The following is a 144,179-nucleotide window of genomic DNA, read 5'->3' on the forward strand; positions in this document are numbered from 1 at the left end:
GCATTAGGCTTTGAGCTGCCTAGTTCATCCTGGAATCTTGTTGTGCTTTTAATGTTGCTAATCCATTCTACCCAGTATTATTAATGCAGAATGAGTAAAGAACTCAGCATATGCTTCCATCGTTTTATGGAAGCACACTTTCTTTTTGGAATTCTTTAGTTAGATTTCCACTAGATGGCATGAGCATTCCATTTTTTGCTCCAGGTCTGGGGCAAACAACATGCTGTATAACTTTCTGGAGGGATAGCTGTGTCAGCCTGTGACGGCAAAAGAGCCTTGTGGTTCCTTAAAAGCCAGCAGACTTGTTGCAGAATAAGCATTTGTGGACTAGAGCCTGCCTCATCAGGTGTACAAAGTTTTATCATCAGTTGGCAGGTTTTATTTATGCATCTTTCTAAGTTGCCTTTGAAAACTATAGCTGTGCCAAGTTGGTTTACATTAAAAGACAATGCAGGTATACAATGCATTTCATATGTTTTTTGGCTGTTGTTGTTTTTTAATAGCAACCATCTGTGGGCTGGTTGTAGTGCTCAGGATTGTGACTGTGCTGTATGGAGAGGGTTTTAAAACTATTTCCTCCCATGCTGATGTCCTGCCCCCACCTGTTATTTGCCCCCAGATTGATCCAATGGGAATCTTTCTTCCTGGATAAAAAGCAGCTGGGGGAGGTGCAAGTTCATTAGGACTACAGTATGAGAGCAAAGGGTTAACCTTCTGCATACAGTGGTACCTCGGATTAAGTACTTAATTCATTCCAGAGGTCCGCTCTTAACCTGAAACTGTTCTTAACCTGAAGCACCACTTTAGCTAATGGGGCCTCCTGTCGCCTCTGCACGATTTCTGTTCTCATCCTGAAGCAAAGTTCTTAACCTGAAGCACTATTTCTGGGTTAGCGGAGTCTGTAACCTGAAGCGCATGTAACCCGAGGTACCACTGTACTGGTACTGATTCTGATCCCCCTCACAGCTGCTTTTTTAAAACCTGGATCATCAAGCTATCTATATACACATACATGCCTACAGAGCAGCTTCAATCCCATTTTTGGAGATGCTGGAGGATGAACCAGAGACAAGGAAACCATGGAAGGGGTGGGGGGGCGGGAGGAAATTGATGTTTAGTTTTCATTGTAATGTTTTATTGATGGTGGGGAATTGTAATGATGAGAAATATATCTACTGTCCTCTAATAACTGGGTGAGCATTGTAGGCTGTGGTACAGACCATGGCTATTTCAAGGCCTGGTGGAGCCTGGTTTTATTCCTTGTGCCAATAACTGGCTACTACCCAAGAGCCACAGGACTTGAGCAAGTGCACCTATATTGCTGCTGAACTCAACTTCCTCTCTTACTTAAAACCATGTAAAACTTGGTCCTCTGCATATTTAGCTTCCAATTAAGTGTGCCTATTAGGATTTCAGCTTGTTTGATTCCCTGTATATCCATATACCTCCTATCCTGAAAGCCTCAAACACTTTTACCATTAAAGAAAACATGAAGCCTTTCATGATATTAAGGCAATAATGACTTGGATTATTTGGAAGGCCTGTCTTTTGATGTTGTGTACTATCACCGTAGCAAGGCACGAGAGAAAATGAAGCATCATAGTCCAGCCCCAGCAAAGCTGTTTGCTAATATGAATACAAACCCAGTCATATATTGGCAGGTCTTAACAGTATATCATCTATACCTGCTAGAAGATCTTTTTCCTGTGACTCTGGACATGTTCTTCTCTGGTAAATGAGTTACTTTCTGACTGACAGGAAGCTGATAGCATCCTTCAGATTTGCATGCTGTCTGCACCTGAGCTCTTTAGCCCTGGAACCTTGAAGTCACAGTTGTTTGTACGGTCCTGTTGTCTGTCTTCCTTGCTTTGGTCCATTCTGCAGAACAGAACACTTGGAATAGCTGGTGTTATGAAATATTTTTTTCCCTTTGATCTAAGACAAGAGGGGGAAGAATGCCTTGTCATTTATAGTCTGGGTTCATACGGCGACCAAGTCATAAGATACTAAAGATTCAGAAGAGATGCTTCCTATTGATTAACGCCTTGTGTCTTACTGGTATACCAGCTTTTCTGATAAATTGTTCGTTTGTTTATTAAATTTCTATACTGCTTTATATTTTTAAGAAAAAAATCTCAAAGCAGTTTCTAAGCTACACAGAGGGCAGAATTCTTGTATTTCTGGGGGTTGGACTAGATGACCCTTGGGGTCCTTTCAAATATTATTCTAAAGCAATCTAGAATAAAACATTAAAGAAGAAAGTCAAATATAAAGGATATATTCAAAGCAGCATAACTAACAGGAAACTAAAATATTATCTTAAAGATTTTAAAGCAAAACATTACAAAGGAGGTCAAGTACAGAATGCACATGTACTCACTCCAATGACATCTCCCTAGATTTTATTGAGACAGGGGCACATGAATCACTTCCCAACCAACTCATGGCTTGCAAAATCGGAAATGGAGATTTGCATTTCCTTTAGGCTGTGATTGCCATTGAGTATGTAGCTCAAACGGCATGACCTATAAACAAGGTTGAAGTATCAACAGGCTTGGGGAAAACCGAAGGTTTTGCAGAAGTACAAAAAGCATTTATTTAAAAAATCCTCTTTGGAAGATGGGCCTTCTAAAATAGTTCAGTGAGTACTGATTATACTCAATGCAGCCTGTTGCAAGGGAAGATTCTAGGGTTGCCATATTTCAAAAGTAAAATTCCTGACAAAAATTCGGCAAAATTCCCCCGACGCCATTTTTACACCCAAAAACCAGGTCGTCAGGAATTTTCCTGGCGTATGGCAAGCCTAGAAGAACAGAATGGCTGGAATCTTGAACTCAGAAATACAGACCTCAACATGTACCTGCAGTTTCTCACTGAATGCATAAGGAAGGTTATTTTTCTAGGGGAAAGCCTGTACTGTATCTGGAAAATGTGTTATGTGAACCAGCCCTTACAGTTCATGGGACATTTCAGAATTACACACATTCTGGGTAACAGCAAGCTTTGCTCCTGAAGCATTTACTTGAATGTTCCTCCCAACATTCCTGATACAGGACTATTGTGACTAGTTACATTCATTGGAAGATAAGTGTGGTATATGAATGAAATAAACAAAAAAAAGTGTATTGTACTCTGTGAGACAGACATGGCCACAACTGAACCACCTCCCATAATGTTGTTGCTGAGTAGCAGTGTGTATCAAACCTTCTATTGCAATATTTTGCAATGTGGTATTAGTCATAAAAATATAGCATGCAAAGTGGCCTTGAGAGTGTATGGCAGTTGCTGACATGAACTCCTTTGATTTCTCTTGGAACCACCAGTAGATGGCACTAGAAGGCTAAGCAACAGGGTTTAACCTGGCGGTCTTGATGACCTGGAGAGGTTCTGAAAACAATCAGGTTTCTGAGACTTTTTGAACTTTCAAAATGGGCTGTACCTCCTGGGCCTACGCAACCCAGCATGAATTTGTTCCACGCGTGAGAACCCAGAGATCTTTGCGTGCCCTTCTGTACAGACAGCCTACCTCTGTATGCAAGGGCCTGAGGATGAGGACATTAATCTCAGCACTGGAATTAGAAAAGGCATAGATGCTTCTTAACGCTTCAGAAAGCCTAAAGGCAAAGCAGCAGCTCTTTCTGAACCACCTTCTTCTCAAATCATGTTGGCATGATAGGGCACTGAAACTGCCGTCATCCACAATCTGCTACGGATCATTGAGGATCCTCTGTCCATAGGCAGATTTAGGGGAGCGTGACCAGTTCAGTTGCACTGCGCACGGGGCCTCAGGGGCCTCACAACTGTAATGTAAAATGGAAAGCGAGAGGTGGGGGCACCAAATTTTGGTGCTGCACAGGGCACCGTTGAAATTTGAGACATCAAAGCCCACTGCTGCTCTGCCAGGGCTCATTCAGTGCACCTAGGTTCTTGCTGGTGAGAGAGAAGGTTGCCACTTGGTCTTGGATTTGATTCCCACCTTGGAGCTTCATGCAGGAGATGCTGACAAAGCTTGCCTTCGCCACAGCTGGGATTAAATAGTGTACTGCTGTTCCATTTCCCACTTCAGCAAAGCGATTTGTCCATTCCTCACCGTTGCACCTGCTAACAAGTGAATTGGTAGAAGAATGTCAGCTCATTTGAAATGCCTGCAAAGCTTCTCTTGCTTGACAGGGAGGGGACTGCTGTCTCCCCCCCCCCCCGATAAAATCGACCCCCAACACCTGTAGCAAACACCACGCACAAAGTGAATCTGGAAAACTGCCACACAGCAACATCTCTGTAAAATAGTGGTTACTTGCTGCAAAAAACTAGAACAACTTTTATCAAACATGTTTTGATTCAGCCGGTGGCAGTGCAGTTGTTAAGAGCATTGGGGAAACCGGTCTTCAAATCCCTACCCAGCCATGAAGCTCACTTTGGGCCAGGCACTGCCTCTCAGCCTAAACTACCTTACAGGGTTGTTATGAGGATAACATGTGCAGGGGGAGAACTGTGTATGCCACTTTGAGCAGCCTTGAAGGAAAGGTGAGATATAAATGTAATAAATAAGTCAAGAAACACTAGTGTACACATTCAAGACCGCTTAATGTAGCTTAATTATCTCACAACTTCATTGAACACCCAGTCAAATTCACAATCCAGGTGGTAAGAGGGGTAGATTTTTCTCCACTCCCTTTCAGTGTGTATTTGCTGATGAACTGCTTTGACTTGTATTGATTCTATTGCTATAGTTGCTATCAGCGAAATAATAAGTAGGCACAGCACATGCTTTTAAAAGGCACAGGTTTTGTGGTGTGTGTGTTTACAATAGAACACAGATTTAAACCTTGCTGTCTTATCCTCCTGCCCCTGAGTGGCACAACTCCTTTGAGATCTCCTTCATCAGCTGGTATTCGGAGACAAGCTGCCTCTGATCCTGGAGATAGCCGAAATCTAAGCTCTTTGAGATAAGTCACTATTGTTTCTTGCCACACACGGAAAACAACAGCCAGTGGTGCTACTTTGCTCATGTCCTGCTTGTGGGTTCCCATAGGCACCTGCTGAGCCATGGTGGGAGAAAGGATGCTGCACTAGATAGTCCTCTAGTCTGATTCAACAGGGCTCTTCTTTAGTTCTTGTTATGTGCCAGCTGACCCCAGGACAGCAGAAGCAGCTGTCTGCAGGAAGATTTACATAAAAATGCAGTAACCAAGCCAGCACACCTTGGTAAGTCACCTCCTCTAGGGTAAAGGATTTAAAATGCTTTTCTCAATTCTGAGCTGAACCAAGAGGTACACAAAAAAGAAAACCAGCCAACCTCATGCACTGGCAGCTCCAAATCAGAAGCCTTCTGAGCGTGCTTTGCAGAGCTTCACTCTGCCCACTTAAAATTTCTGGCTCCACTAACCCATATCCTGCTATGAATCAGACCAAAGCAAGTTGCCGTCTGGGGCAGTCTTCTTCCTACCTCAGCCCAGACCATTTTGTAACAGGCTACACTTCTTGTGGTCTGGCATCTAGGCATATTTGTCAAACCCTAGGGACAAAACAACACAGAGCCTAGGACTTGCCGATCAGAAGGTCGGCAGTTCGAATCCCCGCAACGGGGTGAGCTCCCATTGCTCGGTCCCTGCTCCCGCCCACCTAGCAGTTCGAAAGCACATCAAAGTGCAAGTAGATAAATAGGTACCGCTCCGGCGGGAAGGTAAATGGCGTTTCCGTGGGCTGCTCTGGTTCGCCAGAAGCGGCTTAGTCATGCTGGTCACATGACCCGGAAGCTGTACGCCGGCTCCCTTGGCCCATAGAGCAATATGAGCACCGCAACCTCAGAGTCGGTCACGACTGGACCTAATCGTCAGGGGTCCTTAGGGACAAAACAAACTCCCCCTGAAATGCAGGGAGGGAGTCCTAAACCCAGAACTTCTGTGGCAGCTCTCTGCTGGGATAGCCACTCCACCCCACCATGTCCACATGTTAAAACATCACATTTACATAGAGCCCCAAATATACATTGCAAATGCGTATAGGCTTCAACCATGAGATCTGTACATCCCAAAACGTATAGGGTGTAAGGTTGTGGAGGCCCCATGGGAAAAGTGACCTGCAATGCACAGAGAGGGCAAGTGTTGTGTAAGTAGCCAAGTATTGCTCAGGAAGAAACTATTATCAAATTGATGGGATTGTGCACAGTCTATCCAATGACTTCTAGATCTTAATCTCTGAGCCATTCTAGCACAGCTGTGTGCCCTGAAGCTGTGAGAAAGGATGAGCATCTTTAGAAGAATATCTTCTAAAATGAAATTGGCTACATGTACAAAACTTGCATAAGTTGTGCTTGTGCTGTTATTAATTACAACAAGAGATTTAGTATGCTTCCACCTCTTCAAACTTAAATAAGAGTTGTTTGGTGAAAGAGATTAATAGTGGTTGGCAAACAGAATAATTTGAGCAATGTAGTTATCTTTTTTGGGAAATATGCCTCTCAGGGAGTATGAAATAAAGAAAAAATAATGATCTTCCCATATTGGATTTTACAAGAAATAAATTAGGTACAATTTAACATTTAGCCCAGTGTGCAGGTCAAGTGCTAAAGTAAATTTCAGAAAACCAAGATCAAAAGGCTCCCCTCAAGGAACCACAAAGCAGAAACACAAACAGCTAATCTTTACTCAGAGTAGACCCATTGAAATTAATGGACCTAAGCTAGTCATGGCCATAAATTTCAGTGTATCTACTTTGTGTAAACAAATATAACCCACAATCCTGACTGAATGAAAATGAGAACTGCCGTCTCAAAATCTACAGATAAAGGTGAAATAATTCAAAAATTGTGCATCACTCCTTGAAATAATACATAAATATATAATTGAAGTAACAATGCCAAATAACACCTCTTAGACACATATAACAACCAAAGGATTGACCAAGGGTCATAAAAAACCCCACACACATTTTATCATATTTAAACATATGTACCACCACCATTTCCCCCCTCTAAAAACCAGCAGAATTCATGGGTTATATCCAACAACATCATCCTATTAGTGCAAGGCCTTTTGCCTGTGCAACAGGATTTCTGCTACTTCTTCTCTCCTCAATGGCTTCCTGTGCCCCAAATTCTTCTCCAGAGGGTTGGAGGACCCCCACAACATATTTGGGGTGGCAGAAGGGAAGGAGAAGTCCTAGAGGTGGAAGCGATTTCATAGAGCAATAAGCTTCATCCAAGCCAATAAGCTTCATCATGAAAAATGATTGCTCATTTCTATTTTTTTCAGATATATGTTAGGTCAATGAGGAAAGAAAACTAATATTTAAAAACAAGGTTAAAAACAGCTCTATAATGTTCTGTGTTTCCAACATCATGTTACATGAAGAGGAAGCAGAGACAATTTAGGTGTTTAGAACAAAGAAATAATTTTCTAAGCTATACATCAATCCGTGGTATTACAAGAAGAGTGATCCAGTGACATGTACATGAAGTTTTATTTGTGGGGAGAGAGCTTTGAAACATTTGTGCATTTATGTAAGCAAGGCAATTTACAACAATAAAAACTCAATTCACTTAAAAATAGAGTATTAAAAGCCTGAACAGAATGGCTAAAACAGAAGCAAGATTAAAATATGTTGACTGCCAGATCAGAATATACACTCATTCTGATAGTTCATGAACAATGTATACATTTTTAGCGCATGTGGTTCCCTAAATCCCCTTAATATCTTGAGATCTATGGCTGACCCAATCATTAGCAGAGTGAGGCAGTTGCCTCAGGCTGCAAATACTGGAGAGCAGCTCTGGCAGCATCCATAGCCATTACTTCTGAGCCCTGGCTATTCCTTTCTGTTCCAGATCACGGCTATGTTTGCCACACAGTCCATCAGGTAGCCCCTAAACTAACCAGTTGCCCTCAGTGGGAGATGCTGTGTTGGATAATGTGATGGCCTGGGATTCCGATTCGGAGGATGAAACAGAGGAATCCCGGCCTGCACAGGAGTCCCCGCCTCCAGGGCCGGCTGAACTGGGGCCAGGCCTAGATGCTGAAGAGCCTGCACCTGTGGCAGTGCATCAGGAGCTGGCCCCAGGTGAAGCCCTTCTGGCCCCAGAGAGGCTTGACGACTCAGTGGCCACAGGTGAGCCTCCTCCAGGGCCCAGTAACCCTTCGGCCTCTCCTGATCTGCAGAGGTTTAGAGCAGAGAGGCGAAGGGAACTGGTTGCCCCCAGGAGGAGTGCTCGCCTTAAGGCCAGAGGAGGCGGGGCTCCTGGGGGCCGGGACCGCCCCTGGCCTTAGAAGAGGATAAAAGCCCAGTCAGCCCGGCCCCAGGTTGCGGGAGCAACGTCGTTGTTGGCTTCGGACCTTCCTGCGTTCTTGATCCCTGCTCGGCCTCCTGTTCCTGACTATCCGGTACTCCTGCTCCCTGCTCGGCCTCCTGTTCCCGACCATCCGGCGTTCCTGTTCCCTGCACCGCCTCCTGTTCCAGCGTTCCTGTTCACCGCCCGGCACTCTGCCTCGGACCTTGCCCCTCTTCGTGTGGACTTTGCTACACCCAAGGTACCTTACCCCCGGGACCAGCACAGTTTGCTCCCGCCACCTCCCGCACTCCCCCTTCGTCGGGGTGCGTTCGGGAAGAGCCAGAGGCCATGGCTGAACAGGCGGCTGCACTGGTGGCTTTGGCCCAGGAGAACCAGGCCTTGTCTCACACCGTGCAGCAGCTCAGTGACGCGGTTGAGGCACTTCAGCAACGCTTGGAAGCCCTACCGGCTTCTGGGGCCGACGCCCCGGCTCCGGGCAAGTACCCAGTGGCTTTGCCTGAGAAATTTGATGGAGCCCCGGCCAGCTTTCCCATGTTCCTGGCCCAGGCCAAACTGTATATTCAGGGGCGAGCCCGGAACTTTCCTGACGACCGTACCAAGGTGCACTTTTTGATTAGCTTGTTAAAGGACCAGGCGGCCAAGTGGGCGTTGCCGCTACTCAGGCAAGACTCCCCCTTGCTGGCAGACTATACGGGGTTTTGCAATCGTTTGGAGGCCGCGTTCGGCAACCCCCAGAAAGAGAGTCAAGCCAACCGGGCGATTCGGCATTTGAAACAGGGCAAGTCCACGGTGGCCACATATACCACGGAGTTCCGGCTGTTGGCACAGGACTTGACCTGGAATGACTCGGCACTGCGGGACCAGTATCTCGAAGGGCTTTCGGACGAGGTACTGGACCAGTTGGCCACAATGGAACGCCCCACCACGCTGGACACTCTCATTCAACGGAGTCTACAAATAGGCGACCGGTTGGAGGATCGTCGTCAGGCCCGGGGTCGCCGACACTTCCAGTTCACGGCACCAGCTTTTTCCGGCAGCCCCACGGTCACAACTGATTTAACGGAGGAGCCTATGCAGCTCGGGGCAGTGCGGCCACGCCTTTCCCCCGCAGAGAAGGCGCGGCGTCGGGATGGAAATCTCTGTCTTTACTGTGGCGGAAGTGGACACTTCGCTCGGTCCTGCCCTGAGAAACGCCAGCCGCAGGGAAACCGCCAACCCCAGTAGCTGATGGCCCTAGCTACCGGGGGTCCCAAACCGTACAGAATGGGCCCGCACCAATGGACTTGCAACATCTTATGGTTTCGGTACGTTTATACCCTCCAGGTGGGCCCTGGATCCTCACCCATGCTTTGGTAGATTCAGGGGCAACCCGCTCCTATATGGACGCTGCTTTTGCCGCCCATCATCAGGTGCCACTTCGGAACAAGCCAGTACCGGTCCAGGTGGAAGCGATTGACGGACGACTTCTGCGTTCAGGTGCCGTTACTCAGGAGACCCAGCCTCTGGTCCTGTGTCTCCAGCAGCACCGGGAGTTGCGAACTTTGGACATTGCCTCTATGCCCCGCTTCCCCCTGGTGCTCGGGATGGACTGGCTGGAGGCCCACAACGTTCAGATTGACTGGGTCAAACGGACCGTGCACTTCCCAGACCCATGTTCCCATGCTCAATCCGGAACGCTGGCGGCCGCGCCCTCAGAGGAGGCAGCACCCACGCTCCCAGCCGTGTACCAGGACTACCAGGACGTGTTCGAGGAACGGGGGGCAGACCAGCTGCCGCCGCATCGGCCTTTTGACTGCGGCATAGACCTCCAACCCGGAGCGCCTTTACCAGTGAGTCGCTTATATTCCCTAACAGAGCCAGAGCGCGAGGCTTTGCAGGATTTCTTGCGCAAGAACCTGGAGCGTGGGTTCATTAGGCCTTCCACCTCGCCCACCGCGGCGCCGGTGCTTTTTGTTAAGAAGAAATGTGGGGAACTCCGCCCTTGCCATGATTACCGAGCCCTGAATAAAATTACCGTCCCAGACCGGTACCCCTTGCCCCTTATCTCGGAGCTGCTGGAGCGGGTGCAAGGGGCACAGGTGTTCACCAAGCTGGACCTCCGGGGGGCCTACAACTTGATTCGGATCCGAGCCGGGGATGAGTGGAAGACAGCGTTTGGGACCCGGTACGGGCAGTTCGAATATTTGGTTATGCCTTTCGGTTTGTGCAACGCGCCTGCTGTGTTTCAACGCTACATCAACCACGTGTTTCAGGACCTGTTAGACAAGTACGTGGTGGTGTATTTGGATGACATACTGATTTACTCCCGTGACCCGGCTCGCCATGAGGGACATGTCCGGACCGTGCTGCAGCGCTTGCGTGAGCACCGTTTGTACGCAAAGCTCAGCAAGTGCGAGTTCCATCAGCGGACTGTGGACTTCCTTGGTCACCGGCTCTCTCCAGATGGGGTGCAAATGGACCCGGGGAAGGTGACAGCGGTTCAAGAATGGGCGGCACCCCGGAACCGCAAGGACCTACAGCGTTTCCTGGGGTTCGCCAATTACTACCGGACCTTCATCGCTGATTATGCTCATCGCACCACCCCGTTGACCCGGCTACTGCGCCCAAAGACGCCGTTTTCCTGGGACAAGGAGGCAGAGGAGGCGTTTCAGGGGTTGAAGGCCTGTTTCCAGAGGGCACCAATCTTACAACATCCTGACCCCTCTCGACCCTTTGTGGTGGAGACCGACGCTTCCAGTACGGCTCTCGGTGCCGTCTTGTCTCAACAGATTGGTCCTGAAGCGCCACTCTTACCCTGTGCCTTCTATTCCCGCCAGCTCCTACCAGCGGAGCGTAACTATACTGTGTGGGAGCGGGAACTACTGGCCATCAAGGTAGCCTTTGAGGTCTGGCGCCACCATCTTGAGGGGGCACGACATCCGGTGGAGGTGAGAACCGACCACCGGAACCTGGAGTACCTCCAGACCACCCGCAAGCTGAACCAAAGACAGATCCGGTGGGCGTTGTTCTTTTCCCGGTTCCAGTTCCGGATCCGCTACATCCCTAGCTCTCAGAATCAGAAGGCGGATGCCCTGTCCCGGAAACCTGACGACAACGCAGACACGGTACAGAAAGCAGAACCCACCACGATCCTACCTCCGGCTGCATTCCTGGCCACCCAGGAGGCGCAGCCACTGCAGGTTCGGGTGCGGGAACAGCAGCGGGTCGACGCTTGGGCCCAGGAACGACTCCGGGAGCTGGCTGAAGGGTCCAGCCCACAGTATCCGGGGCTGGTCCTGCATCAGGGCCTTCTGATGCACCACGGTCGTTTGTACATCCCGCCAGGGCCACTACGGCTGGAGGTTCTCCGGATGGCCCATGATGCCCCAGCAGCGGGGCACTTTGGACGGTATCGGACCACCCATCTGGTCAGTCGAGAGTTTTGGTGGCCCCGCCTGAAGGCTGACGTGGCTCGCTACGTCGCTGGTTGTGATGTCTGCCGGCGCGCCAAGGGACCTACCGGGCGACCCCCCGGCCTACTTCAGCCATTGCCAGTTCCACCGCACCCTTGGCACACGGTTTCGTTGGACTTTGTAGTGGACTTACCCTCGTCTCGTGGCTGTACCTGCCTTCTGGTTTTCTCCGACCATTTCACCAAGATGGTGCACTGCGCTCCCTGTCCATCTGTACCCACAGCCAAGGAAACTGCTCAGCTGTACCTTCAGCATGTCTTCCGCCTGCATGGCCTACCTGAGCGCGTGGTGTCCGACCGGGGCGTTCAGTTCACATCCCGGTTCTGGCAAGCACTACACCAGACCCTCGGGACGGAGGTCTGCCTCTCGTCAGCCTACCACCCACAGACCGATGGCCAGACGGAACGGGCGAACGCGGTGCTGGAGCAGTACCTCCGGTGTTACTGCAGCTACCAGCAGGATGACTGGGTCGACCACCTGGCATTGGCGGAGTTCGCTTACAATAACGCGGTGAATGCGTCCACCCAGCAGACCCCGTTCCAGGCCAGTTATGGTTATCATCCACGGCTGTTTCCAGAGGTGCTGCCGACATCCGCAGTCCCGGCGGTGACGGAGTGGCTTCAAGAGCTCCAGTCCCAGCAACAGCTTTTGGTGGAGCAACTGCACCAGGCCAAGGAAGCGTACAAGGCCCAGGCCGACCGCCACCGCCAGGTGGGGCCGGAACTTCGCGTCGGTGACCTGGTTTGGCTCTCCACTCGCCACCTCCACCCCTCTCGACCTTCGCGGAAGTTGGACGCCCGCTTCACCGGCCCGTTCCCTATCGTAGACCAAGTCTCTCCTGTGGCATTTCGTCTCCGGTTACCCGCAACCCTGAAGGTGCACCCGGTCTTCCACAGGTCCCTTTTGAGTCCGGTGGCCCCACCCGACGAGTTCCACCCGAACCGTCCCCGACCGCAGCCAGTGTTGGTTCGGGGAGAGCCTGAGTACGAGGTGGAACGCATCCTGGACTCCCGATACCGCAGGGGGAAGCTGCAGTATCTCATTGACTGGAAGGGGTACGGACCGGAGGACCGTTCCTGGGAACCAGCGGCCAACGTCCACGCACCTGCCTGCCTCCGAGAGTTCCATGCGACGTACCCCGGCAAGCCGGGTCCGGACCCTCGGTTGAGGGGGGGGCCTGGGAGGGGGGATGGTGTGATGGCCTGGGATTCCGATTCGGAGGATGAAACAGAGGAATCCCGGCCTGCACAGGAGTCCCCGCCTCCAGGGCCGGCTGAACTGGGGCCAGGCCTAGATGCTGAAGAGCCTGCACCTGTGGCAGTGCATCAGGAGCTGGCCCCAGGTGAAGCCCTTCTGGCCCCAGAGAGGCTTGACGACTCAGTGGCCACAGGTGAGCCTCCTCCAGGGCCCAGTAACCCTTCGGCCTCTCCTGATCTGCAGAGGTTTAGAGCAGAGAGGCGAAGGGAACTGGTTGCCCCCAGGAGGAGTGCTCGCCTTAAGGCCAGAGGAGGCGGGGCTCCTGGGGGCCGGGACCGCCCCTGGCCTTAGAAGAGGATAAAAGCCCAGTCAGCCCGGCCCCAGGTTGCGGGAGCAACGTCGTTGTTGGCTTCGGACCTTCCTGCGTTCTTGATCCCTGCTCGGCCTCCTGTTCCTGACTATCCGGTACTCCTGCTCCCTGCTCGGCCTCCTGTTCCCGACCATCCGGCGTTCCTGTTCCCTGCACAGCCTCCTGTTCCAGCGTTCCTGTTCACCGCCCGGCACTCTGCCTCGGACCTTGCCCCTCTTCGTGTGGACTTTGCTACACCCAAGGTACCTTACCCCCGGGACCAGCACAGATAAATTTAAAAGAGGGTTCCTAAACTGGAGGTTACCCTCACAAAAACCCAAAAGAAATAAAATGCAGGCTCCAAGTGAAAATATAGGCCTTTACTGAAATACAAATGTGTGTAGGGACAGCCTCAAAAATAGACAGGAGACTGCAAAGAACCACAGCCAAAACAATATTTTTATACACTTCTAGATTACATATGTGATTTCTATTCACCAGTCAAAGGATCACAGCAATCTTTATCGTTGCAACCCAATGTCATCATGTTGAACAAATCAAAATCATTTGGCTCTTTGGATCATCCCTCATCATCATGTGATTACATATTTTTGAGTGTCTTTCCCTATTAAAGCTTTGACTAATTTTCCTATTCATTAAATGTCTCCCAATCTCCTCTTTCATCTGTTTACAAAACGATTCAAGATTAACCACAATTGCCATGCCTAGCTGATTCTCTTTTCATGCTTACAGTGGCCACCATAGATTTTAACAGTTTGTTCTTTTCAGTGTTGTGGAACAGACATTCGCTACATACAGTACCCAAAAGCAGCTTGTTCTGTACAGTGGTACCTCAGAAGTCAAACAGAATCCATTCCAGAAGTCCGTTTGACTTCCAAAACATTCGGAAACCAAGACGCAGCTTCCGATTGGCTGCGGGAAGCTCCTCCAGCCAATCGGAAGCCACGGAAGTTGCGTCGGACATTCGGGTTCCAAAGAACATTTGCAAACTGCAACACTCACTTCCGGGTTTGCGGCGTTTGGGAACCAAAACCTTTGACTCGCAAGGCGTTTGGGATCCAAGGTACGACTGTACTATAAAAGGCACTGGAGCTGGAATAAAAGGTAATATGTACTCAGTCAAAAATGCCTTCAGATTCAATGGGATTCAATGGCTGACTAACAAATTTAGGCTGCGGAATTAAAGTTGATTTAGAGCTCTTGCACAACAAACCCACCTCCCCAGAAATCAGATTTTTGTGATAAGGAAGTGAAAGAAAAATGCAGTGGAAAGCTTAGGATAGCACCCGCTTTGGTGCAATGTTGTGTAGCCTCCACCATGAACAAATCTGAGTGAATGCTCATTAAATAGCCGAAATCATTTAATCTTCCTGAAAACAGATCAGGATAACAGATCAACAGATACATTGTATGGACATGCCAAAAAGCTAACTCTAGTTTGGGAAGTTCTATGCCAGAAAGTCAAAGGATACAAATTGAATGTAAAAGAATGTTATTATAAAAATGATAATGATAAAGAAAGTATATTTTGTAAGACATAGGGAAAGGTAAGGATTATTAAGACAATAAAATTAATCTGAACCAAAGATACGCCAGAGGGAAAGAGTTTACTATCAGAATATAAGACCTAGAATACAGAGTGGGAAGGCATGGGGAAGTCGCAGACCTAAGTTAATACTGAAGAATATAAAGACACAATATTTGTTTTTAACTCTTTTATTTTTATCTCTTTTTTGTTTTTCTTTTTGTCTTTGTATAATGTATGTATTGTTTTTCTTCTTTTTCTTTTTGATGTGTTTGCTGATTTGTATTTTTTGTTCATTGAATGTGGAAAAATAAAATATCATTTAAAAAAAAACAACACAGAAAGTCAAAGGATATGTTGTTTCTTTGCATACATGAACCTCATAGGCCTCTGAGTAACAGGCTGTACTCCAACTGGGGCACAGGGTATCCCTGTGGAAGCCAGCAGGGATGTACAAAGCTAAGGTCAGGCCCTTTGGTTTAAAAATGTCCTAAAGCTGCAACAGGATTCAAAGGCCATTTTATTTTACAAACTTGAAAGCCAGAGCAAAGTTCAGCCAAACATAGGATACACACACTTGGCACAAGCTGGACGCAAAAGCTGTGAGTCTGTTCGTACCGATGACGACTATCTGACAGCAACATTACAAAGTACTCAGCACTGACCCCAAGAGAAGCGGGTTGCCTCATCTTCCATTTTCTCTGCCTTTGCTGGATGCTCCTTTCCCCTCGGCACCCAAGTGTGATCAAACTTTGCTCCGCATTGCCCAAATGCTAAACATTATACAAGTTGCAGTAGCGAGTTGGCCTTTGGGCTTTAACTTTTCCCCTCCCAGACATCAGCAAGTTCAGACCAGTTTGCAAGGTGCACTGCTTACAACTTTACAATTCTTTCACAAGAATATTAACAGTAAGGCTGGAAGATCATGCATTAATCTAAGCACAGGGTACCTCAAAATGTGGTAAATTCCATCTAGCCTCTTTCTAGACTAGTTCCCCTTTGTGGATGTAAGGGGGTGTGTGTGTGTTGGTGTGTGTGTGTGTGAGAGAGAGAGAGAGAGAGAGAGGAATGTGCACTTGTGTATTTGTATAATATAAACTCACTGTTTTGTTTTTATGGGTGTTTGTGTGTAACTTGATACAGTTGCTATTTAAAAAATAATAATAATTTGAAGTTCTGTTTAAAACTTTGTGGTCAGTTGCCTTGAGACACTGATTAGGGTATTGATACAATATTTTCAAGCTCAACTTTCATGATGTACTGGTTCAAATTACCAAATCACACAACTGACCAATCTCAACTTTTATTAGTTTATTTATTACATTTATTCAGTGCATTTTTTCTGGTCGGGTACGCATACCCCTAAACATTTTGTGAATCTTTGTACTTTTGTCTGTTTACTGTATTTATTTTTCATGATTTGAACTATAAAATAGTGATTTTCTTGAGTCAAAACGAGAGTACCCCTAAACATTTTTTTAAGAATAAAGCACTGCATTTATTACATTTATATGCCACCTTTATCTTCCTCCAAGGATCTCAAGGTGGTGTACATGGTTCTCCTCTTCTCCACTTCATCCTCTCCACAACCCTGTGAGGTAGGTTAGGCTAAGAGATGGTGATTGGCCCAAGGTCACCGAGTGAGCTTCATGCTGAGTTGGGATTCCAACCCTGGTCTTGCAGGTCATAGTTCAACAAACTAACCTTTACACCATCCTTCATTTGAGGATCACAGGACAGTTTACAATAAAAACACAATCTTCCATGGAGCCTTGTGGCTTCATATTTTCAGTTGTCATTTTTTTAAAAGCACTTGGATCCAGAAATAAGGGACAAAAGTCTCTTGCTTCAATGAACTGTAAATTACTTCCTGAAGTTCTTTTAGTTGTATTTGGGATCTCAGCACAGATTGCCGACTGTTTTCTTAGGGAGTATTTAGATGCAATTCTTGTTGTGTCCACTTATTCTTTATCCCAAGACCTGTCTTTGACATCTTCACATGCTTTATTGCTCTATTTCCATAAGAAAAAAATCTTTGAAATGCACAAGGCTGTTTAAATCAGCATGGGGTCATAAAGAGTCTGTTGTGCATCAATCATAGGGAGGAGATCACTTGTGATAACTAGTGACAGGAGACCCTGAGCTTTCAGCACAATGAGAGGCACATTTCCCTGTTGCCTTCTCTTTTCTAGTTGACTTGGGACCAACTTACACGCAATGAAGGGAGAGCTGTGTTCTCAAATGAGCATCTTCCTAATCACCTGCACTGCAATTTTAAGTGGCATGTGGGCCACTTTCCATCTCCACTCAGGAGAAAAACTAGGTGCATCAATGGCATGAGGAAGCGTCAGCTGCCATCTATGCACCCCTTTAAATAGATACTTTAAATTGCACTCCTACCACCTGCTTTAGATGTGATTGAGGCACACCAGTTGGTTATGCTGCTATTACATTAATTTAATCTCTGCTGGTTTTGCTCCATCTCTCCTTTGGTTTCTATGTCTGAGCTATTTAATCCTGCCATCCTTGAGGTCTTCTCTCAGTGCCCGTGAAGACTTTGAGCCCCACCCCCCACTGGTCCACTAACCCCCCCCCCCCCGCATGAGGTGTTAAAGGTATTACCTTTTTCTCCCTTGAGTAGAAGGAAGGAGTTCAAGACTGATGCTCTTTCCCACTGCCACTTTCAGCTCATTGTGCTTTTCAGGGCTAAGATCAATGCAGCTGGATCTGATTTTTACATAGTCCATTGGAAAAGCGAAGTCTGTATATGTGCATGTACTTTCTCTCTTTCTGTCTCTTGCGGGGGTTGGAATGAGCAGAAACCTGAGGGGTTTTCCTATGGCACTTGCTCAAAAATCCAAATATGCCTACGGAACTAAAATGTTGGGGACCCCCTTACCTCTCGCATGATCACACAGTAATGAATGCTGTAACCAGTATACCACAAAGGCAGTTACTTTTGCTTGAGTCTCTTTTCTAAAGGGCGGGCAGAGAAAGTTATTGCTCCCTGATTTTCACCAGACTGCTTAAGGCAGCCAGTGTGGTGACATCCAAAAAAATTTGAGGTACAATTTGTGTCATCATGCTCTTTAATACATAGATCCTTGTGGATCAATTTAAAATAGATATTGTCCTCAGTCTGAATGGGGAGACCAGCACTTTTGCGGATTTGGGTGGAATGGGGTTAGAATACCTTTCAAATACTAGTTAGCGGTTCTCAACCTGTGGGTCCCTGGATGTTTGTTGGACTACAACTCCCATCATCCCTAGATATCAAGGCCAGAGCTCAGGGATGCTGGGAGTTGTAGTCCAACAACATCTGGGGACCCACAGGTTGAGAACTGCTGTGAGTAGCTACTTGAGTAATTTCTGCTCTATGCTAAACTAAGCTAGGCTAGGGAGGGAGGCATGTCTGCTATCCCCACCCCTGATGTCACTGCATCCTGCTGACCCCACCTCCTTACCTAATGCACAGAGGCAGGGCCAACTGGGTTCAGCTCTGCTCCATCCTATTCCATTTAGCTAATGCAAGAGTAGCCAACATGGTGTCATCCAAATTATGTTGGACTACAATTCCACCAGCCGCTGCCAGTATGGCCAATGGTCAGGGATGGTGGCAGTCGTAGTTCAACATTTGTTGGCTACCCGATTAACACATGGAGACAACATCTGAATGGTGTTTGCAAGGCCTCTGGAAAAGAACAAACCCGGAACAGCCCAAACATTTTATTAGCGCGCTCTCTCTCTCTCTCTCTCTCTCTGTGTGTGTGTTCAGTTTGTATTATTTTTGGATTCCTCTGGGGAATCACTGGAATTAAGAGATAACAAATAACCTCAATGAGTTCAGGCCACAACGCTCCCAGGATCTGGTAGGATATTGAGCATGCCCATAGTTCCCCAGGGGTAGGTTAGTTAGTTGGACACATTTGGGTTATTGGCCTAGAGGCATCTGAGGTCAGCATCTGAGTGCATCATTCCTCAGTGCTCCGCCCACCCCCATGTGCTTGTGTGGCACTGTGAGTTGATGACACCTTACAGTCCCTGCCCTGGTATGAACCACAACAAAGCAGGCCTGTTGCGCACACATTCAGTGTGTATGTGAGCATGTGTGTGTGAGAGAGAGATCTCAAAGGGAAGCTGAGTCCAAGACTTTATCTTGCATAGGGCTTTGTGCAACCCATCACTAATAACATCAGGGTGTTCTGCCAAGTTCTCCAACGAACCTGTGACTTTATCCAAAATGACGGAGGGGGGGGGGGACTGATTTATTCTACCAAAAAAGTGGCATTAAATAAACGTGACCTGAGAGAATCCCAGCCCTACAATTCCAGTCCTGTTTGGGCCTGTGGGGAGAGATGAAAGCCTTCCCTATAATTCCACTGTGCGACCCGGAATCCCCCCTACTTGATCTGCCAAAGCCTTTGGCTGCTGTAGAGCCCTGCATTTGATTGCCCTGACAGAAGCGGCTTATTAATTGCACTAATGAGGGGCTCAGCAATAAGAAGCAGGGCAGAGAACGATGGAGAGAGTCCAGTGTGGCTAATAAAACGTTTGAAACCCAACAGAGCACAAGGTCACCCTGTTGCCAAGCTACTAGCTAAGCTGCCTGCCACACTAAATTGAGGACCAGGAGGTGACTCTGGGGAAAAATACCCTTCCCCAGAGAAGTTGCATTCTTAACAGGACAAGTGATGTTTTATTTTCTTAAAGTAGATGTATGTTGTAGCAGGTTGGAATGATGTTGAAGCCTTCCATCTCTGGCCTTGGTGTCGGAAATAGCTGGGTTTTTAACAAATTCAAGAGAGATGTGTGTAAATTGGAAAGTAGAATGGACCACAAAATATGTTATTAAAGAAAATGTTGAAAATAATTACACTTCCTTATCATGCTAGTCCCTTCCTTAAAGCCTGAAGCCTGGCTAGAAGAAGGAGTGATACAAATTCCCATGTTGCTTTCCGATGACAGGATCTTTTCAGTGGTGGTTTGCTGGTTGTGGAATGCCCTCCCTAGTGCGGTTTGTCTGTCTCCATCAGCAGGAACTTAAAAACATTCCTGCTTACTCATGTAATTGGTGGCTGAAGAATACGGATCATTGGATGAAAGTATGTTTACTTGTAATTGCGTTTAGACTGTATTTTATTGTAACTGTGTTTAGATGTTTTTATTTATTATTGTTTATATAACATTTTAATCTGTTTTAGAGTGTTTTTGGTCTTTAAATTTTATATCTGTATGCTGCCCTCGTCTACTTGCAGAGGAAGGGTACGGTATCCAATAAATAAACTACTAAGAATGAGTATTGGAGCCACGCTGAAAATATATTATCTGTGTTCTGGTCAGATGAACAATCTCCTTCTCAGATTGGAGCTCGAGGTGCTATCTAGAGTTTCCTAAGAGGACTTGCCATGGCAGCAGAAGAGTATATGGACCGCTTCTGCAAAAATCATTCTGGGTGGATGGTGGGAGACAAAGGGCAATGGAAAAGGAGCGGGCATGAGATGCTGAAAACCATCAAGCCAGGTTTGTGTGGAAGAGTAGGCATGGGGAAGTGGGATGCAGGAAGGGTGAGAATTAAGCTGGGGGATCTGGATCTGTGCTGGGAGCCTGCATAAAAGAAATCAGGGTTGCAACTGCAGATAGAGAGTATGCAAGAAGATCTGTACCTCAAAGAGACAGTGCCAGAGAGTAACAGCAGTACAGACTCAGCATGAAAGTTTTGTAAAGACTTTACTCTGCTCTATGCTTTTAAACAGGGGTGGCCAACTTCCAACAGACTGCGATCTACTCACAGAGTTAAAAACTGGCAGTGATCTACTCTCTTTTTGGGGGTTCAGGTCAAAGTTGTTGAGCTTCTTTAGGGAGGAAAGCCCCGTTTTTTAGGGGTGCAGGGCAAAGATGTTGAGCTTTTTTTAGGGGAGCCAAAGTTTCTTTGGGGGGAGCCACTGATCTACTGGTGATCTACCACAGACATCCAGTGATCTAGTGGTAGATAACGATCTACCTGTTGGACATGCCTGCTTTTAAAGAAGTTTCCTGTGTCAGCAGCAGCATGCTGTGGCAACATCTCAGAAAATCCTCTTCATTTTAACAAAGCATCTTAGTAAAATATATGACCTCACGTGCCTATAATTTTGTTTGGAGAGTATTTGGGTTTTATTGTGTCCTGGTCTTTGGTCTTTTGGATCAGGAGCTGCAGCTAAATTTCTTGCACCTAGCTAGAGCCACTGGAAAAGAGGGTCTTGTTTTTTCAGACTTCCCAGATTCTGAGATTTCAAACACTCAGCATGCTTGCCACCAGCATTTGGAACGTACATGGAGAGGAAATTTCTTAATCATATTGACTCATAGTAGATAATCATTAATGAAACATGACTGATGTGATATATACAAAGATTATTTTTTGAAACCAGAGAAAAACCCCTGATAAAATCTTTCTTTGCCAGTTTTGACAAATTGGGAAATGATTCTCTGGGGCTATTGTTCTGAGCAAGAATAAATCCTTGTTGTCTTAAAAACAACCATAAATTTGATTGTCCAAAATATGGTAAAAGGTGTATTGGGGAGTGAAGAATTAATAATTATGGGAGAAGCCATCCGCCTTCCAGATGCAGCCTGAGAAGGACCCCTGTAATTCTTTGCATTAGTGATAAGTGGTGTTTTATAGTAAAATGAACCACTGCGATCCATTAGTAAGTTGCAGTGTCTGTTCTTATGGAAAATTTGAGAACAGCTCTAATTCTCTAACACTGTACAGCACAAAATTCTTAAGATAGCATATCCTTGGAACACATGGTGGATGAGAAGTTAGATTCAAAGAGCATCAGGCTAGCCTCAAGCTTCTTTGGCTTCTTAACCATATTTATCTTATTGCTTTTCTGCTATTTGGCTGACCAACTAGTAAAGGAATGTTCTGATAGATAGAAGGGGAATTTAAGCTGGATTTTAGCTGACAAAGGTTTGGGTTTCTGAACATACATGAGATGGAAGCCAATAAACAGAGGCTGAATCCTGATAAGGAAGAGGTGCTTCTCCCCATTAGGTGGATGACCTCTGTAAGGCATTGCACTCCCTGTTGAGAAACAGGTTCGTAGTCTGGCAGAGACCCTCGATTCCATTATGTCACTGGCATGCCAAGTCGATTCTGTTTATGCCCAAGCTTAGGCTAGTTCACCATCTACAACCATTCCTGCACTGGGGCAGCTGGTCTCATTAGCCATTGCTCTAGTGATCTCCCATCTAGACACCTGCAGTGTGCTGTACGTGGGGCAGTCCTTGAAGATGGTCTGGAAATTGCAGCTAGTGTAGAACGCAGCTACCAGCTTGGTGAGTGGAACAGCTTTATGGGAACAGTAGTCTTGAAAACACTACACTAGCTGCCAGTGAGTTACTGGGCCCAAATTCCTAAATGGCCTGGGGCCCAAGTACTGAAAGATTGCCTCCCACAATATCAACCATCTCAGTGGTATTAACACATTGAGACTCTCCTGCGGAGTAGCTGGCATGAGACGGAAATCCCAAAACAGCAAAATAAAAACCTGTTGCCCTCCTGACATGTTCTTGCCTTGTTCCAGTATGAGTGCTGCTTATCCTCTGCTCAGCTGTGCTTGACTAAGTCTGTCATGTTTTCTGCTTTGCCTTAGTCTTGTCATGTCTTGGCCAAGCTCACCAGCAGACTGCTGAGGCCTGGGGTAGCTGGGAATCTTGGTTCCGGAGCAGATGAGGCAAGGAGGATCGGTTCAGGAACTTTTCGTAGGAAACAGTTGCTCAGACAAAGAAACGAAGTCTGGAACAATGCTTATATTAATTCTTAATTCTAATAAGATCTTAGTGATTCTATATCGGGGTGGGGAAACTTCCAGATATTGTTGGATTCCAGCTCCCAAGAAGCCCAGACAGCAGGGTCAAAGGTCAGGGTTGATGGGAACTGGAGTCCTGCAACATCTGGAGGGCCACAAGTTCCCCATCTCATGAGCCTCATAATTGTTGCCTCTGACACAGATGCCAGTCATTTCCTGGCAAATAAAAAATGAACAAAGCACCCACTGTGAATGACAAGCTCTTCCTAAGATCCAACCTCAGTCCTCTCATCTACGATCTAATTCTAACCAACTCATGCTGGGACATAGCAAGACTGATCTGTATTTCACTCATTCCATTTCCAAAAGCCAATTTCCATATCACTTTTTTGTTTCTTCTAATCCATACATTTCCCTGTTTATCCATCACCAAAAAAAAAGTACAAAAGAGAATGCCAGTTTGCATAAAATGTGCATATGCTAATTTAGTTCTTACTCTTTTCCTCAGCTTAAATTGGTGGGAGACTGGTGCTTAGACATCACTGGACAGGAATTAGTCTGTCCCAGCCACTTATGACTAGCGCATCCACAACACGTTTTGAATTTATTTTGCAGAGCAGATACATCCTAAACTGGACATTCTCAGATAAATGTATTAATTGTGAAATCCTGGACATGATCCATCTTAAGGCTGCAGTTAGCTTAGGTCAAGCTGTTGTTTGATTTCTCAGCATCCCAGTCAGGTTTGCTATCTGTGTGCAATGGGCAACTGTCAGTGCTTTTAATGCATGGGTAAGAACCTGTAGAATTTGGGAATCCTTTTGTGTGTGTGTCTTTTGACAGAGTGCCCTGCATTCTAGTTCACACACAATAATCACATTCGGCTCTAATCTAACTCATTTCAGGTGTAATCCGCACAACATCCCTGTAAAGTAGGCAACCTCAGATCATCTAAGTCAATTCCTGACTGAGATTAGGTTTAGAACTGGGACTGTTGTCATTCACAGCACACATTCTTAGCCACTCGTGTAACATCCGTTCTTTTGCTCGCCTACATTCTGCTAGAAAAACAGAGTACCTTTGTGGAAAACAGATCTCAACAAAACTTGCAACTTTACAAAATTCTTTGCTGTGATCAAAGAGCAACTTACAAAAGACTTCATTGAGGTACTAGCATAAGAGCTCTCTAAAGAAGTGCTGGATCAGCTTTTGTCCTCAATAGCAGGAAAAGTTCCAGATCCAAGACCTTGCGCTTTTGAACTTGGGTATAATGTTGCAGCCTTGACAGGGGATGGGGAAAGGGTAATAATACTCTCCTACAGTATTTCGTACTCATACAGACAGTCTGTAAGTATCTATAACCAGGGTGTCCTTAAACTCATCAGGAAATGTTTTGCTTTACTTTAGAATAGTTTAGGAAGAGGGTCCAAATCGTAGGCCATAGCCTTGGAATAAAATAAAAACAAAGTATCTTCCAAATAAATATTTATTGGTGAGTGTGATGCCAGCTGCTTTGATTGTGTCTTAGCTGTTTGTTCTCTGGGGTTCCCTGGCTGCATGACAACCTCTTTGAAATCTGGGGAAGCAGCTGAGTTTTGATGACTTTCCTTAGGAACTCTAGCAAGCCTAACTACTCCTTAGTGAAATCTGAGCATAGCTATGAGACATAGTTATAGTGGGTGGTTAATAGATATTCCCTTTGTGATGATAATTGTAGTTTGAATGTGTGTGTGTGTGTGTGTGTGACAGAGAGATAGAGAGAGAGAAGCTGTCTAACAAAATTTTCAGCTCCTTCACCAAACTACAGTTCACAGTCGCTGAAGAACTCATCAAGGAGACATGCTGGGTGTATTGGTCTTTAAATCCAAAGACTAATTGACCAGCTGTCACCACTGAATGGTAACCATCACAAAAAGACAGCAACAGCTACAAAAAGAATCAAGAGTGGATCCCAACACACGTGGGCATCCACAGAACCCACCCATCCTGTTTCTAGGGAAAAGTCCAAATTCTCTGGTTCTGTGAGGCTAGGTAGATTGGAGAGTAGACTTAAGCCCTTTAAAACTCTGTATATGTGTATTTATTAAGGAAATAAGTAATTTTGCAGGCATGAAAGATGGGGAAGACAGAAAAACACTAGGTATTGCTGCCTACTATGACTTTTGGGTGTTTCAAATTCTTTCAAAGGTTCCAAATTCTTAAGCCATTTTTAACTGCATGCTGGTCACGTCTTTTTTCTTCAGCAAACAAAGGGGTCTTTGTTGTCCCCAGAGTCCTTTGTCTCCTGCCACCTCTCCCCCCCCCCCCAAGGACAAAGTGAATTCTATGAAAGGTGAATTTCCTCTTCAGAACTCTGATAAACTATGCAACTCTACCTTCCATTTGTTGTGGGGGAGGGGGGAGGTAATTTGGATTATTTGGGTTTAAAGAGTTTCCATCACACCTCTGGGATACAGGATGTCTGCTTTGAGGGTTGGGCTATCAGGAGGAAATAGGCAAAGTTGCCCAGCTATTAAGGGAATTTTGAGAACACTTAACTCAAAGGAAAACAAAGGCTGAGATAAAAAAAAAATGTGTGATGTTTCCATTTCACAGGAAAAACTGCAAGGAGCATGGTCACACCTTATATATGCTCTGGCCTGAGCAAAGTCTGTTGGGAACAAGGCCAGAGCATGGACCTTTCTTGACTAAAGTTTGCAAAGATGAAATTGGGCTTCTCTGCTGTCAATGCAGTCAAACTGTCATGCAATCTATCCATTTTGAAGCACAGACATGATCTGGCTTTTTTCTTTGTTGTCCATAGTCTAATGAATGCTCATAATCAGGGCAAAATGTGGCATTTTTAAAAAGCTTTTTTGGAAAGCTGACTGGATGATTTTAACCTTCCTTTGGCAAGTAACTTGTATTTGCTTTCTGGCTACTTATTCATGTTTTATGGTTGCTTCAAGATTCTTTAGTGTTCCTCTTATTGTTGTGGTGCTATAAAACACCATGCTGTTTATGGCAGATAATGTGGCTTACAATTGCCTTTTCCGCTTTCTCATGGTGATTAGTGAGAATTTAAAACAGGGATGGCTAAAGTTTGTCTCAGGGGACCTGATCAGACCCCCAAGCAAACTATTCTAGCCTCTCAGCAAGACCCCATTGAGTTTGGTGGCAAAAAGAACAAAAATAAATCAATCAGCCCAGCACCCTGATGGGGTTGCAATCAGCCCCTGACATTCATCAATTGATCAATCAGATGATAATTAACTACAAACCCCAAAATTGGGCAAACCCTCCAAACCTATGCCATGGATAGAGGAGGTTAACCGATCCTATCTTAAAGACACAATCACATATTTTGAAAAGGTGAAGGAGCTACTGGGTGTGATCCCATGGTCAGAAATATTCAGTGAGAAGGGAGTTCAAGAAGGATGGTTGTTTCTAAAAGGAGAAATACTGAAGGCCGAAATGCAGGCAATACCGACAAGAAAGAAAAGAGGGAGGCATCTAAGGAAACTGGTGTGTCTGCATAAGGAGCTTACAGATGAGCTGAGAGTCAAGAAGGGCATGTATAAGAAAGGGAAGAAAGGGAAATAACAAAGGAGGAGTATACCCGAGTAACCAACAGTTGCAGGGGGGAAGTCAGGCTGGCTAAAGCTCAGAATGAGCTCAGGCTTGCAAGAGAGGTTAAAAATAATAAAAAGGGTTTATTTGGCTATGCTCAAAGTAAGAGGAAGAACAAGCTAGTGGTAAGTCCTTTGAGTGGGGAACATAGAGAAATGCTATTGGGTGACAGAGAAAAGGCAGACTACTCAAAATGATGTAAGGAGGGAGCTACAGTCCAAGATAGGAAAAGATATAGCAAGGGAACACCTAGCTACTTTAATTGAATTCAGATCTTCAAGACCTGATGAGCTGCATCCAAGGGTACTAAAGGAGCTTGCAGATGTAATTTTAGAGCCTTTGTCTATCTTTGAAAATTGTCTATCTTTGTCTATCTTTGAAAACCCAGGTGACTACCAACTGGTGAGCTTGACATTGATACCAGGGAAGGTCCTAGAACAGATAATTCAACAGTCGGTCTTTGAGCATTTAGAAAAGAATGCTGTGATTACTAAGACCCAGCATGGGTTTCTCAAAAATAAGACATGCCAGACCAATCTGATTTTTAAAAAAATGGAATTACAAACTTGGTGGATCAGGGAAATGCTCTGGACATAGTGTATCTTGATTTCAGTAGGGCTTTTGACAAAGTCCTCCATGATATTTTCACGAGGAAGCTGGTAAAATGTGGATTGAACAAGGTAACTGTTAGGTGGATTTGTAGTTGGTTGACTGACTGAATCCAAAGAGTACTCATTAATGGTTCCTCATTTTCCTGGGTGCCACAGGGTTCTGTCCTGAGCCCTGTGTTGTTTAATGACTTGGATGAAGGAATTGTGGGATGCTCACCAAATTTGCAGATGACACCAAACTGGGAGGGGTAGCTAATGGCACAGAAGACAGAATCAGAATTCAAAATGACCTTAACAGATGAAGAACTGTTAGCATAAGCTAACAAAATGAATTTCAGTAGGAACAAATGTAAGGTTCTGCACTTAGGCAGGAAGAACCAAATGCAGAAATATAGGATGGGGGACACAACATCTGGCTTACTAGCAGTACATGTGAAAAGGACCTAGGGGTCTTGGTGGACCACAAGCGTAACATGAGTCAACAGTATGATGCAGCAGCAAAAAAAGAAGAAAAAAAAAAAAAGCTATGCTATTCTAGGCTGCATCAACAGAAGTCTAGTGTCCAGATCAAGGGAAGTAATAGTACCACTCTATTCTGCCTTAGTCAGTCCACACTTGGTCCAATTCTGGGCACCACAATTTAAGAAGGATGTTGACAAGCTGGAACTTGTGCAGAGGAGGCAAACAAGATGATCAAGGGTCTGGAAACTAAGCCTTATGAGGATCACTCGAAGGAGCTGGGTATGTTTAGCCCGGAAAAGAAGAGACTAAGAGGAGATATGATATCCATCTTCAAATATCTTAAGGGGTGTCACATGGATTAGGAAGCATGCTTATTTTCTCCTGCTCCCGGAGGGTAGGACTCAAACCAATGGCTTCAAGTTGCAAGAAGGGGGATTCCAACTAAAAATTTGAAAAAAAACTTTCTGACTGTAAGAGCTGTTCAGCAGTGGAACAGACTCCCATGAGAGGTGGTGGAGTCTCCTTCCTTGGAGGTTTTTAAACAGAGGTTGGATGGCCATCTGTCATGGATGCTTTAGCGGAGATTCCTGCATTGCAAGGGGTTGGACTAGATGACCCTTGGGGTCCCTTCCAACACTAAGATTCTATGATATATGTCTTGAAATTCTGACTGGGCTGCTTACCTCATCTCTACCATTCAGTGTGGCACACAGCCTGAGAAGTTGATTTCAGTCCCAAAAGCAAGAATCCTATTAGATTTAAACACTATGTTGTTTTTGCTTCTCAGGCAAAAGGGAGACCAAGAGTGCATTGCCAAACCCTGCCTGCCTCCATGTGCCACTTACCTCTTGTTTTCACTTCTCCAGGTGTTACAGGGCTGCCTTTTGCAGGGAACCTCTGTATATGATAAAGAACCAACTCAAGGAGCTTTCACAAGTAGAGGAAGCTCCCTGCTGCAGACAATTATCCTTCAATTCATGGAGGGATGTAAAGAGGGAAATGGTGACACACTTCGTGGGGGTCTTTCCAGTGTACCTTCTCTTTCTCATTTGATGCAAAGAAACATCCTCATAGAGTTCTGGTGGCCATTGGATCAGGCTCAGTTTTCCCACTGATGCAGCTGCAAGAAAACCGTAGATGGAGTACCTAATTTCCTTGCATTCTTCACCTGAAGGGAGAAAGATGGAACTTTGCAAGATTCTAGAAAACCAAGGTTGAAGATAAAGGCAGGCAGGCAGATTGCAAGAGTCTGATGAACTGAGTTCCTATTGTGTCTGTTTCCTTCTCCTTTACAGCAGACGGTAAAACTAAGGTTGAAACTAGAGGTGGCTTTCTCTCGACAGCTGCTGAAGGTCATCAGCCATTTAGCACCATATGGTGTAATAGAAAGCTGCTTGGTGTGTGGAGCCTGTTAAATAGAAAGGTGCTCAGGGTGTGGGCAACAGTAAGCCGCTTTAGGAATTGTTTGCAAGAAGCATCGAAGTATTATGTGGATTAAGATGTGTTTGCACTGTTTGTATGCAGGTTATTATGTTGCAGTGGATTAATTTAAGTTTAATGCTTAGTTTGATGTCCAGAACAACAAATTAAAGTGGAATATCAGTGAGACACTGATAGGGCTGGCTCTACAGAGTAGTATAATTTATATAGTACAGTGCCTCCTGCTGGAAGAAAAGCCCGTTCCAGCAGACTCCTCTCACTTTACTGTCATCTTACAGAGACCAGCCCAACCATTAGGCAAAGTGAGGCAGTAGGCTCAAGTGCAGAAACTAACGTGTTGCTCATAGGTGTTCCTGGGACGGAAAGAAAATTCAGCTGCCAGTTTCTGTACCTGGAATTTGGTTTGTGTGTGTCTCCATCTTGTTCTTTGTCTCAGGCAGCAAAATGCCTTGGGCTGGCTGCTTGTTTTCGCATGGGTAGTGGGGAGGAGGGAGAGCACTAGAATCAGGCAGGGCCTGTAAAATAAGTTGCCAACTGCCTGGTGACAATCCTGCCAGTGCAGATCCAGAGCGCTGCCAGAAGAATGTCTCTCTTTGGCTAGTTTTGAGGCAGAAGCCAGTGTTCCTTCTGAAACATAGTATTCATAATGTGGTTGACTGATGACAGATGCTGGCATACTTTTTTGTTAGTGGAATTTGCTTGATATTTGTATTTGCTGGATATTGGAAGAAAAACAGAATTTTGGCATGTCACAGAGATTAGAAGGTTTAATCTAGATTCCCTATCTGGATTTAAAATGTTGTGTAACAAGATGGAAAGCTAATGGTTGGGTGGGTGGTGCAATAATGAATCTTTTCTTTTTAGTCTGATCTCTGCTGTGAACTCATCTTGTGACCTTGATAGACGAGTAATAGATTAGCTATGATGATACACATTTAATAAATTTGTTACTGGATTAAATCCTGGAGCTGCAAGAAAGTCATAATCGTCCATGAATTAGCCCTATTAAATCTGTGTGATGTGAGTAGATGAAATAGCAGTGTGGATAAATTATTTCACAAGAATGGAAATGGCGGGGGCGGGGTGTCTTATAAAGGTGGTAGTAAGAGATAATTAAAGCTTTGAAGATGCCAGCCCCATTGTGTTTAATGGATCATGACCACAGTTAAGAGTGCATAGGATTGTACTCTCAGGATCATGCTCACAACTATATGACAAGGTATACAGCCCAACAATGCAACAACATAAACCCCCCAGCAGCATACAAATCAATGCGGCTAATTTGACCCAACAACTTCCCCCCTCTCTCAGACAAAGAAAACTCAATGCAAACAACTGCATGCAACCAACCATGCTCTGGGCTCTCCAATCTCTTGCTCGCCAACAAAAGCAAACAAATAGACAAATAAAGAACCTATCCTGGTGATGCTGATGCAAAAACCCTGCACATACACTAAGCAAAAGTATGAAAGATCATTACTCACCCTACTTTCTCCCCCCTACTCCTCCATTCTCTCCCCTGTAACCTCACAATGTTTATGACAGCAATGTGTCACACTGAATGTAATCAACCTGTAGAAAGGACTCTATGAATTGAAAACAGAGACATTGTATGTACTGTTGTTATCCATGAAAATCTTTCAATAAAAAGATTTTTTTAAAAAGAAAAATGAACTATATGACAAGCCACCTTTGGGATGCTAAATTGCTAATGTCCTCTGCACCTTTACCAAATATCAGGTTTAGGAACCACTTGTGTCCATCTTTGGTCATGTGTGTGTCTTCCTTAGCACCCAGGTATCCATTATCCCTCTCTATCTGCTGCTTGGGGTGGCTTTTGGCCAAAACATGGTATATCAATAAACCAGAACAGAACACAAGAAATAATAGACAAGGGCCATAGCTCAGTGGTCAAGCACACACTATGCATGTAGAAGGTCCCAGGCTGAATCCCTGATTTCTCCAGATAGGGTTGGGGAAAATGCCTGACTGAATTCCTGGGTAGCCACTTACAGCAAGTGTAGAAAATATTGAGCTAGATGGACTTATGGTCTGACTTGGTATAAGGCAGTTTGCTGTGTAATAGGGAAAGGTTGCAGCTCAGAAGTAGAAAACATGCTTGCCATACAGAAGGTACCAGGCTGGATCCCCTGAGTCTTCAAATATGGCTGGGAGATGCCCCAGTTTGAAACCCAGGAAACCCATTCCCCATCAGTGCAGAGACAGTACTCAGCAAGATGGAGGAATGTTGAGACTTGGGTGTTATGCAGCTTCTTATGTTCCTAATGTTTGAACTACACTCCACCATGTATCACCATGTGGTAGCATGTCAGTATCACATGTAGAGGCTCAAGAGTCACCGGGCAGTGGATTTCCTGCATTGATAGGGGAGCAGACTAGATGGCCTTTGAAGTGCCTTCCATCTCTGTGATGTTATATCTTTGGAAGGTACTTGCCACTGGCATGCTAACACCCGCTTCCTGGAAGCTCTATCTGGTTCTGTTAAACCCCTTCTGGACCCTTGCCTTAGGAATTATACTGACACATTTGGTCTCTCAACACAGCTTTCTCCCTGAAGGATATCTAAACAGCATATGAGAAGCTAAAGCAGCGGGCAACAGAAGAGAAAGCATTTATCAATGTTAAGATGTCTGATCAAAGAGCATTGATCAAAGACTGTGCTTATGCCCCAGAGAGCTGACAAACAGAACCAACAGTATCTGGCAACCTCATGTCTCTAGAAGTTTTGGATTGTCAGTTCCTGACAGCATGAAGAGGACAAAGGCTACACTTCTGAGTGTCTTGTGATCAGGTTAGGAGACACTGGGTGATGCTAGAGTGACACACAGGATTAGTATCCATCAAAACATTCTAAAATTACCTTCCAAATAGCCAACTGAGGAATTTCATATTTCCTTATTTTGACAGCACAGAAGTTGCTTGACCTGCCACTAATGCTTGCTGATTTGAAAGGGTATTTTTAAAATTAGCCTGTCTTGTAAAAAGAGAACTTTTGTATATTGTGTAGATTGCTATAGGGAAGAAGTGGCTTCTACAAACTTGTTGAAAACTGGAAATGTACTGTATTCCTTCTGCTGTTCTGCAGTTGCTAACTGATTTGGTTCACTATTCATCCGGATGGTGCCCTGGATGGATTGCTAATTGGTTCTCATATTGCATGTAGAAAGTGTCCCAGAGATGCAGAAAGCCTCACAAGTCTCTTTCTGCCGTTTTTATGCAACATCAGCCCTGCCAAGTTCATGGTCTCTCTAAGGACTGCTGGAGCAGGATGCTGAGCTGATGGCTCTATTCCCACCACACATGTCATCTTTATTCATGCAGTGGCTCTGGGAGTCAGGATTTCCCAAAATGAGCAAGAAAGTGCAGCTTTCTCCTGGCTTCTGCGGGCCACTTAACTCATTTCAGGAAATCCCAAGTCCCTCTTGCACAAGATAGCAGCTATATTTGTGTTTTGAAAAAGCTGTCCTACTCCCTCCAGTCAAATAAAGAAATGTGCCTATTTTAGACCAAAATATCAACTGGGTTTGTTTCAATCTGTTTGGAGACAGTAAACTTGGTGGTTGGAATTAAGGGAGAAGCATCCTCCCTCCTCCTCTGTTGCCAATGCTATGGATCTGCTCCTTCTTGGAGACTGCAACCCTACACAGAACAGGCCTGTCTCCCCAACCTTTTGAGTCAAGAACATGGAACACATAACACCTCTGCATTATCAGGATTCAGCTTCGGTTAACAGGCCCACATCCAGCCCACCAATGGTTCCAGCTTTCTGTCTCCCTCCTCTCTGCCTCCTGTGGGGCAGTGTGAGGAGGCACCTCTCTTTGGAGCGGGGGGGAGGGGGGCAGCTCAGAGACCAAGGGCAGCATCTGTGGCTGCTCAGAGAACTCCCAAGGAGAGGGGAGGAGAGAGGAGGCTAAGGGAACACTCCACAAGGGAGGGTGTTCGAAAAGGGGTGAGGGGCTGCTGGCTCTGCAGGCAAGGGGTGATATAACCGGGCTCCTGAGCCCCACAGGGGTGCCACAGAAAGAATGTAGTTGGTCAAGGAAGCTGTGGACCCAGAAAAGGTTGAAAACCTCTGCTTTACAAGATAGGTGTTGAGCTCAGTGGCATTCCTCTGCAATCTACAGTTTACCTGTAGTAGTACAATTGGTCCTCTTAGGCCAATGAATATAACTACGGATTTGGGTGGAAAATCACATACCTCGCTACCTACTGCTGAAATCAATGGAATGCCCTATTGTGACTGGTGGAAAAGCAGGCCCAATGTATCTCATGCTGAGCTTCAAAAACAGTTAGAAATAATTGCTTATAATTGCATTGGGCTCAAAGCCAGGAGACTGGGAGATTTGTGAAATATTGCCTACTTTAGAGTCTACAGCATCGGGATTTTTCCATTTCACCATCTACCTTCCATCTGGTTGATGTATCTGTGCTTTAAGACTGATGTATTAGAGGTATCAGAAAAGTGATAATCCTCAGATTATGATTATTTGATTAAAGCAATGGGTTCTGGACCTTTTGTTTTGGCATAAGAATACCTTCAGGCCCTCATCTTGCCACCCGCCTAGCTACCACAACATTGTCATAATTTCTTCTACTTAAACTACCTTATTGCTTCTTAGGTGGATCATCAGAACCTAAATTGAACTTGGAATTCTGGTCATCAATACATCATTCTGATTGGTGCATCTGCCTCTTTGGTGGCGTTTTGTCTGTTGACCAAAAATCCATGTCTCTCCTGTGGCCAGTAAGGTTGCTTGAAATCTTCACGTCCAAGCATATAAACTCACAATTGATAGTAAAGGGCAAGTAAATCCAAACACGTAGTGTTGCATGTACTAACTACCGTATTTTTCGCTCTATAAGACGCACCAGACCACAAGACACACCTAGTTTTTGGAGGAGGAAAACAAGAAAAAAAATATTCTGAATCTCAGAAGCCAGAACAGCAAGAGGGATCGTTGTGCAGTGAAAGCAGCAATCCCTCTTGCTGTTCTGGCATCTGTGATAGCTGTGCAGCCTGCATTCGCTCCATAAGACGCACACACATTTCCCCTTACTTTTTAGGAGGGAAAAAGTGAGTCTTATAGAGCAAAAAATACTCACAGCTGTAGCTCTTGTTTCTTCTGATAGCTTCATCTCTGAGGCTGACCCCACATGCCCTTTGGTTTGGAGTCCTTGCCTCTATTAGCTGATGAAGAGGAATCTCACTCCTGGTCCCTAACAGATAAAGAGGACCGGAGGGCCCCATCTGGCCCCTGAGACTGAGGTCACCAATCTTTGTTCAGTGGCAACAACCTTGGGGACAGGACACACACACACACCCTGCCCCTGTAACAGCCAGTTTGGGATATGCATTACTGCTGTTTAGGAAGAGTAGCTGATAAAGAATATGAAATACACTGATATCTGGCAAGAGAGGCCAGCAACAGAAGGGACAGAGTAAAGAACAGAGACACACTACTGTATTTTAATTAGATTCAAGAATTAACCATTTGCTCCCCAGCTGGAAATCCTCCCCACAAAGTACCCCTGTACAACAATTAGGCTTGAAAAAAGCTTTCTACTGCCTACAGTAGAAGGCTGCCCCCCACCCCGCAGCCTAACTGCTGTGGAAGGAGGATCAAGGAAGCCATGCAGCAGGCTTTTGATTTCCCCTTTTCCTGTAGAAGTGCTGTATAGTATAGGCAGCATATGTGGCTCACCTCTGACACAGTTTCTCCTCACAACAACCTGTGAAGTAGGTTAGGCTGAAAGTGATTGCTCCAAGGTACCCAGTGAAGTTAATGTTTGCCTGGGGATTTGAACCCAGGTCTCCCCAGTGCTAGACTAACACTGTTGCGTTATATGGGCTTATCATGCTCTGTTAAAGAACTGTTCAAATTCCAGTTGAAATATGATTGAGTTGGTTTACGCAGCATAGTCAAAGAAAGATGAGCCCCCACCTTAGATAACTGCAATTTGAGATCTGTGCAATTAATACCCACACACTGTCTTGTACGGCTACTGTTTGATTTCCTTTGCCTGAAATAGTTCCCTCAGAAACTGAGATGCTAAGTTCTTTTCTCCCTGAGAAGAAGTGAACTACAGTAAGTAAGGATGTGTGAGGACTCTTCCGCACAGCACTTAACTTTTCACAAGAGGCAACACTCTCACCTGATACCAACTTACAGGCAGGTAAGTTATAATGCAATTTTACATCTATCATCTCCAACCAGACTTTCAGAGTGTCTGCAGACTGTCAGCATTTGCAGGAAAGGTTCCAGCACATACTGGGGAATTCAAGTTTGCACAGTTATAGTGGATTAAAGCACTCTATTGCTTTAGTTGCAAGAAATCCATTTCCAAGGGACCTTTGAGGTTAGGAAAGGAACAGGGGAAAGCACTGAAAAGTATGGAAATATGTATAAACAGCACACAATAATGAATGCAGAATTAATGCTCTTTGTCACATAACCTCCTTGGAAATATTTCAGAGCAAATGTTCAAAGAAGGCTGGGTAGGGCCAGCCCTATACAGTTGGCAAAATGGTACTTCCCTCCCCACCAGGAAAGAACTGGTGAGGGAAGATCTACATCAGGAACAAGAAGGAAAGAAGGATTGGTATCAGACTCTGCTGCCCCAATGAATTCTGCCACCTGATGATGTTGCCTCAGCTTGCCTCATGGGTGGGCCGGTCCTGATGGCCAGTGGTACAGTGCAACCACAGCATAAACTAGTTACAGGTAAGTAGCCGTGTTGGTCTGCCGTAGTCAAAACAAAATAAAAAAATTCCTTCCATTAGCACCTTAGAGACCAACTAAGTTTGTTATTGGTATGAGCTTTTGTGTGCATGCACACTTCTTCAGATCTGTGAAGTGTGCATGCACACGAAAGCTCATACCAATACGAAACTTAGTTAGCATAAACTTTGTGCAAGAAAATCGGGGTGAATGCCCAATAAACAGGTAATCTGGCTCTCTTCTCGGAAGCACTAAAGAGAATTACATTTTGACAAAACACCCCAATAGCCTGCTTAAAATCTATGCCTTGGTGATTCCCATCAGTGATGCATCTCCTGATTGATAATGTCTCAAAGTGAAGCCATGATTCTTACTCACACATAGTAATTGGTTATTTGCTTAGCTAGTTACTGGCTGTCAATCATGCATGCTCCCAGCTGCTAGATCTGATTTTCCCAGTTGAAAATCCTCTGCTTGTTCTCATGCATGGCGGCTACTCACAGACAAAGTTGGAATGCCCCTTGGCTGGAATAGCTATATATGTGGCACAATGCCCAACTGCCAGTGCTATAAGCCAGTCACAAAACTCCTGTGCCAGAGTTTACACTGAGATCCAATTCCAGTGTAATGTTCTGCCCTATAAGAGTGCTCTTGGAATAAATCCCATGGAGGAATACTTGTGGAAACTATTGTGACAGAAATAAAAATCCATGGCTTCCCAGGAAAGGTCCAGGAGTGGGGTACCATATACCTGCAATTGGCTTCTGCCTGAGGATCTTTAAGCTGTAACATGGACACTGATTTTCAGTTCTGACACGTTTTCCACATGTATTTCTTCTTGGGAACACTGTCAGTAGCATCCCTATGGAGGAAATTATCACACCAGCTCTGCCAGCATTAGAGATTCTAGCAAAACGTGCTGCCCACCATTTAAATGAGGCAAAAGAATACAAGCAATATATTTTTGTGGGGGGAAAGATGGAGCTGGCAAGATCACTGTGTCTTAGTCTGGGTGCCAGTTCCTTTGCAAGCCATCAGGAAAGGAGGTGGAAGAAGTAATTGCACCATTGGCACATATGGGGTGAATTGTCATTTACTTACTCTGATTTTTAAGGGAAATTTGCCCATTGGAAACAACAGAAGCTGTTTATATCGGCCAGCTTACAATGATCAGCTTATAATACTTTGATGCCCAAACAGTGCCTGATCCCTCATGGATCACTGAAAATCATGAGTTCAATAGATGAAGATCTGCAGATATTTAGTGTTTTGTCGATATTTAGAGAAATACATTACTACAATGGTGATGACTACCATTAACTAGCTTTCCATAGAGAAAGTGCTGTTAAAGAATTGCCAGCTACTTTCCCATTCTGGCAGGGGTGTCATCTTGAATAAAATATTTGGGAGGCAGATAAGTCCCACCCCACATAATTGATCACAAGATGAGGCACACATACACCATTTGAATGGCAATGCCCATCAACTTTTGGGGGGCAGCCCACTCAAATATTTTATTGGGGGGAGCGAAGGGACCTCGGCTCCTAAGAATTGACTCCTGGTATTGCTGGCCAGGACCAGACTTGCTTAGTTTCACAAGAAACAACACCAGTGTATTTGAAAACATTCTTAGTAGCAGTATACATACAGCAATAATATGACTTCCCATCCTATATACAGAATATTAAAAGCTGGGAAACAGAAAAAGCTGTGTTCAAGAGATAGAAATTCAAGAGTCAGCTTTGATTTGATTTTTTTGGCTCTAGGACCACATGCAAGTAGAAGGTGTGATCAAAAGTGGGTGTGGCCACCAGTATCCCACTCATACAGGACACTCAGCCTTTATCCTAATGAATTGACTGATTTATCAAGCCACTGCCATGTGTACTCATTTATTTTATTTTTTTGTTGGCCTGTTGCAGGGTGGCAGCAGAAAAATGTGCTTGGGTGCCTGTATGAGGTATCTAAGTTGAGAGTTAACTGCTGTTTTAAATTTGTGTTTGTAAGCATTGCACATTTTGTTTTTAGTATGTATGATACAGCAAGCCCCCTAAAGATACTGACCTAGATTTTTATTCTTTAACTTTGCTATTTACTCATAAAGCGGGCCCATCTAACAAGTAAATAGCAGGCCTGCAGAATGATCCGTCCCTCTTTTGCCAATCCACACACTTGCCTGCATTGCATTTCATGACGTAGGTAGTTGATGTTCAGAATGTCTCAGGTTCAGTCCTTGAATCCCCTGCCTGAATCTCCTGGAGAGGCACTGCCTGTCAGTGTGGGGTATACTGAGCTAGTTGGACCTGTAGTTTGACTTGGGATAAGGCTTGGGATAAGGAAGCTTCCTATGTTCTGTGCACTTGTCTGTGTTGCCGTCGGTTAAATACAATACTGTTATACAGATACATCCTAAAAATGTGGTCCTTTCTTCCAGGCTGAGGTACCCTGTTATAAACTGCCACCAATCAGTCCAGATTTTTTAATCTTATCAGGGGAGTAGATAAGGAGTGGTGATTACGTGAGGAATGGATGGTGATTGTGTGGGGATTAATTCTCTGTGGAAGGTTCCTTTTAAAACAGAAAGTAGCTTTTGTCTGGCTTTTGACTTGAAACCTGGACCATTCAGCTGAGTTTTACCCTTTATGCACTGGTCAAATTGTCTTGGCAGTAGGGATACATTTCCTTTCCACCAGTCATGCATCATTTTGAAAGGGGTAAAAAATATGCACAAATCATGTTTGTTTCAGCTCAATACTTGCAATATTTTTATTGATTGATTTTCTTTACTCAGGAACACAGATATTAGGATCACCTGAGAGAAGATTTTCTTAGAACTGGATGAACTTGCTATTTCTCACACAGATATTTTCTTTTCCATTCTATATTTTAGTTGCCTCACCTATGTGGCAAAAAAATTTGAATTATGAAGTAAATGCTCAACAGATATTAAATCTTATCAGCATGAAGGGATGGGGGGAAAGCCTGCTTTGTGTCCACCTGACAGGCAGTGGCATAAATAAAAACCAGAGACATCAGTATGTGAATACAGAGACTTAAGGGCAATTCTGTGATAAGATCTCAGCAAGGATTGGCTTACTCTTCAGTGAGGAAATGTTTGTTAAGCTGATAGTAGGTGGAAAACACAATAGAAAAAAGTACCTGAAGCCTTTGCTTTAATCTGGCTTAATTAAGGAAATACTCGGGAGAGGCAAGATTAGATGTTTGGTCCTTTTAGGTAATGAATGATTTTCACGTAATGATTTTACGAGGGCAGGGTATAAAAACATCAAACAAACGGCCAACAAAAAGTTTGTATATTTTGAATCAGCAATGATGATTTTCTTCCGTTGGTAGTTCTCTGAACAATCAAGGAAGTTTATTACTCTGCAATTAGCATCTTACAATAGCATCTCTTTATCATCTGGTGACTAAACAAACACATCAGCTCAGAGTATCACCAGAACTGCCTAATTAAATCATATAGTAATATAGTTTCATATGTGGAGATGGAAAGCCAGGAGTAACAAGTGCTCCTGGGATCCTGTTTTGTTTAGGATCTGCATTTGATAACATTGGGCAGAAAAGCACAATGTCTCTGCATGCAAATAGGACACAAGGCACCTGCATTTAATTATTGCTAGGGTTGTGGAAGGTAATTTAATTAGTTTAAGCTCTATTGAAAGCTGAGGTATTTTTATGTGAGTGATAGGCCAGCTTTGGATGCATTATTTGTTCTCTACATGACTGTGATGGTTTCAGAGGATTTAGGTACATGCTGCAGATAGGTGAAATTACATAAGTTTTATAAGATACAGATATAATTGTATCTTAATAACATGACTGTGCATTAGAAAACTGGGATGTACTATAGCACATCTTGCCAAAAAATATCAAGCAGGTGGTTCTTCAAGTCTTTACTAGAATTTTTTCTAGTAATTGCAAGCCATTATGCACCAGTTCCCATACAAAATATGAAGATTATAATGCAGAGTTTACATTACACCCATCAATTGCCAATATGGAGATAAATCCAGTGTGTACAACAAGGTTGTTGACAACTAGTATCTCTTAATTTCAAACTACTTCCCTCCAACCCTCACACTATGAAAAAATATCTCAATCTCACCCTAATCCCCATCTCCAATGGAGATGGGTTTGGAGCAATATTGTATAGTTTATTTCTCAGCTCCTGGTGCAAAAGCATTAGTAGGGCAATTTGTAAGTTTATAAATTTAAAAACAAATAAACAAATTTCCCCCTAAACAAAATGAACTGAATTTGAAAGAGGGCAAACTTTTGGAGTGGAGTGAAGAGATGCTGCTGCCAAATTAAAGATGTAATGAAGTCCTACATGTCTTCACTGTCTCCTTTGGCTACCTGACATTGAGTGAAAAGCAAGAAGGAACTCCTGTCTCCAGACATTGGAATTATTATTTTACAACTTTTTAATGTCAACGCTTATAAACAAAGGAGATACATGAGGGGGTGAGACACTAAAAGTTTGAAATTGTTATTAACTAACTTCTTCAGTACTTTCTAGGCATGAGGAAACAGCTGATAATTTCAGAGGAACACGATCCCTGTTTTTAGTCTCCTTCAGACATGCTTTATATTTTATTAATTACAATATTTTAATCCCATCTTTCCTCTAACAAACTCAGAGCAGCTTTCATGGTTCTCCAACCCACAACACCACCATATTATTCCCAAAAGTGTGAAGTAGCTGAGAAATTTTGTTTGGCAACTTTGGTGATTAAGTGGTATATAAATAGCTGCAATAAAAACATAGTTATTTATAGTTATTTTCTTTAGCAAAATTATACAACACTTTTCCATCCAAAGCTTTTCAGTGCACCTTTCCATCTGAAGATGCATGTGCTTGTGTTTAACATTGTGTTTATCATGGCTGCACCAGTATATTAATACAAGTAAAATGTGAACAGCAGGTGCCTAACCATTTAGTTCACATGCCTAGAAGGGGAAGGGGGATAATTCTGTCTGGCAAGCAGAAACGCTTGTGCTGATACAAAAGAGGAGCTCAGTGTTGAATTCCTCCCATTAGGTTTATTTTGAGTAAAACCTAGTTGAATGTCACCCAATAATAATACAATAAAAATGGAGTATTTCTTTGTAAAGAAACCTTTTGACGAAAATTGGCCAAGCTGCATCTAACTCACACTGAGACTCTATCAGCATACTTGACTGCATGTGCTGGCCTTCTAGAATGAAAGAACCCTGAGGCAATGAGTTTGGCCACCTGATGACACACAGAAACTATGAGAGTGATCTCAAGCTTACTTTCCCACAGGCCAGGAGGCACCACCGTGCTTCAGTCCTCAGCATTTTTAGGTCTGTCCAAAGTTCACCCTTATGATTACCAAGCAATTGAAACAGCTCTTCTAGAGCTAGCAAAATAGCCAAAGTGTATGGGCAAAATGTTGAGACGAAATGGGGATGAGTGTTACTTGCCCCTCCTCAAAGATGCAGCAGCTTCAAAAGTTTTCAAAGATGTCTAATGGTTGTGCCAGCACCTAATGGAAATTAACGTTTCTTTCAAGTGCAGTACAGTCTCTCAGGTCTGGGGGGAAAGTGTAGTAAAGCCTTGGGATTAATATCTTTTAAAAATTCTGCACAAGATGCAATACTGAGGAGTAAAACACCTAAAATTCAAATAAATGTTTAAAAGAACCTTTGTCAACCCACCAGTCTTTATGTCTATACGTAATATGATTTTAAAAGTGGATAGGTGGAATGGTTATAATCCCTGGATTAAAATAATTGTGTTATTGTCCAATGTACAAGGTTCTGTTTCTATTTCTCAGCATCATTAAGTGCCTTAACATTTATGAAGCGTACCTTGAATGATCATGCCTGGTAGAAGGATGACTTTTGCCTTTGATGTGGCAGAAGAACCGTTTCCCATCTGTTTAGTGTCACTGGATTTGTTCCCCATTTCTTTCTAATATGGAGCAAATGACAAGATATTAAACATTTATCCTCTGGGAAAGGCAAAATTGGTCTGCCTTAGTCAATTTCAGGGTACAATGACAGGTGAATCACAAATTAAGAGAGCTCATGGCAAACAGCACTTTGACAAGAATTGTAATGCATCTCAAAAATAAGTTTTACCCTTGGTTTCTTGGTACACAATACTTTAGCTGTTTAATTGTCTAGGTTTCATAGACAGAAAACTCTTTTGGTTAGGAGAAAGCACCATCACTATATGGCAATTGTACGGACGATTGTTTGATCAGTGTGTGCACACATGGAAATCACGTACTGGCAAACAACATTCCACCCTGATTGCCAGTGTGTGTGCTTACTACTCGGGAAAAGTTTAGTATTTCAAGTGGTCTTTACATAGTGACAGTATCTTGCTACTCCTAAGTTTTGATAGCAGGTCACGTTTACAAATACCTGATTTTCCAGGCTTTATACACTGTACTGGGAAGTGCCTATGATGGCTCATTTAACTGGATGTTTTCTCTTAAGTGACATATGGACCTTGCAAATGTTTTATAAAAATGCATATAAATTGTTTTTTAAATAATTTTTATTTATTTCCCATTTAAACATATATAATCACATCATTATTGTCCACTTTACCTCTTTGGCACTTTAGAGCCTATCAACTTCCTTCCCTCCCACCTCTTGGCTTTCAAAGTTAACCTTTATATCACAGCATTTTATATATTTTCCAATTCTAATAAGACTATCACAAAATCCTTCAAAATTTAAATAAATAAAGGTAAAAAAAATCTCATTAGAAATCTTCAGATAACCCTATTAGTGTTGTTAATTGCTTACAATGATCTTTCAAATATTGTATAAATTTACTCGTCGCTTTTGGATTTCCCCCGTCAGCTTTGCCAGTTCTGCAAAATGCATGCAAATTAAGTCACCGTGGCTGCTTGAAAAAAGGGAGTGTTTTTGATTTCTCACAAATGTTATGTTATATGAAATGTTAATGTATTATATGAGTTCCTACCCTTTCCCCTATGGTGTTGTGTACTGTATCATTTAGAGAACCAATACTGTCATTGGTGAGGGAAGAGGACAACTCCATCCATTTCCTTCCTGTAAGGATTCCAACCGCCATCAAGTCTAGTGTCCGCTCCTATGCGGCAGGAGCAGTTCTGCTCTTTCTGCCCGGACCTGCTTTGCTCCCAGATCTGCCTGGGGTGGGTGAAGAATTTTCTTGGAGAAGGGATAATCTCCAATACAGAATTATATAACTGCATTGTAATAACTCTAATAATTGATGTCTGGGGTTGCTTTCTTCTTCTACCCTCCCCATCCCTCTTTCCTCACATCATGTCCTTTAGAGGCTCTCTTACTACTGATTTTTGTAAGTTTACCTGGCAGACTTTTTAGCTAAAGAGCAGGGTATGAATGTGTAAATAAAGACGCTGTTGCTCTTGTACAGATCATTTCCAAACATTTCATTCCCTCAGAGATAATAATTTATTATTTATACCCTGCCCATCTGGCTGGGTTTTCCCAGCCACTCTGGCCGGCTCACAACAGAATTAATGATGATTATAATAATAATAATAATAAAGCGATAAAACATCAGACATTAAAAGCTTCCCTAAACAGGGAATAATAGCACTCAGAGAGATTGTTCCTGCTCTCAGGCCACCTCTTGTAGATATTCTTTACCTGGTTTCCCCAGCTTTGGCACTGTGGACTTTGATCTGATTTTACGTCCTTAATGTAAGTGACTAAAACCAACCATAAACATGCTTGTTCAAGAAGCAACTCCCACTGCCCTGAATGGGACCCTAGTTCAGGACTGCAGGTTCATCGATTGCAGGGAACACAGATGTCTGGAGGGTGTGTGCAGGGCCAGATTTAGGTTTGACGAGGCCCTAAGCTACTGAAGGTAATGGGGCCCTTTGTCAACAACAAATTGCTGCTGTTTTTTGTGTTGAATATATGCTACATGGTTTTTTTTGGCCTAATAGGTATCTAAAGCCATTTGCACATAACAGAATATGGATTTTATCAAAGTAATTGTTGAACTGAAATACAATTAATAAGTATATTAATAGTGAAATTCAATTAAGAAGTAGTATACTTTTTGGGGGCCCCCAAGAGAGCGGGGCCCTGAGCTATAGCTTGTAAGTAAATCCGGCACCGGTCTGGAGGGTGTCACAATTTCTGTGCAATTCGGAGTGCTAGGCTCAGTCACCCTCAGGGCAGGGATCCACCTGCCCCTCTGCAGCAAACGGGACAGTGTGCTAACTTCTAAGGAGCACATTTACTGAGGCGAACCTGGCTGAGTTTCAGTTGCCAGGGGGGGGGGCGGTCATTGAAGTCACGGCTTACCGTATCACAAGCCCCGTTTCCAATTTTGCTCCCTCCCCGCAAAATATGAAGTGGGCAGGGCGTGTGTGGGGTGGAATTGCCTCTGAGCATATAAAAAGTACCCCGGGAGGGAGACAGACGTTACATTTAGGTGGGCTGCTGAAGCCCCAGAACCATATATATATATATATAAATACTAGTTAATAAGGGGCCCTTGTGTCAACCCCTTACTGAGCGAGACTGAGGAGCCCACTGGCGGCCCCAGGGAGACCCGAGGCAGCCCCGCAGCTTTCTGGCAACGCCGCCGCCAGCTTCTACGTGCAGAAACGCCACTTTCCATTTGCCCCTGGTGGATGTTTCCCCGCCTCTCCTCGCGAGCGGCGCCCCCGCTACAAAGGCTCCCTCAGGCAACCTCTCTCACACAAAGGCGCCTCTCTCTCTCTCCTATAAGGAGAAGCCGCTGGCTCTTTGCAGTCGGTGGGGGAGGCCAGCTGGTCAAGGCGCGCTCTCTCTCTCCCTCTGACCCGCCAGCGCAAGAGCCCGCCCTTTGCCTCTCGGCTCCTCCTCCTCGCCGCAGGCAGGCTCCCCGCCCGGCCCGTTATAGTGCGTGAGGGGGCGGGAGCGCCTGCGAGTAGCGCTCGGGAGACTGTCTGGAAGGAGAGACGCGAAAGAGAGAGACGCGGCGTGGGGAAAGGGCAGGAGCGCTTCGTGTGAGTGCCGCTGCGTGCAACGGGTAGGGAGGGCTTCGGCTGCCCGGCTGGGAAGGCGGGAGGCAAAGTCCTCTCTCGGGGCTCCTGGAGCCAGCGGCGCTCCACGTGGCGCGGCAGAAAGGGGTGGCCGCCGGCCGCCTTGGGGGCAGCTTTTCGGTCTGCCCGCCAACCCCGGAGTAGCACCAGCGCGGGGAAATGGGGAGGGGGCGCGCGGACGGGCGACACGAGCCTGGGGAGCCGGGCACGAGGTGGAAGGGGCGCGTGGCGACGGTGGGGTGGTGCTGGCACAGAGCTGTGGGGGGGGGGGGTTTAAGCCCCGGGGGATGCACTAAAGCGAGGAGGTCCGAGGCCCAAGGTGGCCGGCCATCCTGCCACGTTGGCCATGGGGAAGGGGGTCCCGTTACTGATCGTTTATCACTTTATCTTTAAGTGAGGACTGCTTGGGTCAGGGGCCATTGCATTCGTCTGTTTCCTGATTCCTGGGGATTTGCTGGCCTGGCGGGGAGGAGAGGGGACTGGTTGGCTAGCTTCTTTGTTTGAATTCAGCATGTGGTGGTTTGGGGGTGCATGGCGAAGAAGGATTCGTTAATGTTTCTGCTATGTATCTTACAAGGGTTCGAGTTGGGTCTGAGTAGTTGCGCGCATGGCTTGCTTGCTTTGCATGCCTGCATTCGTCTTGAGAGATCAGAGGATATCTGACTTCCCTGTTGCACAGGCGTGCATCTCTCAGCGCTGAGATGCAGGTTTTGAATATAGATAAGCCTATCTAGCCCACACTGGGTAGCCCTAGCAACTCGCCTCAAAATGATTTGCAGCAGAAGTGCGAGAGGGCTTACCATATTCCTTTAAATGTCCTGTTATACTTGACAATCCTCGATTTCTCACCGCTTGGTTGTAGTTCAATGTGTGCTCTGCCTCCACTTCAAATACTTTTGTTGGACTTAATGTGAGGTGGTAAATTAAAAGTTCTATCTTTGATGGCTTTCACACACTGATGTCTTCACTAGATGTTGCAACCTCCAAGTGATGGCAACCATGTGTGAATCGACTCTTAAGTCTAGAACCAGTGGATTACTTACAGTGAAATACAAGGATGTGAGTTTGCCTTGTGAGATGATGCTAACAGGTATGTGGGACTGCTTGCAGTTCTGGTTGTGGCAAATGAACAAACATTGTTTCTTGAGTGCATCACCTCTTGTATCTTTTGAAAAGGAGACAAACCTTTAGGAATAAAGCCTTGCCTGTTTCTTGTGTGAGCTCATCAGCCTTTCAAAATAGGCACTCTTTGGACTGGGGGAGGACAACTTTCTCACAATGTGATTTGCCTAGTTTACTGTGCCTTCTTTTGGTGACATTTTGAACCTTAAAGACTGCTGACACATCAGGTTAGCTTAAAGCATTCTTGGGTACAGAAGCAATTGTGCTGAACTGGCATACTGTCTGTTGTTTTCTTCAGGCACAAGCATGGCTCAGCAGTTAAAGCTTCCCAATAAGGAACCAGTAATTCTGTGTCCCTCTCTGTTTACAATTTTTAATAAAGAAAGTTACTCACCTATTTAATACTTTAGTTATTTCTTGCATTTGTTGACCACCTTCCTTGGTAACAATTTCTTGCATGACCTGAGTTTTGTTGTATGGACCTATTGTCATAAGGAATCTCAGTTCTATGTCAGGAAACTATGTTACGGAGTTGTTCAGGTCTCTATATCTTTTGGAAAGTACTACATAGCTTGAGGCACAGTTATCAATAGGACTGAATCATTGTTCCTGCTGTCTGAGAAAGCTGATCAGGTTATGATTATGATATATTCTTTTGCATTTTGCATTTTCAAGCTGTTAATGTCTTCAGTTTTAAGTAAAATATTAATTGGTTGCTGTGCAGCACACTGTACAGTGGTACCTCGAGTTACATACGCTTCAGGTTATAGACTCTGCTGACCCAGAAATATTACCTGGAGTTAAGAACTTTGCTTCAGGATGAAAACAGAAATCGTGCTCTGGCGGCGTGGCAGGAGAGGGAGGCCTCTTTAGCTAAAGTGGTGTTTCAGGTTAAGAACAGTTTCAGGTTAAGAACAGACCTCCGGAATGAATTAAGTAATTAACCTGAGGTACCACTGTACTTCCAGATACAGAAAGGTGCTTCCAAACTTTTTTGCCTCTTCACAACTTCAGTACTTATTAAACTTTATTAAAATTTTATACTAACAAATGTGATTGGGTGACCTTAAATACATTATATTCTGTCACCTCTGCTTGTAACTGCTTTCCTACAAATTTGATGATGAGAACCTTCTAATTACACAGCAGCCAGTCATGGGAACATGACTGCAGTTAGAAAACTGGAGATACATGGATGCATCTGTGATACAGAAGGCTGATCGCTGAAGAATTGATGCTTTTGAATTATGGTTCTGGAGGAGACTCTTGAGAGTCCCATGGACTGCAAGAAGATCAAACCTCTCCATTCTGAAGGAAATCAGCCCTGAGTGCTCACTGGAAGGACAGATCCTGAAGCTGAGGCTCCAATACTTGGGCCACCTCATGAGAAGAAAAGACCCTGATGTTGGGAAAGATTGAGGGCACAAGGAGAAGGGGACGACAGAGGACAAGATGGTTGGACAGTGTTCCCAAAGCTACGAACATGAGTTTGACCAAGCTGCGGGAGGCAGTGGAAGACTGGAGTGCCTGGCGTGCTCTGGTCCATGGGGTCACGAAGAGTTGGACACAACTAAACGACTAAACAACAACAGCAAATGATATCTATGATAATACCACAGAAAACAAATGGCCTGTAATGTACATGCAGTACTGGAGACCCATTTCATTTTTATGTTTAAGGCAATGGGATGATTGCTCATTGTTTTGCTGTGTGATCTGTTCAGTGTATCTTTGCTTCAGCATGTGTGTCTCTCTGAGTTCTGCATGCATTTGATTAAGCCATGTTGATGGTGGTTAAGCACCTATTTCTGCACTTTTCAGAAATGTTGCAGTCGCTTTAAGAACTGCCCAGTAGTGCTCTTCACCTTCTGGTTTTGCAGCTGGCGGTTGTTAAAGAAGGAACAAAACAACTCCTTTGCACTTTGCCATTTCAGGTACAACCTTTTGGGGATGAATATGTGCCAAGCCAGTGAAGGGAGAAGGAACAGCCTTGGTTTAAGCAGACATTCTTTATAACTTCTGGCCCATATTTCCAGTCCTGTTGTAATAGCTTGGCTGTGGATATGCCTGTGCCAAGAGGCATTTCGTTTCTCATCGTTGCAGATAACTCTCTAAAATACATTCTGGTTGCATCATGTTGCAATCATAAGCTGGCCAAGTGTCAATCAAGGTAGCATTGAGTGTGTAGTATGTTTTGTGTGTCCTTGAGTCTACCACCTTGGCTCTAGGCATGCATACCTGGTCAGCATCACCTATATTTTTCCACCAACCTTGTTATTTCAGTTTACCAAACACTTTCCCTATTTTTCTTTCATTTCTCTTGTAGCCCATAGTACCATATAGCTTTTTGCATCCTGACATTCTGAGTTCCTTGCTCTCCTTGGTGTTGCTGGTTGAGTTCTGAACAAATAAGGGTGTGTTGGCACCTGTGTACTTTGCAACTTATCTTTTCATTCTAGTCCCCCCCCCCCCATTGCCCTGGTACTAATCTTTTCGCATTATCTTTTATATATGTATTTCCTCCTTTTAAGACTGGTGGCTTCAGCTTTTTTCCTTTAGAAAACATTTCCTAAAGAAAAGCTGCATTTTCATAATTGTATGCATGTTAATAGCATAATAATAGAAGACAGGGGAAACTTTATGATGAAATGGATGTGTCTGAGCCTGTGCAAGGCTAAAACAAGTATCTCTTTCCTACTCTATAGCTTCTAATTCATATTAATTATACTTTAAACCAGCCTTCATCTCCTAGTGAATAGTAAAAAACATTAGTGAGGTGTATCGTGAATAGGCATGTTTTGGCAAAATTGTTATGTAGAAAGTTTCCATAATGGGGGAAAGGGCAGTGGCTGGGAAAGATACCATGAAATAGCTAGATCTGGCTGATCATGGGATGATATCAGCTCTTTCAATAGAAGGTAAACTGTGGACAATGAGAGTAAAGCTAGATATGGTCTGAGGCAGGGGTCAGTGCTGGAGGCGGGGGAGCGCGTGCCCATCCACGTGTGCACACACTATTTCCGGCGCACTTCCCGGTCAGAGGAGCACCGGAAATAGCTTGTGCGCATGTGCACGGGCATCCTCTGACCCCAATGTGCACTGGAAATAACGCATGCACATGCACAAATAATGCTTGCGCATGTGCACAAGCTATTTCCGGTGCTCCTCCGAGCTGAAAGTGGGCAGCTGTGCAGCGCAGTGCCGGTAAGAGTGGGCGGTGGGGGTTGCCGCGGGCCGCATAAATGAGTCCCTCAGGTCTTAGTTTGGGGACCTCTGGTCTGAGGTATTCATACATCTTTAATCCTTTTAAACTTTTGCAAATAACTGATAAGACTTTCTTGACAAAATAATAATCCATGGCTATATATTTTTTGGGTAATATGGAAAGTAATAACTTTTGCCATTTTTCATTAGGAGTTTGATGCAAGGGGAAAGGTTTAAGCCTCTCCCCTATGCTATGATCCAAATGCAGACCTCTCAACAACCCTTTGGAAAGTTTAAATGAAAGCAGAGATGCAATCCACTCGTTTTTGCTCACAGTGATGGATCATGGAGATATAGACCACATTATTTCTTTGTATTATTACATTCAAAAATAATAAAAGCCCGCTCACTTCTTCCCACTCTCACAATTTTACAGTAGATCAACTTGAAATGTAATTCAAACGAAACTCTGATATTCTGTATAGTGAGAACTGTTCAAGCAAAGCTTCCTGCTCCTTATGGAGCATTATCCATGAATCTTGTGCTTCTCATGCAATCTAGAGCTGCCAGTGGATTAACTTCTTTAACAGAGCTGTTTTGATCTTAGCTACTTAACTGAATACTAACCCACAGCAGTGAGGGTTTATATAACACTTTGGCAGCCCGATCCTATAGTTCTCCTGCGCATAACTGTGGCAGAAACCACAGTATAGTGGCATCATACATTAAATAAAAGGAGTAGGGTCATAACAGATAAAGAGTGCCCCCACCGCAATACTTGCCTGTACCCTTAACTATCTGTGTTCAAAGCATAGTGTTGCAGAAGGAATTTGAAGCAGGGCTGTTTTGACTAGGACCAGGAAGACAGTTCAAACAAGATAACTTGTACACCAGAATATACTGTAAGAAACCGTCTCTGTGGAAAATTATTCACGCTGCTTTCTAACCTTGGAGCACACACTGTAAAGTAGGAAAAAGTTTTCAAGGCTTTGGGTGGCCAGGCACCTGCTTTGGTTTATTTATTTGTTTCCAGTGGTTGGATTTGTTGCTTGACCCATGTTTTCGCATTCAGGATAGCAGGTTCTCCTAATGCCTATTCTTTTAATTTTTTAAGATTTTTACTGTTGGAGGGTGGTGCTGTGGTCTAAACCAATGAGCCTAGGGTTTGCCGATCAGAAGGTCAGCGGTTCGAATCCCTGCGACGGGGTGAGCTCCCATTGTTCGGTCCCTGCTCCTGCCCACCTAGCAGTCCAAAAGCATGTCAAAGTGCAAGTAGATAAATAGATACCGCTCCAGAGGGAAGGTAAACGCCGTTTCCGTATGCTGTTCTGGTTCGGCACATGACTCTCTGCTAGCCACATGACTCGGAAGCTGTATGCGAGCTCCCTTGGCCAGTAAAGTGAGATGAGCGCCGCAACCCCAGAGTCGTCCACAACTGGACGTAACGGTCAGGGGTCCCTTTACCTTTTTACTGTTGGATGTATCCTGTTTTTATACTGATTTGCATCATTTTCTACGCAAAATATTTAAGGATATACATCAGTATCCGTTAATTTACTGACTTTATTCAAGATTGCATAAAAGTATTCCTCTGTTGTAGGGGAATGGATCTACAAAACTGTTTTTAATTTTCCTGGAGCTGGAAGCCTAAGCATTTCAAGTCTTTTATTTAAATGAACAGGGTTTGTTTAGATGAGTAATTTGGAAAGTCTAGTGAGTCCTAGCACAAATAAATTCCTGAACTGACAGCATGTTTTGCATGATGCAACTGGGTTATATAAGGTATTGGTAGCTGTTACCTACGTTTTCCCATTTTAAGCTATCGGAATAGACCGAACTGAATTGTAAAGATCACAGAGTAAACTGAACTGGTGTAAAACACTGTTCTAGAAGTCAGTCCTAATAAGGCAGAGAAACTTCTAATTTTTGTGTGGAATAAAGGCCTGGTTACAGAGATGCTGTTCTGTGAATAGGAGATCTATCTAGCTGGTGCCTGAATGGGTTAGCTTTTTGTTAATCAGTGCTAACTCCATTTACTTCTAATATTTAAGATGTGCCAATATTAATTAAAACCAAACTGTTCAATCAAGCGCTGCCAATGGGAACAATTGTACTGAGTGGCTCTACGAGATAAAAACATTCTGTCAGGGCGTTGAGCTACACTGCAGTATATCCACATAAAAACGAATCTATTGGCTCATAATCTCTAATAAATCTAGAAATGAGAACCATGGAAGATCAAATAAAAATCTATAGTAATTTAAACAAGAGATGCATTAAACATCTCATTAAATAGAACTGCAATATGAAGGTTCTATACATTAGTGACAGAGCACAGAGCTCATTCTCTCTCCTGCACCTGATAGACTGTCCCATGTACAACCTATGGCAGGCTTTGCCATCTTGGTGCCTTCTAGATACTGTACTACAAATCTTTTCAGCCCCAGCCAACAAAACATTACTTACATGGGAAAGGATTCCATCATAACACACCACAGTCCTCTTCAGGCATTACATGGGAATGAAATACTAGGGCATCAGCCATCTTTCCTCAATTGTTACCAGCTGTGTGGTTGCCACTTATTGTCCTACGCTCATCTTGAGATTTGTGGGATAACATGAACATAAATGCATCCCGTGTTGAGATTATCTTTATTAATACATTTGAATTCTGAGTGTACTTTGGAATTGTACCATAACCTTGGAAACAGGGTGAATGCTTCCATCTTGGTGATGATTTCTAGTCCTGAACTCTTGTCTTGAGATGCTTCACAACTGATGGGAAAAAATACAATTTTGCTTATGGGTATCTTGATTCTAAGTCAGTTTTTCTTTAGTGAAAATCTGAATCTCTTATTTCATTCCCTGTAACTTTGAACACACTGAGTTATAAAAACAAATTGCACTATTCATACTAATTACACTCTTGCTTCTGCTATAAACCAGCGGGATAAGGGACTTCAATTCAGGCTGGCTCTGTTTTTGGCTAGCTGTTCTGTGCCACAGCATATAGCTTGCAAAACTGCATTAGTTCCTAGTCACAACCATGAGTAATTTAGACTTTTATTGAATGAGTCTCTCTCTGGGTCATTTTGGATACCGTTAGCCTGATGCGCACTAGATGTAATCATTGTGAGAATTAACATATGGATAGGACCCTAACTAAACAATAATATAATACTGGGGGGAAATCTAAAAATATCTTTTTAACATTCATAGCCTTATTCACTTGATCTGGAGCCAGTTCCTAGTGTTTGAGATGAAAATAGATTTGTTTGCACACTTTGTTGTACTTTGATCTTGTGCTGACTTCCCAGAGCAGGTAAAGTTAATATGGCAAGACTGTGCGTTTTAATGTCCTCTAACTTTGTATGCATGCAATCTAATGAGTCCCATTGTAAGATACAAGACATTTCAATCTGACTTTGTTGTTTTAGCGTTGGTAAGTAAGTAATGGGGTGCTTTTTGTCATAATTGTTAACATGATTAGTATCTGAAAAATACAGTTTTGAAACTAAGAGGTTCCAATTTTATTTTTCTTTATGATATTTCATTTTGGGCTGAGCTTGAGCATTGTCACATATAAGTGATTTAACACTGACCTTGCTGGTCCATAGTTCCATGACAGACTGCAGATGGTCCATAGTTCAAAGACTGGAGCAACAATTAGGAAGAAAACGGTTGGGAAGAAATGTGAGAGGGTGACTGGGAATCATTGTGAACTTCCAGGGGAAGGAATCACTTTTGTAAACTGATGAAACAGTGGCTTTCTCAGATCTGAGGTTTAAGTCCTATGTTACTTCAAAACAGATAGGCTTTCTGCCTGGTGAACTGGGGATGGGACAATATTCATGTATGTATTGATAAGAACGTGTGAACTCTGTTGGGGCTGAACATTTATGAGTAGTGTGTCATAATGGAAGATCTCAGTGATTTACTCAATTTACTTCCAAGTAGTATGCTTTAAACTGCTACCTGGGAGATTTCCCATTAATACAATGGAGATTTATTTTTCTGATTTGGAATATTTTTTCAGAACCTAAAATTCTTAAAACTTGATTTTGGCTTGAATGAGGTAGAGAGTAATGTTACTTCATACTTGATTTCCAGCAATTGTGCTGGATTGGTAATATAGCAGAATATAAGAAGAGCCTGCTGGATCAGACCCATCCTAGTTCAGCATCTTGTTCTCACAGTCGCCACCCAGATGCCTGTGGGAAACCCCCGAGCAGGGCCTGAGCAAGAGGACAGCACTATCCTCCTCTGCAGTTTCGTGTATACCAGGAACAAGTGTATACCAACAAGTGGTATTCAGCAGCATATTGCCTCCAATAAGAAAGAGCACAGTCATCATGGCTAGTAGCCAATAATAGCCTCTGTCACATGCCTTTAAAACTTCACATGAACCTCAGCCTCTCTCACCTGCAGCTCCTACCTGTATGCACCTTTCCTCTGATTATTCCGTTTTTCCAGTTTGCCTTCTCTTGCCCTCATTCCTTTGGTTAGCTTCTGTGACAGTCTTCCTCTTCTAGGACCTCATTATTATCTAGGTCAATGGTTCCCAATTAGCTAATTACTGAGGACCTCTGTTTTTCAAAAGCCAAGCCTACTTTTGAAAATTTTGATAACTCTGGTAGAGAGCAATTTTTGAACAAAAAACAATGGATAATAAGCAAAAGATAATGAGCAACAATTTTAGGTATACAAAATAATAACAGATTAGGCCTGAGCGATATCTGGTTTTCAACATTGTGATATATCAGCAGCTAAGTATCACAATATATCACAATGTCTGAAATTGGAGATCAGGCATGGGGATGAGGGAAGGAGCAAACACAAGAGATCAGATGGGTGGGGGGGGGTGTAGCTCAGGCTTGGGGATGTGGGAAGAAGCGGTTGCAGAGGTCCTGCAGGTGGGGTGAGTGCAGATCAGATAGGGGTTGGGGGGAGGAGGCGAAGCAGAGTCACCTCCACTGATGGATTGAGTGGGAGGAGATAGAGATGGGGTGCATCAAGCCGCTGTCAGTGGGGCAGCCAGTGGTGGCAGATGGAGGAAGCGTTTGGCATAATAATCATTTCCTACTGATATCTGCTCCATCTTTTCCCTCTGGCAAGGAGTTACTCAACTCATGAAAAGCACAGTCATTTGTTCTGCAGTTCTTGTGGCAGCCTCCTCATTTTAGGCAGAGTTGCTAATCCAGAAGCTCTATTGTTCCCTTTCTACCCCCATTCTCAAAGTATTTTCACCCACTGCATGAAGCTTCTTCTCTTCCCATTCATTTTGTACCTTAACACCCACTCTCCCCCAGTGTCAGCTTCTTTCCTTCCTGGTCATTTTACATTCACTTCTTTCTTGTATAACTTCTTTCCCCTCGCATCCCCTTAACCATTCCCTGTCTGTTGTTCCTGTTTGCTGTTGTTACATATTAACTTTTTATCACTCGCTATAAGTTGAACGCTTTCTCTGGCCCTTTCCTCTCAGAGCATGCAAGGAGGTGCTGACCCAACACAGTGGTACCTCGTGTTACGAACTCCGCTAACCCGGAAGTAGCTGCTCCTGGTTGCGAACTTTGCCCCAGAATGCGAACTGAAATCACGCACCAGAGGCAGGCCCCATTAGCGAAAGCACGCCTCAGGATAAGAACAGTTTCAGCTTAAGAATGGACCTCCGGAACGAATTAAGTTCGTAACCAGAGGTACCACTGTAACAGGACTAAGGCATGTCTGGGAGAGCAGGGGAACAGGCAAATGAGGAAGCAGGGCTGTGGCACTGTAAGTAACGATTCTGAAAGTAGCCCAAGGCCCACTATCTGAAATGCTGCTGGAGAACAAATTTGACTAACTTCCATATCTTGGCACCTAGATGTGAGTTTAGTTGTGTGGAGTTTTCCGCCCTCTGTTCATTTTAGTACTAAAATCACCTAGCATCAGTGTTTGAAACTCTCATTGTTCTAGGCACATTTTGTGATAGGCAATTTCATTAGCGCAAGCAGTTTCTGAGCAATGGACACATTACTGTGCCTAAAATTTTGGATTAAAACTGCAGAGTGGAAGGCAAGGAGGACATTTTTCTGCCTCCACACTTCCAGCTACTAGTTAAAGGCTGGAGAAGAGACCCTTTTAAGAATATTAAGGGGGTGGGCAGGGGAAGGACTAGACTGTGAAAAATGAACGTAATATTTTAGCTGCAGTTCATTCATTTTCAGCTTTGTATTCTTGTTATTAAAAAGTGTACCTAGACGTTCCGTTATTGCAGCCATATTCTTGGTTTAAGGTGCCGTTCAGCTCCTAGCTTTTACATCTCAGTTTCTAATGCTGCCTGGCATCAAACTGTTAGTGTTCCCAACTCAAGATTTGTACACTTACCATACAAGTATGACTTTAGAGGTGTCCCTGAGAGGGATGTTTAAGCATAACTTTGGAAGGCTGGGACGTGTGGTGCTGTAGTCTAAACCACAGAGCCTAGGGCTTGCCGATCAGAAGGTTGGCAGTTCGAATCCCTGCGATGGGATGAGCTCCCGTTGCTCGGTCCCTGCTCCTAACAACCGAGCAGTTTGAAAGCACGTCAAAGTGCAAGTAGATAAATAGGTACCGCTCCGGTGGGAAGGTAAACAGCGTTTCCGTGCGCTGCTCTGGTTCACCAGAAGTGGCTTAGTCATGCTAGCCACATGACCCGGAAGCTGTCTGTGGACAAAAACCGGCTCCCTCGGCCTATAGAGCGAGATGAGCGCCGCAACCCCAGAGTTGTCCGCGACTGGACATAACCGTCAGGGGTACCTTTACCTTTACCTTGCTTGGAAGGCTGCTAAATGAAACTTTTGGTCTGTGCCATTTCTGTTCCGCCCCATTTCTGCATTCTTTGTTTTTAAGCCAGGGGAGAGCATTTTAAATAAGCATTTGTGAACCTGTTCCTCACCCTCCTTAAAATAGACATTTTATAGTGCATTGCATGTTCTAGATGGAGGAACTCCTTGTCACCCTCATAAACATCCAATTTTATTATCCCGGGGGGGGGGGGACCTACAACAACATTTCAAGACGTTTATAAAATACTATGTAGATAATCTTTAAAGATACACTAATCCATTAGAATCAATATATTCTGAATTCTTAGAGCACTGTTTAAATAAAGTATCTCAGCACTGTCCAGCAACATAAGTGGAGAATTAAAAGAGTTTGGTTTTTCTTTTTATGCAGAAGTTTTTGAGGGACCAGTTATAGTTTATATGTTCTGGCAGTACAGATGATGCCCAAAACAACTAACAAATAAATAGCTCCTTTTTGCTTCTCAAGAAATCATTTGATATTTTAACAGAATCTGGCTTATACTGTGATCTAATTCTTTGGTTTCAATTGGCTGAGGAGTAAATAGTTGTTCCAGATGCTGTTTGAAGGAAGTATATGCAATTCCTTAAAAGTAGTGCCATTTTAACAACAGCCAGCACTGCACAAATAGGTGCAAATTAATCTCTCATAGAGGGACGGGGGATTTGTGGTGCTCCAGCTGTTACTGGCTAGTACTCTGGGATTTTGAGCGGTATAGTCACAGGTTCCCCATCTCTGTTCTAGAATAAGTTTACCATATTTTTTTCAATGAATCCGGGGATACTTTCTGGATGTCCCATGGTCATATTATAAAGTACCGTATTTTTTGCACCATAACACTCACTTTTTTCCTCCTAGAAAGTAAGGGGAAATGTCTGTGCGTGTTATGGAACGAATGCCTACGGATGGCGGGGGGATCTGCTGCAGTCATGAGCAGAGGATCCATGGTTCCCCTTCCTTCCCTCCTTAGCAGCTCTTCTCCCGCGCTTTGCTGTTTCAAAGCGAGCCACTGAGTGGGGAGGAGCGAGGGACAGAGAGCCTGCTTGCTTTAAAGGAGCAAAGTGGGAGAGGAGAGGAGCCGCTTACACGAGTGTAAGCGGCTCCTGTCCGGTTGGCTCCTTTAAAGCAAGCAGGCTCTCTGTCCCTCTCTCCTCCCCACTCAGCTGGCTAAATAGCAGCAAAGTTTTTCAGTGAGCCGGGGAGGAGGGAGAGAAGCAGAGCCTGCTTGCTTTAAAGGTGCAAAGCGGGAGAGGAGAGGAGCCTACTTCTCTTATACCCCTCTTCTGCATTATTAACAGCATCCTTCTCCACCCACCCCACGCGTGTTCCTTGTCCCTTGAGTGCTTTTCCTTCCCATCCCACTTAAAACGTGGTTACAAAGCACGGATCTTCAGGATTTTTTCACTGGGTCACCCCAAATTTGCCATCAGATCACATAGCATGTCCATGGCTACAGCTTGCACCAAAAAAATCACGCACCCACTGTTGCCTGGGGCCGCAGTGGTGCAAAAACGTGGTTACAAAGCATGGATCCACATGGATCCTCAGGATTTTTGCATTGGGCTACCCCAAACTCACCGTCAGATCACATGTCTGTGGCCACAGCATGAACCACAAAAATCATACATCCACTGTTTCATTTAGAATATTTTTTTTCTTGTTTTCCTCCTCTAAATACTATGTGCGTGTTATGGTCGGGTGCGTGCTCTGGAGCGAAAAATACGGGTAGTTGTGTTCTGTGTTATAAATCAAGCAGTGCTAGGAGTTGTTTCTTTTCCTTTTCCAATATATGGTATTTCTCATCAATAAAAAAATTGAGTCTGGGCGAGCAAATTTTTATTCTGAAAGTGTGGCCTGGACTAAAAAGTTTGAGAACCACTGGCCTAATCTATTAAGGTTGTTCTTCCTACACTTCATCTTAAGGCAGACCAATTTTAACACCAAGCCACCTTTTTCCTCCCCACTCCTTCTTAGATTAACGTCCAGCAGGAAAACCAGAAAGCTTGGTCACTGTTAAGTGTTATATTGGATGGCCTAAAAAAACAGATTTACCTGCTATGAATCTAAAGTGCTGGCAAATTGCATTGTTCTTGTGAAGGAGAGGCACTGCTGCCACTTTTGTAGAAGTCTATCAGTCTTCTGCCTTTCCTTTACCCAAGTTCAGAGACTGACCACACAAAGAACATCTCTTTTTTCAGGTTGCTTATGGGATATACTGTGGCTGATGTGAAAAGGAATGTTGTATCGTTTCCACTAGTTGAAAAACCCTCAGTAGTTCTCTGTCTGCCTGTTGCTGACCTTAGTTCACCCTGTGAGCTTTGCAATAACCAAGGAGGCCCTCAATTGTCTATTGTGTGGTGCTGAGCCCTTACAAGCCCCAGATAGTCACGTATACCAGGCAGAGCCAGATTTTCTTCTAGCCAAGGGGACTGAGCAAAACTCCACTTGAAACAAATTATTTTTGTCAGATGAAACAAGAGGGGAAAGTGACTATGATGAGTTTTATTTCAGCTTGTGCCTGTTCAGATAAATACTGTTGAGATTTTGTTCTGTTCAGATGTTTTCTTCCTGTTGAGAAAGAAGTTTGTCCCCTTTTAACTGCCTTACAGTTTTTTTAACCTATCCAATTAACTGGGGAGAGGTTTTCCTCTGTAGATAGGGTGGTGACACAGCTCCATTTGAAAAGTGCACATAGCCAGATAAAAGGCATTTAAACCTATTCAGAAGCACTATGTAAACCAATCTTGTGCAGCAGAGGCAGTATAGGGTAATTGCTTTATGAACTGATAGGAGAAAGACCTTGCTTGCCATATAGAACAGAGTTTGTTATTTACCCACTCCAGTAAAACTTTAGATATGTTTTCATGTTTAATTATTTTGATACTACTGCCAGTGTCTGTTAAATATTGATTCCAATGTCTTTTAGTTTAATCCTTGCAATTAAATTGACTCTCCCAAACCCAACAATAATTAATTAGGGTGGACTTCATAGCCATAATTTGAAATAAAGCAAATGGAGCAACTTGCATCGTGTACATTGTGGCCAAATTGTTTATATAAAAAGCTGAAAATGTTTTGAACTTCTTGAATGGGCCAGTAGAGCAAATCTGGCCAAGCTTTTTCAGGAGACCTTTCTCAAGGGGCAGGCACTGGAAAAAGCCCTGTTTCTGGTAGCAACTAACTGCTTCAAAATCTGGTGACACCTACAGAAGGGTCTTGTTGCTCAATGCCAATGGTTTCTCTCTCTGTGTGTGTGTGATATGAAGATGCATAGCTGGACTTAAATTTGTTGGCCTGCACCTTTAATTTTGGCTGGAAACAAAATTATAGCTAGTGGAACAAAGTAGTATCCAGGAAGCAAACCTACGAAATCACTTACAGCTTTGGATGTCAGGGGCAAACCTGGACCTAGAGAATTCCTGGTTTGTGAATCTGATTTTTAAGCAACTGTGACATCAAACAAGATCAGCATATATACTGCCACTCTAGGCAGTGTGCCAACAGTTATAAGTCTGGATTGAGTATCTCACTCATCTGGTCTACTACTAGACTTTAGAAAGATGTTCAGGGAAGCCACTGACTCCCCTGTCTTTGATGAGAATACAAGAATGGAGCATACCAAATAGACTTGTCCCCAGTCCCCAGATACAGTTAGCCTCATAAAAGATCCCTGTGGAACTTTGCTGGATCTCTCCCATGAAAAGGAACAGCCTCATCAGTCTCTCAGCACCACCTTCAAGGTCAACCTTCTGGAAAAATAGAAGCGGAAGCATTGCAGAACCCCTGCACTTCATCTGCACAATTGGCTTGTAACTGGTCCATGTTTCCCCTATCTACCAATACAGAGTGTTGACCAGGAAGACAAAGGCACTTTCTGCCCTGAAGTCCAGCCAAAATCCCATTCCATCCATGAGTGCCTGAAGCTGCTTGGCCATAGCTTATTATAATGACTTCTGACTAGAAAGGAGAAGCTAGACATTGTTCTGTAACTTCCCAGTGTATGAGGGTCCATGGAGACCCTTTCCCTTTTTTAGCAGAGGCCTGGGTATTACTGCTGAAATATATTTCTCCAGGTTTAATGCTTGCAAGTTTATATGCTCGGTTGTTTTTTAAAATATATAGGCCTGGTCAGAGACTTAAAATTTCCAACTGTTCCACTTGTTCAGCCAAGTTATGGAGCAATGTTATGAGCAGTGCCTAGCTGACATTACTGCAAGTCAAGGCCGTGAATGGCATGCACAGCTGGGCCCCTGGAGATGGGCATGTTCTGCTCCATTTTCAATGGCTGGCTTATGTACAGCTAACACCTACTGGAGCTTTGGGAAACTTTGGTCCAAACAAAGCTAAGCTTCAGGAGCAAAATACTTGACAAATGCAGGACAACACTATCTCTCTAGAGAAAATGATGCAACTAAATATGGTATTGGGCTCTGATGAATAATAATAATAAATAATAAATTTTATTTATATCCTGCCCTCCCCAGCCGAAGCCGGGCTCAGGGCGGCTAACAACAATAAAACAGTACAAAAGTACAGCACAAACAACACTCTAAAATCATTCATTATAAAATTAATTAAGGCTGCTCATATGTGTGTTTGTGTACCTGCACTGATCAGGTGTTTACTAGCTGTTAATAAATATGGTAGTAATTTGCAAAGATTTTAATGAAGGAGCAAGTGACACTGGCTGGATTTTGATAAAACATTTGGTGACAGAGAGGTACTTCATACTTGCACCTCTTTCCCTCTGCACCACAGAGGAGCTGGAAAAACATTACAGTTGCCCGAACAGGTGTGTCATGTTCATGCTGGTCAGCAGCTGTTCATCTGGTACAGGCTTTGGTGTTCCTTAGCTTCCTTGCATCTGTGTGGTGATGTTTGTTAGATCAGTTTCTGGCATTCATGATTGTACAATGTAGATGGACTCTTGAAAATGGGCAAGTGTTCTCAGAAACCAGCAACAATAGTAGTAAATTGTGTTTAGGTAAAGGTAAAGGGACCCCTGACCATTAGGTCCAGTCGTGACTGACTCTGGGGTTGCGGTGCTCATCTCGCTTTATTGGCCGAGGGAGCCGGCGTACAGCTTCCAGGTCATGTGGCCAGCATGACCAAGCCGCTTCTGGCAAACCAAACGCCGTTTACCTTCCCGCCGGAGCGGTACCTATTTATCTACTTGCACTTTGATGTGCTTTCGAACTGCTAGGTTGGCAGGAGCAGGGACTAAGCAATGGGAGCTCACCCGTTGCGGGGATTCAAACCGCCGACCTTCTGATCGGCAAGCCCTAGGCTCAGTGGTTTAACCCACAGCGCCACCCGCATCCCCTAAATTGTTTTTAGGCCTAGCTTAATAATTCTGACCAGATAAATATACAGTGGATCTATAAACAATATGCAACTATTTTAATATTTTGGTTTTGAAGAGCTTGGAATAATTTGAAGCGAATTGGGCTAACCTGAAGAGGACTTGTTGGAAATGAAAATTCTTAGTATTTTGTTGAACTTTTGGTTTCCAAGAAGGACCAGAAGCGCCAGCTCAGTTCTTCCCATTGCTGTCTCTCATCAGCAAGTCTTTTTCAAAACATTTGGCTTTAGTTAGCTGGCTAACGTGAAACAAGAACAGGTGGTATGTGGGTAACTGAGCACTTCCTACAACTAAAACGTTGAGCCTCCTGCTGAAAAACTGGGGAAACAGCTATTTAAGAAAGTAGGTGGTAGGCACCAGTTAGGATGATGAATTCACTTTTCTTTTCCACATAGGAGGGGGTGCTTAGTCTAATATGGTTGCCTGTGAATACAGTGGTACCTTGGGTTAAGAACTTAATTCGTTCTGGAGATCCGTTCTTAACCTGAAACTGTTCTTAACCTGAGGTACCACTTTAGCTAATGGGGCCTCGTGCTGCCGCCACCGCATGATTTCTGTTCTCATCCTGAAGCAAAGTTCTTAACCCGAGGTACTATTTCTGTGTTAGCGGAGTCTGTAACCTGAAGCGCCTGTAACCCGAGGTACCACTGTAACAAGGAAACAAAGGGTATTATTTCCCAACAGCTTTGTTTGTATGCAGATGCATGCAGATTTAGTCAGTGGGCACTGCAATTCCAAGGTCCCTGGGAGGGTAGGTTGGGGGGGGGGGAGTAGGACATGTGGGATCTCTCTGAGGGTGGAGAGTGACAATGGAACTCAGAGGTAAGTAGGGCAAGGCAAAAAGGTGGTGTGCTGGAGGCAAGCTGCGGGGAGCAAGGAGGCTTGGGTCAAATTTCTTCCCAGTGCCCCTCTCCACAATAAACCCCCTAAACCAGGGGAACATTATCCTAGCCTAGGAGCTGTTGGTGTTTGTTTCCTTCTAATTGTTGTACCTGGGAGGGAAATTGTTGCTCTATCTGTGTGTGTGTGTGTGTGTGTGTGTGTGTGTGTGTGTGTGTGTGTTGGAACCCTGCAAATGAACAGAGGAAGTGCATTGTTTGCTCCTCTAATGACCTGGTAGGGCTCCTGCTGGCAGGGTGGAAGACTGCATTTAGTTATCCCCAGCCTTAAGAATTGCATGTGTTTTCTCAGCATTGTAATCCTGTGCATATTTTCCTAACCCCAAGCCGCACCAAGCACAGTGGGGGCCAATTTCTGAATAAACCTGTGTAGGTTTGTGCTGCACTATCTCTATTACTGGGTGACAGCACTAACTCCTTCCCATAAACAAGATTATTCCATCTCAAGGAAAAACTCATAGGAGCACGAGACTTAACTACTCATATGGTGATCATGATTCTCACTGGGATGGTAGAAATCTTACTATTGATTACATTTATAACGCACCCTGCCCTCCAAGGAGCTCAAGGGAGAGGATGCATAGTTCTCCTTCCCATTTTATCCTTGCAACAACCTTGTGAGGTAGGACTTTATCTTGTGAACTGCCCTGAGATCTTATGATGAAGGGTGGTATATAAATCTAATCTAATGTAAAATAAATAAATGGATGGATGGTAGCAGCTTTCTTGAATACCATATTCTGTGGTGGCACTGTCCTGTAAGTTAGCGAGTGGGAAACACAACTGGGTGTTTCCAAGATGTGGAGCTGAATGTTCCTTCCTGGACTTAGATATGAGAAAATTGGTACTGTGTCCTCCATAAAAAATTGTAAAGAGAATCCTATGTCAGATAATTATGTTGCTGAATTTACAGTACTTTGAAAGTGCTGTGTAATTCTACAATTATAAAGTTTGCTTCTTCATAAAGTGGCACAGTTAAAAAAACATCCTGGGAATTTGTGCAGCATCCTGGGAATTTCTGCTTTGCTTCAACACCCTAATTGAAGTAGAAACTTGGTGAATGACCCATACTTCTCCTTGCCTAAATAAGAATTAATTCAATTTTCTTCTCTTTGTACCAACATTTAGTCCCTATTCATAGAGCCTGGAAAAATGCTTTTTATTCATTTGCAGCATCACATTTGACTCAACCATCTTATTTACTGTAAATGTGGCTTTTAAAATAACTATCCTTGGCTAGTATCTCTGAATTCCACTTCCAAGCACGTCTGACACGTAGCAGTGTTTTCCAAACAAAGCTGGAGACTTTACAAGCTCTGCTTTAAACTTTGAGGAAACTTTTGCATGTAGAAGTTGCTGTCTGAGCTGGCTATTGCCTTTTCTCTTTCATATTAGGATGGAGAAGGAAATGAGCCCCACACTCATGGAAATAAGCCTGCAAAACAGTGTATACATCAAATTTGCCGTAGGGGCTTAAAGCAATAAACTAGCACAGTGTTACTGGAGCTGAATTTACTGAAACTGTGACCAGCTCAGGAAAATTTCTAATGCATTCAGTGTGTCAGTATTTGCACAGCAAAAGAAGATTTAAAACCGAGGTACTCCTTATGGGTGCTCCCTGCCTTTTAGTGCTGCTGAGACAATGCTTTGGCACATTAAGCCATAAGCAAGTTTTAACAACTGTGGGTCAACACCTCACATAATAAAGCACTTTTTTCTTCACTGCAATTTTGCAATAATGTGTCTGATTCAGTGGAAGTACAAAAAGTAGTTGGGCATTGCTGAGCTGACTGACAACCGCTCTTTATTTCTTTTGTAAACACAGAAGTAAGTCTCCTAAATTGTTACCCTTGGTCAGCAAACGTTTTCCCTCTGATGTTGAAGATATCTCTGCCTCTCTGCAACATTGCTAAAACTGTTTATTAGTTAGTTTCCAAGAGCCTGCACTATTCATCTCCCACCCTGAAGCAGAGAATGGATGCACTGGCATGGCTGACAGAACTGTGGTTATTAAAGAGAGTTACTTTATGAAATACATTCCCCCCATACACAAATTATCTCTGTATAGGGAGAAGAAGAGTAGCTCTTCATGGGAGCGTCTGTTTCAGCCAAAGGAGATAGAAAACTGTGCAACTGCTGGAACGTATATTGATGTCCACTTACTATGAGTCTATATATGGAGCTGACCAAAAGTGGAATTCAGGATGTCTTGGTATGAGTATAAAGCAGCGTGAGCTCAACTTAAGAGGGCTGTGATCCTCAAATGTGTATAGTAATGAGACTTTCAAAGTTTGCCTTTGGACTGTTTCCCCCTAAATGAGGCAATTGCCTCACTTATCATCCCTTTTGATATTAGGGCAGTGATAGAGCGGCAGTGAAAGTAAAACAGAATATCTATAGCAAGCTGTAGTGCAGGAAAGTCCTTGTGTTAAATGCTCTTGACTTTGATCAGTAGCTCACTTTGAACATGACTGTGTACAGGGCATAACTATATGCAAAATAGGGCTATCTCTTCTTCATGAAGAGCATCTCATCACTTCATAAAGCATCTTGTGTACATCATACTGCCATGTATGGTTTTTTTTAATAGAACTTGGGAGTGATCAAGGATGTCTGTTGCATATTATACTTATGGGTATCTGTATCAAAAATCTGAGACTACTGTGTCCCTTAGATAGTGTTAGAAACCGAGATACGGAAGCTAGGAGCTAAATGGCACCTTAAACCAAGGTTGTGGGCGCAACAATGGAATGTCTAGGCACACTTTTTAATAACAAGAATACAAAGCTGAAAATGAATGAACTGCAGCTAAAATATTATGTTCATTTTTCACACGGCATAGTCCTTCCGCTGCCCACCCCCTTAATATTCTTAAGAGGGTCTCTTCTCCAGTCTTCAGAGTGTAGCTGGAAGTGGGGAGGCAAAAAAAGGTCCTCCTTTCTCCTTCCATTCTGCAGTTTTAATCTGAAATCTTAGGCTCAGTACTGCGCCCAGAGCTCAATGAAATTCCCAGTTGCAAAATGTGCCTAGAACAATGGGATTTTCGAACACTGACCTTAGCTGGCATTAAGACTTCTGCTTGTGATTTCTTAACAGGTGAATGAAGGTAAAAACAACTTCTATCATCTAATACACAATGGAAAGAGGGCTGGAGAGAATAGTTAAGTTAATAGGGTTTTGTGTTAGTGTGCATCTTGTGAATTCTTTCTTAAGGTTCAAATGTGACTTGGCTGTATGCATTGTCACTGTGTGTTGTGGTAGTCTTGATTAAAAACAGTAAAACCAATATGGCTGTATGAAGGGGGGGCTACATTGTAAATTCTGGTTCTGCATTGTTTTGATACAAAAATAAGTTAAATATAAGAACAAAAGCATCATTTTTATCAGGAGATAGTGGTTAGAATAATGCCCCTAACCTCCTTAAAGTAAAAGATCTTAATATTGTTGTTTAGTCGTGTCCGACTCTTCGTGACCCCATGAACCAGAGCACACCAGGCACTCCTGTCTTCCACTGCCTCCCGCAGCTTGGTCAAACTCATGTTCGTAGCTTTGGGAACACTGTCCAACCATCTCGTCCTCTGTCGTCCCCTTCTCCTTGTGTCCTCAATCTTTCCCAACATCAGGGTCTTTTCCAGGGAGTCTTTTCTTCTCATGAGGTGGCCAAAGCATTGGAGCCTCAGCTTCAGGATCTGTCCTTCCAGTGAGCACTCAGGGCTGTTTTCCTTCAGAATGGATAGGTTTGATCTTCTTGCAGTCCATGGGACTCTCAAGAGTCTCCTCCAGCACCATAATTCAAAAGCATCAATTCTTCGGTGATCAGCCTTCTTTATGGCTCAGCTTTATGGCCCAGATCTTAATACAGTGGTACCTCAGGTTAAGTACTTAATTTGTTCCGGAGGTCCGTTCTTAACCTGAAACTGTGCTTAACCTGAAGCACCACTTTAGCTAATGGGGCCTCCTGCTGCTGCTGTGCCGCCGAAGCACAATTTCTGTTCTCATCCTGAAGCAAAGTTCTTAACCCGAGGTACTATTTCTGAGTTAGCGGAGTCTTTAACCTGAAGCGTATGTAACCCGAGGTACCACCGTATAAAGCCATCAAAACAAAAGCCTATAGTTTAAAGTTCAACTAACCTAATGAAAAATGTAAAAAAACATGAAGCAGGCTTAAAACTAAATTCACAAACCTCATTGAGTGTTGCAATAGTTTCCTAGCTAGGAAAAGTATGTGCAATAAATAATATATGTGGCTGATCTTAAGCAGCAACTAAATTCTGAGATAAAGATCCTTTTTCTGCAGCCATCTGATAAAGCAGGGGTGGGCAAACTTTTCTTTCTTTTGAGGGCTGCATTGCCTCATGAGATTTGGCTACGTGAGTACTAGTATGGCGAGGATTTTTGATACAGCTTTTGGTAGAGCTTATTTAAAAAACAAATAACTATCTTGAGACTGAAGTTTGTGCAAGCCTGTTAGTTTGTGCAGCTCAGTAAATCTGGGAACCTCCCCTTTTCCACCCAGAAAACTAGAGGTACAAAGTTTGCTACAGAATTAGTATCTCCCCCCCCCCCCCAGTTAAAATAAATAACTGTTGCTTCCTCATTTTGATTCATTGCTCTGGAATGACTCCAAAATGGGAGGAGGAGGTCAGAATGCTGTGCTTCTGAGGGATCTCCTCATCCCTAAGTGCTTATAATATTTGGAGTAATTTTTATGCTGTTAAGATGCCAAATATAGTTATTGGGTTATGTTGACAAATAGTGTGCTGCAGCACCCATTAAGGCTTCAGCGTACCCGAAAGTGGCAAGAATGGCACTGTGATGCTGGGAAATCTGCAGCATGAGCTACAGTACATTCCAAAACAGTCAGGAATTCAGAACTCAAGAAGCCTATACAAAGCACAGAAGCACCTATCAGAACTTTCTGTTGTTATCTACCACTGCTAAATTTAGACTTGTCTACTGACCTTCAGGGCTCTTTTCAAGAGTGACTGTAAAGGGTTTGGTATTAGGGCTCTTGGACCTTTCTACACCAGAAAATGTGTTCTTTAAAATCCTGTCCACTCCCAGTCTCAGCTTCTGGTCTCTCCTTCTTTCAGGTTTGCCTTTTCAGACCCTTTCTTTCTGGAGTCTTGATACCTTCTAAGACCCATCTACCATCTAATTAAGAAAGCAGTCCTTTGACCTCAAGGATGAAGAGAACTCATTTGATACTAATACAGGACTTCTTACCTTTTCAGAAAATGTTTTAGCTAATTAGTGTGCTCTCCGGACATGTTAAAAGTCTTAGATTTAAACACTTAGATTGTGTTAAGTTCTGTAGCTTGAGGAATGATCATTGTTAAGCACAACAGCAGTTCTTGGTTGGATAGGAGTACCCTGAGAGAGTCTGCCACTTCTGAAATGTAGCTGGAGAAATCTTTTCTGTATACAGCTCTATACAGATACAGAGCAGCAGGAGCCCAGTGTAATGTGATTCCTCTGACCCCAAAAGGCGTAGCAGGAAATAGTGAGCAACAGCAGCATTGCAGAGCATTTGGCAATAGATGAGTATCTGGTGTCGGTTCAGAAAATCTTGGGCAATGTTACCACGGAGAGCAGTGACCATTAGGGATCCTGAGAGCTTCTGGCAAAGTAGCTAAGAATGGGTCCCTCAAAGCACCAAATGGAAAAGTGTGGTTCTAGAACTAATGTTAAATGGACTAATGTAGAACAATAGGAGTCCCAATAATCGAAAAAGGGTTATAGGAGAAGGTGCACAGTGACAATAGGATGTGGAATGTTTTAGGCAGAGTTGAAGAAAAGGTGTGTGCAATTTCCTTCTGTCTTTTTTTAAAAAAAATTTTATTTATTAAGTGGCCATAGCTGTGCAGAAGCAATAAAAAATACTGAAGTGCTGGGTTAGTTTCCCATACTGCCTCCTTCTACTCCTTTTAGGAATATGGACTTTTTCTGCTGTGATACTAAGGGATAGTGAACATGTAGACATTAAAATTCAAAACATGTTGTTGTTTATATTGGAATAGCCCCAGAGGATATTCTTTCTGCTGAACACCACCAGTCCAAAGTGTGATTCATGCAAACTTTTGTTGTGGCTGAGGTTGGGATGGTTTCTTATAAACCAGGCTGACTTGATAGTGTTATGGTGGTCAAGTGGGGCAGCATGGTTTGAATTGGTGTGTCACTATGTTTGTAGTGAACCCAGGATGCACTCCAACACTCTTGAACTCAACTGTTCTTTGGGATTTGGTTCCCATAATTTTGATTGATGGTATGTGCTGATTGTTGGCCCTTTTAAGAAGATGTAGCCTAAATAAACCTCTGTGAAAGTCATGCTCATTGGAACTAATGCTGTTAACTGGAAATGCAATGATTTCCTAACCATTTCAGCAGCCAAATGCTTTGTAATTGATATGTCTTGTGGGAGAAACTTTTGCAACTATTATGCAACTTCTAGGTCCTTGTCCTTGCTTGTAATTTATACTTCATGCATCTGTTTTATTGCCGAAGTTTTGTGTAACTATCTCTGACTTCAGGACCTAGCTATCCAGCATGAACAGTATCTATATTTTTCATATTTTTACGTTTAAATTTGTATCTGCCCTTCATGCAAAGATCTCAAGGTGGTTCACAGCAGTGTTTGAACTATGAGCCCCTGCATCCTTTCTTAAGGCTGTATATATATATAAAACCATATATCCTAAAAAAAAGGTGGTTCACAGCATAATTTATCGTAGAGTATTTTTGAAAATGCTGAACAAAGAGACTCACCAGAGATTTCTAGTTATTACTAACTCATTTTACTTGAAAATCCCAGATTACCAACAATTAATCTATTATGTTTTATTTCTAGTTGCTCAGACCATGTATCCTAAAAAGCGAACCTTATATTTTTAAGCTTGCAAATTTTATAAACTAGTTTTTCCTATAATAGGTAAATAACTTCAGAAGAAAGAAATGCCAGTAGTTGTCTCTGGCCTTTAAATGGACATGGGTTTCAGGGTGGCATAACCTTGAGCTGTTCAAATCCAGCCTTGGCATTGCAAATGCCCATAAACAAGAAGCTTTTGATACGATTTGGTTCTGGAATTCAGAAACCTAATTGCCAGAAAGAATAAATGCTGATTTGAACTTAATGCTGTAACATTGTTTTACATAATGAGAATGAACTTGTTTCCCCCTGGGATCGCACACTTTCCCTCCAGTGTGGCCACAAAGAGGAGTTTGGACAGTTTTGGTTATTTGTCTTAAATTAACCACAGCTTGCCATAGCATCAAACCCATACAGTGGTACCTTGGGTTACAGACCCTTCAGGTTACAGATTCCGCTAACCCAGAAATAGTACCTCGGGTTAAGAACTTTGCTTCAGGATGAGAAGAGAAATCGCGCGGCAGCGGGAGGCCCCATTAGCTAAAGTGGTACCTCAGGCTAAGAACAGTTTCAGGTTAAGAATGGACCTCCAGAACAAATTAAGTTCTTAACCCGAGGTACCACTGTACAAGCTGTGGTTAATCACAATGGTCGGTGAAAAAGAAGCCAGCTTCAAAGCACAGTTAAGAAACTGATTTCTTTGTTTTCATTAATCATAAATAACCACAGTTTGCCTGGGTTTGGAGGCCGTAGCCTCCCATAGACCTTCCAAACAACTTTTTAGGACTGCACTGGAGGAGGCAGTGGGAGGCAAGGCTTTTTCTTACAGCACTAAACCATGTGTAAGCATTGCGTCCAAATGCAACCTAAAGCTAGTGTTAATTTCTATGGGTTTTTATACTCTTCAGCTGTTTAAATAACAGCCCTGTGAGTCAAAATTCAAATGTTGGATTTCATTCAGATGGAGTGTTCCTCTCAGAAGCTTCTGTGCAGGAGTAGAGGGAAGTTTCAGCTTGTAGAATGTGTCTCATTTCAAGAGACTTAGAAAAAAATAAAATGGAATGCTTCCGCAACCCTAATGATCTTACTCTGTTTTCTTCACAGATCTTTGATTTCTAGTTGAATTTGCTACCACTTCAATCAAGATGCCACCAGCAATTGGAGGCCCCGTGGGATACACGCCACCAGAAGGAGGGTGGGGCTGGGCAGTAGTTGTTGGTGCCTTTATCTCTATAGGCTTTTCCTATGCATTCCCAAAATCCATCACGGTATTCTTTAAAGAGATAGAAATCATCTTCGAAGCATCTAGCAGCAAAGTGTCCTGGATCTCTTCCATTATGCTGGCAGTTATGTATGCAGGAGGTAAGTTTGCAAGCAAAATAAAGCTGCATGCCTTTACTGTGTCATATGTGGAGGCTTAATTATAATTGTGACTCCTAGTTTAATCTGTTTTAATCAGAGGGAAAAGATTCATTAATAGATTTGTTGTGGGTACCTTATTTCGTTTACACCCACACTGTATATTTAAAGCAGTCTTATACCACCTTTAACTGTTATGGCTTCCTCAAAGAATCCTGGAAACTAATTAACTGTAGGTTAAGGATATCTGGAGTTGCTAGGACTATAGTACTCAAGTCCCTTAAGCTACAGTTCCCAGAATTATTTTTTTTTGGGGGGGGGGGAGGGGAAGCAGTGACTGTTAAAATGATATAGGAGCACTTTAAATAAATGGTGTGGATGTGACCCTTCGTCTCCCATGTGGTAAAATGAATTCTTGATACCCAAAATGGGATGGGGGTGGGGTGGAGAAAACCCAACTCCAAAGCTAACTTTTCTTCCTCCTTTACAAAGCTGAAAATAAAATATTTCTGGGGTACTATTTCTGACCTGGCAGTCTTTCTGGTGTGCCTCTCTGACATCATTTGTAAGGAGGCTGCTCCAAGTTAGCTAATTATTCTTATTCTTTATTAAATTTGTATGTTACCCTCCGTCCAAAAATCACAGGGTGGTTCACAACATAAAAATACAAAACGAGAACATAAAATGCATAATAAAACAACCCCCCCCAAACCAATAGCCCCCCCCCCTACATTTTTAAAAACCATAGAATGCTCTGTCAGCCCAAGGCGGCCTGGTTATAAAGAAATGTTTTCGCATGGTGCCTAAAGATACTAATGAAGACACCAGGTGAGCTTCCCAGGGGAGAGCATTCCACAACTGTTGTCATGTTGCCACCCTCTGGTACCTCTTGTGGAGGAAGCACACGAAGATGGGCCTTAGATGATGACTGCAGGGTCCGGGTCAGTTCATATAGGAAGAGATACTCTCTGACACACTGCAGTCCTGAACCATTTAAGGCTTTATAGGTCAAAACCAGCGCTTTGAGTTGGGCCCAGAAACTAATTGGCAGCCAGTGCAGTTGGGCCAGGATCAGTGTAATATTCTCAAACCATCTTGCCCTGGTCAGCAGCCTGGCTGCTGAATTCTGTACCGGCTGAATTTTCCGAACCATCTGCAGAGGCAGCGCACATATAGCACATTGCAGTAATCTAACCTAGAGGTTACCAGAGCATAGACAACTGGAGTTAGGCTCTCTCTGTCCAGATAGGGCCACCAGCTGAAGCTAATGAAAGGCATTCCATGCCACCAGGCCATCTGAGCGTCAAGCGATAGCAAAGGATCCATCAGTACCCTCAAGCTACATGCTCACACCTTCAGAGGGAATGAAATCCCATCAAGAACAGGCAACCTTCAAGCTATCTGGTCTAGGGGACCATGCCGCTAACAGTCCCTCCCTCTTATTTGGATAGAGCTTTAGTTCGTTGGCTCTCATCCTTTACCGAGGCAAGACATTGGTCTACAACATCACCCACAGATGTAAAGGAGAAGTAGAGCTGTGTGACACCAACCAGCTACTTGCTGGCAACACACTCCAAAGCTCCAGATGACTCAGTGGTGTCATATAGATTTTAAAAAGCATATGGGATAAAATGGAACCCAGAGGAACCCCTCATTGAAAGTTGCATGGAGCCAAAGAGCACTGCCTAAGCATAAACCTCTGAAAATGACCATTCACACAGGACCAGAACTACTGCAAAGCAGTGCCGCCATCCCCCAACTTGGACAGATGCTCCAGAAGATACCATGGTCAATGGTATTGAAATCCAAGGAGAAGTTGAGGAGAATCAATAGGGACATTTTTTCCTTGGGTTTCTCCTGGCAGAGGCCATCATACAGGTCAAGTGCACTGCTTTTCTGAGTTAGCCTGGTTAAGGAAAGACAGTGGATGCTCAGCACTGCAAGTCACAGGAAGATACATTGTAGGAGCAAATAAAGCATTGACTATATGTATACCAGATCTTGTTATTTCAGAATTCCTGTGTTTTCCTGTTTTTTATTACATCCTAGTAATAATAAAATTAAACTGGTTGCCCATTTGCAAAGATAAGCAGGGGGATGGGGGACTGTGGGTTGAGATTTATTCATTGCAGTTGGACAAGATGGCCCTCGGGTCTCTTCCAACTCCATGATTCTACTGTTTTTATTATATTATTTTATTATATTATTATATTATTTTAGTTGCTTTTAGGTTTTTTTAGACTGTTCAGGAATTAAAAAAAAATATTAAGTAGTCTTGAAATGCTGCTAAATAAATACAGTAGTAAGAAAACCTGCCCAGGGTAGAAGCTTTGGCTGAGTTATTGCTTCCACCCTGGCTTCTTGCAAGTGGAACTGAAATGTGTGCTGTGAATTTTCTCACTTTCTTCTGTTAGAATGACCTGTAAGGCCCCAAAGTGGGGGTTAAGGTACAAGGATAAGAAATATTTCCTCCCTTGCTGCTTTCCATAATGAGGGTGGGTTGCAGGTAGTATTCAATAAATCATTTTCTCTGAAAATTGTAACTATGAAACAAAATCTACTTTGTTAATAGAAAGAGGAAATAGAGCAGCAGGATGGGACTTCTAATTTGGTGAGGAGGGGAAAAGATAAAAAAAATAGTACAGAGGTACCTCTAGTTGAGGACTTAATCCGTTTTGGGGTGCCATTCGCACCTCAAAAAGTCCACAACTAGAGCGTCTTCTGTGCATGTGCACGGCACGATTGAGCGCTTCTGCACATGCGTGGGTTTGCTGCATTCGTAACCTGAAAGTCCGTAACTAGAGCAGAACACAACACGAGGTATGACTCTACACTTTCCAAATAGTTCAGTATAAATGTTCATGCTCATCTCGTGTTAGAAGCCATTGATGTTTCTTACTGGCATCTGCACCATGCAACATGTGTGATCCATGGTTAACGATTTTCAGAGGTTTTGACCTGATAAAGCAGGATCTTGACAAATAAATCTGAGAAATGAAGAATGTGAGTGTGTGGAAATTTTTTATACACTTTTATGCAAGAGAAATCTGAACCAGGCCACCATTGCCGTAATGTTAGCATATAATTTATGTGCTACCATGCAAGGTGTATAAACCTTGCATGAAAGCACATGAATTATATACTAACATTAAGGCAATGGTGGCCTGGTTTGAACTTCACATGCCTAGTTCCAACGAAGTAGGATTTGTTGATTGGGAGTGACCAGTGAGGTCAAGCATTTCCCCCACTTCCTGGTGTGTAAGGTGCACTTAAAACCACAAGTTTCCTGCTATGAAGATTGCAAAAATAAAACAAAAACCCTCTTGCTTAAAACTCTCAAGGTGTATTCTATGATGCTGGGCACATGAAGGCAGGAGGAGGGAGTGCTGAAATTAGCTGGCTGGGGTTTTTTCTTTTTCCTGATTCAACAAATCATATTTGATTGGGAAAATGGCATTTGAACCAGAATTACCTGTTCATCAGCATTTCAATGGCTGTGGCTGGAGGTCTTTCATTAGAATGGTCTGTGTATAGAGAAGCTAACAAGATACATCTGATTTAAATTTTATTTGAACTGAATTATTTCCAGTCTGCTTTCAAGCTACAGGACAAAGATCCCATTCTTTTGCCATAAGCATCTGAAACACAGGATCTGAAAGGCTTGGGGCAATTATGGAGTGCAGTGTCCAGTTTTCTTTTTTAAAACAACCCCCCCCCCTTCTTGTGCAGGGAAGTGGTCCTGGTTAGTGAATAGTACTCTGTATCTTGCCCTCCTCACTCTCGTGTTCTTTCTCAACGCTCATATTCTCAGTAGTCCTCTCACTCATCCATGCCAACTCATTTCTCTGTATCCAACAAAACTCCAGACAGTGCAAACAGAATGTTATGTAAACTGTACCCTTTATTAACTTACAAGACTGAGTTTTGGCTGTCTTGGTGCAGTATGTTGCCAGACCCTGGATATTGTCCTGTAATTGGAGAAGGTAGAGACACCCCCGTCCCAAGCTACTGCCGAATAGGAATCTCAGCCATGGCAATTGCAGCAAAACTGATGCATGCCATGGAAAAAGGGGCCCAGGCTATGCTGAGTCAGGAGATTTTCTCAGGGCAGATAGAAAACAAATATATATATATATATCCCATTTGCTACTGATACTTAAGCAAACATCTCTTAAAAAATCCTAAAACCACTGATAAAAATCAACCTATTGGCTGCATTTGGATGAGATGCTAAATCAGGGGTCAGCAAACTTTTTCAGCAGGGGGCCGGTCCACTGTCCCTCAGACCTTGTGGGGGACCGGACTGTATTTTGAAAAAATAATAATGAATGAATTCCTATGCCCTACAAATAACCCAGAGATGCATTTTACTCATGTAAAAACACGCTGATTCCTGGACTGTCCGCAGGCCGGATTTAGAAGGCGATTGGGCCGGATCTGGCCTCCGGGCCTTAGTTTTGCCTACCCATGTACTAAATGGAAGGAGTGCTATTTGAGCAAGCCTAGTCTGCCCCATGACTCCCCTTCCCCTGTTCTGCATGGCTGTGAGAAGTCTGGAAGCTTTTGCTTTCTCATAATTGGACTTTCTGAGTTGTCTTAATTGGGGATCAGGGCTTAAACTTAGTTCATTTCAAAACGAGATACCTTCAAGTACTGGTGAAGCTAACATAAAGGTAAAAGATAAAGGGACCCCTGACTATTAGGTGCAGTTGTGGCCGACTCTGGGATTGCGATGCTCATCTTGCTTAATTGGCTGAGGGAGCCGGCATACAGCTTCCGGGTCATGTGGCCTACATGACTAAGCCTTTTCTGGCGAACCAGGGCAGCAGCACACGGAAACGCCATTTACCTTCACGCCGGAGCAGTACCTATTTATCTACTTGCACTTTGACGTGCTTTTGAACTGTTAGGTTGGCAGGATCAGGGACCGAGCAATGGGAGCTCACCCCACTGCGGTGATTCGAACCGCCGACCTTCTGATCGGCAAGTCCTAGGCTCTGTGGTTTAACCCTCAGCGCCACCCGTGTCCCCATTATATATTAGTCAAGTAAAAAAAAAGCACTATAACAGTTTGTAAAACAGGACATACTTGAATGCACACACACAAACACGTCTATGTGAACTGAATTCCGATTTCTTCACTTTCTAACCTGATGTTTCCCTTTTGGGATGACACGGCATAAATTCCTCCTTTGGAAGCAGAGCTGGGTATTTATGGCTTCAATGCTGCTACAGTGTTGGTGGGCCAGACTTCTGTTTTACATTTTGCCTCAGAAAGCAAGTGACGTTGTTGCATGAGACTTTTCCTTGGAAGGGAACAGTCTCTGCTTTGTCCTTATTCAGTTGGTGAGCCAACCAGCAGACTTCCCTGCTTCAGTGTTACAACAAGCACGTAAACTGACTTAATGAGACGTCTGTGATTATTTGCTTTAAAGGTTTAGATAATCCATTTTCTAAACACCCTATTTCTAATTGGTGCTCCTCCAGCCCTTTCTCTTCTCTCTTCATGGGCTGGGGATGCAGAGGGGAGAGGCGCCTTAGCCTGGAGCCCCCTGGCCAGCCTTCCCAAGCTCTCTCGGGGCTGCTCCTGCCCAGCACATGAGTTGGCTTGAGGGAGGGCTAACAGAGCCCAAACAGCAAATGGAGGAGGGTGGAAAATGGGAATCCCTTGCAGCTTCTTCCCTCAGGAGGTGCTAAACAAACACTTCCCTGTAAGGGAGGGAAGGTGGGCTGTGTAAACATGAGGGGAACTAAGGCACAGAGAAGTAGCACACACAGATTTCTGAGGTGATTTCTGTGCCTCCAGCAGGGGTCAGTTTTGCCAACCCTCTAGTTTAGCCTCTGATTGCCAAAGTCTTTTTTCCCCTTGGATGCCTGTCCCCTTTCCTCCTGCTTTTAATTTTTATTGCTGTTGTTATTGTGCATAAAGCTGAATGCACACAAGTTAAATGCATGTAAGTTGTGGGCGGGTGAAGATTGGCTTTTCCTTTGTTTGGAATAATAAGAGAAAATGAGACGTTTGTTTCTAAGATGGGACATAATTATTTCATTAGCTGTTGGTATACTTCCAAAATATCCAGGCTCCAAAGAGCAATATTTTCTGGTCTCACTTGGCTATAAGTGTCGTGAATGTTTTATTTTTTATTTTGCTTATTTGTGGCTGGCCTTGCTAAGCGTGTGGCTTACTTAGTCTATATGCTTGTTTGCACTGTTGTCCTTTAAACCATTTTCCAGTAAAATGAATCTTTTTTATTAAAATTGCATATTTGTCCAGAAAAGGACAGTGCTCTTTTTCAAGGTAGTGATGAAAAACTTGGTGGAAGCTCTGCCATTTAGGAGTTTCATATAACCACATGTCAAAGTTCATGTTCTGCAAAACTTTACATAAGCCGCTCCATTGATAGATGAGATTTTACTCCATGAAGTGAAATGTAATTTGGCTGTGTGCTCACTCTGTCAACTGGACTTGAATTCTGCCAATTCCCCCTTTTATAACATGGTACAATTCAGTAGTGTCCTCTTAACAAACACAGAACTTTAGTGTTTAATATCCATGTGACACTCTGAAGCTATTGTGTGCTTTGTGTAGGTGTTCTGCAGCTGCTGAAGCATCTGGATGTTGCAGTGATATAAGAAAAGACTGCTGCACCAAAGCAGTAGCTGCAGAACACTGCATGCCTAGCGTCATTCCTATATAAAATAAGTGGGTGAACTGTGATCTGGGGGCCACATGTGGCTCCAACCTAATTTTATGCTCCTTCTGACACCTCCTAAAGCTGCCCTGTTCCTCCAGAATTCCTTCCTTCCTGCATGCCCTCTCAGTTTTCCTGGCTTTTAACAGTGACCCACTTTTATGTAGTTTCAGTAGAAGTTGAAAGGATGTTATTTTATTTGATGAAAATAAAAAGGGGTTTGTTTTAAATTACCTTTTTTACTTATTTGCTGTGGGGGGGCACATTTAAGTCTGAAAGGAATTAATTTTATTTGTTTCCCAGAACAATAGTTATTTTGGTTTGTTGTACTAAAAATCCTCTTATCTAAATTATTTGAGTGATACTGTCAAACCCAGGTTCTGAGTAGATCTCCATAGGATTGGACATTCTCATCCAAGGGTAGCTACAGTGAAAATTGAAGCAATCTCCTTTCAGATTAGTTAATCCATAATGCTTTTGTTTCTAGCTCCATCCGTTCTTGGTCATTCTTTGCATGCGGCCCCCAATATACTGTTCTTGATAGAACGTACTTCATGAGGGAAACAATGTCTACCCACCCCTGCTACAGGCAAAATTTCAAGGGATAAAATTTCAGTGATTTATTTACATTTGCCTTGTAAAAAGAAAATGATAGGCAAAGTGCCATGGTGCAGTGGCAGAACATATGCTGTGCATATGAAGAGTCCCATATTGTCTTTCTGCCAAAATCAGTATGATTTTGGTTAACGGGCACAGTAGATTGTATGCATGGTTGAGCAAACTAAGACCCAACAAGCTTGTGAAGAGTAGAACAGGTACGACTTCAGCACTGAAGGTGAGAGTCATCTTTGGATTGGCAATCTACTTGGTTCCTCCTCAGAATCGATAACTCTACCTACAACCTCCTTCCCAGCTGACTCTTGAGACCTCCAGGGGACCAGATGGGGCTCATCCTAATCCACTGGGACCCTCCCCAGGAATATCAAACTGTAGCTCTTCAAGCTTCTCCCACCCTTCTGGGGGGAAAAAGCACTGCATAGACCTATTCCTGAGACCTTGAATTTTGGTTGGCTGGACAGGGCAACTTGATATGTATTCAGGCCTGGAATTTGGGAGCCCCATATTTAATTCTTGAGATTTCTTATGAATAGGCTACACAGCTGTAAAGTGCACTAATCACTTTACCATGATTTTTAAAAAAAAGCTTTATTAGGAAAATAATAACTGACATACAGAAAGGAGACTGCTGTACTTGGTGTCCTTCTCTAAAAACAATTGGAACAGTACCAAGTGGGACAAGATGTGACCCAGCTGGAACTTGTTGGGATTTCTGAATGCCTTGGTTGTTGTTTTTTCTAAAAACTAGGATGCTGTTATCAAGGCCAGCAAACTTCTATTTAGTTATCCAGGGTCACCATGGGGCTGAGTACCTTGTTATCTGTTAATGGAGAAACCAGATCAGTTAATATCCAGGGCGTGCACATTTGGGTTTATTTAAATGGGCTTTATTATTGGTCCTTAGTCACTGTTTGCTTTGGATTTAGGAAAGTACTTTAAATACTGCCGTGTAGCTTTATCAGACTCATACCTTTTGGTTGGTAATTAAAAGAATATAGTATATGCATAAAAGATATTGCCCAGAGAGGATTTCAGCTGTGATTTCAGCTACTGACTAGCCTGGAATTTGATACACAAGTTATACTAAAATACCCTCTCTTTTGTTATCACTGTTTTATATCTGGTTGAAACTGTTCAATTCATCTGTTATGCCAATCGTCAAACTACTTTTTACCACTCAATGAGTTGCTTTGGAGCTGAATCATACATTTACATATTTGGTAAAAAAGTGAGTTTACTACAGACTGCCTACCCTCACAACCATTTCAGTGTGTGGTTGTCATAGGAAAAATCCTGCTGTCACCTGTACTAGCCTGTAGCAAATTGTTCTTATGTATGCCAACTCTGCTACCCATTCTTCATTTTGTAAGTTGTTTATGAAATGCTAATTCAGCCAGTTCTAAACTAGAGTGTTCAGCTGTGTGGACATGCCCATAATACAGTGGTATCTCAGGTTACAGACACCTCAGGTTACAAACCCTTCGGGTTACAGACTCCACTAACCTTGGGTTAAGAACTTTACCTCAGGATGAGAACAGAATTCGCATGCTTGCGGCGCGGCAGCAGTGGGAGGCCCCATTAGCTAAAGTGGTACCTCAGGTTAAGAACTGTTTCAGGTTAAGAATGGACCAGAAGTACCACTGTACACACCCCTAACCCATGGGTCATCAGCATGACTCCTGTGGGTGTAGTGGTCTACTCCTGACGCCCTTGGATCATCTAACCACCTCCTTCACTGCCCCATTGGTCATGAGATGTGATAATGATTACCTTTTTCTTCCTTGAAAGGTACATAGAGTGGAAGGAGGAAGTTGGAATTTCTACGCGCGTGCGCGCGCACACACACACGGGGGGGGGGGGCATTTACAAAAGTCACCCAACTTGTAGGAACAGCTTCTCTTGCTGTTGGAGTGGGAATGTGCTTTTCCACAAGCAGAGCTCCAGTTGCAGTTCTTCGATCCAAATATGGATCAGCCTGGGACAAGCAAGCTAATCTTTAACATGGTGATTCATGTATAATATCCACAGCCTTCAAAAGTTCATGCTTTGCTTGGCAGGCACCTGTTCCAAAGTGTAGGAAATGAACAGAAATGTAAAACCCTTTTCCACATCTAGATAACTATTGTCCTTTCGATTTTCTCCTAGGTCCCATCAGCAGTATCCTGGTGAACAAGTATGGCAGCCGGCCAGTCATGATGGCAGGCGGCTGCCTTTCAGGGTGTGGCTTGATTGCTGCCTCTTTCTGTAACACAGTGGAAGAGCTTTACTTTTGTGTTGGGGTTATAGGAGGTGAGTGGCACGGCTGCAAAACATCTACTTCTTCCTCGCCCAATCCATGGAACTCTTCCTTTGAAGTCATGATACTGGCTCCTGAGAAGGATGCAAAGAAACTAGTGTAGCCTATGAAACAGAACTGAAAGGATTATAACAAGTAATTGCCCAGGCTTTTAGAAAGGCTAAACCAAGTCATTTTTTGTTTTCCCTTTTGTTTCAAGTGAAGACCTTTTTATTTGCTCATGCTTTTTGGCTGTTGCGTTTTTCAGTCCTCCTTTGGGTTTTCTGTGGTTCTAATACTTTCATTTTTAATGTTCTGCTCTTTTTATAATGTAATATTTAAGACTGTTTAAATTTATGGTTTTTAATTGTTGTCTGCCTTAAGTGCCCTGAAAGGTGTGATATAAATAGCTCAAAATTAAGTAAGCTTGCTGAAAGATACAGAGCGGTCCAGGAGAGAGTTGCATGGCTTCTTCTTTGTATGCACCTCTCTCGGCAGGAAGCAAGAGGGTGCCCAGAGTCCACTGTGTTTTGAAGAGAGGCACTGGGCCGAAAGGGAAGGAGGGTGCATTGCCCTCAACCTAGCAATTACCCCTCTTCGGGAAACCAAGTGTCACCACAGAGACTTCTGTGTTGACGTCTCATTTTGAAGCTGCATGGAAGATGCAGCATATAACAACCACCTCTTCCAACCTTGGAATTTGACTGCAAAGCACAGCAGCACTGCTTCTTACCTTGCAGGTGCCCCTCCTGGGAAACAAATGGGGGCACTTGTCAGGTAAGAACCCCTAACTCACAGTCTATCTCTACACTATTTAGCTTCTTGGCTCTTGCAGCGTGTGCTTGTTTTTTTGTTTTTGTTTAATAACCTCAATCGCCTATTCCATAAATTCTTTGAATCTCTGTTTCATACATACGTCAACAGTGTAGAAGCTGAGTCAGAAAATCACACCCCCACCTTCCTAGTAGCTCAAAACAGCAAATAAGAGTACATAGACCCAGTTTCTCTCACTCAGCCTGCTTCAGTAAATATGTTCTCTAAAGCAGTGGATTTGCAGAGCAGCCATTCTCATACCCTTAATTCAACTTTTTTTCTGTTCCCAGGCCTTGGACTTGCATTTAATTTAAACCCAGCCCTGACCATGATTGGCAAGTACTTCTACAAGAAGCGCCCGTTGGCTAATGGACTGGCTATGGCAGGCAGTCCTGTGTTCTTGTCTACACTGGCTCCCCTGAACCAGTATTTCTATAGCATTTTTGGATGGAGAGGAAGCTTCTTAATCCTCGGGGGCCTCTTGCTGAACTGTTGTGTTGCTGGGTCTCTGATGAGACCGATAGGTCCCAAGCCGGAGCCGCCAAAGAAAGAAGTTAAGGAAGTGTTGCAGGAGGCTGGCAAAGCAGGGGCAAAAGAAGATGGTGCAGGAGATGTCAGCGCAGACCTTATTGCTGGGAAGTCTAAAAAGCAGAAAAGCACAGTTTTGGGGACTGTTAACAAGTTTTTGGATTTGTCTCTCTTCACGCATCGTGGCTTCCTGCTCTACCTGTTTGGCAACGTGGTCATGTTTTTTGGACTCTTTACTCCATTAGTCTTTCTCAGTAATTATGGGAAGAGTATGCATTTCTCTAAAGAATCTGCTGCCTTTTTGCTCTCCATTCTAGCCTTTGTAGATATGGTTGCCAGGCCATCCATGGGCTTGGTAGCAAACACCAAGTGGGTAAGGCCCAGGATCCAGTACTTCTTTGCTGTGTCTGTAGTTTATAATGGAGTGTGCCACCTTTTGGCCCCTATATCCACCACCTATGCCGGCTTTTGCATCTATGCTGGGTTTTTCGGATTTGCCTTTGGCTGGCTCAGCTCTGTCTTGTTTGAAACACTGATGGATCTAGTTGGAGCGCAACGGTTCTCCAGTGCTGTTGGTTTGGTGACTATTGTGGAATGCTGCCCTGTTCTTTTGGGACCCCCTCTCCTAGGTAAGAGTATTTTCTGTATTTCTCTTGCAGAGGGCTGTTTTATGGGGATGCATTTGCCTTTTGGTGAGAGAGAAGGGGGCAAGAAGGTTAGTCAGGGGCGAGGAAGCTTAGTTCTGGGGGCCAATTGCTGCCCTCCAAACCTCTCTATCTGGCCTGCTGAACTCTCCCCAGGCAGTACCTCCTTGAGTGTTTTTGCCTGGCTGGAATGTGTCCTCATGATTGCCTCGATAGAGGGGTGTGTGGTGGAACTAGCCTATGTTACGAAGGTAACATTTGCATTTGTTGCCTTGCCCACTTTTGTATCTGGTCTCACCTACCAAAGGCAAGTTGTACGCAGAAGGTGGTCCAGATGGGAATAGGGCCTTCATTCTGAAAAAGATTTCCTTCTCCCCCAGAGTCAGAATTATGTTGCTTCTGACACTTTGCAAATGCCATAACAGTGATCTCATCAGCCTGTGGTACAGTTCCCATATCCCTGTATTACATATTTATAGTGGAGCTGATCCAGCTTAAAACATGGATTTTTTTTACCTGTGTAGGAAATAACCTAAAAAGGGAGAGGAGGACGGTCCCACACTCCTTGGTATTAAGGCAGAGACTTTCTCATCTAGCCATGAAGTAAAACGCTAATGGTCTTTTAATGTACTCCCCCCCCCCCCTCTTGTCCTATTAGGTAAACTCAATGATATGTATGGTGACTACAAATACACCTACTGGGCGTGTGGCATCATCTTGATTGTCTCTGGGATCTTCCTGTTTATTGGAATGGGCATCAATTACCGGATGCTGGCAAAAGAGCAGAAGGCTGAGGACAAGCAGAGGGCTGAAGCGAAAGAAGAAGAAACCAACATTGATGAGGCTGAAAAACAAAAAGAACCCAGTAATGATGTGGCCAGTCTGCCTCAGAAAAGCACAGAAGATAGTGTGAAAGAGGAGGATAGCCACATGTGAGAGAGACTGGTATCTTAAATCCAGGAGGGCATGATGAAAGATTATCAATATGATATGTTGTGCTTGGGTGCGGGGAGCACTGTTGGTAGTGAACAGTGGGGTGATGTTTATAAATCAGGTGATTTTTTTAAAAAGCTGCAAATTGTCTTTTTATCAGCATTTGACAGTAGCAGAGCTCAATGGGCAGTGCCATCTTTTTATTGGGTATTGGGTGGGGAGGGAGGGAAATTTTTATACTCTGGCTTTTTTAACAGTAATGTGAATGTACTAATATGTGCCTTAGAGCTTCCACATTTAGGCTGTTCTGCTGGAAAAGCCTTACCTTAGTTCTACAAACTGTTCCACTTAGAATTTTGTAGTCTTCTTAGGCTATATCTGTAAAGGATATCTTGACTACTTTTTATGCAGTAGGTTTCAAGGTTGGGTGTTAAATAAACACTACTTCACATGCTTCTAAATTCTGTTACGGCCAGACTTGGTAGAAGTACAAATAGCTTTGGAGCATAGGTGATGAAATGGTTGGTGGAGTTTTAATCAATATTACTGCAGTCCTGCTGTTTCTAGATTCCAGGTACATGCCAGCTTGATTGTGTTTCTAACAGTTTTTGAAAACTTTTCTCATTGTTGTGAGTTGTTTTGTTTTGTTAAAGTCCCTTCTTGGTTAAATGTGAGTTCTCGCCATTTGAATAAAATATGCAAAGAGACTGTCTTTCACTTGACTTATTATGGAGTCAAGCCTACTTTCTAGTCACCATTACTTTACTTACTGGTTGTCATCAGTCTAGAATGTCTGCCTTGAGAAAACATTTCAAAATGAAACGGGTATCTGTGCAAGTAGTTGAGTTGGTTACTTTGCACATGCCTTGTGCATCAAGAGAACCCTCATTTATATAGTTTTTCTATACCCGTTTGACTCATTCAGTGTCTGAGCTAGCTTTGGAATAGGAAAGACTAAGGGTGTCACCCTAAGCACAGCTGCTTGCTTACTAACCCCACCACTTCCAAAGGGATGCATTTTCATTCTCATGTTCCTCTTCAACTAGTGACCTGACCGGGTGGCGATGAAATCTGGTACCCCATTTTGTGGAGAGTAATGCTCAGAGAACAGTGTCTCAGCACTAGCTAAACTGTTGAGTAGATACTTCTTTCTAACCTAAGGATAGATTGGTGGAAAAGCTGAACAGAGACATTACTTTTTCTCAGTTCCTTGTGCTTTCTGATGTGGCAACTTACTCCAAATGGGCTAAGAATTTGAAATGAGATGTAGCTGCTCGCTGCAAAACGCTTTATTTGGTAAAAGATGGGAGAATCCTTTGTATATATTTATTCATTTTTATTAGTGAGAGTGAAAACCACACTTGGGAGGATAGCAGAGCCTCTTGCTAGTCATAAATCCTACTAAAAGTTAATAAATAACCCTGTAAGACATTTACTTTTTCAAATAAACTTGCATCATCTCATTCACCCATCAAATGCTGGTAGTTTTTCATGCTACTTTCAACAATTTTTCATAGCCACATTCCAAAGTGCACAAGTACATTGGCATATATCTTGTGAGTCATCTAGTTAGATGATAGAGGCAAATGATCTCTGTGGGTTGTAAAGTTAAGTTCCAATAACTGAGCCCACATAGTTCAATGGGACTCACTTACAGATTAGTGTATATATAGAATTTCAGTCTAAGACATGCTGTTGTGAGTCACCCAGTCTTGTGAGAACCTGTAGAGGAGTATAAGTAACAGAAGCACAATTTTCTTGGAATGTACCTGATGCTTGTGTGTGTGAACAGTGTGTGTTTCAGTGTGTGACTGCCGAAGTGAACATTAGCACCTTGCTTGATGTTTAGGCCAGAAAGATATGTGGGGAACACTGAAAACAGCAATGTCTCCTCTGGTAATGTCTAGTAATACAAAATGCATTGTATGTGCCATTGGGCTCCTTGTTAGTCCCACACTACTCAGTTTCATTGGTTGCTGCTTGCAATGGCCAGGAAGCCCTTAGCATAATGACCTTGTTGTATGTTTTGTACTATTAGGGAGGAAGAGAAGATGCTCTTTGTTTTTGGTGGGAGACGCAAATATTCTAATGTCTTGTTCTAGCCTCAATGTATAAAGTTCATAATATTGTGGTACTGCATTTGTCTTTTTAGGATAAGGAAAAGAAATAGATTTTTAAGCGTGTTCTGGGAATCTGAACCCAGCTTAATATGAACCAAATTCCAGCTCTACAATTCTGTGATTCTGTGAATTTGTGCAGTGGTTGCTTCTTGTTTTCCTGCAAAATAGTGTTCCATTCCAAACAGCTGGTGTTTTAAGTATTAATGGGTTTCTTAGTGTTCTCAATTTTTTGGCCTGATAAATTGAAATTCTGTTGGATTTTTCCCTTCTAGGGTAGTGTATTTTGATGATCATCTGCACAGGAACTTCCTGTGCCTTTGATTTAGCAGTTTCGTAATAAGCCATAAGCACAGGAGGTTCCTCTGCAGGGACTGCTTTGTGCGACCTAAAAGCAGGTTTGCTGTGTGGCACATCAGTTTCTCGTTCCCACATTTCCACTTACAGCTGCAGACTTTGTACTTAGAGCTTTTATCTTGTGATTGGCCTCAGGTTGTAACAAGGAGGACCCTTCAGATCCTTTTGGGTGAATAGCACACATTGGTGTGGCTTGTTTTGTGAAGAGTTAATAACAGCAACTATCCCTGTAATGTGTAATATGTGATGTCGTGAGTTTGCCCTTTGACAGGTAGGCAGATTGTAGGAAAATAGGCAACTACAAGCTTTCAGCACCTGAAAGTTTGCTAATATGAGTGGTGAAATGAATTATGATTAGGAACACTTAGCAATAATTTGTCAGTCCCCACAAAAAGTCGATGCAATACACATCCTTAGAGGCTAAATATAACACAGTGCTCTGGCAGGGGTGGCTAATCAGTGGCTCCCCAGATGTTGATGGACTCCAGCTCCCTTCGGTATCTCCCAGCATGGTGAATGGTGAGGGATAATGGGAGTTGTTGTCCAATAACATCTGGGGGTGGCGGCATAGAATAGGCACCCCATTTCTATTAGTTTCCCTCCACTTACTAATGCCAGCATTTTTCATTAAAGGGTAGGAAATTGATTAACAAGTTTTAAACCTTTGATTCTCCTTCACTGTGTATCCTACATTATTATTTTTTAATCAAAGGTAAATTACTTCTCTGTGAAACTCTTGCCTTGTCAAAGCTCATACTGAAGAGAGAATTCTTACCATTTTGTGGAAACTCAAGTCTGCTTTCTTAGAATGTTACGCAAATAGTAGTTCTAATAACTGGCCCACGCTTTTGGTTTATGCAAATAAAGCTGAACAAATTGATTTTGTGTTTTTCATTTGCTCACCCCAAATATGTAGATTCTGACAAGTAACCTTGTTGGGTTTTTTGTTTTTTAAAAAAGGTTTCTGGAACTCTCTTGCCAGTATTACACAATGCACTGTGAAATCCTTTTCTGTTGTCTTGTTTGCTTAGGTTTTGGATTATTATTATTTTTGATTTTTTTTTTGTAATTGCATTCTGCTCTAAAATTGTACAAAAAGGAACAGGTCAGGGTATTTTCATACTTTAGAATATGTTTGTTTATAAAGCCAATAGAGTATTTTGTATAAACAGATTTTATTGTACTGTATTGAGCTGCGACATAAAACCAAGTTATATGTTCAGAAGTTCCATGTGTCAAGAATTCGTAATAACTGGTTCACATTGCAATAAACTAACAATGAAAAATTTCAGGTGTGATCAGTGTTTTTTAGTACAAGGAGTCATGACTACAGCAGTATAGATGTATTTGTTCTCTGTTATTACATTTACTGGACTTTCATGCAATGATTTCCCCTCTTCCTCCTCTTCTCCTACAGCCGTGCACATAGCCCCAAATCTGCTCCAGAGGGTCTTCCAATGCTCTGCAGCAGATTCTTAGTGGGAACATGCACTGAGCTGAAGGAAGGGGTAGCATTATGAAGTGGAAGTCCTGGTGCACGAGTGGATGTCTGTTGCACTCACATACAGTGGCTACAAACCATTGCAACTATAGCCATCCTGGGAACATGATTGGAGAGTGGGGTAAAAATGCCTGTAATAAAATGAAAAGATAAAATGAATTATCTATTTTAGTTAAAGGAACACGCCGGCATCCCCAGCTAATTTGTGTTGCTACTGTTTCTTTTGGCATTTAGAATGGCTTCCACTCTTCATTCATGAAACTGTATTTTAATTTAGCAAGGGTGGAGGTGGATGTCTACTTTGTAGTGAAGCTCTTTGGGAACATAAAGAATCCTGCTGGGTCACTCCATAGGCATCCTCTTTCCCACAACAGCCTATGGGAAGCCCTCCAGCAGAACACAAGCTACTTCCTGTTGTTCTCCAATGCATGCTATTAAGAGGCCTCTGATCCTGGAGGTAATTATATAGCCATTCAACACCTAAGCACCAGGCCAGCTTTGTGAGAGCAAATATAGACCAGTGGGGAACACTGAGCTAAGCAATGATTTGGAGTGAAGCTTAGCAGTTGATACGCGGGTGGCGCTGTGGGTTAAAGCCTCAGTACCTAGGGCTTGCCGATCGAAAGGTCGGCGGTTCGAATCCCCGCGGCAGGGTGCGCTCCCGCTGTTCAGTCCCAGCGCCTGCCAACCTAGCAGTTCGAAAGCACCCCTGGGTGCAAGTAGATAAATAGGGACCGCTTACTAGCGGGAAGGTAAACGGCGTTTCCGTGTGCGGCTCTGGCTCGCCAGAGCAGCGATGTCACGCTGGCCACGTGACCCGGAAGTGTCTTCGGACAGCGCTGGCCCTTGGCCTCTTTGAATGAGATGGGCGCACAACCCTAGAGTCTGTCAAGACTGGCCCGTACGGGCAGGGGTACCTTTACCTTTACCTTAGCAGTTGATTCATTTTGCCAATCATCCTGAACAAGCCAATACCCCTTTTAGTAATAACTGGGCTAAGAATGGTCTGGACTGCAAAACTTATATAAGGATCAGCAAAGATTATTGTAAAGCACATTGTACATACAAAGTTCTATCTCAGAGCCTGTGTTCTTCAGGGTATATAGAACAGGCGAATCCTGCCAATATAGACGACATCTAGATGAGTGGTGCTGAAGATAGGGCAGTCAGCTTTTCTGAATGGGGGTATACTCCCCAGAGGCATCAGATATGTAGCTTGGCAATGCTCCTGTCTCCATCTTTGTCACTAGAAGCCCAGGTACCTTCAGTGACATGGAACACCCCTTCTGCCACAGGTGAAGGCAGTCATGCTTGTGAATACCACTTGCTGGAACCCACAGGGAGAGGTGAGTGCTCTTGTGCTTGGATCCTGCTTGGATCACTTGATGGCACGATTCACTCATCGTACCACAACTTAAGGCACTGGGAGAGTCTTGGATATAACGGTATACAAATCTTTCATTGTGGCTACCTGCTTGTTAATAAATGCATTTAATTTCACAGTGCAGTTTTAAACTTGCAAGAGGTAGCTGGTCAATAATGTTGCCTAACTGGGGACTGAAAAACTCCCAGCTTTGAGCACTACCCCTCCCCACCCCCCTGACTTGACTTTTGCCTGGTTAATTACATATTGGATCAGTTTCACAAGCTCCTAATAATTCTCCCCACACCCCTTTTAAAGACACATTCTTAAACTTTCAGTGGAATCTGCACCCTATGAACACAAATTTCTGTTCTAGGCAGGCTTCCTGACTGGAAGGAGGCATTCCTGGAGCAGCTGGGTGGGCACTTCAGGTTAACAAGAGCCTTTGAATATTGTTCTTCAGTACAGTGGTACCTCTGGATGCGAACGGGATCCATTCCGGTGCCCCGTTCGCATCCTGAAGCGAATGCAACTCGTGTCTGCGGGTCGCGATTTGCCACTTCTGCGTATGCACGAGCAGCGAAACCCGGAAGTAACCCGCTCCATTACTTCCGGGTCGGCACGGAGCGCAACCTGAAAATATTCATCCCGAAGCTACTTCAACCCAAGGTATGACTGTACTGGCAATCCTTTTGTGGATTCCTTTTAGGACCTGGGATCCTGCTTGGGGAATATGTAAATACATACCATATCTATCTATCTATCATCTATCTATCTATCTATCTATCTATCTATCTATCTACTGGTAATAGGGAGAGGAGTCTTCAAACCCAAACACTTCTGTATTGACTCTAATGACAGACTGTCCCAACAGATAAGATTCAGCTAACAAATGTACTGAAGTGAGCAGCTCAAGGTGTGGAAATAGCACACCTTTATCTTGATGTCTGTGATAGGTTGCGCCTGGGAAGGTTAGTAACTGAGTACATCTGTCCTCTTTTGCTTCTGTAGGCCAGGTTGCTGGGCAGGAATCCAGTTCTGCAGATCTAGCCTGAAACATAGAAAGGGAGTAATGTAACATTCAAAAGCCAACAGCCTTTCTGTTGCCAAACAAACTACCTTTTTTGTCTTGGCATCTGAACCATTACATTGTATGCACTGCTAATTTTGAAACAAGCAAATTGTTTGACTAACAGAAATTGATATATGAAATGTTTTCATTTTATAGCATTCGGAAAAGTTATTCTGATTAAGACCAGTCCTTATTTTGCCTTCTCTGTAACCTGTAGATTTAGAAGTAACACAAGTAAGACAGATATGGGGCCTTTGTGTACTGCTAGTATTTAGCAATGTGCAATGCTTGTATCTCCATTCTGGAGTGACAGGTTTGCTTCTTGTCACATTCCTGTGGTTACAGCCTCACACTGAGTGATAGTCTAACTGGTACAAAGCTAAGAAGTGCTGATAACAGTCCATTGTTAAGCAGAATTGCTCTCCTTAGCAAAAGAAAAAAGTCGGGGAGAAGATCCAACCTCAAAAATCAAACAGCAATAAGCAAGTGGGAAAATATGTTTTAAAAAATTTCAAATACTGGAGAGATAAATCTATCAGATTTTATAAAAAAGAATTCTAGGTTGTGGGCATGCAGGAGAGAAGAAGAAACTGCTCCATTCTACCGGGTCATGTAAAAAAGGTAAAGGTACCCCTGCCCGTACCGGCCAGTCTTGACAGACTCTAGGGTTGTGCGCCCATCTCACTTAAGAGGCCGGGGGCCAGCGCTGTCCGAAGACACTTCCGGGTCACATGGCCAGTGTGACATCGTTGCTCTGGCAAGCCAGAGCTGCACACGGAAATGCTGTTTACCTTCCCGCTAGTAAGCGGTCCCTATTTATCTACTTGCACCCGAGAGTGCTTTCGAACTGCTAGGTTGGCAGGCGCTGGGACCGAACAACGGGAGCGCACCCCGCCGCAGGGATTCGAACCGCCGACCTTATGATCGGCAAGCCCTAGGTGCTGAGGCTTTAACCCACAGAGCCACCCGCGTCCCTCAGACCAGGTCATGTACAGGGGTGTTAAAAATAAAAATTAAATCCCAACTTGTTTGCTGCCTTGGCTCCAAACATAAGTGCCTCAGAGTAAACTAGATAGCTCAAGCAATTGTCTTAAAAAGGAAACCAGAGCATCTAGAGGTCAGAAATCTCCCCGTAATTTTGTTTAATAGCTTTACTGCTTACAGAGGCAAGGAGGTCGGGAAAGAGATATTGCCAAGCTTCCTTCTGTAGCTGCTGCAACTGCACAAATGAAACCAATGAAAAGGATTTACTTGCAGCTTGTTCTGTTAAATTGTGGCTGCTTCTCACCCCCCCCCCAAATATGTAAAAGGAAGCTAGGCAAATTAATGAAGGATAAGGATGGCTCACTGCCGTGTACTAGAATTGTAGAGTTGGAAGGGACCTCAAGGGTAATCTAGTCCAACCCCTTGGAAATATGTTTATGGCTCGAACCCACAACCCTGAGATTTGAAGTCTCGTGCTCTACCAACTGAGCTAGCCCCTCCAGTATTGGGGGCAGCAGGCCTCTATATACCCATTGCTGGCTATCGCAGATGGTGAGAGTGCTATTGTGCTTAGGTCCTGCTTTTTCAGGCTTTCCTTGGGCATCTGGTTGATCACTGAGGACCAGATTCTGGCTATTTTCTTTCCTTCCCCTCTCCCATATAGGTTGCCATTGTGGAGATGCCAAGGGACTGTTCTGTGGCATTCCTCGATTCTGCAGCCCCCCCCCCCAAAAAAAGTATTCGAGGGGAGGGAGGGAGTCAGAGGAGAGTGCTGAGCTTGCTCTCTGCAACTAGTACTAGGATAGCTGAGAACAGCAGAGCATCCTGGATTAAGTGTTCATGCCTTTAGGGCAAGTTTCTACTAAAAGGAAGAATTCCAATGTGAATCTTGCATAGGTCAAGGATGTCTTTTAATAGCAATGCGAAATGACTCTCGTTCATCTCCCGACCAAATTCCATCATAGGCAGCTATCGTAAACATTCCTCTTCACCAGCCTGGCCCGTTTATTTCTAGGCTATTCTTAAACTTGAGGTCAGTTCACTATCCCCCTTATCCATTTCCCCCCTCATCTTTCTCAGTTGCCTAGGATATTTATTTTCTACTTGTAGAGAAAGTAATACCTTTTTTCTTTTTTTCAGGGTTCTTTCGGCCAGTTCTGGGTCGGTATCCACTGTGAGTGCTGAATGTCGGTCATGAATGTTCCATCTTAAGGTGGTTAGATGAAAGGCTTATGCAATACAGAGAATTTTCTGGTTTCGAGTTTCTTTTTTCCTAGTGTTTTTGGAACAACACACACCTGCATGTTGCACAAGAGATCTGTGACTGAATCTCCCTCTGGATTTTTATCTTAATTTTTTAAGACAATGACAGCAGTCGGAAAGAGGTATGAGGGTTAAATCTTCCCTATACTCCCACCACTGCTTGGATAAAAATTTGCACCGCACTGAAGAGTGGTGGCTGGAAACTGAGTGAGTGAGCACCAATAGAATTGGGGTTGTAGACAAACCTGGAAGAAAGAATCAGTAAATTTATATGCTGCCTATTTGACTGGGTTACCCAAACCACTCTGGGTGGCTTCCAGCAAATTAAAACCCAAACATGTTGATGTTGTAAAACAATTTACAGTGGTCTGATATTGGAACACGAACAAGCTTTTTATAATTTGGAGAACGAAGATAATGACCTGTGAATCCTGTAGCTCTTTGGGGAGGGAAGTGAGTCAGGAAAAAAATATGGGGTCTTACTGCCAAGTTGCAGAAGCCCACCTATTTTTAAATAGCATTTTCAAACAGTCAAGTGCATACATGCTCCCTTTATATCTACAAATCCCCAGATCTTTTATTGGAACAAACTAGATTAAGAAAGCAAATTCACTTGTTCCAATACTTAGTTTTGCATGCTGTCTTGTGTGGATAGGGAATGGCATCTTAGTGAAAGATTGGTACAACCATCACCAGGTCAAGACCCCGTAGGCAACCAATGATTTATTTTTCTTCCACCCTGATGGAAATAACATCAGCTATTTCCTCTGCTTGGCTGGAACTTAGAAAAAGCAAACAAATCCCTGGCTGGCATGAAACTGGTTTGGGGGCTTAAGTATGAGCATGCTGTTTCTCCAGTTGTCTTTCTTTGCTTCCAGATTAGATTGATCCTGGTCTGGTCTGTGTAGTCTAGCGGGTAAAGATATATTTGCTGGGACTGAACAGAAAGTAATGATGAGCCCTTTCTGCAGTGGTCTTGTGGAGAGGATTTTCAGACATAAAGATGCAACAGATTAATGGAAACCACATTCCCCAATCTGTGACATAACCACAGAACAGAACAGGACCCTCTCTTGACACATGTAGCTAAGTTTCCAAACCAGCCTACATTAAGGCTGATGATTTCCCCTGTGCTAAACTTTGGTCTACTGCAGAAAGACTTCTCTTCATTGCCTTTTATTTCTAGGCATTCGAGAAATGTTGCATCGTTAAAATAACTTCCTATCTAAATATAGAGCTATGGCACAAAGTGGCATGGAACTTCAGCTGATGGCCAGGGCACACTTTAGCCTGGGCACATTATTTAGCCTTATCTGAGTACAAGCAAGGGCATGTTTTTCCACTGACTCGCATGTGCATCACCCTTTTGTGACTGTAGAGAACCCTCTTCTCCCACTCATCTGCTCCTAGGTTAAAGTTCTCTCAGGCGGAGATCCATTTTCTGCCATAGGCTGTCGTACCAGTTGCAAATAAAAAGCTTACAATATATTATTGAATTTGTATGCCACCCTTCATCCAAAGATCACTGGGCCGCTCATAGCATAAAAATACAAAACTGAAACACAACATGCATAATGAAACAAAAGCAACAAAGAAACTGTTCGCATAGACACATTTAAAAGGCCATAGAATGTTAATCAGCCAAATGTCTGGTTGAAGAGATAATTTTTCACCTGGCACCTAAAGATATGTCATGAAGGTGCCAGGTGAGCCTCCCTAGGGAGAGCATTCCACAAATGGGAAGCCACCACCGAAAAGACCTGTTCCTGTATTGCCACCTTCTGCACTTATCATGGGGGAGGCACGTGAAAAGGGGCCTCAGATGGTGTTCACAAAGTCCACATTGGTTCATATAGGGAGGTGCGATCCTTGAAGTATTGTAGTCCTGAAGCATTTAAGACTCTATCAGTCAAAAGCAGCACTTTGAATTCCTTATGTAATAAATTTTTCTTAATGCACACAGACCTCTAACACTGTTAGAGATCAAAGGTCCCTCCTGACTCTCAATTGCTGCAAAATGTAGAGCAGTTTATGCTATGTCTTGCTTGTGGCATAGCAACACTGCCTTTATGTCTTGTTAACATCCATAAACTTTTAGCATCTTTTCATAATACGGCTACATAACAGTTCTGCTCTCTGAAGTGAGCCATTGGCTTGTACCAGCTTGCCCTGTGGTTTAGCTTTAGATGCATGGCGTATCTTCACATTGCTGCAAGTAGCCTACAATGGATTTTTGGCCCCTTCCCCCCTTCCTTTTTTGCAAGTGGCTGAGCAGCCTGTGAGTTCATGCTGTTTGAAGCTTCCTTTCTTCAGAATCCAATTAATGGGGTCCAGTTGCTGAATGTGGTGTTGGAAACACCCTAAATCTTTGTCTTTCATGACATATACATTTGGTGGGATGTGTTTTTTAAATTTCACTGTCTTGTCTTAATTTGCTTTCCTGCAGCAAAGCAGGGGATTGGTCCCTTCCAACTCTACAATTCTATTAAAAACCTGACCACTTTAGCATTGGGAGCATCCTCCTCCTCTTGCTGGGTCATGAGGCACACACAGCTCAGCCTGCCTTTCCGTGTATTGAAATTGTAGCTCTCCCTGTAACATGTGCTTGAACTGCTTCTCACTTAACACGATAGCACGCCAACATTACTAGAGCGGCTGTAACCACAACTGCCTGTTATCTCCATCCCGGCATCTGATTCTTGACGCCAACGTCTTGCTAGCCTGTCCTGTTGGTTTTGCAGCAGCAGCAACTGCTGCTGCAAGAACTTCTTTCTGCAAACCCTTGGTTTGAAGATGGCATCGCTTTCCCCCTCACTCCTCTTTCTGGCATGGAAGAGGCCTGTCCTTGTGATCTTCCCCCAATCCCCTGACACACACAGGCAGGCATTTAAAAAAGAAAAGGAAAAAGGGTAAAGCAGCTTAATCATTACCATAATGCACTTCAATCCCCTTCCAAGACAGGAACTCTGCTGAGCGCATTCATGTGATGGCCATGAGAAGGGGATTGGCATTCTTGCATGTCCGCCTTGAGCCCAGGGACCCTTTACTGTATTTAGATTTGCCAGAAGATTTGAGCTCTGCTGAGTCAGGGGCTCCTTCTGCATCCGAACTGCTTTTTGCGAAGGTGTTGCGAGGTTTTAGGCGAATGAGACCCAACTGACCCCAGAGAAAATGAAGGATGAGAAAGCCGCTTATCCAAAGCTCTATGTCTTGGGAAAATTAGGTCTAGAGGGAGCTGCAGGAAAGCCACAGGACAAATAGTCACTAAGCTCCCATGTCAACAAGCTTAATATGCTTTCCTGCCTTAGAGCACCTGTTCCTTCAGTATATTGTTAATTTGTTCTGCATTTATTATTAAATTATATGTTGGCTTGGGGACGATTTTCTGGAAATGCAAATGATGCATTTTATTTTTTGTTTATTTGTTTAAAAAAAACAGTTGCAAGAGCAGCTTGTGAGCGGGATCAAATCTTGCACACCCGAAAGAAGCCATAGAGCAAATAGCTGTTCTAACAGTAGCCTGTGAGCTAGCACTAATGCAAGCAAGGACTCAAATAGGCCATCAGGGCTTCAGTTCTTTGGAACTAGTGGAGGTGTACCAGTGCTTGTTGCACAAAAAGTACAACAAAGGGGTTCAGACTAGCAGGCTTGGTAGTTATGGCCGCTCAGGTTACAGTCACTGAAGGACAAGTAACTTAAAAGGCATATATCCATAAATGTGTCGATTGGAGTGCGTATCCTATAGTTCCCATAGACCAGTGATTCTCATCCATTTTGTAAGCATTACCTTTCGAGATGCCACCGTTTCAGGCCCCATTTTCCCCATCTACAACAGAACATGCAAGAATATGTTCTGCATTGCAGGGGGTTGGACAAGATGTCCCTTCCAACTCTACAACTGATTCTATGATATCACAGCAATAGTTAACACTATAATCCATTTTTAATGTTAATATAAGTATATATCAGCAGCATGCTTTTGAACAGAGTTTTGAGCATGCAATAGAGGGAGGCAGAGAGATTGTCTCTTAAAACAGAAGTCACCAACCTTTTTGGATTAGTGGGCATATTTTGAACTTTGAGAGTGCTGGGGGTCCTGGTTGCAAAATGGCTGCCTTGGACAGGGAATGGAATAACAGGAAAATGTCTGCCATACTATAACACAAGATTAGAGAGACAATCACCTCAGATAAGCTTAAGTATACCATGGGAAGTCAGCTATGTCTTGCTGGTCCTGATTATGGACATAACACACATGAATGCTGTTTCTGTCTCAATGCCAGTAAAAAATACAGTACACAAGGTACCACTCTCGTTTCACATAAATTGCTTAGAAGGTACTTGCACATTTTGTCCCATAACTGTCTTTCTAGGAAAGCTAATGACTTAATTTTTTACTGGCATGCATCCATCTGTTTGGAGAGACTGGCATGCGCCTCTGGGGTTGAAGTCAAACCACTGGAGAATCAAGCGTTTTCTGTGGCTGCAGAGAGCAGTGACTCTTGACTGTTGCATCCTGCATTGTTTTTGGTGCATTAGCAGAGCCAAAGTGACCTCTCTGGGGTGCAAGCCTGGGCAGTGTGTATGGAGGACCTGGGCTGCCCAGACGACAAGACCCACCCACCCCTCAGCCTTGCTGATGTGATTCAAAGGAAAGCAGAGCAATACATTAGGCACCAGCTTGATTGAAGGAGTTGATGGAGGGAGGCATACAAGACACCATCCAATGCCATTTAGGAACCACACTCTGGATTTGTATAAGGTTTATTCCTTAGCCATTTCTTCTCCAGTATATGTCGTGCAAGGCAGTGGGTATGGATTTTTCCTCGGGGTTTACTCACAAAGCCTTTCTCACAAATGTGTATAGCTGCAAGGCAGCTGGGTTTTAGGATCAGAGCTTTCCTTCTTCTAGTTGGCTACCTTCCCAAGTTGATGAGCGTCATCTGCCCCTCACTTTCCCTCTACAGCACATGCAGAAACTGGCTTATTGACCATTGCACCTACTATTGGTCTCATGCGCTCAATATACTGGAACCTATCTTCACATGCAGGGGAAGTCCCTAACTCATTGACCCATCAGCTACCCTCACTTGCTTTAGCTGGCCAGTCGAAGCTGCTTCACAGGTGTGGCCGCTGCCACACACTGACAGCTTCTAGGAGCCACAAGTGAGAGCTGAGTGCAGGGTGGGGACCAAAGGTGGACAAACTACCCTAGAAAAAGCACATGTCTCCTACCAGAGGTACTAACCCCCCAACACCCCAAAGTGACTTACTTTGAAAACAAATGTGAAAGATCAGAGTCTGGGGCTCTTGCCCAAGGGCACCCCTCAAAACCCCTAAAGGCACCCATGGCAGCCAGGTTGGTGGTGCCATCTTAAAGCAACAGCACAGAAGTCATGGTGGTGTTATCAGCCTTAAACACAGCATGGGCTGCTTTGTTGGTGTTCTGTTTACATACTATATAATTATGGCTGAACTGTATTTACATTCTATATACGTAACTGAATTGCCATTATTTCCACAAGCAGGAAACCTATCTCCTAAAGCTGGGAGCAGCATGGCCTCTTTCTGTAGTCAATTTACACAGTCATAAGGTTGTCGCTCAAGGGGAAAGTTCAGGTGTCATCAGAGCTGCAGGGCTTACAACTTACTCTGCTTTCCAGAAGGTTTACTGAACCTGGTAGAGGCAACCCTTAGGCTGTAAGCCTCCCTGTCAAGGATCGTAGTTTAGTCAGCAGTCATACACTGTGTACTTTCTGTTCCTGAAGCAGGGTAGTGGGTGAGGGCTGTAGAAGCAGTGGGTGCTTGCTCCAATTGGTTCGGAGCAAGGACAAAACAAACAAGCCCTCTCTTAATATATCAACCAAGCATCACTAAAAGGGCAAAGATAATCAATCTAAAACAAATTAATCATCCATTATTTTTCCTGCAGATTGCTCTATATTAATGACAGCCCTCTTGCTATGTTAAAATGCTATTGCTGGTTTGGATAAATGGGATATTTCTCTCATGAAAACTACAGTAGATTAGGTCCTGCACCCCAGGTTCAGGGCAGGCCTTGACATCTTCCATGCCTATATTTCTTCCTACTCAAGTATTGTCCCATCCATCTTCGATGTGACATGTTCAAAGTGAAACACATCTGGCCCCAGATGTGTTTGTGGGTGGGAAGAAACTATATCCCTGGCTCTGGAACTTGACTACATAAAACAAGTGCTTGTGGAGGGAAATAATACAAACATTACCTCACCAATTGAGCCATACGCAGACTGATGATTGTAGCCAATATTTTTTAAGTGTTTTATACACCGTAGGCTGCATACTGGGACGTGTTCCTGGGTGGGTCACATGGCCTTTGTCTCCTTCTCACCTTGGGGCAAGATCTCACACAGTGCCCCAAAACGTGTGTTTTGTTGTGCCATGTGAGATTGCGGCCCTGAAAACCCCCCCACTTTGGGGGGCCAAGACCTCTCATGAAAAAATTGGATGTCCCATTTTTTCCCAAGGAACTTGGACGGTATGTATACTGTGCCACATACTGGAACAGCTGAGTAGTTGGGCAGATATTCTACTAATGAAGTAGGAATATGAGATGCAAGGAATTACCTAAATCAGCCTGGATAGTTGAGTTATGTGAAAGGATACATGATTTTCTTATTTTTCCACCCTGCCACTGGGAGCAGCCCCATTATAGAACAAATGCTGTTTCAGACAGTTCATTGATGTTTCTGGGTCTGGTCCAATGCCAGCAGGCTTTGTCCCATGAATGTGGCCTCTGTGATTCCTTAAAGGAAGAGCTTTTGGCAATATTGGCTGTCTCCATCTTGAGACTTTTAAGGCACAGACAGGCATTGAGGCTTGTGGTAGCAACAGATTGCAAACCATTCATTCCCCTTGCACTGGAAAGCTCAGGCATTTTCTCAGTTATTGCAGGGAGCAGCCAAGCTGGTGAGGCTCCCCCTGTTTCTGCTGTCACCACATCTTGCACCAGATTTTGTGTGTGGTTGCAGTGGAGGTGTTCTGTGCACACAATCCCCCACCACAACACAACACAACATTTTGCTAATAGGAGCAAATCTTTGTGAGGAAAACATCTAGTATTCATTAATGGGCTGCTGGCTTGTAGGTAAGTACCCAAAACGTAACAGTCTAGAAAATGTTAATATCTGCTTGCCCATCCACACATACCACAAGGAGAGAGTGGATTCAGCAAGCTACATATCAAAAGGGGTTTCTTCACCCTCAGCAAAAAAGTTCATTTGGGATCTGCTATTCCCAATAGCAGAAACATCATCATTTTTCCCCTCATAGGTGCTTTGTAAACTCCAACAAAAATCTGGACCTGAAATTTGTGTGTCAAAAATGATTAGTTGAAGGAGTTAGTTAGGAAGAAAGAGGTGTTAAGAGGTGAATGAGTAAAACCTGAAGGGCAGGGCTGGGTAAGATGTGGCCTTCCAGATGTCGCTGGATTATAACTCATCCCTGCAAAGGCCTGGAAAAAGAACCATGCAGTATAATCTGTGACAGACCGAGAGATAGGGCCTGGCTATGGAAGTAGATAAGTGCGCTTAGGGGTTTGTCAGGCAGGATGAACCTGTTTCCTTGCCTCAGATGGAGGAAAAAGGACCTAGAAAGGGGCTAGATATGCTATTACATGAACAGTAAAAGCAGATAGCCAGCCTAGAAGCAGACAGTTTTAATAGAAACAGTTCTATTTTCTTATAAGATCTTGGTTAAACCTGAAACAGCATTTCTGACAGAAAATAAGTACTGTGCCTTTAATAGTGAATCCGTCAATCTTTATACCTCTGAGTGTTTGTTTCCATCTTGCCTCAGCTTTAGTTGATACCTAGTTCAGGGAATAAAAAGTTTAAAAAGGTAAAGGACCCCTGGACGGTTAAGTCCAGTCAAAGGCAACTATGGGGTTGCGGTGCTCATCTTGCTTTCAGGCCAAGGGAGCTGGCGTTTGTCCACAGACAGCTTTCCGGGTCATGTGGCCAGCATGACAAAACTGCTTCTCGCGCAACAGAACACTGTGATGGAAACTAGAGCGCACGGAAACGCCGTTTACCTTCCTGCCACAGTGGTACCTATTTATCTACTCGCACTGGTGTGCTAGTTTGGCAGGCGCTGGGACAGAGCAATGGGAGCTCACGCCGTCGCTGGGATTCAAACTGCCGACCTTCTGATCAGCAGGCCTAGGAGGGAATAAGTTGTTACAGCAACACCCAATATCAAGAGTCTTTGCTGTGGGTTTATATTATATGCTACCACATAAAGAGAACCCCTGAATTCTCGGTTGTTATAGACAGGGAGTGACCTCAGACTAAATGTGTGCAGGGGAAGGGGAGAGGAGGGTTGCTCTCTCTGGCAAAGCTTATATGCTTGCACAGATGGAACATTCAACATCACGCAATGTTGACTTCCACTCACTGAGTTCAGTGGGGCTTATTTCCTAATATATGTGTTTAGCTTTGCTGTTTTAATGGCTTTACTTCAATCACAGATATTTAAGGTGGCGACCCCATGCAAACCCTACTAAACTCAGAGGGGCTTACTTCTATGTGAAAATGCATAGGATTTTGCTGCATGGCTAGAGAAGAACTGAAAGTCATATAATCCAATCACCTACATGGAGAAACAGTTTTTTGACCAAATTTGTGTATAATATATAGGCTACAGCGTGTGCCAAATGAAACACAAGGAAGCAAGGTGCACTGTGCCCCAAATGATGATAGAATATTGTTCAAAGAACAATCCTAAACTAAATGGCTTGAAGAAGGGATTGCCATGAAAGGGATGGGGCTATGGGGGACATCTTGCCTGAGGGGTCCTAAATGACATTCCTACAACCAGTATTTTACATCCTTCCCTTAATGTAGGGCTGGCGCTCAGGATGCCAACCTATTACCAATAGAGGATACTTTATTCCATGCTAAAATCCTTGGGTTTTTTTAGTCCAAATAAGTTTTTTTCTTTTTTCTTTTTTACATATTTGTGCTTTCATGCAACAGGGAGAAAATGGTTATTTATTAAGGCTTCTAATTTAGAAGTGGGTGTCTCAGTCCCACTTTTGAAGATTAACCACAGTTGAAAATCGAGTTTCAATGGATTCAGACTAACAGGGCAACTATAACTTTCAGGATGATCAATAAAGGGAGTTTCTCTGCTTCTAAGCTAAGGGAAAGTTCTTAGTAAATATGTGAAGAATCCAGGTTTCAGTTATCTGGCTGTCATATCCTCCCTCTTTGCCCAGGAATGATGGGTGGAAAGTGAGAAAAGCTTGAGGCCCTTTCTCTGCATATCACAAACAGTGGCAGGTTGTGCTGACCAGGTCTGCGTGAGAGAGAGGACGTGCAAATTAGACATTTTTTAACTTGGAACAAATGTTTGCTCCCACTAGAATATATATATAGCTAGAAATGCATTTCTGGAATGCCTTGCATTGTTTAGACAGCATTAGCAAAGAACCTGGGCTGCACACTTCTAGGAACTGAGATTGAAGGAACTGCAAGACTCATATTTCTGACAATTGTTGTACAGAGGGTATTCTTTTTGTTTCGCCTGAGGCCTGGCTTGATTTTGCAGTTTAGGGCAGCCTCTAGTGGCAATTTGTCTGATTACATCTCTCAGCAACCTAAAGGTCAAATAAAGGTTCAGATGGTCATAGGGCCCCTCCAGATTGATGTTTTATTGCAGGTGTATTCCGCAGCACACTCTTGACACAATAGCAGCGCCTTGGTAGTGTGTTTATTCTGCTTTAGCTTGTACTGTAGTGCTTCCTGCAAACTACCACATTATTGCTGGTGCTTGAACAATTCTCTGCAGCACAAATGAGTTGCAAACAATGTGCTTTAATAAGGTGAGAATATGTAGATCTCAGAAGAGAGTTTATTTCTAAGATAGGGACTTAGGAGTTTGGAAGACAAAAATGGTTGTCATCTTTTGACTGGACCAGCTCCTATGCCTTTTTAAAAATCGTTTAATAGTAGTAGTAGTAGTAGTAGTAGTAGTAGTGATAAAAAAAATAATAATAATGCATTTGTCACTTTTTTTGCTTGGGAACTCAAAGTGCCTTACAATATTGTAAGCAAAAAACAAACACATGCCTACATTAAAACCAGCATTTTAAAAACCCCCCAAAAGATAAGTCTATTAAAATAAAGAACTAGCACCCACACAACAAGGTTATAACTAATTAAAAGCCTAAGGCCTGATGAAAAAGGAATGCTTTTGCCTGGAGCCTAAAGATATGTACCAAAGGCACCTGGTGAGTCTCCCTAGGGAGCCATTGCAGAAAAGGCCTCTTCTCGTGTTGCCACCTACTGGACCTCTTGTGGAGGAGACTCATGAAGAAGAGCCTCAGATAATGATTGCGGGGTCCTGGAGAGGTACTGGGGTCCTGAGGTACTGGGCTCCTGGGCCATTTCACTCCCTCAACCTCCCTGTGTCAGGCAGTGGGAGACTTTCTAAGAGAGGAGGCATAGGAAACTATTTTATACTGAGACAGGGCATTGGCCATAGCTGCCAAGTGTCCCTTATTTGAAGGGACAGTCCCTTATTCCAGCGCCATGTCCCGCTGCGGTCCCTTATTGATGGATGTCCCTTAAATGTCCCTTAAATGATGTCCCTTAAATTTCAAAGGAAGCAGCTCCTCTCCCTCCCTCCCTGCCAGCCAGGGAGGAGGGAGGCTACAACTGTGTTGCTTGGCTGTGTTGCTCACCCAATAAGAAGTCTAAGAACGACTGGGGGGTGGAGCTTGCATGCCTTGTGTGTGGCTAGTTAATGCAAGCTGAGGGGTTTTTTGAATGCTGGACGCCATTTTGTTGCACGTGCTGCTGCAAACTTTGCAGTGCAAAGCCAGGCCGGGGAGCCATCTTAAGTTGAGGCTGCATAGGCCTTGTGATGCATGTGATTCAGATTCTATTCAGTTGAACCTCTGGTTACAGAGTTGGTTGGACAGTGTTCTCGAAGCTACCCAGCATAAGTTTGACCAGACTGCAGGAGGACAGGAAGACTGGAGTGCCTGGAACAGGTGAGGCTGCAGATCCCTTATTTTCAAGGCTGCTGGTCCCTTATTTTCAAATCTGTAAGTTGACAGCTATGGCATTGGCAGAGGCTTCCCATCGTTTCATGGTGGGGTCTCTGACAGCCCTACCTGGAGATGCCACAGACTGAACCAGGGACCTTCGGCATGCAAAGCTAGAGGCAAACACACACACACACACTCTTATGTTATCAATAGCTGTTTTGTGATTTACCCCATTAATTACATAATTACGAATGTATGTAATTTTCTGAACTTCATTTTATTCCCTTATCACCTCACTGTTTACTATATGAATGTTGTGCTGTAGAGTGATGCATTTTCAGTCCAAAGATGAGCCTTTGGAACGCTGCTTCCAACTGCGCGCTTCCAAGGTGATGCTTCCCATGCATAAAAGATCGGCTGCCACTGTACCTTCCCGAGGATCAGGGAGTAATTGCATTAAGAAAAAAAGTAGCACCGAATAAATCAAAACAATCTGATCTTGATCATAATGAGCAAAGTATTAATTAATGGTTTACCTGTAGACAAGATAGTTAATTACTTTCTACAGAAAATCAAGGGAGGGGTGGAACGGAAGAAGGGAAGGGGGAAAATGAATGTGTTTAACGTTTAATTAGAAGCTGCACGTCATGCATGTGGGCGAGCTTGTTTCTTGCAAATGTAATTGTTTGCAATTAAAGATCAGCATCTCATATTCATCTCGTCCCTGTCAGGCAATTAGCCATTTCCCTTCTCTAGTACCACTTGGCTCAGCGCATCCATTCACCTTCTGGCGAGCGGTGCAGCTTGGCGGGTATCGTGCCACTGAGCCAGGTGAAGAGGAAAGCTGCCAACCCTCCCCAGGTGCCCTGTTTAACAAATGTTACTGGGATTTTAATGTCATTGCACAAAAAGGCTTAGTGCAGCGGGACAGAAACATGCCAAAACTGCAAAGTAACAGCAAAGTTCAGCAGGTGCAGGTTATTTCCATGTTAAGAGTTTTGCACGTCGCATTTTGGATTGGAATGCGACATATTCCTCTCCTGGTAACGTGCAGAGAGTGTGTACCACTCCAAGACAGAAGGCAATTTATTACGGACTTTGTGCTGCACAGGCATGCAAGTCCACCCCTCCCCCCTTGGCCTGTGCCATCCCCTCACTTTTAAATCCGGATTTCCCCCAGAGTTTATTTTTTCCTTATCAGATTTTTCCATGGAAATGGTGCATTTATTTATCAAATGTTTATAATGCTTACATAATGTGGAAAATCTCTAAGTAGTTCATATAAAACCAATTCCATAAAATTTCCTAAAAGCTTGATAAAAATGAGATTGAAAACAAAACTATATTTCGCAAACAAAGCTGAGCATGGATTTGAATTGAAGGGGAAACATCTGGATTGAATGAGAAAATAAGATGAGATGGCATTTTGATGAGGCCATCGTTAACTTGGCTGAGTCCACAATTAATTGCCACGTGGAAGCGCCCTTAGTAGTACCGCCTAAGCATTCTGTGGTCCTATTTCCCACCCCCTCCTGGCTAGAGTCCCAAGCCCTTAGCTACTGCATCTGAGTTGAAAATTGAATCGGGAAAGCACACCATCCTTATGCAATGTTGCATGTGATGAATTTTGGCACGAACCTTGCCAGAAAAAGTGGAATCAGTTCCATGTGTTAAATCCAAGAAATGACCCACACATTCCACATGTTAATGAGATTCCTCTTTATCTGCCTTGGATACCTCAGATTTTACCATGAAATAGTGTTGCCTGTTTATTTTTTGTCCTGGCTTGGCTTCTGTGCCTTAGGTTTTTGTACATGGCCTTGGAAGGTAGGGTGCTAAGGCTGCTGAACAGACTCTTGGGCTGGGGTATTGTTTAGGGGGTTTATGGGGGGGGGGAGGGTTTGCTGCTCGTATTGATATTTCCCCCCCTATCTTTATTTTAGATCTTATTATGATTGATGTGGAAATTATTTCAGTTTGATTGTGTACTTATTGATGTGTTATTTATTGTTTGTGTCTGCTTTTGTTGTGCTTGCACTTGTGTATTTTTCATGTAAGCTGGCAAGGAGGCATACAAATAAAATGATGTATGTATGAACAGAACAGAATCTTCAGATGCAGTGATGGGGAAAGCTTCATCAGTTGGACTTCCTCCTAGCATGCAGCTGTTAAAGGTACAGGAACCATGCCGGAAGAAGGTAACAAATGTTTAGCGAGAAGCAGCTGCACCTGCTGAATTACTGCCTGCTCATGGCAAAGGGGCTTTGTCAGGAAGAAGGTGGCAATCACAGCTCCCAATCAGCTTACCTTAATAGGCTGGTGTGCAAGTTTCAGAGTTGAGAGCAGAGTGTGTGTGAACAAAGGAAAATCAGATTATGTGGTTCCCCACTAACCTGCCCACACTCACTCTGCCTGATTTATTTATTTGTATTATTTATTTTTATTGAAAGATTTTCATGGATAACAAAGGTACAAATAGTGTCTCTGTTCTCAGTTCACAGAGTCTTTTCTACAGGTCATTTGGTGTGAGATACTGCTATCATAGGCATTGTGATATTGGGAGGGGAGAGGGGGGAGGGAATGGTTGGTTGCAGTGAGTTTTGTTTGTTTGGGGTTGTTGGCTCAGATTAGCCATATACTCTTGACAGGTTAGCCATATACTCCTCCAGCGACCCTGTCTGATTTCTGAACCCCCAAACCTACTTTTCCTTGCAGTTTGGGGACCTCAAATCAGGACATGAATAAATGCACTGTGAACAGCTTTGTTTCTCTTAAAGGTAAAGGGACCTCTGACCGTTAGGTCCAGTCATGGACGACTCTGGGGTTGTGGCGCTCATCTCACTTTACTGGCTGAGGGAGCTGGCGTACAGCTTCCAGGTCATGTGGCCAGCATGACTAAGCCACTTCTGGTGAACCACAGCAGTGCACGGAAATGCTGTTTACCTTCCCGCCGGAGCGGTACCTATTTATCTACTTGCACTTTGATGTGCTTTTGAACTGCTAGGTTGGCAAGAGCAGGGACTGAGCAATGGGAGCTCACCCCATCGCGGGGATTCGAACCGCCGACCTTCTGATTGGCAAGCCCTAGGCTCAGTGGTTTAGACCACAGTGCCACCTGCGTCCCTTTGCGTCTCTTACTGATATCCAAAGCAGTGCTCCCATTTCAAAGAGTGATTCCTTCACTAGAACTCTGGTTTCAGAAGCTTGTACCTGTCAAATGCTGAGCCTAAACTTTGCACCAGCAGCCTTTTTCCTGTGGCAGGCCTCTGCAACAAGGAGATTGCTTCATCCTTAATGGCTGCAGACAAGAGCACAACAGGGAGCCAGAGAAATAAAATGAGTTCTATGCTAATGTGCCATTTCCCCCAGCTGTGCCCTGACTCTGAACATTTAGACAGGGATTCTGCAGCCAAGGAACAGCTGACCTTGTTCCGAGAAGACGCACCTATGGAAGTTGAGCAGAGAGGCAGATTTCAGCCGATGATGAGGCTTGCTCCAGATGTGAAATCAAGAGTCAGTGACTGATAGCAGGAACGGGCTCAATGTCCCACGGTGCTGAAAGAATATGCATGAGGAAGTAGTGATCCATATCATTCTCAGTGCATCCTGTTGTGATAGGCTTTGAACAGACAGGCAGCAGACAAAAAACGATTTAAAATGCAGCAATGTCTAAGATTGCTACCTTCCCCTCTGGGCTCCTTTACCTTTAAGAGTGGCAGAAGACCTTTCCTTGCCTGCTATGTAGCTGCTAAAGGAAGCAAGCAACCAAAATCGATATATAGAAACTACACGTTACAAGGGAAGGTGAAACTTCTTAGCCATTCATGATCACTTACAGCAATATTGATCAGAAGGAACAGATATGATTTTTACATATCTACAGTGGTACCTCAGGTTACATATGCTTCAGGTTACAGACGCTTCAGGTTACAGACTCCGCTAACCTAGAAATAGTACCTCAGGTTAAGAACTTTGCTTCAGGATGAGAACAGAAATCGTGCAGCAGCGGCGTGGCAGCAGCAGGAGGCCCCATTAGCTAAAGTGGTGCTTCAGGTTAAGAACAGTTTCAGGTTAAGTACGGACCTCCGGAACGAATTAAGTACTTAACCTGAGGTACCACTGTATGTGTTTGTGTATAAAATGGACTTAGAAGAACACAAGAAGATTCTCCCCTAAGAGTAGCCAACCAGATGCCCAGGACATGAGCACGACAGCATTCCTTGCCAGTGTTCCTTTAACATGAACTGGACTGTAGTTTATAGTAGGTTGTTCTCAATGTCACTTAGGGTGAGATCTACAAGCCGCCCAGATATCTTTACACCTAGAGATTGAAATCCACTGCTTCACATTCCAGTACTGTGGAAAATTAGAACTGTAGTTGCTGGTATCTAGACCTTTACAGTGATGACCTCTGAGGTGGAAAGCTCTACCTCCTTACTCACTTTCAGAAAGGGACGCAAGTTGTAGCTGTTTTGGGCTAAGCTAGTAAGAAATTTTGTATTGGTTCTAAAACAAACAGATGTAAGCGCATGCTATGTATTTAACATAATGTGTGGTTGGTGCTCAGAGTGGGATGTGAGTTCTGGTCAGGCCCAGGCCTGCTTAGCTTCAGAAACACAATGACCCCAGGACTCTTCAGGCCATTCTCTGGCCTATGGTCCCCAGCTACATTTATTTATTGAATTTATACACCACCTGTTTCTCTGAGGAGCTCAAAGTGCTGTACATGGTTCTCCCTCTTCTTAGGACACAACAGTTTAAGCAATCAACCTCAAAATCCCAGACCCGGATGCTATTTTCGCCGGCTAAATCCTGGACATGTCCAGGAAATTCCGGACATACGGCACCTCTAATTTTGTCTGCACAGCAACCCTGTCAGATAGGTTATGCTGTGATGTGGTCACCCAGTAAGCTTCTTGGCCAAGTGGAGATTTGAACCCTGATCTCCCAGGTTCGAGTCTCACGCTCTAACTGCTTATATTGCACTGGCTCTACAGTTTGAAAAACGTTGAGTTTGAAAAGTACTGTGCTGATAGCCAAAGCCACTTTCTGCAATACACAATTGATAACATATGGAGAAGTTTCCAGTTCCATCATTTGCTGTACTGCAGTTTAAAGCAGAGGTGGGTAACCTCAGGCTTGGGGTCCAAATGTGGCCACTAGGGCTCTCTATCTGGCCATTGGGTTCCTCCAAGGCTACAACCCCTCCTTAGCCACACACTCTTAGCAGCTCTGCTTCATTGAGCATTTTTGACAGGCTGGAAAGTGTCATTGTCTAATAATGCCTCTTGGCTGCTGGGATGAAGGATAGAGCATCAGTCTGTAGAAACTAGTCTCCTGTACAAAGGTGAATTTTAATTTGTTGCTTTGCCTGCTTTCACCCTGGCCCACCAGGGGGTTGCCCAGATGGAAATGTGGCCCTCAGTCTGCAAAGGAGTCCCCCACGCATGATATACAGTGGTACTTCGGGTTACAGATGCTTCAGGTTACAGACGCTTCAGGTTACAGACTAAGAAATAGTACCTCAGGTTAAGAACTTTGCTTCAGGATGAGAACAGAAATTGCACGGCGGTGGCGCGGCGGCAGCAGGAGGCCCCATTAGCTAAAGTGGTACCTCAGGTTAAGAACAGTTTCAGGTTAATAGTGGACCTCCAGAATGAATTAAGTTCTTAACCCGAGGTACCACTGTACAGGAAAGTTGATAGTATTTTCCTGCTTTCCAGGCCAGGCCTCAGAAGACAGCCATATAAGTATGTCTGATTACAGCAGTTCTCAGGTTATTTCACAAACTATCCCCCTGCGCTTTCTTCCTCAGCTGTTTTTCTTTGCAAGTCTTCTTTGAGCAAAGGCTTATGGTGATACATCTTAATGAACAGAGCGATCCACTTCCACAGGTGCTCTTGCCATTTCCGAGTGCTTCATTGACCTCTCTAATACCCTTCTCTCTTTGATGTCTGTCTTAGGAGTGCAGGGAACCTTTAGAAAATGAAATGCTAAAGCTAACCAAGCTTTGAACTTACAATAAACTGTGGGAAAATGGAATCGATCCCACAGCTTGATGAGTCAGTAATGAAGAGTCAAGTCTCACACCACTGAGTGTCACCTTTCTGATGTCTTCATTGTCTTCATCTGCATGGCAGGAGGAGGTAGCGGAGCTGCTGAGGCCACAGCAAATGGACTGCTTATTATTCCCTTCCCACAGGAGTCCTAAAGGCTAAGCCCTTTATTTGCCTCAACACATCCAAGCGGCAGGGAGGTTGTGAGGATGAATGCATTAAAGCCTGTAGCACATCATGTTAAAACGGCCAAACTGGAGGCGGAATGTGTTATTCTCAACAACACCAGGTACTATTTACATCCTCCTAACACAGGGCAGCACTGGAATGGATTGGCACATCCTTAGCTCAGATATCAAATCTTAGGTTCGGCCGCAGATGCATTCTGGCCCGTAGACTGGTGTGAGGTTTCCAAAGCACTATTTAGGAACAGCATTCCTTTGGGTACTTTCCAACGAATATCCTGTCAGAGGCAAAGCAATAAATCCTGTGGCAACCTGCGGTCTTTCATATGCCATTCAGGTACAACTCCCATAAGCCCAGACCACTGGCCATAGTGGCTGGGGCTGATAGGAGTCAGAGTCCAAACGCATTTGGAGGGTCCCTGATATCAACCCTTCCTGTAAATATTCTCTGCATTTCCTAGACCTGTACAGAATCTGTTCCTTTGTCATGCACAGTCTCAAACAGGGGAGGTTGAAACCTGGGGTAATTAGACAGTCTGATCAAGTGTAAAAAAAAAAGAAAAGTTTCTAAATAATACAGCCTCTTCTCTAGCTCATTTTCTGGATTATTGCCATCCCTTAAATGTCATTAACCCCATTCCTGTAAAATATGCACACGGCTCCCAAATGGTCCAAAACAGAATGGACATTTTCATCTCTTTTATATCTATAGTATGATGAGTCGATTTCTTTGAAATGCCAGATTTTTCCTACCGCCTGTCTGCCTAGGTGTGATAGCGGCTCTTCTTCTCCTTGTCTGCGGGGAAAATGAATATTGCCCCAAGCAGCATTTGGGAAAGTTACTGTCTCTCCGAAGAGAGTTATTAGTTAATATTTGAGCAGAATTCACTAATAATAAGCCCCACAAGATACTCTGAAAAACGCTGCTGCCTCAATTGCTAGCTGAGAGAAATTTCTCTAATCTTTCAGAGGAGAGAAAAGGGACGTGCATATGCCTTCCCTCAGGAATATGAATGGTTTTGACACTGATGCTGGAATTTGGAGGAGGTTTAAGGATGTTAAACTCACTCATGTGAAGATGGCTGGCAGAAGGTGCCACGTAAGTCCCGCCTGAGCTAATGTTCTCTGTGATGGGGGTGGAGCAGGGCCTGCCCTACTGTTAGGCAGAATGGCAACAGAGGAGTTACCGTATTTTTCACTCTATAAGACGCACCAGCCCACAAGACGCACCTAGTTTTTGGAGGAGGAAAACAAGAAAAAAAATATTCTGAATCTCCGCAGCCAGAACAGCAAGAGGGATCGCTGCGCAGTGAAAGCAGCAATCCCTCTTGCTGTTCTGGCTTCTGGGATAGCTGCGCAGCCTGCATTCGCTCCATAAGATGCACACACATTTCCCCTTACTTTTTAGGAGGAAAAAGTGAGTCTTATAGAGCAAAAAATACGGTAGTTACAGATCCACGCTTTCAACTTTACTATACATCACAGGGGATGTGGGATTGGTGCCCCTACTCATTTCCCCTTGCTTCTCACATATCTCCCAAGTAACGTTTGATAAGAGAAAGATGTGCAATTAACATGTTTGCCCACTCCATTAACAAGTGACCTCTGGCCACTAGCTTGGCTTTGCTCCCAATGCTACAGAAACTGTTTTTCTGGAGCATTTGTGTGGTTTTTTTTTTTTTTTGGAGGGGGGAGGAGTGGCAGAGAGAAGGTTGCCTTCGCAGAAGTATGGTGGCTGTCATGTGTTTATGCTTGCAGACATCTTTTACCCAACCGTAACTTCAAACAATGTAACTTCCAGGACATGGGGGGCAAGTGTTGATTTCTTTTTCAAAAATACAAAATTATTTCATTTTTTTCTTAAATAAGCAAGGATGCATCGAGGGGCGGGGGGAGGCCTCCCAGGGCACTGGAGCCCTGGCATCTGCCTGTGCATGCTTCATAATGGTGCCAGCCCTTTTATTGGAATGTTATCCCCTCACACAATTAGCTGCATGAAGGGCAGAGTGAGGCCATGTCTACTGGCTCCATAATACTACTGTGTCGTCCTGACCCCATCTACACTTTGGGAGAAGGTTTGGAGAGGAGATTCTGCTCTATTCATCTAGGACAGGTTCTCCCTACAGGTTCTCCTGCATGATCAGGGTTCTGAATCCCCTGGGAGGAAGAATGGACATATGAACATAGAGTAACCTTCTCCTTTCAGACCTCCCATCCCAGTGTCTCTCAGAGAGAGGGGCTTGTGGGAATGTGATGGCAGGGCCAGGGCCAGCAGGTATGGGTCTTCCCCAATGTTGAACCCATGAGAGTAAAATGAGACTCTAGAACAGGGGCAGCAACCCTTTTCAGCCGTGGGCCGGTCCACCGTCCCTCAGACCATGCGGTGGGCTGGACTATATTTTGAAAAAAATATATGAACGAAACCCTATGCCCCACAAATAACCCAGAGATGCATTTGAAATAAAAGGACACATTCTACTCATGTAAAAACATGCTGATTCCCAGACCATCTACAGGCTGGATTGAGAAGGCGATTGGGCCGCATCTGGCCCACAGGCCTTTGGTCGCCTACCTCTGCTCTAGAACTATCCCTTTGGTCCACCTAAGACCACTTTGCTACTAGTATAGAAGGTGCCTGTATATTCTTGGCGAAGTGTGTGTAAAATCTCAGGCAAGCTTAATGTGATTTCAAACGCTACATTTGCACCATGTTGTAATTGAGATACCTGAGAATATAATGAGAGATAATCCAGCATTGTGGCCAGCTCGCTGCTAAAATGTATCATGTAATATGCCCTGCAAACAATCCAGGCACATTTCCTTCTTCCTTAATAATGGTATTATTGGTTTCCGTTCCTTTGGAGAACCACCTTGCCACCTAGATATTATGTTTTGTTTTGTTGCTGATAATTCTTGCTGAATCAGTTTTGAAACTGAGCTGATTGCAGTTGGTTGAAAAACCAAAAACAATACCGCAGAAACATATTTGGCAAGGTGTGCCACACTTACCTGTTTATTGCTCTTCCAGTTTCCAGGCACTAAATGTGATCTGCAGCTTGGACAGGGTTTCCTGCTGCAGGCAGAGGAATAGTGCAGGTCTTGACCTTCCCCGAATGTAATCCAGCGTGATTCCTTGGAGAGTTAGGATTAGCACTGGCAGCATATGGATGAGCGACTCTCATGCTGTTTATTTAACAAGAACAACAGTGCATTCTGGGAAGGGTGAATGAAGAATCTTAGAACTTCAGCATAAGCAACATACCAGAGATGCTGAAGAATTGGATAGGAGAGAAAGGGCACCGATTTTTGGAACTGGTTTTTTAGAAGGTTCTCCTTGTGCATGTGTGTGTAACCACTGATGGTGGATTTGTGACTGAAATACATATGGCTATTTCACTTCATTTTTATGCATTAAAACAAGGATACAGGACTTGAGGTCCTCCAGATGTTAATTCACCAGCCACTAGCCATAGCCAAGATGGTCCATGCTCAGCAATGACAGCAACATATGGGGGACAATGGGTTTTCCATCTCTCCATTTAGTGCTCAGGTAGACCTTAATTTGAGACAGTATTATTAAAAGGTTAAATGCTCCAGTGCCTCTGGGCATGTGCAGCATACCTTTTCCTAACCATTTTGATTTGCTGGATCCAGGGGTTAGGAAGGTTTCTGCATATAGGCTACTCCCCCCCCCCCAGCACAAAAACCTTATAGCAATACTATCAGTAAAACCAGTTAAAGAAAAACATTATATATATATAATATCAGTGATAAACTGAAAACAGATTAAAACGCACGTCCACATTCTACATATCTGGGTATTAACAGTGTTCTCTGGTGGCTTACAAAATCAAAACACAATTTTAAAAAACCAATTAATAATCAGTAAATAAACAGCAACATAAAAATAGGAGCCGCAAGTAAAAGAGTATAAACAGTTCAAAACAGTGTGACTAAAAGCAGATCTAAAAATTCAGAATTGAAAAAGCCCAGATCTAAAACGCCTGGCAAAATAAAATAAAAAATCTTCACCTGGCACCAATAAGAGTTTAAGGTTGGGCCCTAGGTGAGCCTGAGAAGGAGAGGGCATTCTGTAACCAGATGTCACCGCTGAAATTCCCTTTCCCTGTCACATGGCACTTGGTAGGGGCGCCCAGAGAAGCATAGCCTTCAGAGCTCTGGAATGGCAGCTAGATGAGTACATTCACCAGTGACTGTGGCTGATCATTCAGCTAATGATTCTGGTCACTATCGAATGACCTTTTTTATTGAGCTTTCATCCTGATTAGCTTGCACAAAGTTCACAGGAGGTGCTGAGGATCACCAATGAATCAGGTGAGCTTGATGTGGGATCGGCTTTTAATCACAGCAGCAGGGAGTGAGGCAAAATGGAGGGGAAAGGCAAATGTTCAGAGGGGCTTGGAGAAGGTATGGTTTCCCCAGAGAGCATTGTTTTTCTTTATTTTAATTTATTCTACTAGGGGAAAAAACATTTCTTCTTTCCTATTAGTCTTTGGCCCTTTTGCCTTTCACCTTTGGCCCCATCTGCATTGGAATGTGGCCGTTGGACGGTCAGCCATGTTTGAATCCAGCCCTCAGGCTGAGGGAGGTTACGCAAAGTTGTGCCAAGCAATTGCTATCTCACAACTTCTCATTTTCCTGACACTTTTCTTACTCCAAAGACTTTGAGTTGTTTTGAAAGTGTGATTTGTTTTGAAAGCAGGTATGCTCCTCAAGGGAGCAAAATCCACTTTAATTCTGTGACCTAAATTTGCTGGTATGCAATTAAATCTCACCTGCAAAATAAGGGTGGTCTAGAAGTGCCTTGTGTTTCTAGTGATATATGGAGGCAGCTTACACACACACACACACACACACACACACACGTGCGTGTGTGCTGCACGTACTCAATTATTGATGGACTTGTCCGTGTTAGTTACTTTTTTTGGAGGGAGGAACTGAGCTGGAAACTATAATTGACAAACCTTTTGCTGAACTCAACAGGCAAATATTACACTTAAGAACATAAGAAGAGCCTGCTGGATCAGGCGTGTAGTCCAGCATCCTGTTTTCAAAGTGGCCATCAGATGCCTATGGGAAGCCCCTGAGCAGGACCTGAATACAACAGCACTCTCCCCTCCTGTGGTTTCCAGCAACTGGGATTCAGAAGCATATTGCATCAAGCCACTCGTCACCTTATCCTCCATTGCATCATTGCAACTGGGATTCAGAAGCATATTGCATCAAGCCACTCGTCACCTTATCCTCTTTCAGTGGCGTAGCGTGGGTTGTCAGCGCCCGGGGCAAGGCAAGTAATTTGCGCCCCCTAACCCTGAGTGAGCCAGGTAGGGGCAGAGAGCCGCGAGTGCAAGCACGCCCCCCCCCCGATGTTGCGCCCGGTGCGGCCGGCCCCCCTGCACCCCCCACGCTACGCCACTGTCCTCTTTGAAAGCCACCCAAGTTGGTGGCCGTCACTCCTCCTGTGGGAGCAAATTCCATAGTTAACTATGTGAAGAAGTACTTTCTTTTACTTGTCATGAATCCAGCTTCATTGGATGAACACAAGAGAAGTGGGTGAGACTATACTCACACTGGATCATGGTGCGTTAGAAACCACACACTGACTGACTGCCCAGACCCAGACCTGCAGACCAAACACCCACAGAATCTTGCCAAGCTTCGGGATTCACATCCAAGTCCACCATTTCATCAGATAGTTTTCTGGCTGTACATTTTCCTTGTACAGTGGTACCTCGGGTTACATACGCTTCAGGTTACAGACTCCGCTAACCCAGAAATAGTGCTTCAGGTTAAGAACTTTGCTTCAGGATGAGAACAAAAATCGTGCTCTGGCGGCGTGGCAGCAGCAGGAGGCCCCATTAGCTAAAGTGGTGCTTCAGGTTAAGAACAGTTTCAGGTTAAGAACCGACCTCCGGAACTAATTAAGTACTTAACCCGAGGTACCACTGTATACTGGGCAGGAAAAAATCCACAAAGCAGATAATGGAACACCTTGTCCTTTCAGGCACAGATGACTCTCTCTCTCTCTTGCCGTTTTTCATTGGTCAGTGAAGAGTTTTCTATATTGGCAGGCTTTTGCTATGTCACATTAGATAAAAGTTTGAGAACTCTCTTCTCTTTTATCTGTCACTCATGCCAGTCTTTTTATATTAAATTGTATTTTATTAATATGTTTTGTTATGGTTGTGACTTTTACTTTATGTAAGCCACCTTGAGCAGAGGTTAAACCCCTAGAAAGGAGTAGAAATCTTACTCTTACATACATTTTAAAATAGTTGTGATTTCAGCTGAAGTCCTGTATGCTTTTTCACATAGCCAAACTACATAGCAGACAGCCTTGGAATTATGTTATATATTATGGAATAGTTTACCACTCTGTTATAAGCCGCCCTGAGTTTTCTTGTACCCGGGAGGTAGACATTTAATAAACAAGGGCTGGAGATGACCCTGGGCCAGCTGTTGACTGCCTAGCAGGGGAGGAGGGGGCTGCTGCTGGGATGAGACTTTTGTGTAGAGAAGTAGCTTTCAATTGAAAAATGGAGAAGAAGATGTCAGCGAGGAAGCCGGCTGTTAAATCCCTTCTTTCAGGAGGAGATAAGCCAGGATCAAGTGGCTCCAAATCTCTTTATTTAAAGTGTATCTGGCAGCAGGAGGGATTCCAGCTGCTGGGGTTTGCTCTCATTTGTTTTATTTGCAAAGCGTGGGGTCCTGAGTGATAGAGATATTAAAAAATACCTGTGATTCTGCTGGATGCTGTGCAGTGAGCGGTGACAGATGTTATTTGCCGATTCCTGCAAATTCTCTCGCAGGGATTTGCAGAAATTGCCCTGTAATGCTGCTGGAAATGGCACCATTAGACACTGTGAGGAGATGGAAGGCCTCTGCTATGGGTGGATTAATTCTCAGCTTGAGCAGGGAGGAGGCAGATCTATATCAAGGGGCAACTGTAGCGTCTCAGGGTCAAACGACACTGTTATGCTAAATGCACAGAGGGGAAGCGTGGTTTTTCTTTTGTTTTCTTTAATTACAGGTGGAGAACAGCCCCCTCCATTTGCATCAGAACGGCAGCACCTAGAGAGGGAGAATTTAATGCTTCTGTCCTTAGTCACAATCCCCACGAAGTGCCCCACCCAGCTAGTTAACCTTAGGCAGCCTCCCTACACTGGCACCAAGGGGTTTTATTTTCCTAAGACTCATTGCAGTGCAAATGGATAGTCTTCATCAGCACTGCATTTAGGGAAGGCAGGAATAAGCCTCTTCTCATTGCATTTTGCATTTCCTAAATAATAATAATAATAATAATAATAATAATAAGAAGAAGAAGAAGAAGAAGAAGAAGAAGAAGAAGAAGAAGAAGAAGAAGAAGTTTTATTTATACCCCACCCTAGCCAACCAAGACTGGGCTCAGGGTGACTAACACCAGGTATAAAAACAATTGATTAAAATACAACTTAAAAACAAGATTGAAATACAACATTAAAATGCAGCCTCATTTCAGTAGAAACTCAAATCAAAAACTTTTTGGGGGTGAAAACGTCAAATCTTCACCAAGGCCAACTATCCAGACTGGTCCTACGTGGGCCAGAAAAAAGCCAGGGAAGTCCCCAAATAGGAGTTCCATCACAGAAGGAGAAAGAAAAGAGCAGAAGGGGATCAAGTTGATTCCAAGCCAAAGGCGAAGCGGAACAACTCTGTCTTACAGGCCCTGCGGAAAGAAACCAGATCCTGCAGGGGCCTGGTCTCATAAGACAGAGTGTTTCACCAGGCTGGAGCCAGTGTTGAAAAGGCCCTGGCCCTGGTTGAGGCTAATCTGACTTCCTTAGGGCCTGGGACCTCTAGAGTGTTGCTATTTATGGACCTTAAGATCCTCCGCGGGACATACCAGGAGAGGCAGTCCCGTAGGTACATGCACACACCAGCATTTGAAAGTAAAGGGGGGGCAGCGGCAGAGGAAGCCACTTGGGCGGGGCAAGCCGCCCTTTGGGGTGTGGTGCACTGCAGGGCCTCCGAAGTCTGCCTGCCTGCCTGCCTCCTCCCACTCAGCCGCCCTACAGCTGGGGGGGGGGGAGGCAGCGGGCGGACTGTTTGGGCAGTGCGGAGCTAGAGAGACGCGTGGCTTGGGCATGCTGCAGGTCACACGGTGAGTGCCGCCCAGCATTTGGCCACCCCCCAGTAGTGACACCCAGGGCGGTCCGCACCCACCGCACCCCCTTCCTCCACCCCGGGGGGGGGGGGAATGCCTGATAGCGATGGAGTTAAAAACACCTCTAGCTTGTCCCTCCCCATCATGCTAGGACAATGTTAGAAAAGGCATATCTCAAAGGCAAAACAAAAACTTGGACAGTGATTTAATTGTGGGCAGATGGAGTACACAAGGCCCTTCTTCACCAGCAGTGTTTCTTTCCCCATACCCAACTATGGAAAAAACGTCCCAATGGACAGATTCTTTCATTTGCCTCCTGGCCTTGAGTAAAAGGCTGGATCTCGGCTAATTGTACGGTGTAGAAGTTGGAAGTGAGAATGATGAGAATGATCCCAGGGGGTTTCTTGCTTGTTTATGAATGCTCTCTGCCCTGAGTGCTGATATTTATGAGATTGGGGAAAAAAAATGGATTGGGTGGAAGATGTGAAAGATTTCCCTGAAAATTTATGGGTGCAGCTGATCTGAGAGTTCATTAATGCTCAATTCATGTCAAAATAACAAACCACACTTTTGAATCGACCTGCGTTTGGGAGGCCTGTACAAAGGGTGGCCCCAGGCTGTATGAAATATGACAGCCATGTGTTGGAGCACACTAGGTGCTTGATGAGACTCTGTCCTGATTCTGTGGTCCACCTAAAGAATCTAAGACTCAAGCTACAATCCTGTATGCACTAACCAGGGAGAAAGCCCTGTTGAAAGCACTGAGACTTCCTTCTGAGTACACATGTACGAGACTGTGCTGCCAGTCACCTGTGTTTACTCATACCCAAAGCTGGTCCAAGAGCATTTTGACACCTGAGGCAAGTAGCTCAAGGTGGTTTATATGGTCATGACGTCACATTTCACATGCACCACTGGCACCAATGGGTTGAGGCTCAAGTCAGCGGCTCTGCGCCCACCCAAGAAGGTATGCATCTTTAACAACTCAATGATGTCAGAAATCATTCAGTAGCTTCTTCAACATTGCATTTCCATTTCAAGAAAATCTACAGCAGTTCTTTCAGCTTGCCACGCACCTGCTGAAGGCCCAGCATCTTTGTTTGAAAAAGCATTGGCAAGTCATGCCCACCCCACAACTCTGAAGACAGGCAATTAACGCGGGTAGATCAGCACTAGAATGGGCTGCTTAAGCAAACAGGATTTTGTTTTGTTGTTGAGCATTAATGCACCAGAGACAATTGCAAAGCATCAAACAAGAAGTTAAAAAATAAAATAAAAATCTCTGCGGAGTTTCCCAGCAGGCAGCAGCATATCCTTTTGAACATTATGTCCCGGCCAAATTGTACACAGGATCTAATGAAACAATTGCAAGGCTTTATAAAATATTTAGGAAGTTCTTTATTGAGCTTGTTGCAGCTCAAAGCAAAGGCACGCTGCACAAAGGTCAGTAAGTGGTGCAATTTCTCAGAGACATCCTGTGATGAGAAGCTGCAGCACAGACTTAACTCGGTTGCCGTCGCTCTGCAAATGGGCCTTTGAAATCAACTTTAAAAATGGATGAAGAAAGTCCCCGAACCATCCCGGCCCAAGATTATGTTTCGGAAGATACGTCACACAGGGTTGGAAAGAACATAACGGGTATAAGAGGTCACAGGATTGCTGGTTTCTTATATCACTAGGAACTTAACAATGAGCATTTTTAATGGTTCAATATTTTAAAAGGGGGGCTTATGCTAAATAATTCAGAAAGCTAATAAAGCTGGTATTACTGTGAAATGAACACGGCCTTCCCGAATAATTCCGTTTTACTTAGATATGACCTACAAGGTGGTACAGCACTATTCCCTCCCCACACTGCTTAGCTGAGTTGAAAAGTCAACAATATTTCTGCGACTGCTCATTTGAAAAAAGGCAGAGGAAAGATGCTCAGAGTGTGAGATATTCTGAGAAAGAAACGAGACAATAAAACCATCAGTGGCCAATGTCGTGCCCTCTAAGTATTTTTGGAGTACAACTCGCACTTTCCCTAACCATGGATCCTGCTGGCTGGGGCTGACAGGAGTCTAATGCCCCCTGCAGGACACCATCTTGTTTGCTACCCTTGCAATAGACTTTTTTAAAAATAAAAATTGCTAGATCAGAAGCAACTGAACAATTCATGCAATCTGTTCCCTTCCGACTCTAGTCCCTAGCATGCTAAGTTTCAGCATGCCAGGACAAAATACTGCAGTGGCTCTTGGGAAATGTAGTTTCCCAAGGACTATTGATATTGCAGTATTGCTGGATGGGATAATGTATTGGATTTGTAGGGTGGTATAGAAATTGGCTTTGCCTTGAAAATAAGCAGAGCATCTTCCCAGTTTTTGGAGGAGTTGTTTGGCTTATTTCTGAGCCAAAGTCAACATGAGGAAGCTTGTCATCTATGAGATTTAGCTGCTGCAGTTTTCTGCCCCAGCAGCTTTTATGACACTTGATGTCACTGCAAGGATTTGTGTCTGCTGTAGGACTGAAGTTGCTGGGTGTAGGGTTCTTGAGCTCAAGTCCAGCTTTCAGGCTTCCCACAGGAATCTGGTTGGCCACTGTGAGACCAGGATGCTGGAGTAAAGGAGCCATTGAGATGCTCCAGCAGGCATTTCTCATGTTCTCATGTCCCTTTCAATGAAGACTAATGCAGATAAAGCTCGCGGCCTCTGCTGCTCACCCAGCAAGGCAGAGCCTCAGCAATATCTTCCAGCAGTGATGGCACTGCTGCTTATGAAGGGGGAGGGGGGGAGGGGGGACTGTACAGACTGTATCTGGCACTCCCACCAGTGCACCCACACAACTCCCACTTTGCCAACCGCTTGCCCCTCCCCCCCACAGGAAGTGGCAGTGATGCTCCGGCCAAGAGGCTGTTTCTGCAGCCCCAGCCCATAGGACAAACCACTCCTAGTAAAGGTAAAGGGACCCCTGACCATTAGGTCCAGTCATGACCGACTCTGGGGTTGTGGCGCTCATCTCACTTTATTGGCCGAGGGAGCCGGCGTTTGTCTGCAGACAGCTTCTGGGTCATGTGGCCAGCATGGTTAAGCCGCTTCTGGCAACCAGAGCAGCACACGTAAACTCCGTTTACCTTCCTGCCAGAGCGATACCTATTTATCTACTTGCACTTTGACGTGCTTTCGAACTGCTAGGTTGGCAGGAGCAGGGACTGAACAACGGGAGCTCACCCCGTCGCGGGAATTTGAACCTCTGACCTTCTGATTAGCAAGTTGTAGGCTCTGTGGTTTAACCCGCAGTGCCACCCACGTCCCAAAAAACCACTCCTGCTGCAGCTTAAAACTTTTTTTGTTTTTACACTTGAATGCCTGCAACGTTGCTCACAAAATCCCAGCATCATTTGCAGAAATATTGGTAGCCTTTTCCATTTGCAGTTTTCCATTTGTATTCTTGTGCTTGCAAGCTTGCTCTCAAGAAAGTAGGGTCCCATTCCTGCTAGAGCAGCGGTGGGGGACCTCAGCTTCACAGGCTAAATACAGCCTTCCAAGCCTCCTTATTCGTACCCCAGGACTCTCCTCAGATGGGCCCATTAACTATGAACCCCAAAAATTGGGATCCTCTGTGAACCTGTGCCACAGTTTTGCTGATCTTTTTCAGTGTTTTGCATGGAAAACCCCACGTTTTGCTGCTCCCCACAAACTGAGTAATTTATACGTCAAACATGGGGTTTGTACTTAACATTACTAGGGGGTCTGCAGATTTTTCTTCCATTTTAGCAGGAGTTTTAATGCAAACCTCTTCCTAATCCTGGAGGAAGGTGTGTCCTACCACCCATCCCCTGAGCTGAAGGGTTGTGGCAACATGCCTTGCTCCAGCAAAGGAACATCCAGGAGCTTACAGTACTTAAATCACCTGATTGCTCCTTTAAAGGCACACCTGCCCCTTTCCCACACCTGATGTCACCTGATGTGGGACAGACGGATGTGGTTTGCCAGGAATGGCCTGGCAGGTCAAATTAGAACTCTTAGTGGGCCCAAGTTGGCCCAGGGGCCCTGCCTTAAATCTTTATCTCTCTTTTTTTCCCTATCCTTTATATGTGCTTGCTTCATTGGTGACCTCTTTTGGTGTGGCGTGTCTATTTCGTAACCCAATTACAAATGTTATCTAGATGTTAAAATGGTGGTGGTGGTTCAGTGATAAAAGGTCATGTCAAAAGGGATAAGATTGCCCATTAGTGAAGAACATAGTTCTTCTCTGTCCAAGAAATGGGATCTTATCAGGTTTGACTGTAAGTATTTAATGAATAGCATGCAAGTCAGAACAAACCCAATTATAAAATGCACTTGTGTTAATAACTGCCTTTCAGGCAGTGAAGGAAGTTAATACACTTTGAATAAAAGGCAAGGAAAGCCATTATCTCCAAATGCCTAGTTCTTGGTCAGCCAAAGCCCCATGAAATCATTATGCTTAATTATGGGATATCAGACTGGAATATCAGCCTCAATAATTATTTGTAATGATTTGTGAGTGCACATTGCACTCTCTGAGACAAGGTAGTTAACGTTGTCACAGGCAGCTGAAGCCAATTGTGGAAGTTCCCTTTTGAGGGGAAAAAAGAACTAGGCTTCCTCTGAGCAAATTCATCAAGCAGACTCTGCTTTGCAGGGGAGGTCACAGGCGTCACTTGCTTTTCTTATGACGCTACAGTCAGGGCCAGATTTAGGGGCCATCAGTTCCAGAGATGATGATTATGATTTTGAGTGGTCTCCTTGTCAGGCACATATCACACCAGTGCTAAGGGATTGAGACTGGCTGCCACCAAAGGAGTTTTTAGATCCTGCTACTTTAGGGCCCCAAACAACTCTGGACCAGGTAACCTGAAAAACTGCCATTCCCTCCAGTGGCTAGTAACTATTGATAGCCTTATTACTCCATAAGTGAGAGCTGTTCAATAGTAGAATGGACTCCCATGGAAGATGGTGGACTTTCCTTCATTGGGGGCATTTAAACAGAGGTTGTATAGTCATCTGTCAGGGATGCTTTACTTGTGATACCTGCATTGCAGGGGGCTGGACTAGACAGGGGTGAATGAAGGCGTTGTGACACCTGGGACGGGGCGTCGCTACGTATGACGCATGTGCCGTATGTAGCAACACCGCACATGTGCTGTACATAGCAGTTTGCTGGCAGCGCCGCTCCAGTGCCTTACAGACAGTGCCGGGACCCTCTGCTCGCAGATTCCACCGCCGTCTGTATGGCGCTTGAGTGGCGCCGGCGGCAAACTGCTATGTACAGCGCATGTGTGGCGTTGTAACGTACAGAGGCTGCATATGCGCTGTACATAGTGGTTTGCCGCCAGCGCCGGGATCCTCTGCTTGTGGCTGTAGCTGCGAACGGAGGATCCTCCACTTGAGGCTGCAGTGGCATGATGGCTGCTTGCGCTGTCATGAGCCCCCGTGGGGTGCCTTCTTGTCTTCCCCCCAGGGGAGGAATCTCTAATGGAGAATTCTCAGCATCTTCAGGGAGTGACAATTCCTTGTGGGAAGCCATGAGAGTTAAAACAGTCTTCAACATAGAAAACTTTTAGATAACTTCCAGTGATGGGAAACATGTAGTCCTCCAGATGTTTCTGGACTCCAGCTCCATCACTCAGCATGGCCAATGGTCAGAGATGATGAGAGTTGTAGTCTAGCAAAATCTGGAGAGCCACCAGCCCCGATGTGGTCCATAGCAAACAAAAGAGTTATAACTCCCAAGCATTTGGCTCAGCAGGGGTTAGCACGATACTCAGCTTGACAGTGAAATGATAATACTTGCTAAACACTTGTTAACATAGGAAACAACCCAAATCTGCCTAGCCAGCAGCATTGAGGATTTTGGATCTGAAATCTGATTCAAGCAGAATCAAATTCTTACCTGGAACTGCATGTAAAGCTTGAAAATGATAATGGAAAATCTCCATTATCTTGCTGATTAGTTAGTATTCCCTTCAAGCAGGGTGGTAAATCACCACCATCATTAATAACAAATCCTTGTTCCACTTGCCATTTCCTGGCATGAGTAGGCACAGACATCTGTGGAAAGAAAGTCCACCCAGCTCCCTCCTGGTTACATCTGAAAGCTGTCAAGGCTCTGTTTTTCATTGTCCTGGTGGCTTTTACAAGTCTCTTTGAAGTTCCTGTTAATTTTCTTGAACGTATCCATTCAGGCACCAGAAGAACAAAGGGAAGTACATCTCATAGATTGTTTTGTAGACAACTACGCTTGCTTTGTGTCATATAATTAGCTTTCAGAAACACTTAGCAGTGGGTTGCAGCTTGTTGGGATGTCATTTGCAGCTTTCATGGTATCCTTTCTCCTTAGAGTGAAGTTAGTTGCCTCTTCCAGTTCCCGTCAGCTGGGGAATTGTCTGAAACCTCCTAGGAAACGGATGGAGAACCCATGGCTCTCCATATGTCATTGGACTCCAACTCCCCCTATCCCTGGCCATGGTTGCTGAGGCTGCTGGGATATGGATCCTTGTAACACCCAGAAGGCCACAGGTTCCTCACCTCGATCCAGGGAGGCAGGGTTCCTTTATATATTGGTCCCATATCCAGTGCCTGTAGGCCAATGTAAAGGAGGTAGGCAATATTTGCAGAGCACTGGGATCTTAGATTCATAAATATAACCCACCCACAATGTTTAAAGTTATTTAAGTGTATTAATTCACATTTAATTTGATGAAAATCTAGGTGGAGATGCACGGAGCAGTGGAAATAGGATCCAAAGAAATTTCTGTGAACCTCCACCTCCCTGGAAAGTCTGCAGTATTCTCCCAGCTGTGGCTGTGTGACCAACCTTAAGGAAAACCTAGCACAACAGTAGTCAGAGAGCATTTCTGCGTGGGTTGATTTCCATGGCATACCAAGGCAAGAGGGATAATTATAAATTGTGCTTGAGGGGGCTTCCCCTTGGGCAAGCTCATTTGGTGGATTCAGAAGCGAGAGCGAGGAGGTCTGTCCGACCTCCATTTCTGGAGCTGAGTTTAAAAAGAACAAGTAGTTGAAATCATCAAAAATGGAGTGATCCATTGGAAGTATCATTTGGGGAAAAAAACAAGCAGTCAAGGAAGAAAAATACAAAAAAGGATATAAAATATATATGAGACCTTCTTTTCAAATGATAAAATGTCGTCTCTCAAAATAGGAAGGATTATTACAGATGAATATTGCGGAGGAGGTGTGGAGCAGTGTATTCCCCACAATTGTGACTTTATCACAATGCATAAGCATAATAGAACTCCTTATGAGATTTATTTAATTTATGTACAACTTCATATGTCAATGAAGTTTACAGATCCCAACAAAAAGGAAACAATATAAGAAATATTGTACAGTACTGATTGCATGTTCAAAACCAAGCACAGTCCTATCGTTACTAATCATCATGTCACATTTTAAGTCAAATAATTAAGATCTCTATGCAGTGTACATAAGTAAAACAACCAACAAAAACAAATCCTACACAAAACATCAAAATATATTAAGATACATCAAAAGGCAGCATAAAAATCCACAGACGTGTCAAAAAATGCTTTACTATTGGTATTTATTTCATCCTAATCTTAGTAATCTATGTTGGAATCTATGTGAGGAAAATTTGCCTGCTTTGTGGGGTTGTGATGAAAAAATTACTTGGAAAAAATGATAAAGAATATAGTAGATATGATTGGTTATCCTATACCAGGGACGTCCAACTCCCAAGAGACTGTGATCTACTCCCAGTATAAAAAACTGGCAGTGACCTACCCATTTTTAGGGGGTGGGAAGCCTAAGTTGTTGACTTTTTAAAAGGGGGGGGGCATGGACTAAAAGCTGTTGAAGTTCTGTTGGGGGTGGGGAACTGCTCACCTTTAACAACAATGCAGCGGAAACGACTACTTTTGTTACCGGACTTGTTGGCAAACTATGATTAAATACCACTGATTTGATGCAAAAAAGCAAAGGAAAAGGGGGCCAGGGACTTTCACTGCATTACTTTTCACTACTGCAGATGAAGAGGGATACCATAATTGACCACAAACACCCGGGGATTGACCTGTTGATGGCGGTCAACCGGTTGGACATTGCTGTCCTATACCATTAAAGATAGTACAGATTATATTGGCTTATTTGAAAAAAATGGTGTACCCCCAGAACACTCTCTTTTGGTGGGAAATGTATTAACTGCATAAAAAACCCAATCAGCTGCTAAATGGCATACACTAAAAATGCCCACAGAATGAGAGTGATTTCATATAGTATGGCATATTGCTATGATGTCCAAACTTACAAAATGTGTATGATTAATGGAGGGGAGGCAGGAACAATTTTAAAATCTTTGGTCCTGGACTTGGAATAATAGAAAAGAGATATGAAATCACAAATGGTGGTGTTAGTACATAAGTATAATTATGTGAATAACAAATAGACATTTAGACTTTTTGCATGCTTAAAATCAAAAGAGCATCTAATCAGTAGTGCTTATCATTCATCCTAGAGCCTTCCCATTCATTTGGCAGATCAAAGACAGTTAGGAGGAGTTTACTTCCTTGTGAGCAATTGGATAAAATACGACCCACTCTGTTTTCCTTATATTCACATAGGGGCTACTTAAATGAATAGCAACTGAATATTCAGGAAGGGGCCTGAAATAACCAGCAAGGGTTAGACTTCTAAATGTACCCAAGCACAAATAGCTACATTTGGATGGGGATCTTATGGTGGCCAACTGTCCTATTTTACAAAACATGATACAGTGGTACCTTGGTTCTCAAACTTAATCCATTCCGGAAGTCCGTTCCAAAACCAAAGCGTTCCAAAACCAAGGTGCGCTTTCCCATAGAACGTAATGCAAAATGGATTAATCCATTCCAGACTTTTAAAAACAACCCCTAAAACAGCAACTTGACATGAATTTTACTATCTAACAGGACCACTGATCCATAAAATGAAAGCAATAATCAATGCACTGTACTATAAAATAAATAAGACAGTATTGTAGATGATAAAAAATTAAATTTAAATGTTTTCTTACATGCACTGATGATAGTCATTGTTTGGATGGGGGGCTTTTATCCATTTCCACAGTCACACAATCAATCAATCAATCAATCAATCAATCAGTAGCTGAACTGGGTTCCACATAGTCACAAAAACAAATTAACCAAAAAAGCCTCAAAATCAAAAACGCAAAATAAATGGCAAAAACAAAAGCGCCAAACTTAATCCGTTCTGGAAGTCCGTTTGACTTTTGGAATGTTTGAAAACCAAGGCGCGGCTTCTGATTGGTGCAGGTGTCCCGGAAACAATAGCCAACAGCCTCAGTGGATGTTCGGCTTCTGAAAAACATTAGAAAACTGGAACACTTACTTCCAGCTTTTCGGTGTTTGAGAACCAAAGCATTTGAGTAACAAGGCATTTGAGAACCAAGGTACCACTGTACTCTGTATGAAGCGTTATATCAGTCCAACCCATTTTAATGATATAGAACCACAGAAGAGAGAGCAGAGGTCTTGAAATTGCCCACCACCATTGAGCTACTCGCACAGCAGACTAGTTATGCATAATAGTTATGCTTATGGTTAGTGTGATGTGTAAAAGAACCCACTGCCTGTCCCTTAACGGCAATGGCTGACTCTTTCCTCCTTGCCATGCAAACTATCTATTTTCCTAAAAGAAGCCATGGGGTGTGCATGTGTGCTTTAGCTCAGACCTAGCGCGAAGGGGAAGTGCCTATGTATTCCCCTGGCCATGGGGGAATGGTGTGTGTGTGACTACTCTTTGAGAAAGAAAAGGATGTCAGGAGAATACATCATAGATCTCCCATACGCAAGGTTGTTTCTCCTTCGGAAGGCATTACAAATAAATGTTGTTGTTTAGTCGTTTAGTCGTGTCCGACTCTTCGTGATCCCATGAAGTGGAGCACGCCAGGCACTCCTGTCTTCCACTGCCTCCTGCAGTTTGGTCAGACTCATGTTTGTAGCTTCGAGAACACTGTCCAACCATCTCGTCCTCTGTCGTTCCCTTCTCCTTGTGCCCTCCATCTTTCCCAACATCAGGGTCTTTTCCAGGGAGTCTTCTCTTCTCATGAGGTGGCCAAAGTATTGGAGCCTCAGCTTCAGGATCTGTCCTTCCAGTGAGCACTCAGGGCTGATTTCCTTCAGAATGGATAGGTTTGATCTTCTTGCTGTCCATGGGACTCTCAAGAGTCTCCTCCAGCACCATAATTCAAAAGCATCAATTCTTCGGCTATCAGCCTTCTTTATGGTCCATCTCTCACTTCCATACATCACTACTGGGAAAACCATAGCTTTAACTATACGGACCTTTGTTGGCAAGGTGATGTCTCTGCTTTACAAATAAATAAATAATATCAAAATCCACAGTGTTCCTAAATGTTACAAAATAGCAAGCGAGCTTTCGGGTTCTACAGAACTCTTAATCAGGCTGAATGATAAGCACATTGGGGGCAGGGAAGGAGGACAATGCAGGCTTGGTGTTAACATAATAAAATCTGCATGGATACCAGTCTTTAAGATGCAAAGAGGTCGCCTACCCTACACTATCTTACCATGTCTAGGGATACTGGGGTGAAGAAACACAAAATGGCTCCATAGACCAGGCTTTGAATTTCAAATCCATCAGATTCATGCTTGCTTCACATCTCGTTGAAGGCTTCTTTTCTCTTTGCTGTTTGTTCTTACATAGCTTGTTCTGTTTTCTGAGCTGGGCTGGGCTCAACATCCAGCAGGTCGCATGGGAGGAAAAATGGCTCATTCCAGCAGGTCACAGGGTCAAGGAAACATTAACACCTCTCCTTGCTGACTGTCAGGTCCTTTATTGCAATCCTTTTGCTAGGAAGTCACAAGAGGGCAGTGTAGTGCCAGAACGATCTACCCAAGGGAAAGGGGAGGGGGGATGGATACTCGCCATCTAACATTTGCAATGCTAATATACTCCTTTAAAGTGTGATTAAGACAGTCCCAAACATCTCCAGACTGATTGTTGCATTGATTTCATTGTCTAATGTCAGCAGGTTAGAAAATTATATTGGCAAAAAATAGCTGTGCTGGGGAGAAAGTGGGAAGGTTCCACTCAGGGGGATTAATTCTAGCAAAAGCGAAGCAGTGATTTCGCCTCCCCTCTTTCCAGTATCACTAGCGACGAACATTTACAGTAGGAATGGACTGATAAGAATCACTGGCAAAAGATGTCATTCACATTCATTGCTGAGAATCAGGATGAGAAGCTGTAATTTCAGAAGCACTGTTGCCAGATGTGAGATTTGTAGACAGCTGAGTTTAGCTTAAAAGAAAAGAAGGAATACATATCTGAACCACATTCTCTTCTGCAAATCAATCCCACTGTTACTCCTCGAAACTCAGGGTGGTGTCCATCATCTTCCCACTATTTCATTATCACAACAATCCTGTGAAGCAGGTCAGACTGAGAGAAGGTGATTCCAGGCCCTGCAGGACATCCCTGATTTAGGGAAGCCATCCCGGCTTCCGATTTGATCTCAGAATGTCACGCTTTTCCTTAGGATGTCCCTATTTTCCATTGGAGAAATGTTGGGAAGGTATGGAGTTATGTATTCAGGTCCCGAGTTGTCTGAAGGCAATTGTGATGGGATGAAGAGCTGCTTGTGTGTAAACTGCAAATCCCTCAGAGTTTGAACAGTTTCTCAAACCTCTGCCTGTGACGGAGCCCCTCCAGCATGGCTGCGTCAGTCGCTAGCAGAATCCGAAAGTGGTTGCTTTCGGAAACGTTTCCAACATAAAAGCTCCTTAACGGAAACACGTCTTCTGGACTCTCTGCGTGACAGTTTCCGGCGAGGAACGGGTGTCCCTATAGGAGGACCTGAGACATCCCCACTGTTTTCGCTGGAAACGTCTCTGAGCCATTCCTCCGACTCCCCTTCCCTTGACATTCCTGTTCGCCCCCTACTGGTTCCCTCTTCAGGTGTTACGTCTCTCTCTACTTCAGAGAGCCTTGGCACCTCTTGTGCTGCCGATGGCAGTTCCCTGACATCCACCTCCCCTCCAGGGCCCCCTTCACCCCCTCCCGTCTCCTCCCCTTCGGGTTGGGAGGAGGCAAAACCCCGGAAAGAACCTTCCTCATCGTCTGAAGTTTCGAACACCTTTCTCCACTTGTTGCGGTTCCTAGTCTCTCGGTACTCCTCGTCGTCTGAGTCCGTTCCTTCTTCCAACTCCGACTCCGCGAATCCTTCCAGTTCCTCTTCCTCGTCTGTGGTGCCGAAATACTCCCTCCTAAACCTTGCTGCCGGCTGTGGTTTCCTCGGGAATCTTTGGTGGAACGTTTCTGTTAAAACCTCGTCATTGACCTCCTCTGCTGTCACCCAAGTGTTTTCCGACTCCGGTTCCCCTTCCCACGCCACTAAATACTCCACCTGATTGCCCTTCCACCTGGAATCGAGGATTTCCGCTACATGGTTACTGCTCTCCCTCTCTTCCAAGACTGGTCCCCTGTTGTACTCCCCTTCACCTCCCCCCTTGTACGGTGACAGTAACGACCTGTGGAACACTGGGTGCAATTTCATGTGGTTGGGTAACCGGAGTTTGAAAGCCACTGGGTTGACCTGCTGAATGACCTCAAAGGGTCCCAATCTCTTGGGTCTTAATTTCTTACAACCCCCTTTGAACGGCAACCCTTGGGTGGACAACCACACCTGATCCCCCACCCTTACTGTTTCACCTTCCCTCCTGTTCTTGTCTGCCTGCTTCTTATATTGTGCCTTGGCCCTTTCTAAGTTGAGCTGAAGCTGACGATGGATCGCTTCCATCTCTTCTACAAAATGTTCGGCCGCTGGGACGCTCCATCTCTCGCCTCCCTCCCCCGGGAATGCCCTGGGGTGACACCCGTAATTGGCCAAAAAGGGGCTCATCCCTGTGGACACATGCTCCGCATTGTTGTAGGCAAATTCTGCCAGCGCCAGCTTTTCGACCCAATCATTCTCTCTGTCATTGACATAACACCTCAGATATTGTTGGAGGATGCTATTTGCTCTTTCCGCCTGCCCGTTGGTTTCAGGGTGCCGGGCCGTCGAGAAATTGACTTCCACGTGCAGCAAGCTCATGAGCTTCCTCCAGAACCTGGAAGTAAATTGTTTCCCGCGGTCTGAGATAACCCTCAAGGGGGCGCCATGCAGCCGGAAGATGTGTTCTACAAACAACTTCGCTGTTTCTTCCGCTGTGACTGCATGTGAACATGCTACAAAGTGGCACATCTTAGTCAACAGGTCCACTACTACCATGATGGCCGTTTTCCCTTTGGATTTGGGCAGATCCGTCATAAAATCTATTGATACCGCCTCCCAAGGCCGTTCTGGCGTGGGTAGTGGTTCTAATAACCCTGCCGGCGCCCTTCTTTCCCCCTTGGCCCTCTGGCATTGGTCACACCCTCTTACATACTCCTTTACATCTTCCCTCACCTTGGGCCACCAAAATTCCCTGGTGACCATCCACATGGTCTTGTGTTGTCCAAAATGTCCCGCCGTGGGACTATCATGCAACTGCTTGAGTACCCTCCCTCTCAATTCACCTTCTGGTATATACAGTGCCCCTTTGTAATACAATGCCCCATTTCTTTCTTCAAAGCCCTCCGGGCTCTCACCCTCTCCCCTGAGACCTCTGAGCTTATTTTGGGCATATTCGTCATTTTCCGTTTCTTCTACCAGTTCTCGTCTCCCCACCAGCGCCGCCCCACACACCCAGCGGTCCTCAGGAATGACATGTCTTTCTTCGATTGCCCCCTCCCCCTCCAAGTACTCTGGTTTGCGTGAGAGAGCGTCCGCCCTGACGTTCTCTGGGCCTGGTACATAACAAATCTCGAAGTGGAATTTGGAAAATTCCTGTGCCCATCTCACTTGTCGTTGGTTGAGTACTCGAGCTGTTCTCCAATACTCCAAATTCTTGTGGTCGGTGCACACTTGCACCTTGTGTTGTGCCCCAATCAATAAATGTCTCCACCTCCGGAACGCTTCGTGAATGGCGAGTAGTTCCCTGTCATACACCGTGTAGTTCCGCTCGGACTTATTCAGCTTCCTCAAGAAAAAGGCACACGGTCTCCACTCCGACGTATTTCTTCCCGGCTGAAGAAGCACCGCCCCCACCGCTCTGTCTGACGCGTCTGTCTCCACTCTCATGGGCTTCTGTAGGTCCACATGCAGAAGTTGTTCTTCCGAAGCGAAAGCCCTTTTCAGTTCTTCAAAAGCTCTCTCCGCCTCCGCCGTCCAAACAAATTTCTTCTTGCTACTGAGGCAGTCGGTGATGGGCGCTGTCAAGTGTGCAAAATTCTTGATGAACTTCCGATAAAAGTTCCCAAACCCCAGGAACCTTTGCACATCCTTCTTGGTCTTCGGTGTCTTCCATTCCAGCACCGCCTGGACCTTGCCTGGATCCATGGCCAATCCTTTGTCTGACAAGCGGTACCCCAGGAATTCCACCTCCTTGGCATGAAACTGGCACTTCTCCAGTTTCACCCACAGCTGATTGGCTTGCAGCCGGCCCAACACTTCTCTCACGTCCCTCACATGCTGCTCTTCATCTTCCGAATACACCAACACGTCATCCAAAAAGGCCACACAATTCTTGTAGAGCAAAGGTCCCAAGACGTGGTTGATAAAACTTTGAAAACATGCGGAGCCGGCTTGGAGACCGAAGGGCATTACGAGGTATTCAAATGCTCCCAAAGGGGTGAACATGGTGGTCTTCCATTCATCCCCCTTCCTTATCCGTATCAGATTGTACGCCCCCCGCAGGTCCAGTTTTGTAAAAATCTTCCCCTTCCTTACCCTGGTCAGAATGTCATCAATTCGGGGCATAGGAAAAGCCAGGGGTTCCGACACGGCATTTAGGGATCTGAAGTCCACTACAAGCCTCGGCTTATCTGTGTTTTTTTTGTCCACAAAAAACACTGGGCTGCCCCCCACCGCTCGGGACTCTCTGATGAAACCCCTCTTCAGGTTTTTGTCAATGAACTCCCTCAGCTCCTGCATCTCCCTGTCTGACATGGCGTACAGCTTGCCCACTGGGAGTTGAGCCCCAGGGAGTAGGTTGATTTGACAGTCAAAGGGTCTATGCGGCGGCAGTTTGTCCGCTTCCCTTTCGCTAAATACGTTGCTCAGATCTGCATATTGCGGAGGCACCTCCCCTTGCTTCATTACCTCCATCCCAGCTAGGGTGAGCTTGGCTCCCCCTGGATCCTTTCCCTGCTTGCAGTGTTCTAGGCAATGCGCTGACCCAAAGGAGACCACCCTCTGGTGCCAGCCCACTAGAGGATCGTGTAGTGCCAGCCAGCTCATCCCCAAAATTATGGGAGCTCCTCCCAAGGTGGCCACATTAAACGCTATCCGCTCGGTGTGCCTTGCCACCCTCATTGTCATGGGGACTGTCTGTTGGTTCACTTCTCCTCCCAACAACTCTCTGCCATCAATCGTGGTTACCTGCAGGGGTTTACTTAAGGGGAGGGTTTGTATCTGGTGCTCAGCTGCGAACTCCTTACTCATGAAATTACAGGAGCTGCCTGAATCCAGAAGGGCCTTGATCTGTAGAGGATGTCCGTTTGGCAGCTCTAGCAACACCTCTATCACTAGAGCAGGTCTGGGAGGTTCTGGTGCGGGCACTCTCACTGCTTTTGAGCCTGGCTGCTGTGCCCCGACGGCAGCCAGGCGTTGGCTTTTACTTGCTCCGTGCTTTCCTCCTCCTCTCCCCCAACAGCTCCTGCCATGCCTTGCCATTCCTTTCTCCGTGGACAGACTCTGGCAAAGTGTCCTGGCTGTTGGCAGAGATAACATTTCTTCCCGCCCTTTCCCTCCTTCTTCCGCCCTTCACCGATGTTTGAAATTGCGCGCGCACGCGCTGTTCCCACTTCCATCGGCTCTGCCGGCGGGAAAGGCTGCTCTGGAATGTCTGGAATGCGGAGCTCCCTCCAACGTTCTCCTTTCCCCTCCCGCTTCTCCAAAGCCCTCGCTTCCTGGCGCGCTCCTATGGCCAGCGCGGCTTTAGTCAGCTGGTCCATAGACTCCGCTCTGGGGGTCCGGGAAAGTTCATCTTTCAAGGACGAAGACAGACCTTCTTCGAAAAGCATCTGAATGGGCTCAGCAGACAAGTCCCACCCCAATCTATGAATCAGCATAGTGAACTCAGTCCAGTACTCACGGACAGTCCTGTTTCCCTGTCTGCAAGCCATTAACTGCCTTCGCACCCCTCCCTGCTCAATGTCGCTGGAAAACATCAGGTCCATGGCACGAAAAAACTTCCTTGTGTCCTTTAGGATCTCATTATTTGCTGCCATCAAGGGTCTAACCCAGTCCTTCGCCCCTGATTCGAGATGGCTAATTACAAAAGCCACTCGCGATTCCTCATCAGGGAAGTCATCAAATTGCAGATTGAGAGCGTATTGCATCTCTGTCCTAAAGGCATGATAGTTTCTGGGGTCCCCCCCAAATTTCTGCACCAATCCTGGCATCTTTCTGTTGAGTGGGGTGGCTTTCTCCTTCCCCCTTTCTGCATCCTGAGCCCTCCTCTCTTCCAGCCTCGCCGTCTGCAAGGCAAGCTGGATTTCCAACGTCCTGTACCTTTCCTCCAGGCTTGGACCTCCTCCAGCTGCCCCTCCAGTTCCGGCTGGTTTGCCCATGATGCCTCTCCCTGGCACAAGCTAGCTTTCGGAGACTTTCGGATTGCTGTGATGGGATGAAGAGCTGCTTGTGTGTAAACTGCAAATCCCTCAGAGTTTGAACAGTTTCTCAAACCTCTGCCTGTGACGGAGCCCCTCCAGCATGGCTGCGTCAGTCGCTAGCAGAATCCGAAAGTGGTTGCTTTCGGAAACGTTTCCAACATAAAAGCTCCTTAACGGAAACACGTCTTCTGGACTCTCTGCGTGACAGTTTCCGGCGAGGAACGGGTGTCCCTATAGGAGGACCTGAGACATCCCCACTGTTTTCGCTGGAAACGTCTCTGAGCCATTCCTCCGACTCTCCTTCCCTTGACATTCTTGTTCGCCCCCTACTGGTTCCCTCTTCAGGTGTTACGTCTCTCTCTACTTCAGAGAGCCTTGGCACCTCTTGTGCTGCCGATGGCAGTTCCCTGACAGCAATCCTGTATAGGGAAGCTTTTAAAAAAATGTTTAATGCTTCATTTATGTTTTTATATATGTTGGAAGCTGCCCAGTGTGGCTGGGGCAACCCAGTAAGTTGTGTGGGATATAAATAGTAAAATTATCATTATGGAATGAGACGTCCCTATTTTCATTGGAGAAATGTTGGAGGGTATGTGATTGGCTCGAGGCCACCCAGTGAGTTTCATGGTTAAGTATGAATTGAACCTTGGTCTTCCCAGTGGCGTAGGAAGAGGGGTGGTGGAGGGGAAGGGTCGCCTTGGGTGCCACTCTGGGAGGGGTGACAAGATGGCCCCTGCCTCCCCCCAGCTGTAGAGTGGCCGAGGGTGCCTGCAGTCTGTATGGGCGCCACTTGTGTGCCGTTCGTACGGGGTGCTGCTCTCGCGTGCAGCGGCCGTAGTCTGTATGGGATGCTGTACATGCTCAGTCTGTACAGGCTGCGCCGCCCCAGGTGCCAGAGAGGGTTCCTCTGCCGCTGGGTCTTCCCAATTCTGGTGTGACACTCAAACAAGTGCAACATGTTCCTTAGCGCTTATGGTGAGAGGAAACCGCATTATATAAAGCAGTGTTCCCAACCTTCCCCCCCTCCCCACGGACCACTTGAAAATTGCTGAGAGTCTTGACAGACCACTGAAAGATTTTTCTGCTTGTTCTAGCAATTATAACATGCTGTGCTAGATGCTGCACGTTTTAAACCATATCACTCTTTTTAGTTACTACATTGCATTTTATTGTACAAAGTCTTTGCAGGCAGGCTACAGATCACCTGAATGAAGCTCACAGATCACTAGTAGAAACTCCTGGTCTAAAGAAGTCTTATCAATTTTGGTGCCTTTAATAAATTTAGGACTTCAACTCCCATCATCCCTAACCACTGGCCATGTTTGCTGGTGCTGTTGGGAACTGTAGTCCAAAGCTTCTAGAGGGCATCAGGTTGAGCAGGGGCGAAATTAAGCTTTATTTCACCCAGGTCAAAGACTCAGTTTGGCACCTCCACATGCATTTGCGTGTGTGCGCGTGCACTTGCGCTTACACACGCACACACACATACACACACAGGCTGGGAGCCTCAATGGCACCCCTCTGGGGGCTTCACCAGGGGCCAAAAATCTGGTTAGCTCCCCCCCCCCGTAGCTATGGCACTGGGTTTGGAAATGCTGGTTTAAAGTTCCAAAGCATGCTATTTTGTTGCTGGGAAAACAAGTTTTTTTTCTGCAGAGGAAGCTCCTATTCAAGTAGCTAGGCAGTTTGGCCTCTGATTATGAAATTATCATGAGCACTTATTGGCTAGTGCCCATGCTGTAACAACAGAGATGAAGAGACATAGTTTACAGTCCAAAAATTCAGCTGTCTATGTCACATTTTGGGATGATTACTGTCCCACTGGATATCTGATGTGACAGCATAGACTCTGTCTGTCTTTTGTTGTATTTTAAGCTGTGCTCCACCTATGTTCAACCTATAGATTTGTAAATGAACATAAATGTTACAGAATGCCTATAAGCCTCCAGTGACTTCCTCCCAAAAGAAATGAAGCCTGGGTAAGTGTCACATCCTTGGAACTTCCCAGTATTTGGAGAAGTTGGGTGCATGTAATAATATGCAAACTGAGGAAATATGAGTATGTGTGGAATAAAAACAAAAATAAGAGCAACAGTTACAAGCTTGGAAAGCTAAGACACCTGGAAATAATCCCAACATCATATAAAAAGTGAGTTGAAGGGTTGTAAAAATTATACACTGTAGTTTACAGCAAGAGAGAAGAATTTTTCTAAGCAGGAATCAGTGGCTACTGTTAGCTAGCCTGGCACCACACGGAATGTTGTGTGTGCAATGACACACTCTAACATACACTGTCCTTCAAGTTAATTGGAACAGGAGGTAGCTTTGAATTCCAGCCTACAGCGTTGCATTTGGTAAATGATTTGCAAACGTTTGTCACAAAGTGGAGGAAGAGAAATGGAGTGAGAGGAGGAAGGGGCCCCAAAAATGTGTGTCTCTAACAGCAGAAGAGGTGAGAAGGCAAAGAAGAGAGGCAAGACTGAGAAAAACTGAGGATCAATCATGGTTTTTTGAATTAGCTTTTCATAGGGTATATATATATATTGCCCAGTCTGCTGCTGACATCTGTATGAGGAGTCCACACTGCACATCAGAGTCTGTCCTGAGTCGTGACAATACCATAAACAGTGTTCCTCTTTTTAAAAAAAATAAAATAAAAAGCTTTTTCCTCTTTAGAGATATATACTCTGTGGATTGGATGCTAAAGTAAGTTAAGAGGGTTCCTAGTAGAAAAGTTTCTCATCTGTTCCTCCCTACTGCAGCAGCTTGTGCCACCCCTCCAGCCTCTTTGGAGGATCTGGACCCACATCTGATCAAGGTCAGGTGGGGTGTCGATTGGGGAGGAGGAATCACCCCAACCTCAGCTTAAAGTCTAAGATAAGTTAAGGGAAGTTCACTGAAGGAAAGTTTCCCAACCCCTCTTCTCCTACCAAACCCCTGTGCCCCATTGTTTAGCACAGTCCCTGACTCTTCAGAGAACCCTTTTGGGGGTTACAGGGGACTGCAGAGGAAAAAGGAGATGGGAAACTTTCCTTCTTAGGTTAAGTTAACTTCTTAGGACCCAACTCTATGTTTTGGCCGTTGTGCATGCCATCCTTTCCCTTTTATTACAAGAATACCAGTTCCTCCCGAACCTTTAAACTCCAGGCATTAGTGCCATTGCAACCCTTTACCTCAACACTTTGTTCATTTGATGAGCTGAAATTCTTTAAGCAGCAGAAAGGCTGCCTGTTCCGGAATCCCAGGGCCTAGCTATCTTTGTATTCTGTTGTATGATTCTGCTATTCTTTATTTTTATTATTTGGCAAAGCCGATACAAATTCATCAGGGTTTGTGCACAAAGACAATGATGCAAAGCCTACAGTTATTGCGATGTAAAAGCAAAACAAAAGCAAGCTGCCAATCTGGAATTCTTGGAAAATGAGGCAAGTATGTAATATGGGAAATGTAGTTTGAAGATTGGTACCAGTACAGTGTAGGACTAAAGGGAAAAGAAATGCAGTAAACTTGTCAGGAGTACCTTTTGACATGATACTGTGTCTAATATGAATTTGCCTAAGCAGTATATTTTCATGGGGTTTATTCCAAAAGGTGCATAGGATAAGCAGTTCAAGAGTTAAGGTGAAGAAGGACAGGCATAAATTTTGATCCCTGTCCGTTATCACCTCTTGATCCCAAAGATTAATACCTGGGAATCCTGCGTCTCCCTTGCCTTGCTCTGAACACAACAGTCCCAGAGTTCTCAGGGGCCGTAAGGGTTAACTAATTTACAGGATTTATGACCTCCATCATGTTCCATGTTTCCTTTGCCCTCTCCTATTAATCAATAATCCATTATCATAACTCTTTGGAAATGATTTATCATTTTTATCATCTGTTTCCATCTTGGAAACAGGAGCTTTTCTGCATCAGAGCTTGCTATTAAACTTCTGCTCTATGAAGATGAATAGAGATAGCATTGTGTGTGTGTGTGTCCAGCACAGAGGAGGAGAGATGATGAGATTGCTTTTCAAGGCAATGAAGTCATTTCTGGACTCCCATATCTCTGTGTAGCTCAAAGCTATAGCCTGCTATAAATTTTGGCTCTTGTTCTCATCTGCTCAGCCTAGTATGGGTAGTCCAGGGGCATTGCTGGATCCTTAAAAGACTCAGGACACAAAGCCATAAAATTGAATATGTTAATTTATATGCATAGATGCAAAAATTGGCCATGTACCTTTCAGGCTGTGTACACACTATACCTTCAAAACACATTCTTTCCCTCAAAGAATTCTGGGTACTGCAGTTGGTTAAGAGTGGCTGGGGATTTCTTTCCCATCTATAGTTCCTCACACAGTGATCAAAATGCAAAAAATACTTAACATAAATTAAGTGAGTTTATGCAAACACACACTTTTACACAGTGCTATTTTCCTCAAAAAAGCGGTACTGGAACTCACCATGAACACCTTGCTTGTTCTCTTGTAATGACAATAGTTCTGTTGAGTTCTGGCTGGGAAAAAAAAAGCCCTGCTTCTACATCCCTGCAACAGAATTAGGGTTTTGGATGACAACATTAGGGTTTATTTTGCTGATGAGACCCAGATCCCATGATAACTATTTCTAGCCTCATATAAGTGGGGGGGATAATTTATCATTGTTACCTGGATAGTTCCAGAACTTATTTTTCTGGGGGAAAGCATCTTCAGACTGGTAACTTTTTTGATGATGGCATAAGAACGCTGGCCATATAAATGTCTGTGGGCTGGAGAGGACTCAATTAAAGCTCAATCCTTGGCTGTGAATTCCCCATAAGTATTTCTTGAAATGATTGGGCCCTCGCCAGGTTTGGCTCAGCACAGCACCAGTGAACTGTCCATGTCCTATTAGTCAAAGAGTTGACACCAGCCTGACACAAATATCACTCGCTCGAACCTGGCTCACACCCTCCATCACAAAGTGCAGCTTGGTGCAGAGCAATGTCAGAACATGGGAGCAGCAACGTCTATTGCAAAGGAACACCGAACCAAGCAAGCAAGCACGCAAACAAACAAAAGTGCTGTCCTGATAATGACGAAAAGGCCGGTGGTAGATAAATGTGTCCCATGGGATTATGTTAAGCTTCAACCAGAGAAAGTAGTTCACATTCACTCAAGTGCTCTGTGAGAATTAATACTTTCCATGGTGTTCTCTGCAGGTGTTCTGTTAACAGTGACCTGCTTTTGAGCAAGAGATTAGCGTTTCAGCCTGGCCTTGGGAAGATGTTAAAAAACCCCCAACCTCACATCAAGAGGACCAGCTGTTCTGTCCATGCTGATAGAACACTTCCATAGCAGAGTTGTGTGTGCCTGATGCAGTTGTTTCTGCACTTCCTCTGATATCATTATATAACTAGGACATTATACAACATCTATATATTTAAAACATCTGTATGCTGCCACTCTTCACTTTGGCAAAACTCCCAGGGCAGCTCCTACAGTGGCCAGGTCCCCATCTGTACTATACATTTAAAGCAGAATTATACAACAGTCATGGCTTCTCCCAAAGAATCCTTGGAAATGTAGTTTTTAAAGGGTGCTCAGAGTGGCTAGGAGACCCTTAATCTCATCACAGAGCTGTCATTCCAGAGTGGTTTACCAATTAATTCCTAAAGTCTGGAAGGTGGTGAAAAGAGAGAGGATATTTCCAGTTGTGGCACCCCACATGTGGAATGCCCTCTCTAGAGATGTTTGCTTGATGCTAAATTTTATACCTTTTCAACCCCAAGAAACACTGTCCAGGTCTTTTATCGTGTCATCTAAGCCCCTCCGCCCCCCAACTGGAAAGCTTTTATTGGATTTCCTAGTTTCTGTTGCTTGGAATTGCTTTTAATGCTTGTTCCACCTCCATTTTAAAATTTGTTACTGAATTTTACTTTGCATTCAGTGTTGGATCTGGCCTGTGAAGCCAAAAAACTTTCACCAAACTTTCAAACTTTCACTGCTCTTAAAAGATTAGGGCTGACTCTCGTTTTACATTTCCAAGCAGGAAACAGGAGGAGAGAATGCCGTTCCTTGGTGTAAGTGGCACCAAAGGCAAAAAATAATAATACTTGAAGTCCAAGCTTTTAAAGAAGGTTAATACCTGAAGATAGGGGCCATGACAAGTGCATTGTCAAGAAGATCTAGATAGCAGTTGCAACAGAATTTTTGCTGATGTATTTATGGAAATTTGGTAAATTAATGAAATGAGTCCAGAGGTTTTTCTCCCTCTCTCATAATACTAGAACCCAAGATCCTTAAATGCAGGGCCGTCTTTACCTGGGGGTGCAAGGGATGCGGGGCACCCAGGCGCCGAATTCTGGGGGGCGCCAGGTGCCCGCCGCTTAATCCGCCTAAGCTCTTAACTATCTACCTGTTATGAAATAATAAATAATTTTGATCAAACTAGAAAAACTAAATACATACATACCTAGGTATTACCAAAATGTATACCTACTGTTTCACTAAAGAACTTGCGACTTTGTGGGCTCATTTACCAAAGATGTGCTGCGCTAGCGGTGACGCTTGTCATTCACAACGGTGGCGCTTGTCATTCTCAATGATGCCGTGCACGCAAAATTAACTCTTACATCATAATAAAAGTTAATTTGGGGGCTAAACTAAATTTGGGTGCACCGGGAGGATCTTTGCACCCCGGCGGCACATATGCTAAAGGGAGCGCTGCTTAAATGAATCTGAATATTGGAAGGTTCAGGCAGTCAGAAGGAGGTAGCTTTTTACACAACACACTGTTAATTTATAGGTTTTGCTACCACAAGATGCAGTAATGGCCACCAACTTGAAAGGCTTTCAAATAGATTTATACAAACGCATCGAGGATTCAAGGCAAGATGACCATGTTCCCCCTCCACTGTCAGAGGCAGTATGCCCCTGTATACCGGTTGCTGGAGCTTCAATAATGTGTGACCCCAAAATTCTGGATCCCCCACAAATTGATGCCAAAGTTTTGTGCCGTTTTGTACTGCAAACCCCACATTTTTTGCCTCCCCCCCAACTGAGTAATTGATAATGCAAATCAGGGTCACAAGTTGATGCCCCAAAATCCAAACTTGTCAGATTACCGGTAACTCCAAACAGGTGTCACACGTTAATGAAGCCAATGAAGGTAGTTGCTGGGGAATCACAAGTGAGGAGAACGCTATTGCATGCAGATCCTGCTTGCAAGAGTCATACAGGCATCTGACCACTGTGTGGGTGCTGGGCTACTCTGATCCAGCAGAGTTCTTTTTATCTTCTAAAAATGTTAAATGATTTGATTGTGGCTTATTGAGCCTCAAAGGCTTGGGATGTTAAAGGAATTGTAGTCAACAAAATTTTACTCTGTGTAGACCCATTAAAAGAAACATTCCATAGTCAAGTCTATTAATGCTGATGGGTCTACACTGAGTAGGGCTGAATGCAACCCAAAATCCCAATGATGATGATTAAACCTTCAAGTCATTCTAATTCTGCTTCCCGTTCCATTTTAGCAAAAATTCATCTGCACAAGGATATTACTCCTGGAAGATGCTCTAGTTTTGGTGAGTCTCTGGGGAAAGGTATTTTGCAGTGGAAAGGTACCCACCACGAATGCTACTCTGCATGTTCTTGCAGTCCTAAAACATAATAAGGATACTCAAGTGCCAGGTTAATACAGTTTACATTCATTAGAGACATATAAATGGCTTGTACTCCTTGAACATACAGTACCACTGACATTTGCCAATTAAAAATATAAATTAGGAGTCAGAAGAACTCTGCAAAAGCTTTAGACACCTTTGTTGTCTGCAAGCTCATTCCGATATTGTGTTCTGCCCTGGGGGCTCCAGTAATTCCAACAGAGGACACCATCACCTTTATTCTATTATCTAGTCCTTTTGTTTGAAAGCACCTGCTGTAATTTTTAAATCTATGACTGAAACCAGCCCTAACGTTATTATTGTCCAAAATCATTGGGGGTGGGGGGGTGGGGTGAGAATAACATTTACAAATGTTTCATCATTCAGATATCAACCCAATATGAAAAGGATATTTGTGATCAGCACATAAAGGTCAATCAGATTAAAAAATGTCCAGGCACAAGAGTAATATTTTGTAAATGAATTAGGAGCCGGAGATGCACTGAACAGAATGAAATGAATTCAAATGTCAATGAACAGGCAGAGAGTTCAGCAGCACAAATCACTGTTCCAGCTCACCATTGTTCTGGAGATGATATTTTCAAAGGTAGGAAGCCTAAAGGCAGGAGGTTTCTGATGTACACAGGCACCTCTAAACATGGCCTGGTTTTTAGATATACTGAAAATACATTTTTGAAGGTCTCCTGTTCCATCAAAAGAGCCTACTCTTTCTCCCTTGCTGAGTCTGATGGCTTGAACTGCCCCCCAGGACACCTGTGTGATGACACTAGGGTGGTCTTTTATGCTTTTTCCAAAAAAGAGGGCAAAAGAGGACACAGGTGAGAGATCACATATTGGATAGTCAAAACCTCCCTGCCACTGACTGCTAACATGTCAGTAGTCTTGCCAACTGACTGAAAAAAAAGTGGCTGAATCTGCGCTTGTGCCTTTTAACAGCAGGCTGATAATCAGAAAGGCGATTACCAGCAGATGTTGCTCATGACTAAGCATCAAGCTGAAATTCAAGGCACAGCTACAAAGGCCAGTTGCTAAGTAGGCAACAACCTGCATGCCAGAGTAAATTATTCTGACATAGAGTTACCACATCAGCTCCTGGTTTCCAGTTTTGGACAGAAATCATTCAAATATGTGATTCATCCATTGCATTCTGAGGCTCAACAATTATGGAAGGAAGTGCATCCTCAATCTTGTGTGAGACTTCTTGTGGTGTCTGGCCACAGGCCACTTAAGTTCTAGGCATCCTCATTCTAGGCACCCTTGACACTATTCTCTCCAAGCCCTTTCGGTAGGTTTGTCAACACTGCATGTCGTGTGCTGGCTTCAGTAACCCCTAGCATAGGCTGAAACCCTGTCCCCATACCCCTTGCCCTCTATGAATTGGTGAACTTCTGCAATGAGGAGCACTTCTGACTGCATGTGTGGAGAGTCTTCACAATGTCATCTTAGATGTTTGCCCTCCAGCTTGTAGATGAGGATGGTGACAAACTTAGTGCACATCCCTGCTCCCTGCCCCAAGGTCACTCACAGCACACCAGAAAGCTACAATCGAGGCATCTATTTGTATTTTATTCTTGGCAGTCCCTGTAAGGTGGTAAAGATGTGAATATTTTGATATTTTCTTGTGAGATGGGCAGCTACCTGACTCTTCCATCTTCATCTTCTTCCAACTTCACTTTCACACATGGACACTGTAGAGTGCTTAAAAATATATATGTTATAGCTATTAAAACAGGAATGGTAAGACTTCCATTACAGTTATGCTTGATAGAAGAAAATGTCATAGGTAGCTTATGCTGTCTTTCCCCAAGTGTAATGCTGGACCCTGAAACACCATATATCTGTATTGTGCATGGCACTCAGACAGCTCAGAAGATGTAGGTTCTGTGCAGTGGAAGTGACTATTCATCAGCTTCCTTAGGTCACTTTCCTATGTGCCTCTAGGACTGTTGCTGAATCTGGAATGTGACACTTGCAAACATTGGCAGTATGGAATAGAAAGTGGAAGATGGCCAATTTTAAATCAAATGTACATTTTAGTCAACATAGGCTTCACATTTGCAAACTATTAGAACTGACTTAAGCCTCGCTTGTGAAAATGGCCTAGGAGGTTGCACTGCTTAATATTCCAGATGGATATTGCTTTATGGCATGTGATGGGTCTGCTGGCTAGAATGACATTTTGCACACCATTTGGAATAATTTTACAGTATGAATTCTTGAAAAGCATTTACAGCCCTCTTTATGTAGCAGTTCAATAGCATTTGCCTCATAATGAAAGGAATATACTGTTTGGTCTGCAAGAGGAAAAATATCATCTGAATAAACAGCAATTATACAACTGGAGTGGGACGCGGGTGGCACTGTGGGTTAAACCACAGAGCCTAGGACTTGCCGATCACAAGGTTGGCAGTTTGAATCCCTGCGACGGTGTGAGCTCCCGTTGTTCAGTCCCAGCTCCTGCCCACCTAGCAGTTCAAAAGCATGTCAAAGTGCAAGTAGATAAATAGGTACTGCTCCAGTGGGAAGCTAAACGGAGTTTCCGTGCGCTGCTCTGGTTCGCCAGAAGCAGCTTAGTCATGCTGGCCACATGACCCGGAAGCTGTACGCCGGCTCCCTCGGCCAATAAAGTGAGATGAGTGCTGCAACCCCAGAGTAGGTCACGGCTGGACCTAATGGTCAGGGGTCCTTTTACCTTTACCTTTATATAACTGGAGTGTATAAAAAAACCCCACATACTTGCACATCACTTGCAGTTTGGAGCCTGTTTGAGTAGTAATCAATTTAAAGACAGATGGGTGACATGGAGAGTTGGTGGATGAGAGAAAGGTTGAGCATCCCTGCTTACCCACAGATTCTATCCTCAGCCCTCAGCCCTTAGTCCAAACCCCTGGTTTTACTCTGTCCTGATATCTAGCTCTCTTCTCCTATGACATGGTATACGAGAACCCATTTCTGCCTCTTCATTCTTCGGATATAGAGAGTGGGAATTTTAACAGCACAGGAGACCAGAGGCCAAATGCAACCCTCTCCAAAAAAGCTACGTAGCCCTCCCTCCACCGTAG

General features: G+C 44.1%; 1 protein-coding gene and 1 long non-coding RNA gene across 4 annotated transcripts; one reads left to right on the forward strand and one right to left on the reverse strand.

The window, feature by feature from the left end:
- Positions 1 to 38,226: 38,226 nt before the first annotated feature.
- On the reverse strand, positions 38,227 to 44,146 carry LOC310679410. Its single transcript, XR_014512225.1, has 3 exons — positions 44,031 to 44,146; positions 41,346 to 41,448; positions 38,227 to 38,388 (listed from the first exon to the last, which is right to left on the reverse strand). It is a non-coding gene; the product is annotated as an uncharacterized lncRNA (long non-coding RNA).
- A 12-nt stretch (positions 44,147 to 44,158) lies between these two features.
- Positions 44,159 to 86,444, forward strand: SLC16A1 (solute carrier family 16 member 1). 3 transcript variants are annotated; one of them, XM_083444487.1, is made up of 5 exons: positions 44,159 to 44,509; positions 69,927 to 70,184; positions 79,637 to 79,780; positions 80,870 to 81,736; positions 82,410 to 86,444. In XM_083444487.1, exons 2-5 carry the CDS (start codon positions 69,968 to 69,970, stop codon positions 82,685 to 82,687), a joined length of 1,506 nt encoding a protein of 501 aa, XP_083300613.1. In that variant the 5' UTR covers positions 44,159 to 44,509; positions 69,927 to 69,967; the 3' UTR covers positions 82,688 to 86,444. The 3 variants fall into 3 exon arrangements, with proteins under 3 accessions (XP_083300613.1, XP_083300614.1, XP_083300615.1); XM_083444488.1 differs by having other exon boundaries at positions 44,425 to 44,532; XM_083444489.1 differs by lacking the exon at positions 44,159 to 44,509 and adding an exon at positions 45,511 to 45,635.
- Positions 86,445 to 144,179: the final 57,735 nt, after the last annotated feature.

The sequence above is a fragment of the Podarcis tiliguerta genome (genome assembly GCF_965153285.1).
Source record: "Podarcis tiliguerta genome assembly, chromosome: 6".
NCBI classification, from domain to species: domain Eukaryota; kingdom Metazoa; phylum Chordata; class Lepidosauria; order Squamata; family Lacertidae; genus Podarcis; species Podarcis tiliguerta.

What these genes read in the sequence shown, in the direction of transcription:
- SLC16A1 (XM_083444487.1), top strand. Translation starts at nt 69,968, where the DNA reads ATGCCACCAGCAATTGGAGGCCCCGTGGGATACACGCCACCAGAAGGA. An exon ending in TTGTGTTGGGGTTATAGGAG is followed by an intron (nt 79,781 to 80,869) that starts GTGAGTGGCACG and finishes TTCTGTTCCCAG; the next exon opens with GCCTTGGACTTGCATTTAAT. An exon ending in TTTGGGACCCCCTCTCCTAG is followed by an intron (nt 81,737 to 82,409) that starts GTAAGAGTATTT and finishes TTGTCCTATTAG; the next exon opens with GTAAACTCAATGATATGTAT.